The 144,179-nt window shown below is 36.2% G+C and overlaps 11 protein-coding genes across 11 annotated transcripts; 5 read left to right on the top strand and 6 right to left on the bottom strand.

Annotated features, from left to right (window-relative positions):
* Positions 1-16,920: 16,920 nt before the first annotated feature.
* On the top strand, positions 16,921-20,366 carry LOC133338805 (uncharacterized protein DDB_G0271670-like). The gene is made up of 2 exons (XM_061546912.1): positions 16,921-17,083; positions 18,979-20,366. The coding sequence occupies exons 1-2, from the start codon at positions 16,921-16,923 to the stop codon at positions 20,364-20,366; spliced, it is 1,551 nt and encodes a 516-aa protein (XP_061402896.1).
* Positions 20,367-24,093: 3,727 nt separating this feature from the next.
* On the bottom strand, positions 24,094-29,003 carry LOC133338806 (bromodomain adjacent to zinc finger domain protein 1A). Its single transcript, XM_061546913.1, is given in 5 exon segments — positions 24,094-24,196; positions 24,272-24,946; positions 25,020-25,594; positions 25,668-28,797; positions 28,882-29,003. Coding segments are annotated over 5 exon segments (4,593 nt in total). The 3' UTR covers positions 24,094-24,105.
* A 1,971-nt stretch (positions 29,004-30,974) lies between these two features.
* LOC133338809 (uncharacterized) lies at positions 30,975-31,496 on the top strand. Its single transcript, XM_061546916.1, has 3 exons — positions 30,975-31,051; positions 31,155-31,352; positions 31,418-31,496. The coding sequence occupies exons 2-3, from the start codon at positions 31,175-31,177 to the stop codon at positions 31,483-31,485; spliced, it is 246 nt and encodes an 81-aa protein (XP_061402900.1). The 5' UTR covers positions 30,975-31,051; positions 31,155-31,174; the 3' UTR covers positions 31,486-31,496.
* Positions 31,497-32,463: 967 nt separating this feature from the next.
* Positions 32,464-33,583, bottom strand: LOC133338811 (replication protein A 32 kDa subunit). Its single transcript, XM_061546919.1, has 3 exons — positions 33,571-33,583; positions 32,604-33,246; positions 32,464-32,542 (listed from the first exon to the last, which is right to left on the bottom strand). The coding sequence occupies exons 1-3, from the start codon at positions 33,581-33,583 to the stop codon at positions 32,464-32,466; spliced, it is 735 nt and encodes a 244-aa protein (XP_061402903.1).
* Positions 33,584-36,035: 2,452 nt separating this feature from the next.
* Positions 36,036-37,682, bottom strand: LOC133338810 (succinate-semialdehyde dehydrogenase [NADP(+)] GabD). Its single transcript, XM_061546917.1, has 3 exons — positions 37,398-37,682; positions 37,049-37,337; positions 36,036-36,984 (listed from the first exon to the last, which is right to left on the bottom strand). Exons 1-3 carry the CDS (start codon positions 37,680-37,682, stop codon positions 36,038-36,040), a joined length of 1,521 nt encoding a protein of 506 aa, XP_061402901.1. The 3' UTR covers positions 36,036-36,037.
* Positions 37,683-49,317: 11,635 nt separating this feature from the next.
* Positions 49,318-53,390, top strand: LOC133338807 (uncharacterized). Its single transcript, XM_061546914.1, has 4 exons — positions 49,318-49,501; positions 51,499-52,754; positions 53,076-53,225; positions 53,294-53,390. The coding sequence occupies exons 1-4, from the start codon at positions 49,340-49,342 to the stop codon at positions 53,373-53,375; spliced, it is 1,650 nt and encodes a 549-aa protein (XP_061402898.1). The 5' UTR covers positions 49,318-49,339; the 3' UTR covers positions 53,376-53,390.
* A 3,303-nt stretch (positions 53,391-56,693) lies between these two features.
* LOC133338804 (uncharacterized) lies at positions 56,694-57,056 on the bottom strand. The gene has a single exon (XM_061546911.1). It carries the CDS (start codon positions 57,039-57,041, stop codon positions 56,694-56,696), a length of 348 nt encoding a protein of 115 aa, XP_061402895.1. The 5' UTR covers positions 57,042-57,056.
* A 1,253-nt stretch (positions 57,057-58,309) lies between these two features.
* On the top strand, positions 58,310-58,996 carry LOC133338803 (N-alpha-acetyltransferase 40). The gene is made up of 2 exons (XM_061546909.1): positions 58,310-58,695; positions 58,759-58,996. The coding sequence occupies exons 1-2, from the start codon at positions 58,310-58,312 to the stop codon at positions 58,994-58,996; spliced, it is 624 nt and encodes a 207-aa protein (XP_061402893.1).
* Positions 58,997-59,351: 355 nt separating this feature from the next.
* On the bottom strand, positions 59,352-63,865 carry LOC133338808 (pterin-4-alpha-carbinolamine dehydratase). The gene is made up of 2 exons (XM_061546915.1): positions 63,830-63,865; positions 59,352-59,651 (listed from the first exon to the last, which is right to left on the bottom strand). The coding sequence occupies exons 1-2, from the start codon at positions 63,830-63,832 to the stop codon at positions 59,352-59,354; spliced, it is 303 nt and encodes a 100-aa protein (XP_061402899.1). The 5' UTR covers positions 63,833-63,865.
* A 5,761-nt stretch (positions 63,866-69,626) lies between these two features.
* Positions 69,627-101,400, bottom strand: LOC133338802 (uncharacterized). The gene is made up of 3 exons (XM_061546908.1): positions 101,377-101,400; positions 70,478-70,756; positions 69,627-70,406 (listed from the first exon to the last, which is right to left on the bottom strand). The coding sequence occupies exons 1-3, from the start codon at positions 101,398-101,400 to the stop codon at positions 69,627-69,629; spliced, it is 1,083 nt and encodes a 360-aa protein (XP_061402892.1).
* Positions 101,401-113,562: 12,162 nt separating this feature from the next.
* Positions 113,563-114,142, top strand: LOC133338812 (general odorant-binding protein 99b-like). Its single transcript, XM_061546920.1, has 2 exons — positions 113,563-113,604; positions 113,681-114,142. The coding sequence occupies exons 1-2, from the start codon at positions 113,563-113,565 to the stop codon at positions 114,140-114,142; spliced, it is 504 nt and encodes a 167-aa protein (XP_061402904.1).
* The last annotated feature ends 30,037 nt before the right edge of the window (positions 114,143-144,179 follow it).

Genomic DNA, 144,179 nt, shown 5'->3' with positions numbered 1-144,179 from the left:
CCAAGCATGTATGGAGAGACCTACATGATCTAGAGAGAGAGGTCCAACGGTATAAAAACAAAACCCTAGATCAACAAGCTTATCGAGCAAAAACGGTCAGCCTTCACACGATAGCAGTGACCCAGGCAATGGATCAATACCACGTGAATGCAGTTCATGGAGTCCACTCGCCACCTATAGCAGCAGAAGATCGACAGCTGCCTAGACAAAAGAGAGTGGTTTTAGCCCAATTAAGATCAGAATCGTGCAGCCGCCTCATATGCCCTATGTTTTGACCTGAACCTCACACGATACGCTACACCTCTTCAGCTGAACTGCTAAACCCACTCATTTGTCATGAGTGACATTCATGAGCACGAAGTTAGAAAAAGAAAATTTAGATAGCTGCTATAACAACAAAAAATTAACCTTAAGAATTCCAAAAAAGTGTCTGGACCTATATGTGTTACCTACGTCAAGACATGGCCAAATAAAAATGGAATGGGACATTTATTTATTTACACGGACTTTGTGGTCAATCGACCGGCCCAAAAAGCTGCTATAACAACAAAAAATAAACCTTAAGAATTCCAAAAAGTGTCTGGACCTATATGTGGGACCTACGTCAAGACATGGTAAAATAAAAATGGAATGGGACATTTATTTATTTACACGGACTTTGTGGTCAATCGACCGGCCCAAAAAGTAAAATTATCTGGCCACCGAAGTGAATTTTGAAAGAATTCTGAAAATTGCTCAGGCGTAAGTCTTTCCATGATGAAATTACCAAACAATTGTGGCTTAATAATCAAAATCCGAACATTTATAACCGGAAATTAATTTATTGACTTTCGAACTATTCTCCAGAAAAAAACTTTTTCTACTCTCCAGTTGAACCCCTCAACTGCATCGTCTGAAGACGGAAATCTTTGACAACGCATTTTTTCTTGATATTCGGGATGCACGATGACCAAGTTTTGGCAGGTCAAAAGACGCTGATTTGTCGCACAAGCGATTAACCTCCTCTTGGAGATCTTTCGAGCTACTTTCGGCGAATTTGAAATATTTATATGGGTCATCTCACTTACGTCCTGTAGCTCCTCTCCGAACTTTGCTTTACTTCAACTTCTGTCATACACTCTGTACGTCTTTTCTCTTCAGCGGCCACCAATTGACACTTAATTTAGTCTTGCTTTTCTTTTCAGTGAGCAGCTAAACTTTATGTAGTTCCGACATTTCACACAATGGTTCTTCCAATTCCTGGGCATATTTATAAGAAATGTCATTTAAAATCTCTTCAAAGCATTGTTTGTTGTCTCCCTAGCTAAAGTTTTTACCCAGTATCCTATGATGACTTTAAGTAACTTCTAATCTAGGTAGACACAGAAAATTATCATTTCTTAAGCTACGGTCATAGCTACGAATTTCTACATTCCCTCAACATGTGTTCAGACTTGGACACGCTCTAGAACTGTATTGAACTTCGTCAGTGACGGTCATTTCATCGATTCGTACTCCCAATCTTACCTCCAGTCTGCCGCCTAATGGTTCAAGTATGAAGCCCGCCATATCCAGGGTGCGCAAAAATTCGCTCGCGAATGATTCAAAATACATTCTTTTTGTTTTGTGCTCATTTTAGGAATGAATTTATGGCGATAAATTCTTTACCAAACGAGCATTCGCCAAAGAATGTTCGCACACACATAACAAAGAGCACACAACAACGACCGTTCGTTTCGTTTGGTAGTTGAAATTCTTTCTGACATACTCTTACGAATGAAAACAAACATTACCGAATTCTCGCGAATGCTGAAAACATTCATTGTAACTTTATTATTCCCGATAAATTGAATACATTCGAATTCTCCCCGTGAGCATTCGTGAGAAAGAGCGTATTTTAATCATTCTTCGCACCCTGATTTTCAAATCTTTAGTATACAAAATAAATTTTGAGCAATAACTCATAATATCAATCTGTAAGATATCTTTGAAACTTACCCAAAATAATTCGGATCTGGATCTAAAAATTTCATTGTAAAATTCATACGCCTATGTAAGTTATGTGCCACTCTCCCATCAAGACCACGGACATAATCGACTTTATTAGTTAATGGATTTAGGACAGGTTTCGAATAGACAGATTGAAAAATCTGTATTCTCAACGGATAACCATGCATATTATCGAACAAAATATTATCCCATGGATCAACGCCATTATATAACACAATTTCACCATAAGATCCATTAGCATTTAATGTAAATGCCGAATAAATGTAAACGCCATTCCGTGTCAGATAAAAAACATTCAAAATTCTCGATTTACTCCACAAGATAAAAGCAATTTTTAACAACTCCTTTAGATCCACATAGTTATCATTTATGACAATGAAATTTGTTCCTTTACGTTGGGTATAATGTATAGATTTGTTCAATTGTTCCATGTTACCAATAATAATTCGACTATTTGTAGTGGTTGTTGTATTTTTATAATATCCTTCTTCGCCTCCATATGTTGTAAGGATATATGGCTTCTGTGAATGTTTCATGAACCATTGAATATAGGGATTTTCTATATCATCGTGAAAGTATCTCGCCCTTAGCTTTATATCCAAAGAGTTAACATTTTGTAATGGTACTGTCAACCATTTCTCTATAAAATATCCGGGAATGTCATATTTTTCTCTTGAATTTTGCAATAAATTTAAAATCGAAGAACTTTGCATTACAAAAATTATAACCATCGCAATAAATCTCACGAACATTATTTTTAGAACCTTGTATTTTGATGTACACCCAAGCAATAGACGAACTGTTGCTATTTCAGTTACCATTTTAGAATATTTTGTTGAAATAATTTTCATATTTTCTTGCAGACACTCAAACAATTGTCTGTCTACGTTGTCCTTTGGGACACAATTGTCCCTTTATAAAATGTTTATTTTATAATCATCAAGTCATTGTTTATTCGACATTTTCGCAGACTTGCCAAATCATATAAAGGGATGGGGGAATAGTGTTAAAACAATAGGATTTTTGGTAGAGTTAAGAAAATATTTGTTAGGGAAAAAATTATAGTATAGAATAGATAATATTAAAGGATATGAGAAAACAGAATGTCAAGAATAAGTTTACACATTGAATAAATATCATTTTTTTTTCAAATTTAATAAACCTAATTGATTCTTTATTAAAACTATTTTACATATGTATGTACAAGGGCTGTCTCATCTGCTTGCGCAAATACCCATGCTTTTGATCCATATAATAGCACGGGTAGTATCAGTGTCATGCTTCTAAACTGCTTACTTAGACCATAGTAGCATCTGTTGGCTAACACTATCCTTCTCCGAATTTAAAAACTGATGTCCTCAGTTTTATTAATGACGGTACCAAGGTATATAAAATATTTGACTACCTCGAAGCTGTAGTTTTCAGGTTCCACAATTGGTCCGTGTCTACTGGATGTCTTACGCGTTGATACCATCAGCTTGGTCTTCACGCCATTTACTGCCAGACTCCTTCTCAAATTGTTCAAAGGTGGCTGTTACCGCTCGCAATGTTCGACCCCTTATGTCGAAGTCATCGGCGTAGGCGAGTAACATGTGTGGTTTGTTGTACAGAGTGTCATTTCTATTCAACCTTATGACCTTTTCCAGCAGGATGTTAAAAAGATCACACGACAAACTGTCACCTTGTTTGATTCCCTGTTCGGTATTGAAACGTTCTGAAAGGTCCTTTTGCGACTTTAAGTGCTGCTGTTAAAGTTATCCTGCATAGCCGTATTAATTTTACAGGAATGTCGAATGCAGACATGGCTTTAAACACCTCTGAACGGATAGGGCTGTCGAATGCGACTAATAGTTGACGAATAGGTGGAATGTGTCGATGTGTTTTTAGTGGGCCTTTTCCAGGATTTGGCGCAGAGTGAAAATATGGTCAATGGTGGATTTTTCAGGTCTGAAGCCGCATTGGTATGGTGCAATAATGTCATTGACCGCTGACTTCAATCGTTCACATAGCTTGCGGGATAGTACATTGTATGTGAAGGGAAGAATACTAATTCCGCTATAGTCGGCACATCTTGTCGTATTGTCTCCTCTTTTGTGGCCGGAACACAGAATGCTGAGGTTCCAATGACTGGGCATTCATTTCACTTGCCAAATTGTACTAATCATCTGGTGCATGCTCCTGATAAGCGTCTCACCACTGGTCTTGAATAGTTTGACTGGTAATCCATAGTATTTTATTATTCTTCAGCCGACTAATTGCTATTCTGACCTCATCTTGGCTAGATAGTATACAATCTATACCGTCATATCTTATTGGTTCTGGGATATCGCCACTATTTGATATCAGTAGCTTTTCAAAATGCTGCTTCCAGATCCTCAGCACGCTGTCTGTATCTGTCACCTGGTTTCCTTCTTCATCTTCTCTACAGGAACATGTGCCTGCACTAAGGCCTTCGGTTTGTTGTTTTACTCGCTGGTAAAATATCCGGACTTCATTCTGACTCCTGCACATTTTGAATTGCTCTCGATCACGTTTTCTTGTTCTTTCTTCTTTTTTCTAAAAACACGTTTCTTCTCACTCCTTTTCACCCGATGATTCTCCATCGCATTACGTGTTGCTGCTGTCTGCAGGGTTGCCCTATACGCTGCGTTTTTTCATATCAGTAGCATTACGACATTCCTGATCGTACCACGGATTTCTTGATGGTAGTCTTTGGTACCCAAGTGTTGCTTTAGCTGCAGTTTGTAGGGAGTGGCCAATTCTTTGCCATTGTGCTGGAGCGAATCTGGAGTGTTTTTATTCTCCTGTTAACCATAACTCCCCAGCCAAATTCAGTGCTCGTTTCATGGCAGCCATAATACGGGGCGTAATCATGATTTACTTACGCCTGTCCCTTTCCATCGTATTTCCTGTAAGACAATAATATCGGATATGTACCTCTGGAGTACATCCGCCAAAGCCAAAACGGCTTCTGTTCTGTACAACGTGCGCACATTTCAAGTGCAGATTCGCAGATCGTGGTCCTTCATACGTTTGCGGGGGTCATCAACATTAGGAGGGTTTGGTTTTCTTTTCGTTGCTTTTTCACAGTATTAATTTTTCCGAGTGTGGGTAACTAACCCTTGGATCTATACAGACGGATCCAAGATGGAAGAAGGTACTGGGGCAGGCATCTACTGTGAAAGGTCTTGAGTTGACCTACAAGCTGGATAGTAACTGTAGTGTTTTCCAAGCTGAAATCTTCGCGATCTGGAAGGCAGCGGAATTGATAAAAAATCTGGATGCTGAGGTTGTTGAACCGGTGACTATCTTTGTGGATAGTCAAGCGGCCCTTAAAGCCATCAAATCTTGTCACATCAAATCCGAAGCCGTCCTCAAGTGTAGAGCAGCTCTGGAAGAACTTATCGGTTGTGTTGGGTACCAGGACATTGTGACATCTTGAGTAATGAAAGAGCGGACGAACTAGCTAGTCGAGGATCTCAATCCACCGATCTAGAAACTGATGACTCAATCAAACCACCCATATGTCTTTTCTATAGGAACTTTGAGGCATTCTTTGACGAAACAGCCTGCGAACATTGGCACTACGAACCTAGGTGCAACGTGTCAAGATCAATTTGGCCGAGTCTGTCTACCAAAAGAACGCACTCACTATTGAACCTGAGCAAAGCTGAAATTAGAGTGATGACGGGAATCATCACTGGTCACTGCAACATCAGGGTTTTTACTAGTAAATAGGATCTTGATGCAACTGATTACTGTAGACTCTGTGTTGACGAGGAGGAGACGGTGACAATTGAGCATCTCCTGTGTCATTGCCCAGCCCTGGCTTACAGGCGACACAGACTAATGGGTTCTCATTTTCTACCGGATCTCAGCTTCTTCTCAACAACCGAACCTGTTCTAATCTACAGCATAATTAGAAACATAAAGTGGTTAAGAGCATACAACCTTGGAACGTAACGCTTTTTCTGTCTGACTCATAGGGCCATCGACCTTCATTCATTCTCCACTCCTTTAATTTACTAATCTTCTCTCCCCTACAGATCTGTCTTTGGTCTCTTCTCTTCGCTGTATCACTTCTTGTGGATGATCACAACGGACCTAACCGGTCTCAGAGTGTTGTAGTCACACATGTGACTGCACATCCCCAAATCTAACCTAACCTAACTAACCCCATTCCTCAACCCATTTTTTTATATTTCTTATGGGTGAACTCGCGGCACATATCAGCTCACTATTTCAACGGGTGATGAAAATAGCTACCTCAGGTGACACCGTGGGGAGGTGAGTGTCCACAATTGAGATAAAAGAGGGACCAAGATAGGCCTGGGCTTCGCCATGTTATAGCCAATCAGAGCCGTTGTTTGGTGTCTATCATCCCCTACACCACCCTAGTCACTGCATTAGGTACTCTTTTACATAGGAGAACGTAAAATGACGAGCTGTCTAGGAATAAAGAAGACAATTGGATAGTGTAAGAATTTTGGTGCTGAGTCCAGTTGGAAATGCCAAAATGTTTGCGTGCCCAAGGCTTTAATGCACCCTCCAGAATATTTTCGCGATAATATTCTGCATTTATTCTGATGCCACGGTCGATGAATATGAGCCGAGAGCGACCATCGGCTGTTATGGCGGCCCACACCATAACCATGGCCGGCGTTCAGTTCTGGTGGCCAGCCGAAGTTGCACATTTTCAGGCATTTTCGGCAATTCACCACTTTCGGCCAAGCGAAGCAACTCTTTAGCTCTTTTGAGTCTTTTTTCTGTCTGCACTTTTCTGCTGATTTTGCCGTTTTCTTCCGTCCAGTTCCTTGTCGGGCTACGCTACCAGTATCACGGCCAGCAAAATATAAAAAATCACACTACCATGCTTGAATTCCATTACGAATAACTTTTTTTCTGGAAATTCTCACCAAAATGCTTTAGTACGCTTGTAATCAATATAATGAGCTGTCACTGGAATAATTTTTACAGCTGTCGGACGATTGGCTTAGAAATGACAGCAGTCTGAAGTTGGTTGGTATATGTATATTACTTGTATAATATATCCATAATTTACTTTCGTTTACAATGAAAAATAATCTCATTCCATTTAAAATTTAAAAATAACAACTTTATTTCCATCAAAACATACATCATACATTTAATCGCAATTCACGTTTTTTTCTCAAAACCCAAAATTTCTCCAAAAGACACACAATTGTTCCCAAAGCATTTCCCGCAATCACAACATAAAAAGCCAATTGAAAATCTGTAATTCTCAACTTTTTAAATGCCTCCCTGGAAACATTTAGACCCTTTTTAATAATTTCTATATACACTTCATGACGCATGGCCCGCTCAAATCCTTGTATTAAACCAAATTGTAAATATTGCAAGAGATAATAATTGATACGTTCCTCCCAGGGTGCATATCGCAGCCAGACATATGAAATATGATAACTTTTCGGGCAATCTGGTATCATCCATATCTGTTTGGTGAAAACTAATTCCAAATAATCCAACATTAAACTTCTCCAACGTTTTACACCCGAAACATTACCATACTGCAGAACGTCCTGCAGTAAATCGTATTCTTTATTACCATTGTAAATGGTTTTATTGTGTAGTCGTGTGAACAACGCTGAAGTATCCGGTGCAAATAAATCATCCGCGATGGATGTGTAACGTGTGACAATTTTCATTTCACTATCATCAAATTCTTGTAGTGTTTGGATATCTCGAAAATATAACGGTTTAATGTGGACCGAAGCGAGACTACATTCGAAAATGGCTCCAAATATAACGCTGACAAAGCACAGAATGCCAACGAAGACTTTTTCTGTTGCTATCGTTGGCAGATGATTTAAATTGACGCGCACCCAAAGTACCCATGTGTCTTTGAGTATTATTAAATATTGCCATTTTAGTGATTTATTTTCGGACAGATCATCAGAGATTTTCATTTTCACCGACAATGTTCGAAGTATCATCCAAATGATTGCCGAAAGAAATGCCAATCCAATAAAGCCAATCCAGGCATTATGATTTATAGCCCATATTGGTAATAGGTAATACGGTACACGTTCCGCTTTGCGTGTATAAATACACAAACGATCATCATACATGGCCGCAGAAAATGCAATATCCGATGTCAGGTAATCTTTGACAAAAAATCCCGTGAAGCTGATATCTGTTTTCTTGTCCAGGATCATACCCAATGCTCCATTAAAAGTGCCATTCGGTAGACGGCCTCTGTAAGATATAAAAAGTAAATTTAATTATTATTTTGTAGTTTTAAATATAATATATAAAAAAATAGCAGCAGTAAATATGGAAGCATTTACAGCACTGTAAATGGAACTCAGAGAATGCTGGTTATTCGTTTCCCTACGATATGTTCTTTAAACTGAATAGCATTGAGAAAATATACTAATAACTAATCTAAGTCGATCTGTAGGAATTTGGTTGCCTGCGAACCATTTGATGTTGCCACTGGCACCTATACCGAGTACGCCACTAATGTAGAAACTACTGAGACCTCGAATATGTATACCTTTTGATCGCTTTTCTGGTGTGAGTGACATTGACGCTACGGCTGCAAATTGGACAGCAATGTCGGCTTACCAGTTTACTTTGAGTGTTGGTGAAAACTGGGGTGTTAGTGAGATTGTGACCACTTCGAACGAACGTACGCAGGTACGTACTGTTTCAGGGAGTCGCCTTTGCCATTAGAGGACTTTAGAGCACTGGCCGTAGATGACCAGATCAGCAAGGTAATTGAGTGGATGAGCAGCATCATTGACGTACTCTTTGGTAGACGTCCTAAGCTTGATCCTGGAACCGTAAGCTAGGTACGATACAGCGACAAGTTAGAGCAACTGAGGAAGATTAAGCTCAACACAAACCCGAATTTACTACTGATCTTAGACGTACAAAGACGATCTATCGAGGAGTAAAAACATGGTGGATCTAAGCGTTAGATTGCCCCACATAGGTTGCGTACCAGCTCTACGACAAACTTTCGGGGTATGCGTAGAGGGTAAGGCTTTAGGATTCTTTCCGGATTGGGGGAGACATAAGGTTTGGATCGAATAGAAGTTGCGGATTGGCCGTATATGACCAGGTCAGCAAGTTCAATGAGTGAATGAACAGCTTCATTGACGTAGTCTTTGGTAGACCTCGTCAGCCTATGCCAAGTAAGGTCAAATGGTTTACATGTGAGCTACGTACAATGCCGCCATACATATGAATTATGCAGAAGATTTAGATCTACGTAAATCCGAATTTCTTGCTGCTCTTAAAACGTATAATGACGAGCTGTCTAGGAGTAAAGAATACAATTGGTAAATTGTAAAGGGTAATAAAGACTGTTGATTGATGGATCAAAGCGTCAGGTTGTCATACATGGGTTGCTACCAACTCTAAGACAGCTACCTCGTGGTAAAGCGTATAAATGGGACATTCATACCGAATTCGGAGACTCCATCATTTCATCCACTGGGTGAACCTCCGTGCATCGTATAGAAATTGCGGACAGTATCTGTTGAATTAGAAGTAGAAAATCGCCAGAGATGAATGGTTTAACTGATTCATTTTTTAAAACCATGTGGAAGGTCATGTCGGAACATATCGAGTCCGTTTTCAATAGTTGCATTAGCACAAGTTACTTGCGCCTCCGGTTTTCATTGTATAGAAATTGAGGACAGTATTTGCTGGATTGGAAATAGAAAATTGCCAGATATGGATGGTTTAACTGGATGAATGTTTAAAGTCATCTGGAAGGTCATGTCGAAATATATCGAGTCCGTTTTCATTAGTTGCATTAGTTAGGGTTACTTCCCGCTTGCATGTAAGTGTACTCGATGGTAGGAGTATAACTGAATAAACGTTTAAAGCCATCTGAAAGGTCATGTTGAAATATATCGAGTCCGTTTTTATTATTTCTTTTAGTCCAAGTTACTTCCGACTTGAGCCTCCAGTTTGCATAGTATAAAAATTGAGGACAGATACTGGATTAGCCATCTGGAAAGTCATGTTGGAATATATGGATTCCGTTTTCATTAGTTGCATTAGTCAGGGTTATATCCCGCTTGCATGGAAATTAACCCATGAATTATAAAAACCTTATGATGGATCCTCGGTAAGAGCTAGCCTCCTTCAAGGTTTGTGATTATGCGGATACCTTGCCCTTCATATATGAAGTTGAATCTCGACTTGAACTGGAAAATCGTGTTGAGCAGACTATGCAGACCTGGAGTGATCTAGTTGGAGTAGAGGTGGATTTGTACCAATAATAGATTTATGTGGGCGTGTGCTGACAGAGAACTAGAAACAGAACAGAATAGAACAGAACTATAATGACAGAATTCTGTTCTATAATAACAATAGAGATTTAATAAATATCCTCGGTTGTGCAAGCTAGCTGCCTTCTTCAAAGTTTGTGCAGATAACATGCTCTTCAATAATGAAGTTGATTCTTGTCATGAACTGGAAAATCGCGTTGAGCAGGCTATGCAAATAGTACCGGCCTGGAGTGATCGATTTTGAGTAGAAATGGTAAACGACAAAATAGTTTTGAAGCTGATGAATGGTAGGTTGGCACACAGTCGACCTTATTTATTTGTTCTGGTGAGGGCGGCTTCAAGTATGGATGTTACAGACAGGCTGTTTGTTGTCTATGGAACTTCTGATTCTGTTTTCTTGCAGAACCAGTGCGACTGTATCGCTTTTCTGTGTATAAAAGGGGCATGTACCAATAACAGATTTATGTGGGATGACAAAGAACTAGAAGTATAAATGACATTAGAGATTTAGTAGATATTGTCATTTGAAAATTAATATAGTGTAGAAAACCCCAATTATCATTAAGTATCGTACAAAGTCTGCGGACGAATTTGGACGAAGTGTCGATATTTAATTGGAAAAATAAAGGACTTGAAATATAAGGCTGTTTTTCAAAGCAATGAAAAATACTCACCCATAAGAATCCGAAATTGGTTCCTGTAACTTCAATGTAAAATTTAAATGTTCCTGCAAAAGATATGCCACACGTGCATCTACACCACTATAATCCTTAACCTTTTTGCTTGTCGCATCATAGACAGGACGAACAAATACCGACTTGAAGAGTAACACTTTTAATGGATAACCACGCATATTCATAAATAGTTGATGTTGTGGATCCCTTCCCCCACTGTATACCATAAGTTGACCGTATTTCCCCATTGCATCCAATGCAAATGGATCGTAAATGAAAATATTCTCATTGGTCAATAAATAAATGGGAAATATTAAATGTTCATAGAATGTAGAACGAAAATATGGCAGCAATTCCTCAAAATTCAATCCATCTTTTCCACCATCCATAATGAAAAAGAAACTTCCCACAGCACGGCCAAATACATCGATTGTTATCTTCAATCTCCGCATATCCGTACAAATGACATAATTATCACGATGTATTAGAGGTTTCAAGTTCTCCTCATCTACATTATATGTTGTTAGGATTTTCGTTATATGGCCGTAGTTAAGAAACCACTTTATATAAGGATTTTCCAAATCTTCCCCGGCATGTTGATGGCGTATTTTCATTTGTAAACTGAGCATATACTTCAATGGTTCCCGCAACCGTTCTCCAATGAAATCGTCTGATATTTCATGGCTTTTTGTGCGATTAAAATTATTTGCAATAATTAAACTTATTATAAATAACAGTTGTTGGTTAATTTTTGTACAATGGTTAACTTTTTTTGGCATAGTGACTGACTAATGTGTGTGGAAAAACACACAAAATATTAAAACAAAAATCAAAACTTCCGCCTTTTCCGTCTAAACACTTTTAGCAACAACAAGGAAATGACTAAAAATGTGAGAGTTGCTCTTGCAATCTGTCATTTTGTGGGTGGTGGGTTGGTAAACCCGTTTGCAAAAATGTAAAATTCTAGCAGTTGTGTCTATGTAAGATAGTAGCAAGTTCGAAACCATAATAAAAAAACCCTAGCGGAAAATTAATTGGAAAGAATTGATGGCGATTTAACAGTTTTAATCAGTTTTCCGATAAATATGAGTTTGTGAACCCGATTTGTCAACAAACCAATCTTTTTATGTTTTCACTGGCGTGTCCGCGCTATGATGGATGGTGGTAAAAGCGAACGCACATCACTACAATGAAAAATACTGAGCACTCGAATCTGTCTGTATACCTTTGATGACCCTTTTGGTGTGAGGTGAAGGCTTCAAATGGGACAGCAATGACGGTTTACCAGTTTAGTTGGAGTGTTTGTGAAGATTGGACTGTGAGCGATCATAATTTCATTGAGATTGTGGCCACAACGAGGGGACGCATGTAGGTTACGAAACGTTTCATGTGTTAGAAGGAACGCGCCGTGTATTGGGACCACAATGCGTACTGTGTCAGAGAGTCGCCCTACCACGGTGAGTTATGCGATTGCGGGAAAGATTCCATAGAGTCAGTTGATCCAATGCGAAGATTTAGCTTAGCGTAAATCCTAATTCCTTGCTGATGTTAGGACGTACAAAGAAGAGCTAGGAATGCATCTTCCTGGCTTCCTTCCTCCATCATACCGTCCTTGTGCGCCGGTATGATGGATCTAAGCGCCAGGGTTTTCGTAAATAGGTTGTTAGCTGCTCAACAATAACCACCTCGAGTTGAGGGGAGAGCATTTAACTTATACATTCATTCCGAATTGGGAGACTCCATCATCGTATAGACTTTGCGTTTTTATTAATTGCATTAGTAAGGGTTTAAAGACATCTGGAAGGTCATGTCGGAAAATATCGAGTCCGTTTACATTAGTTGCATTAGTCAGTGTTACTTATTGCTTGCATAGATGAACGGGTCAAATGCCAAATATAAGTATGACATAATTGAGGACGTTAAAAGCTAATTTCATTGACCACTTATGTTGTCAGCGATCGGTTGCAGGGAAAATGATCTTTGGGCTAGTTCTTCGTGGATAGGAAGGCATGAGATTTGGGATCAAGTGAGTCGTTTTTGTGTTCCATGAATTTTGAACCTGTAGTAGAGTTTTGAACCTGTAATTATTTACAATAGGGAACCAATCTATTGTAAATAAATACTGATGAAAAAATAAGACGCAATTCAGTATTATGCGGTTGAAACAACTACATCATCGGTATCAAGGAAATTAGAGACAAAGCAGAAGCCGTTATTATAAAGACACAGAAGTACAACGAGCAAAAGTCCAAAGAAAAGGGTTATAAAGTCAGCTCATTCAAAGTCGGAGACTTCGTAGTAATAACGAATATAGACACAACAATAGAAGTTAACAAAAAGCTATTGACAAAATTTAAGGATCCTCATGTCATAAACAATATGTGTCCAACTGATAGATACGTTGTCAAAGACATTGAAAATTGTCCGATCATCTAAATTCCCTTTGTATAGCTTAGTATAAATAGCTGAAGTATGTAGAATAATCGCATTTAGTATATTGTAGTATATTAACCTTTAACCCATATGTGACCGGGGCGGTCACTACTATCAGGTTGGCCGAGCTGTAGTAGAATAAAATAGGGAACCAGTCTATTGTAAATAATTACTGAACATACCTATTGTGAATACTAAATACTTACGATCATGTACAATAGAATTAAAAACAAGGGATGAAATAAAATAAGACGTCATTCTGTATTAGGATCCTCGGTTGTGGAAGCTTGCTGTCTTCTTCAAGGGTTGTGCTTATGCGGATAACTTGCTCATCATAAAAGAAGTTGATTTTCGTCTTGAACTGGACAGCCGTGTGAGCCTGGAGTCTGGAGTGACCGAGATGGAATTGAGGTGGCAACCGATAAAATGGTGTTTATGTATGTTTATGGCACACAATCGCCCTTATTCATTCCAGCTGGTGAGGGCGGGTTTATAGATAGGATGTTTGTTGCCTATGATTCACCAGTTTTTAACAAAAACCTGTGCAGCTATGTCGAAGGAATAAAATTCTAAAGGCAAATTCAGTCCTGAAACTTCTACAGATTTTGTACCCACTTAAAACATTCTTTCAGTCCAGAAACTTCTACAGATCTTTCTTTAGAGGAGATTCTACTGGCCTAATAGTCTACCCCGTTAAGACATTTGTTGATTGTTGAACACATTAAAACATTCGTAGATACATTTCCATCATACATGTTAAGGCACTCTAATGTTTATACAATGTAAATCCCAACCTGTTATATTGTTGAAATTGTAGTATAGAACGAGTGCGAAAATTACAAAGGACATACAACAATGCTAACAACTGCATTTTTTTTTAGCAAGTTGACATTTTTCATGTGAGGGTACAGTGGAATGTAAATAGTAAGGGCCTAAAATCAAAGTGGCAATTCTCCATTAATTTGAATCCCCTTTTTTGACTAATGACAATATGTTCCTCGTCAAAATAACTTTTTAGACAATATGTGGATTGATAAGTGCAAATATCTATTTGGTTGATGCGCACGATAACTCTCAAAGGGGGGGAGGGTGTTCAGCAGATAAGAGATAAGGCTGAAAACGCCATTGCGAGGTCGCAAGATTATAGTGTTCAAAGGCCTAAAGCGTAATGGGTGTTGGTTAACTCATTTTATGTAGGAGATTTTGAATTTATTTCCGAAATTCAAGGGACAAATAACGCATACTACCTACGATGGAGTGATGGAAGAGTTGGGGCATCTTGATCCATTCTCACAAGATGGCCTAGCTAATCTAGTCGCTGCAGCTCTATCCGTCTGACTATGTCGATGTCTGAGAATATATTGTATGGCTCATGGTTCATTCGACGGCGATATTCACCATCGACGCAGATCGGCCCATAGATCTTTCAGAGAATTTTTCAGGTCACACTACAAACTGTCACCTTGTTTGAATCCTCGTTCGATATTGAAGGGCTCCTGCATAACCACATTGGTCCAATAACATCATTGACCATTGGCTTCAGTCGTTCACACAGCTCGCTGGATAGCTCTTTATATGCGATGGGAAGGATACTTATTCCTTTATAGTTGACACATATCGTCTTGTCCCCTTTTTTGTTCACGGGACACAACATGCTGAGGTTCCAATTATTGGGCAAATTTCCGGACTTCGTTCTGACTCCTGTACATCTCGATTTGCTCCCGCTCACAATTTTCTTGTTCATCTTCTTATTTTCATTACATTACGTGTTGCTATTGCCTGCGTGTTTTTGCCCTATACGCTTCGTTTTATAACATATTTAATTGGCTGACCCACTGTAAAATTGTCCTTTCCACATTCTACTGAAATTTGACCTGCATTTTTCGTTTATCACACAAACACACACACCATTTAATATTAATTATCCCATAATGGAACACTTGACATTCCTTACAAAAATATTTTGCATGCTATCAACACATATCCCATTTATGCAGGAGTAAATATTTTGCTCCATGTACATATTAAGGTTTGTTGAACTTCATATCAAAAGTGTAACTCCTCCCTCCTTCCTTTGTCGTTATGTGTATAGTGCACGTGTTGCAGCAGTCAACGCGCCATAATTGTCCTGGCTCATGTACAAACTCGTGCTCGTGACAAATGTTGTGACTGCATTTCACAAATAGTAAACTTGGGCTGTATACCACCGGTAAACCAAATCCACATCATTAAGCGTTTTGATTGTTTACAAACGACAAGTTATTTACATTTTTGATTATACTATCCTTTTATTTAACACATTTGTTTGTCTGGTGTTAATCACCACTTTGTAGTTCGATAGAAGTGCTTCGGTGGAACAGAAGTCAGCTAGAGAATGGAAGTGACAATTTTTTGTGTTTATAAACGAAATAGATCCATATCAAGATTCGAAATTTGTAAAATATCAAACCTGATAACATAAGGAAAGCAACAAAGTCAGATGGAGCCGACTATATGAGATCCTAAACCAATATGTTTATATATACCAGAAACCCAAAAATGTTCGTTTTAATCTAACAATCATGGAGTCTTTTGAGCACCATTAATATAAAATATCGTCTCAATCGGACAAACGAAATTGGTCGAAAAGGTGACCACCTATAGGCTTCGTCCTTGTGTTAATCGATCTGAGATATCTCGATGAGTGATGCGCAATTGCTGAGAATTTGGACGAACGACTGAACGGCAGTGATATTGTCGATACTTCGACCAATTCTTTGTCTCACTGTTACTGCAACATCGCACAGTAAATATGTAGACCAATCCCATATCAGCTGTTTCTATGTACCGGATTAACGCGAATGAACCAATCATCGACCAAACCCAGAAAATACGTGTTCACGTATTTTTTCCAGCATAAGAGTAACATGCTTCCGGGCCGTAACGGAATTGAGACAAACCCCGGACCATGTTCTGATATTTTTTCACAAGCGAATCCACCATAGTTCAATATCGGTGAGATGCAACACATGCGGAGAATGGATACATTTTAGGAGTTGTTCCAGTTTAAGCCGGGTACAAATGTATAGCGGAAGGGACCGCATTGCATCATGCTGGGTTAATGCAGACCCTAGCGAGTCGTAGTTATCATCGCGGCCTATGTCATCAACTCCTGATAATTTCATGCAGGCCAAGAATACGATGGAAAGATCAAGTCGAGGACAACATTGCCGAAAATGGTCTTTCAAATTGGAAAAACTGCGCAAAAGACCGACGCGCCTGGAAATCTTTTCTAAGCTCGGCTTATGGAACGAAAGCTCTATCACAAGCAGGCTAAGTAAGTAAGTAAGTTTGAGTCGTAAACGTATAATGGTCGCGCCGATCCAGGAAACGAAGCTGAATAACACCTGCAGTCTTAAGAGTTGTAATGGATACAACTTCTTAGGGAAGGACCGTAGAAAATGTGAAGGTTTTGCATTCCTATTGCACCAATCTATTCTATCTCGCTTGAACTGGACTCGGGTGAACCATACATGAAATGTATGGGTGTAGCGACCATGTGTGGTATCGCCGAAGTAGAGGTGCTTAACGTATACATTCCGCAGTCAAATAGCTGTGCCCCTCGTTACTTGTCCGACATTAGTCATCTTTTGGAAAGCAATAACCGTCCCATGCTAGGGGATTTCAATGTTCACCATGAATTATGGCATTTCCACCAAGGTAATGACCGGAGGGGCATGGCGCTGGTCATGCGAATAGATAACGTATTGCACGGTGAATGAGGACATACCTAACAGGATAAGGGGAGACTGCCAAAGCTGAATCGTGTCTCCAGGTCTGACGAATGACGTGGCTTGCAAACCCGTCATTTCACTGGGCCAGATCACCTACCTATTATCGTATCCATCAATAGACCACCTGACTTCATAACTTCTACACGCCGTACTTTTCTTAGCCATGGAAAAGTAAATTGGCAAAAGTTCAGAAATTTCACCAATATCCAATCATTCCCTTCAGAGAGCTGCCCGATCCATCTGGTGCTCAAGAAGCAGAAAGAATTTCTGGATCATCATCACTTCTACAGCTGCTCATAATTTTTCTGCGCGAGTCCTGAGTCCTACTTCCCAGCAGAGGCAGCGGGATTAGCAAATGTGCATGATGAGCTTCGTCGTTCTAACCCTTCTAGCCCCAGAATTAAAGAGCTGACAGTGGAATTGAACAGGGTAGTCGGCAAGCACAAGCGGAAAAAGTGAATGGAACATCTGAAGTGTTGTAACATCAGCACGGGAGTGAGTAAATTATGGGCAACGGTGAAGTCTCTCTCAAAGCCAGAAAGAAAGGAAGGATGATTGCATACGACAGATTCTTCCTTTTCGTTTAACAGAGTTGAGGTGACAGGTCCGTAGAGGTACGCGAGTTATTTAAACCGACAGTTTATAGAACCAATTAGAGATGACGGTATAGACTGTTTACCACCTAAACAAAATCAGGTCAGAATAGCAATTAGTCGGCTGAAGAATAATAAAGCAGCAGTTGCCGATGGATTAGCTGCCGAGCTATTCAAGACAAGATATGTGCCAACTATAGACGTTATTGGTTCATACCATCCACCATAGATCAGATTTTTACACTGTGCCAGATCCTGAAAATACCCCACCCTATCCCTATCCGTTCAGAGGTGTTTAAAGTCATGTCTGTGTTCGGCATTCTTGCAGGATAACTTTAACTGGTGCAATGTCGGCACTTAAAGTAGGAAAGGGACTATCGGACCCATTTAATACTGAACGAGGATTCAGACAAGGTGACAGTTTGTCGTGTGACCTGTTCAACATTCTGCTGGAAAAGGTCGTATGCAAATGTGAACAAAAATGACACTCTGTACACCAAACGACACATGTTACTCGCCTACGCCAATGACATCGATATAATGGGTCGAACTTTGCGAGCGGTAACAGTCACCATCGAACAAACTGAGAAGCAGTCTACCAAAGTGGGTCTGGCAGTAAATGGCGATAAGATCAAGCTGGTGGTATCAACGCGTAAAATGTCCAGTAGATTCGGATCAAGTGTCAGACATATCGAGCTTCAGCGACTACGTTGGCTAGGCCATCTTGTGAGAATGGATGCAGATGTCCCAACACAGCATATGGTTCGCGCAGAAGGGGAAGGTCACGAATTGTATGGAAAGGTCAAGTGGAAGAAAACATTACGAAACATGATCTTTCAAATTGGAGGAGAAGCGCACAAGACCGATGCGCCTGGAAATATTTTTTAAGGTCGGCTTATTGAACCAATGTTCTGTCACAAGCAAGCTAAGTTAGTATAAGTATAATGTTGAAAGATAGTACTTATCGGTCTGGTACCTCTCTCACAAAGGGCCAGCATTGTTAAAACTTGTACATTCCTTGTATACAGCGAACGGAATATCCAATTTCATTTAAAACTGGCACATCGTAACATGTTTACCTTACCTAGATTATGTTAGTTTTAAATTGATTAATCAAAAATTTTTACCAATCAATCCAATTACCACTTCCATTTAAAAGAATTATCACTCCCAATTCAATTAATACTATTCTGTTTTTAATTATTTCTTCTATTTTTTATATTTTCAGATGCCTTTTTGCGTTTAAGTCGTCAAATATTTATGTCCGACTCCGAAGAGGATTCCGAACAGGAAAAAACAAAACAGAATGAAACAGCTAACACAACAAGTGTGGATGATGAAAACCAGCAAGAAAATCGAAAGAAGAAAATAAATGGTGCAAATAAAAATCCAAATGAAGGAAATTGCCACGAAGACAGTGGCGATGATCATAACAATGATGGCGATGACGACGAAAACAACAGTCATGAAAAATTCCGAAAATATCACAAATCTCAAAAGCCTAGAACATCGGCAGCATTAAATGTCAACAATGAAACAATAACAACCACAACAATACTACCTCAACCCGCTACGTCTCCTCGAAATGAATATTTGGCAACACAAATTTCGAATCACAACAATAATCGCATTAACACGAACAACACCAGCAGCAGGAGAAGGAGGATGTGTAGTAGTAGTTCTGATAATAGCAATCCATATGATGGCGATATATTGCCTAGTTCTGTTTCCAGCAATAATTCTCCCAAAAAGAGACCCTGTGATGAGGAAGTGGGAAATTCCGCCACCAATCATCTCGCAGACATTGCTATACTGCCATCAACATCTTCGTCTACATTGTCTTTATCGGCAGTATCGGCATCATCCTCGTCGTCATCATCATCCTCATATACGACGCTACAAAAATTAGAATTGGAAAATGGTGATTACAATGCTCAGGTTCCTCCATTAGAGACGATATCATCCCCCAACAACAATTTTCCGTCATCATCATCATCGTCACCATTGAAAAAACGTAAAATATCCCTAAATGATTACATCCACATACGGAGAAACAGCAACAATTTGGCCGAATTGGAAGAGAACAACAATGAAACAAACAATAATGATATCTTTGGTCTGGACGATCATTTTCTAAATGGCAATGTCGATGGAGACTATCATCAGCAGCAGCAGCCGATGGAGCATATGGAGTCTCCTCCCCAACACACCACACCCCAAAGGCCAACAAATCTAAATAACAGCAATAATATGTCGTCGATATTTTTAAATAACAGTAACATAAATAGTTCGTATCTCTTTACCCCCGATAGTGGTGTCAGTCTAAATAATTCCCTGACCACACCCAGTACTATAGAACACAATGATGATGAGGGTCACGCCTCAACGTCACGTTTTATGATGGCTCATCACCGCCTCTCACCTTGCCTAGAAGAAGAAGATGGCAACAATCCAAGTGGTAATAATCAGAAAAATAATAATCATGAAGAAGATGAAGGTGTTGTCACCTTGAAAATACAAAGATATCAACAGAAATTATCACGCTACGAACAAAAGCTAGCCCGAGTACGTCGCAATTATCGCAAACAATTTGTTGATGATTCAGAAAGTGAATAGAAAAACAAGTGAAAACAACAAACAAACAATTTTTTTTTAGTTTCATAATTGTCATATAGTTTTAGAATACATTACATAACAAAAAATATTCTCCCTCGTCATCATCATCCCAACCACCACCCATTACCCCTTTTAAACAATCATCCACAACATCTACTTTAGGAGACTTAAAAGAAAATAAGACTTGCACAATAATAGTGTATCCTAATCATTGAAAATTATTCTATTTTTTAAATGTCAACAAGTAATACCAACTTTCTCCTCGTCCCCGCTCCTCATCGCCTCTTTCTCTCCATTGTCCCCAAAAATGTTTTGTTACTATTACTTTTTATTATCAATATCGAATATGTCCAATTTATAATTTATATTATTATTACTATTATTAATTAAGCACACAGTGCTCCAGCCAAACGTAGAAGAAGAAGAAGAAAAAACATTATCTTGTAAAATGTATCCATTGTTTTTGGCTTGGTTACTTCAATACTAACTATCTAATAATACTATGTGAATAAAATTTAAAATTGAAATAAATAAAATAAGATATGTCATCATCATAGATATAATATTCTTTTTTTCTGTTGGGTAAATTATGTGTATATTATATTTTTGAGTGGAATATAAAAATAATAGTAATAATAGTTTTTATTAGAAAAGCTGTAAACACAACAGATATCAGAAGCCTACTCCGCTCAACTTAACCAACTGCTTGACGAATGCAACCCTTGCCCCGATAATAATATAGAAGCACAATGGCAGAGAATTGCCCACTCCCTACAAACTGCAGCAAAAGCAACGCTTGGGTACCAAAACCCACCACCAAGAAACCCATGGTACGATCAGGAGGGTCGTAATGCTACTGATGTGAAAAACGCAGCGTATAGGGCATCCCTGCGGACAGTAGAAACAGGTAGTGCGATGGAGAACTATCGGGAGAAAAAGAGAGAGGAGAAACGTATTTTCAGAAAAAAGAAGAAAGAGCAAGAAAAAACGTGAGCGTGAGCAAATCTAGATGTACAGGAGTCAGAATGAAGTCCGAAAATTCTACCAACGGGTAAAACACCAAACCGAAGTCGTTGATGCAGGCAAATCTCCCTGAAGAGATGAAAAAAGAAAACTGGTGACAGATACAGACAGCGTGCTGAGGATCTGGAAGGAGCATTTTGAAAAAATTCTGGTATCAAATAGTAGCGGTGAAGAGGATACCCCTAGCCAAGATGAAGTCAGAATAGCAATCAATCGGCTGAAGAATAATAAAGAAGCAAGTGCCGATGGGTTACAAGCCGAACTATTCAAGACTGGTAGTCAGATGCTGGTAAGGAGTATGCACCAGCTGATTAGTACAATTTGGCTAGAAGAATGCATGCCCAATGATTGGAACCTCAGCATCCTGTGTGCCGTGCACAAAAAAGGAGACAAGACGATATGTGCCAACTATAGAGAAATAAGTCTCCTACCCATTGCATATAAAGTGCTATCCAGCGTACTGTGTGAACGACTGTTCAATGACATTATTGAACCATACCAATGTGGCTTCAGACCTGGCAAATCCACCATTGAACAAATTTTCACTCTACGCCAAATCCTGGAAAAAACCCACGAAAAACACATAGACACATTTCACCTATCCGTCGACTATAAAGCCGCATTCGACAGCCTTATCCGTTCAGAGGTGTATAAACCTTGTATTTTTAAAAACTAGTTTTTCACGTAATCGTGGTTAAAAAAAAAAAAAAATTTTTCAAAAAAATCGAAAAATCGTGGATTAGAAAAAAATCAAATAATTAATATCATATATAAAATAAATTGTATTGAATTGAAATTAAACACAGTTTTTAATACATCCATTTTTTGAAAAAAATTATCGTGGATGTTTAAAAAAAATATTTTTTTTTTCAAAAATTTCTTTAAAAAATTGAATTAAAACAATATTTTTAATAAAAAATAAAAATTGTTTCAAATAACCTTGGATTTAAAAAAAAATATTTTTTCAAATAATAGTGGTTTAAAAAATTCAAATAATCGTGGATTGTAAGTTATATATATATATATATCCTCCTTCTGGTACCATCCCCAAAAAATGGTGAAAATTGATCTGAAAATGCATTTTATGCAAACTTGCACAACCTAATATTTTAACTATACCGGTATATTGCCGAGAGATGGAAGTTATCGTTCCACTCCTTCTAGTACCTTAAAACATATTATTTACAAAAACTCAACCCCTCCTATTAGACCTTAAAAAATATTCCTTCAAAATCCAACAATTCAAATCTACCGGCACATAAATAAAATTAAAAAACTATCTATTAACATTTAAAAAAATCAATCTGCAAAAAATCCTGACTCTTTTGGCATTTAAAAATATTGTATAAAACTGTAAAGTATTCTTTAACAATTTTCATTAAAATTTTTCAAAAACATATTTTTTGACACTCTTTTGGTACTTGAAAAAATATTCCTAAAATAAGCAGTTGAAAAAATATTCTTTAAATAATCATTGCTCAATTGAAACTTGGGAAAATATTCCAAAAAAATCTCCATCCTATTGGGACATCAGAATTCCCTTTAAGAAATACACCCTTGGTATTTGTAGGAAACCTTTTTAAAAATGCCAACTCAACATATTTGTTTCTCGTAATTTATTTATACACACAAAAACCACATCACTTCCCCTATCCAATAGTGAAAGTTTCATCTTAAAATACCCATTCATCGACGAGTTATAGCTATTTGAAATTGATCATGTGTCAAAATATAGCTGCTACACGGTTCTGTTTGCCTATTACCACAAATGGGAAAACTGAAGCAATTGCAATACGACAAATACAGAAAAATGCCGATGTGTTGCCACATTGTTTGCTTTGTGTTTCTATGTTAGTTGGCGAAATTATGAGCATACTTTTAGGCGCTATATTTTTCTGTTTTTGAGTACTTGTGGTCAATATCTCTACCTTGAAGAATAAACTGTGGAACACTTTTCCATTCAAACCCATCAAGAAAAATGCAAAATATTTGGTTGATGCAAACTTTATTCAATAATTTATTTTAGCCATGTGTGTGCAGGTATATTTTCTTTAATATGTTTTTGTTTTTTTCTTCCTCTTATTTTTTTCAACATTTGTATTTTCTGTTTCTACTTAGTAAAGTGAATAAATCTTAATTATATATATATATATTAGAAATCTTATCATATATTCTTTTGTTTTTAGTTCTAAACTTACATATAATATTATTATTTTAAACAAAAAATGTTTTCAATATTGTTAACTTAAATTATATAATTAAATAATAATAAAAAATATATATTTGGGGATTTGTTTATTAGAAAATATACTTGTGAAAAAATACCTATAAAATAAAGACGGTTTGTTTTGTTTTGCTTGAAGGAAAACACACACATAAACGATATAATAAAGATTAACAGGGGCGGGGGGCATTGGGGGAATAACAGAATTTCAAAAATAGAAATTAACAAAGAACGAGTGTAGGGGGGCAAATATAAGCCATGTTAAAAAAATAAACTGATATTCCAATTGTTGTTGTTGCTACTAAAAAAATACAAACAATTTTGCATTACATGATAATTACAAACATACAATTTGTTTAAAAAAATGGCTGCATCAGGGGAAATTTTGTTACAAATAATTTTGGTTATGGAAATATAATACAAAAAAAACGAACGAACGACAAAATCTGCAACAGTATTATGATTGTGATACGATTGTGTGGTTTAATTGGACTAAACTTCTGAATTCATATCGCTTGGTTTGTATGGTAGATTCAGTTCTTTACACAGGTCTATGACATATTTTTCCAATGCTGCGCCAGCCCTGAAAAATAAAACAAACAAAAAATATATGTAAAAACCGGTTTTAAGAGTTGTATGTATAAATATTACAACTTACTCATAGATTTCATTGCCTTTGACATTGTATTCATCACAATTGCCAAACACAAGTTCAACATCACGCATCACCTCCTCATTGATTTGATATGAACCCATGTTTAATTTCGATTTTATTTTGGCAAAATCCATGGGATTCTTAATGATATCATAATAATCGGGTACTTCGGATTGTGATACGGGTCTCAAAAATGGCCAGGCATGTTCATGTTTCATAATCTTCTCCAAGAGTTCATATAATATTGAATTGTTCAAGGGTAAATTGTCGGCAGTGCGACGTATTGAACGTCGGCTGTTTGATGACTTTGTGGTTGAGTCTTGTTCGGCTTTTGTGTTAGCCAGCGAATTACGTTGTGAGGAGGGACGAGATGCACGACCACGTTTAACCAAGGGTTCATCATCGTCGCTGCTTTCTTCGTCTGATTGAGAATCTTCAATAAACAAAAGAGAATTGTGTTATAAAAATTCGGATAAATTTTCGAGTTCTTTCACAAACTTACCATTTGCTCTGCTCTTTCGCTTCTTGGAATTTTCATTTGTTTTACATTTGTTGCATACAAAATTGTAGCGCGGCATACGCTTTAATTTTATACATTCTAAATGGAAGGAATCTTTGCATGTTGTACAGGATATTTCACTGCCATCATACGAACATATGTTGCACACATTTTCATCCCTTAAAAAGTGAAGAACAAAATTAGTTATAATCAAGTTTTGTTTACTTTGTTATTCTACTCAAATAAACTTACTCATCAACTTCAGATTCATTGTTCGATTGTTCCTTTTCATCGGCTTCTGCATCTTCGTCGGCTTCTTCTGCACCCTCTTCTTCTTCCATACTTATATCGGCGGCAACAGCATCCTCATCAATTGTTTCTTGTTCACCTGCGGCGTCATCATCATCCTCTTCCAGCATATCTTCAATTTCATTGGACTGTAATCGTTTGTTACGACCCTTATCATTTGTTGCTCGACCACCACCACCACCATTTCGTGAACCTGTTGTCTCCGACGATACCGATGCCACATCACTATTATCCTCTTCGACAATAAACTTGCGTTTACGACGCTGTGTGGTTTTATTTTTCTTGTCATTGGCATTCTGAAGTCCTAACTTTTCGACGCAACGCTTACAATACCAATTGCCTTCGGGAACAGTCTTCATTTTTGGTTTCATGCAGAACATGTGCGTACCGGCATTACACTCATCACAAAGTAACATTTTGTCAGGATCACTGCCGCGACGACAAACGACACAGTTGGATTTATTTGTGGATCGTGCCCACATTATGCAGTCATACAGAACATTTAAGTGAAGAAAGACCTAGGATAAAAAAATATAATTTTCAATACTATATGTCATATTTTTTAAACCAAAAATATCGATTTCGTTTTACCTGTGAATAACTTGTACTCTCCATTAGCGAAACTTCCCATTGACGTAAACGATTTGCTGCCAGTGTTAGTTTATGTTCGAGCACATCTTTATCCTTGACATTACTGTTAACACCGAATGGCTCCTTAAGGAAACGCCTTTCGACAGCTTGTTCTACTTGCAACAATGCCGACGACAATTGTTTTACATACGAACGTAATGTATCCGAATCGTGTAATGAAATGCCTTCATCGGCTGAATCCTCGGAATCAATTTCCAATGTATCACCTAAACTTTCACCAGGATCACGATATGGTTTACCGGCATAATTTCGCTCATCATTTTCCCCTTGTTCTGTTTCATTGTCTGAACCATCATCATCTTCATCTGCTTTCTTGTCACCATCAACTTCAGATGACTCCGTAGATGCTGATGCAGGTGTATTTTTCGGTGGACCCCACTGCAGTTTAACTTGTGGATCATAACGGCTATTTTGTAAATCGTCACGCCATTTTTGCATATCTTTCACTTTAAGACGTCCCAAGTCGCCGGTGTAAATTTCACTCTCAAATTGAAGTATACGATCGACCAAGGCACCGTACATAACCTCATTGAGATCAGCTCCATCGATGGGGAAGCCAAAATTGGATTTGTTATATTTGCGCATAGTTTCGCTCATCATGCTTTGATTGAACTTGGATATGTTTTTGGTTTCGATATTCAACATATCGACGGGACAATTCTTTATGTGTTCGGCAATAAGGTCTTTAAGCGTAGTCAGTTGTTCCCGTAACTCGGACTCTCGATAGCCTAGGGGATTTAGCGATTCAATTAATGCCTCTAAGTCTTCCTTCTTATAGAGATATGACCATCGATGACGATCGGGATTACGTTCATCGTGGACAATACATTCGCGTGGATTTCCTGTGCACATAAACAGTTGATATTGTGTGGGAGCAGATTCCTCGGTCGTAGTGGCGGGGGATACTTCGTCAACATCCATTTTCTCTCCGTTGGCATGGCCATTGGCCAGACCGTTTACCACAGTTCCATTTTGTTGATTGAGATTTTCTTTGTCCTCTTGAGCAGCAATGTCATTTTTCGATTTCTTTTCCTGTTCGGTGTACATTTTTAGCAACATTGCCCGAAGATTTGCACGGTTCTTGGGCAAATTAGCTTTGTCCAATGACAGACCTTTGGATAAATTATTCTTGGGTGGATTGTCCAAACATCTGTCTGAACATTCAACAGGATGTTCTACGAAAATACCAGGCATGGATTCCAGGACATAGTACTTGCGGTAAGCTCTGTCCATGCCCAAGTAAACCAAAAAGTTAAACAGCGAACTATGGGTATTGGCAATTTGTTGATCAAATTTACGTTTTTCCCTTTCCGATGTAGCCATTATTTCGGCTATTTTCTTGTTGAGTTTATCTTCCAGGGACTTCTTCTTTTCGGGATTGTTTTTAGTTTCATCGTCCAAGCATTGAACATTAAATTCAACGGTAAGAGTTTTCTTTTGTGCCTGTACAGCAGCCTCCCTTTGCTTTTCGGCGGCAATTAGTGTCCTTAGTTCTTGTCTAGCTGTAGCCATTTGTTCCATACGTTCCTCGATGAGATTTATTGTGGGCGAGTAGGTTAGAATTTGTGCCATGAGGCATTTTAGAACACGCATGATATCGAAGAATGGCAACTGATAGATGGTGTACATTTTTAAAGCCCGCAAAATATGTGGGTGTCGAGCTCTCAGTTCTAAACCAGGATCTTCCTGCGATGTGTAGCCATTGCGATACATGATGCGCCATTTCTCGGCCTGTTTCTCCTTCACACAAGCCCCCGAAGCCAACAAATGTAGGCGTAACACCTCACTTACTGTCAACGCATCCAATGGAAGTTCGTGGAGACGAAACGAGAAATGCCGTTGCACATATTTATGTGTCCAATAGGGTATAGACTGTGAGGACGCTTTGTAAGAAATATACACTTCCTCCTCTTCCTCTCGCTGTAAATCGAAAATGGTTCCGACAAGTATAAGCAATATATCAGAGAGTGGACCAGCCACTTCACGTACGGTAAACGAACGTGCCATTTCATAGAAGCTGAGATTGTTTTTGAACACTTCAATGCCCGATAACAAACCGGCATAGGTATGCATAAATTCTCGCAACATGAAAGCATCGCCTAGCAATTTTGTGGATATCACCGTTTTTATGGGTGTATAGACAGGCATTAAACGTTGATCTGTGCGCTCCAAATCATCGGTTTTGGTAAGTAAAGAAGTAACTTCTTCTTCAATTTTTTCCAACAGCTTGGCTCTCTTTTCGGCTTTTTCACGCATTTGAGCCATTAAAGTTTCTTCTTTGGCGCGCTTTATACGTTCCATTTCTTCCTTTAGTGCCTTAGCCTTAGACTCCGACTTATCGGCCTTTTCTTTCTCCTTTTCTTGTTTGGCCTTCTCGCTCTTTGATGACCCAGATGTCTTATCATTGTCTTTTTTACCGAAATAATTATTCAATGTGGACTGTTTGTTCTTGCTTTCATCTGGTTTCTTAATTTTCGCTGGTGTGAAGTGTGGCATCTTCCCAATAAACAGGGATTCAAATGTGATTTTTCGATCTGTAACATACTTTTGGTATGATTCTGGTTTTGGCCTCAATATTCCATCCACCCTAATAACATTATTCTTAATAAACATTTGTAAATTTTCACCAGTAAATTCAAATTTCTTCCTTCGTATTTTCTCGAATGGCACGGTAAGTTCTGCGCCTTTACTCCCCAACCCTTTTAATTTGTACATCAATTTGTCTGTGTCTTCGTACACACCATTGGCGGGGACTTTGTTGTCGGGCGAGCTTATACTCTCTACTCGATATATTGAATTGGGGCCTTTCCCCGTGTATACCTCCTCGTTAAGGAAGAAACGTTTGCGTAAGAAGCGGAATGTTAAGGCATTCAGGACATTCAAGGAGCTCTGTTTGGCATGTTCAATGACCAACATTACAGGTGCTCTCAGACAATCCTTGAACATTTCCATTTTCTTGCGAGCTCGTCGCTCACTTTTCAAAGCCTCTGCATATGTCAGATCGTCTTTTCCGGTGGCTTCACACTGCCACACAGTGCTGTTTATGGCCATTACATGGCGAAAGTAATCCCTACAAAAACAATCATTAATTAGATATATTCGCACAGCACAGCCCCCCAACCCAAAAAAGCAATCAATCCTGCAAGAAACTTACTCATAATCCTTGAATATTTCCTTAGTCACTTCACAATAGAAAACATCTTCATTGTCGTGAAATGTTTCGTCCTTCCCCTTTGAACTAACATTATAGAATCCATCACGTTTGCAAATCGGCATTTTGGCAGGAAATTTTTATTTATTCAGTAACAGAAATCAGCAACAATCTCGTCGTCGTTCAGCCTTTCTTCAAAGTGGCGTGAAAAAAAGCTGCTACACAACAGAAGATGAAGAGTATGGCTCGAAGGCGTGAGTGTGTTTGTGTTGTATGCTTGCTGTCTCAAAACTCTAAAAATTTTCCAAACACCAAAGAAAAACACAAAATACCATAGAAAATTTTTGTTCTTTCTTGCTTCTATGTTAACGTTAAAATCATTGATATACAGTTCGTTGTGTTTGTCGAAAAGCACTTTATCAAATTACACTGCTATCAATACCGGAGATTTATTAAAAAATTAATAATTTTAGCAAAATAACGCGCGAAAATACGTTTGGCGTGCTTTTGCTCTGTATGAAAATTTTTTTACCAAACGCTAACGCTCGCTTCGCAACTGTCTCCGAAATGAAACTCAGAGCCAGGTGGTTTGGGCGCCGAGACGCCATTTGGTATGTACAGGAAATTGATAACACGATTGCAATGCAATGTAAATTGATGACATGTTTGTATAGAGTAAGTTGATGACATGGGAAACTTAAACATAAAACTAGTGTTTTGTTGTCATTTCAATATATTTTTTGTTAAATGCAATTTGTATTTTTGTAAATCACATGTTTTGTTCGGCACATTTACAAAATTAATTGTCATTTATTTAACACCAATAACATATATTTAAGGTGGACCATAGCAGCTTATAAATTATTTTTTTTTGATATTGTGGTTTGTTATGCCAAAGTCAAATACAAAATGTGTGACTGTGTATATACTATTTTCAAAAATATAAAAATAACGATGGATTTTACAACATTAGTAAGAAGAAATTTATGATTTTTGGATAAGTCAATATCTATGTCAATTCCATAGCGTATATGTCACCTTAAAGTACATTTACATATACATATATAAACTTTAATCATGATCTAAATGTCGATCAGCTGATGTTTCTTAGTATTCATACAAAATTATTTGTTTGCGCCAAAAAATTGGTCTGTTCCCATACTGCAAGAATCTCCTAGTTTTTACTACGAAAACAATTTTTCCTTTATGATATCGGAAAAAATAGTAAAAACTAGTAGATTCTTGCAGTACTGATACAGACCAAATATTTGTTTTCAAATTGAAAAAGAAAAGAAGAATTACGACAATTTCGTTATTTTTGCATACCCAACAATCACGGGATTGCAAACAAAACAAAACAAAAACAACAAAAAACCTAAAAACCCAAAAATTTTTAAAATATTTTTTTCCTTCGATTTTAATTTTTGCATTTGACAACCGTTAAATATAAAAAAACCACATGCGAAACAGCTGCAATTTTTGGTACATTGTGAGAAAGTTTTATTTTTTCGTACAAAAACCTCGTTGCATCTTATTAGTATCAGGATTTTGATCGTGATTTAAAATAAAACCTACCCCACGATGATTTAAATTTGTAAATTCAGCCTAATTAAGAAAATAATCCTTGATTCAGCCATTAATCCTGATTAAATATTATATGTAAATCCGCTTTTAATCATGTCCACAAATCCAGTGTATTATATTTGACGTATACGCAATGGAATTGACATTTGAGATCGAGTGGATTTTGTAAGTCTAAACGTGCTTTAAACAGATAGGATTCTATATATCGATTTACAGATCGAGTCGATTTAGAAGACGCCGGTTAGAAGTCTTAGGTAAATCGAGATAAATTCAATACAACCCTGTTTATATATACACTTGCCCACCGGTTACAAATGAACTTTATATGATTTTAATACTAAATATCTAGGAATATGGCACCTCGATCTATAAATCAAGTCGATTTGGAAGGTTTCATTTATGTTCATTTTAAATTAATTTCCACTCAATATAATTTTCATACGGTAAATGCATATCTAAAGCATTAATAATTATTTCGTGCTGGCAATGCCATTATTATCATGTGGTTACTTAATGAATACATTACTTTACAACACTACAGCCAACTTCAGGTTGTACATTGACATTTTGCAAATTTCTTGACTAGGAGGTATTGGAGTGCATTTTTTTTGTGAAAAAATAAAAGATTACATAATTTTTGAATAAAAACATAAAATAAATATCAATAAATTGTGATTTCATTCCAATTTCAGACTTGTAGCAAATCAAAATAATGGCTGACAAAGTTGTTGAAAAGCCCGTTGGCAACCCCATGAAATTCCCTTACACCTTTTCGGCTAAAATTGCTCAATTCCCATTGAAGCACTACATTAAGAACCAATGGATCTGGCGCTACTATTTCCTTGCCTTCGGTTTGTCCATCCCCGTCTTCTACAAGATTAGCAAATTGGGTAAGTGTTGATCATCGTTGTTATATTAAATTGATTTATCATTGTGATTTTTTCTATGATTCCAGCTAACTCTCCTGGTAACAAGAAAGCCTGGGCTGAAGCACAAGCCAAAGAACATGCCGAACATCATTAAGAGTTTAATACTGCTGTACTACATGGTGGTGTTGTAAAAAACTTAGTTTTTTCTAACATTACCATTGTTCCCATTGTGTATTTAGATTTAATTTCCATTTAAATATTTTCGATTAAAATAAATGTCAATCTTAAATCGGAGTTGTAAACTTTGAATTTATGGAGAATTAAAAGTTACTTCTGGACAATATTATATAAATGTTTATAATGACATATCGCTTATAGCGACCAATTTCGCCGGTTCCATACCGTCGTTATAAGCGATTTGGAAGGAGTGTTACGTGCTCAGAAGGTATGACCTTCGGAAAAAAAGAAATCCAAAATTTCAGTAATTGTCCCTATTGTATTCGGATTTACAACGAGCATTTGGATTCTCCAAGATGTAAAAATTTCATTGGGATCATTATCCGCAACATTTTCAAGGCCATCAATATCTTCCTACTACCCTGTGATCTTATACGTCGTTATAAGCGATCTCGACTGTATGCAAAAAAGAGTGTTATGTGCTGAGAAGATACGACCTTCGAAAAAAAAAAAGAAATTCACAATTTCAGTAATTGACCATTTTGTCCTGGGATTCATAACGAGAATTTGGCTTCTCCAAGATGTAAAAACGTCATTGGGACCATTATCAGCAACATTTTCAAAACCTTTCTCGAGCCAGTAGTGTGCTTCTATACTACCTCAAGTATTTTTTATTTTTGTCGATGACATATCCATACTAACTTCTTTCCTTCGATTTATCTATTTCCGTTTTCTAAGACAATAACTGGGCTCAGAGTTTAATGGTAGTGTAAAACAACTTCAAGCTTCTTAACATTGACATAGTTCCCATTGTTTACTTAGATTTAATTTCCATTTACATATTTTTTGATTAATTTTGAATTTATGATGAGTTCGAATTTATTTCTGGATTATGCGTATAAAAAAACAATACAAATTATATAAATGCTTACATATGTATATAAAAAGGAATGATTTATTCGGTACTGAGGAAATGATCAGTATCTATGCTTGAGTAGATATGACCTTCGGAAATCAAGAAATCCAGAATGCCACTAGAAACAAAATAAAATTAGTATAATTAAAAATTGGTAAAAAAATAAGATAATTACTCACTTCAATTCGGCTTCTTTCATTTGTGTGAATTTTCGTTTTAGTTCACTTCGACTGATGCCATCATTCGAAATGTGTTCCTTAATGGCTTTGAAAATTGCCAGATTTTTACCCTCAAGACCCAAATCATTTCCACTTTGTATACCAAAACTGCCGCCATCATTGCTGGCCTTCGCACCACCGTTGAAATCGAAGTTGCTGCCCTTCGTTGAAAATTCCTCGGATTTATATCGAGCATTCAGCATCTCCAAGATGTGGGTAACAACTTCATTGGGATCATTAACCGGCAACATTTTAAAGACCATCAATGTCTTCTGACCACCCTGTGATCTTACACTGCCATATACGGTTGCATATTTATTTAACATTACATTTGGTGCCTTTGAAGTATCGCCTTCCTCAAGCCAGTAGTGTGCCTCTATCCTACCGGTACTATCCTCCAGGGTATATGTTATTTTTGTCGACGACGTGTCAACATTGCGAACAATACCCTTAATACACACCATGCTAAAGCTCATATCGAACATTTGGAAGTTGCCTTCGGGTGAATTGAGAATTTGTTTTATTAAGACGGGAGCAATTCCTTCTGCCTTCTTCTCAGAAGCTGCACCATCGTTGGTTTGGGTGGCATTAAAGTCTCCTCCAACTGCAAAAGACAATATAATGGAAATAAATGTAATTATTCGATCAAATTATTACAAAGTCAAGTATATTATGGGAACATAATGACCAAGTTGTTTTCCAAGGTAACATCTCAGGACAATTAAAACACAATATTAAATAACTATGTATATAATTGTTTGTGTTTAATAGGTGCCACTTTTGAATAATGAATCCTTATTTCTTATCATGTATGTTGTTTGTTTGTTCATATATATTTCCATTTTGGCCACCACTTCCAAATACATTTGTTAAATTTATTTTGGGTATAAATCGGTTATTTTTGTATTAAATTTACTTTGCAACTTACATGTATCGTTCATTTTATTTGTAAAATATATTCTTTTGCCAAAATTGTGAAATTGAAGTGTGTTCTTCTCTTGATTGCGGCTGCTGCTTTTGTTTGGTATTTAAAGGCGCCTTTTTTGCATTAATTTGCACAGTGAAGTGATAACAGGGTTGCCAATCCAAATGAAATATGATGTGTTTTCTTTGGATGCAAAGGAATTTTGTAAGTTAAGCTATGTTTACACTACAACGCCTTGTGCACTGATAATGATTTACGAAATTCTCTCGATTTGAATCCAGAAATACACCCACATTTTTTACACATATATTCAATCATGATCTAAATGCCGATCAGCTGATGCTTGTTAAATACAAAAATGGTATAATTGTTTTTTCTTTGATTTTTCATTTTTTGCATTTGACAACTATTAAATATAAAAACAAATTTTGGTAATTATGAGAGGGTTGTACTAGAACGGTACGAAGAGTACTAAAAATTAGTACTTTTTAATACTTTTCGTACCGTTCTGTGATACCATTTGTATTAGGCGAACCGGTAGAGCTAGAACTCTTAAATTTTAAATGAGGGTCACAGATGGAGTGTAGAATAGATGAACATTCGAACTGTATGCGAAAAGTACTGAAATTTACTAAATTTGGTACAATTTCGTAACATGTGAATGTATAGAGCTAGAAACTTGAAATTTGGAATGCAAATTAGGGTCGATATAAGGAGATGGTTTTGAGGGCGTGTACTCATGTGTACGAAAAGTACTATATGGTACTATATATGGTACAAATTTAATTTGGAGATACAAGTCGAGCTGGAATCCTGAAAATTGAAATTAACATTACCGTCGGAGTGTAGGATTGGGATATGAACGTGGTTTTCGAAATTTTTACTTAAGTGTACGAAAAGTACAAAATCGTACTTATAATTGATACAATTTGGATTTGGGTGAACCGATAGAGCTGGAACAATGAAATTTGGAGTCAGGATCACTGTTGGGGTGTATAGGAAGTTTTGAAAATGCATACTAATGTTTTAAATTGTACTAAATTTAGTACAATTATATTTGAGTGAAGCGATCGGTCTGGAATCCTGAGAAATATGGGAAATATGTTTTCTATTGGATTTATATTAATGTGTACTAAATGGTACTACATTTTGTAAAATAATGATTTGGGCTAACCTATAGAGCTCGAATCATGAAATTTGGAATTAGTTTTGGATAGTATGGTACCAAAAATTAGTATAGAGCTAGAGCTTTTGCGGTCAGAATTAGTGTGTAGTGTTGGGATATGGAGGTAGTTTTCGAAATACGTACAATACGAGAAAAAATTAACTAAATGGTACTAAGTGACTGACTATGCAGTTCTCTGTGAAGTCAAAATAATGTATTTTGACATTTTTAATTAATTCTCACGTTCGCTAACGAAGTAGCGGGTATATGCTAGTATCATTATTAAAGAATAAAATTTTTTCTTATAGTGGCTTGTTCTGTCTTCTATAGATATATATGTAGGTCAATATATATTTTCTTCCGCTTTTATATAAATTTTGCATTAAATGCTTATAAGTTTCTCTATTTCGGGATGTTCTGCAGCATGTGTCCTGTTAGTGGTGTAGGATATAATATTGTTGCACCCGCCCTTACGTTGCTTTTCTTATTCTGATTACAAATAATTTTTTTTTATTTGTACCGTTTTAGACCAATTTCTGTAATAAATTGTTGAAGCTTGTTGAGTTTTGCATTTTTGGTATTCGATCTATCAGATTAATTTTTTGTTTTTTAATTTTTCTTAAAACCATGTTATTGGGATCAAAATATACTACATATTTTTTTTGCATTCTGGTCTGCCAAGTTGCGTTGTATTGATGATAATCAATTTATTGAGAGTCCACTATAAATGTATTTAAGAATTCTTTTGTACTTAAAATATCTCCTACAGATAGGAAACCTAATCTATGTCATCTATGATAATTCTGAAAAAACAAATACGCAACTGACGAATTGAAACATCATGTGAATTTTAATGTGGAGAATATAAAAACTGAACGATACGGGAACTGTACCAAAACGGTGACCTATGTTAACAATTTATTCAAGTGGTTTTTTAATCACTGATTTCCCAAAAAAAAAAAAAAAAATACTCTTAGTCAAATTCATTATTGTTGTTAGAATTGTATTTATGTTTATAACAACAGTAAAAATAGACATTGTTATTTTTACCATATTCAATAGAAGAAAACTCGGAGTTAAAACAAAAACCAAATCGTTAACTTTGACTAAATTTGCATTTATTAACATGAATACACATATTATTCATTTGCATGTGCTTGGAACTCAAAATATGGCTTAATACAATTAAACGACAAAACTAGAATGCTCATATTGCGTGGAAGACTTTGTTAATACGAATGTTAAAGCTGCTATCTTTTATACTAAATTTTCATACAGTCATTACTCCATAAACATAAAGGATACTTAATAATATTTCAAATTGCCCAAACAAACGTATTTAATTTCAGTGTATTCATCAATGCCATGGTGAGATCCCTCACGACCAATTCCTGACTCTTTGATGCCACCGAATGGTGCTTCAGCTGCAGAAATCAAACCTTCATTAACACCAACCATGCCTACTTCAAGACGTTTGGCAACACGGAATATTTGTTGAACATTTTCGCTAAAGAAATAGCCGGCCAAACCTCTGCGAGTTTCATTGGCAATTTTGAGAGCATCCTCTTCGGTTTTGAATTTAATAACTGTAACAATTGGGCCGAAAACTTCTTCGGTGTAGATTTTAGCATCCTTTGATACATCGGTAATGATGGTAGGGGCATAGAAAAGTTCACCCAAATCCTTTAAGGGTTTGCCGCCGGTAATGATATTGCATTTTTTGCTACGTGCATCTTCAACAAAGCCTGTAACCTTATTGAATTGCATTGTGTTGATGAGAGGTCCAATTTGTGTATCAGCGCAATCTCCCTGGCCGATTTTCAATGATTCCACACGTTGCTTGAGACCTTCCAAAAATTTGTCGTATATTCCTTCTTGGACAAAGAAGCGATTTGCTGAGACACATGTCTGGCCACAGTTACGGAATTTCGAAGCAATTGCTCCATCGATGGCTTTATTTAAATCAGCAGAATCGAAGACAATGAATGGAGCATTTCCACCCAATTCAAGGGAGATTTTCTTTACACCATCAGCCGATTGACGGAAGAGAATTTTGCCAACTTCTGTGGACCCAGTGAAAGAGATGCCATGAACATCAGGGCTCTTGCAAAATAGATCACCAATAGGGGCAGCCTCTTTTGTGGTCACAACATTTACAACACCATCGGGTATGCCGGCATCCTGGGCAAGTTTGGCAACAGCCAAAGCTGTTAAGGGGGTATCTTCTGCTGGCTTAATGACAACGGTGCAACCTGTAAACGAAATTATATTATATAGAGATACAAAAATCGACGTGTTATGAATAATTTGCCTCACCTGCTGCCAGAGCAGCTCCAGCTTTGCGTGTGATCATAGCCATGGGGAAGTTCCAGGGTGTAATGAGTGCTGCAACACCTAGAGGCTGCTTCATAACAATCATTTCCCGATTCTGTATTGGGGATGGCACAATTTCACCATAGATGCGTCTTGTTTCCTCAGCAAACCATTCCATAAAAGCATTACCATAGGCTACTTCCCCCTTGGACTCATTTATGGGTTTACCACATTCGGCTGTCATAATTTCGGCAATCTCTTGGGTATTCTTTTCGATCAGATGATACCAATTCTAAATGAGGAAAAACAATTTAGAAAACTTTTCGATTAATTTATTTCGCTTGACACATACCTTCAACAATTGTGACCTCTGTTTGGCCGTCAAACCAGCCCATTCATCAGAATAGAATGCCCTCTTTGCTGCATCTATGGCCAATTGGGCATCTTTGGCATTCATATTGGGCACACTTCCGACAACCTTATTGTTTGCCGGATTTTTAACCTCAAATGTTTTACCGCTACTGGCTGAAACCCATTTGCCATCAATTAAGGCCTTAGAACACAACAAGGAAGACATTGCCCGTTGCTGGATTATTGGTTTGCTCATCAGGACATTCGATACAGCTAAGCGCAACATTTTTCCTATTGATTATTTAATATATTATACTAGATTTTGTTCGACCTGCCGCTTAGTATACTGCCACCGAAGTAGGATGTAGACAAGTGAGTTTGAATTTTATTACTTTGTACTCAAATCACAAGTCATCACAGTCCAAAAAATTTTCCGTCTGATTTCAATCGTCAACAGTTTATTTATCTCACTTCTAGTTTGTAGTTGATTTTGTTCTATTAAATTTAATAAATGTCAATTAGGTGTTATCAACCAAACAGAGCAGAGAGAGAGAGAGTGGTATAAAATTCGCAATCACCCAAGTACTGTTATTTTAATGATAACAGAGAGCGAAGAGAGTGTGTACCAAAAACGGAGAATTCAAATGGATTGGGGGCAGGGCTGCCATATTTGCCGATTTATCGGCATTTTGACGATTTTTCACTCTAAAAATGGAAAATGCCGATTTTCCGATTTTTGCCTCAGAATTGCCGATATTTCAACAATCGACACAAATTGTCTAACTTTTTAATTTAATACGGCGTTACCATACAAACATATAAAATTGGCAGCTTTAAATCATTATAACTATCGGCGACTCGCCGCTGCCGTTTTCAATTAGATATCTGCATTTTTTGTCAGCATTGTACTCTGTTTAGTTTACATTTTACATCGAATAAGGCAAATCTTTAGACTCCGAGTTTAGGGAGTTAAACTTTCTGAATTTTGAAGAAATTTTTGAAAATGCAGAATAAAATTTAAAAAGTTTTTGGAAAAAAATTTCCGAAATTAAACGTGGGGACTCCAATTTAGCTTTTCCAGTTTTGTCTAAATTTGTACAAAGAATTATGGTTCTTCCACACTCCACAGCAAATGTGGAACGAATTTTTAGTCAGGTAAACCTTAACAAAACTAAAATTAGAAGCTCACTTGAGAATGATTCATTGGAAGGGATTCTTTATTCTAAATATTACCTCAAACTAAATAAATTACTAAAATTGTGTAATAAAAATATGTACTAGTTTGTAAGTTATTTTTATGATCTGAAAGATCTCACTAGTGTACATAATAATTACAATATTTTAGAAAAATCTACATTTTTTGTAGAAAAATGAATCTTTTATGTTATTCAGAATTGAATTTGTTATCTTTTTTAATGTAATAAACAATATTGATTTGTTATAAACCAAAAAAATATGAATTTACTTATAAATTATATGCTTCCGATTTTTTGCCGATTTTTAAAAATACAAATGCCGATAATGCCGATTTTTTTCTGAAAAATTGACGATTTTTCATGAAATTTAACTGGCAGCACTGATTGGGGGTAAAACATATGATATGGTTGCCATGATTTTGTATACATAAATTTTTAAAATAAAATAATTTGTCTATTTAGATTTTGATGACTAAAAATTGGTTATTTACTAAAAGGGAAGTATGAGGCAGAGTTTAATTCTAGGCCACTAAGACCTGATTATGCAAGTCATAATTGTTCGGAATGTTGTGCCACTCATTGAATATTGCAGTTGTTAAATCTTTTATATTTTTGGTTGCCTTTTTGCCACTTTTTTTCAAGTAGACGCACAAATTTTCCATTGGGTTAAGGTCGGGACTTTGGGCCGGAATATCAAAACTTTGCCGCAGTTTTAAATAAACCAGATCCGCACTACATGAGACTTATGATTTGGACCATTATCCATCCCATAATTATTATTGACAATTAGACTGTTGGTATGATATCCTGCCTTCCTAGTGTGTTTAGTGGCTTGCACCAAACTGTGGTGGACCCATTGTTATAATATTTAACGTCGCCCCAAATATTCAGTTATGTGAGATGTTCATATTGGTGAATGAAAACATCTAGTCAATATTTGCTGTAGGTAGTAAGGAACGAGGATTCAGACAAGGTGACAGCCTACTGATGGTTCACGCAGAAGGGGAAGGCCACAAATTAGATGGAAAGACCAAGTAGAAAACCACATCAGGGAACATGGTCTTTCAAATTGGAGAAGATGCGCACAAGACCAACGCGCTTGGAAATCCTTTTTAAGCTCGGCTTATGGAACAATCGCTAAGTAAGTAAGAAAGAAAACATCTCACACTTCCAGGCATAAGATCTCATTTTAAGATATTCGATATCATCAGTTTGTTTAGGTTAAAAATGGTACAGACACTTCAAACGTTAAGTCTTCTTAGAATGGGAAAATCTAAGTTCTACTGGCATCATGAAATTGAAATAAAATAAATAAAAAAAAGTTCGTTGCGTTTGAACTTAACATCGTTTTGTATTGTTTAAGTACAGATTTGTATATCTCTGGTTTACGAGGTCGTGATTCCTACTAATTCAACTTCACTCACAAAAATCAGTTGACCACATGTATGTATGCCATAAAGAACTTAAATAATAAATTATTGGTTATTACCCATATTTAAGACATCGACAGATGTACATACATATCTATATAACCAAGTTCAGTTGAAAATTTGATGTTACCAAGTTACATATTTTAGTTGCAGTTTTTTTTTCGAAAAGAAAAAAACCCCGTTTTTTTAGATGTTCTGATACAAAACAAAAAACATAGCATCAGCACGAAAATTGTCTCGATTGTGCATTCCAGCACATATTTTTGCGTTTGTATGTATAAGTGGAATTTGAAGCTCTTGCTCAAGTTCTTTTCACTATGATATCGCTTATTGATATTCTCGTTATTTGTAGTTGCTTGACATAGGGGCAATGTACTTACAGTGGAAATCAAGAGTGTGTGCGGATTTCAAGAAAAATTTAAATTTATAATTAACGATATAATAAGAATAGTACTGATAATCGCATTTAATATTCTGTCAATTATTCTAACTTATTCATAACATCTGGTTTGCTTTTTATAAACTGTATGTTTTTTTGTTTACATACATTTTCATTTACAGTCAATTTCTTTGCATATTCTATTTCCTTTTTTCAATTTAATATATGTTTCATTTACACATATTTTATTCGAATTAATGACTGCAATTTGCTGGTTGTTGCTTATTATGGCTTTCATTTACGCTCTTTTGTTTTAGTGGCTATGGCTGGGGAGCCAATTATAATTGAATATATTTTTAAGTATTTTGTTTTCTACTTAGAATGATGTGTTATATTAATACTATTTATTGGCCCTGGAGGCTTTAGTATTAAAGAATGAATTTAATAAATAAATAAAATATAATATAATATTAATAATTTGATCGATTTGAAGGTAAATATACCTTAGAACTTTTTGCAGGATTAACCCCGTTTATAAGCATTTATATGTCCTTTAAGTAATGGCATTGGCAATTTAAACCCACTGGGTTTATAAGTCCAGTATAATGTAAACTTACTATTACACCACAAAAGGGTTCATCTGGAAATGAGTTTATTTAAACTCCTTGTACATTAGAACTTTTTACCGGTTTAACCTACTTTATGAGGTTTAACCTACTTTATTTGACATATATGCAAAGGAAATGACAATTGAAACCCACTGGGTTAACGAAATCCGGTTAAATGTAAACGTACTGTTATACATTTAAACGTATTTGTAACCGACACATCTTTTTAAAATATTCACATTTTTTTGTGTCATTGAAATACTAAAAAAGGTCCGTTCCCGTACTAATAGATTCTATGCATCCGAATCTACCTAGCATTCTGAATAGTGAAAGGCAGTGGCATCAGAACTCCTTATTATAATTTAAACATGTATATCGAATAGAAAACAAATTATGCGAAATAGTCTTAAATTAAATATATCAGCACTTTTGCGAAATACTGTACCCGTGTGCAGTGTACACACCTATGCTCATGGGGGGTTTTCTGTCCACTCTGGTTTGCTGGTTATAATTTCTTTGCATTTCTTAAAACCTGATATTGAGTCTGCACACCAAACTGCAATTTAATTTTCAACATCAAACTTCTCCGCCATTCACGCATTAAAAGTTCAATGCATGCCAATGCGCAACATTAGTTGTGCTTTGTCCGTTGCGTTGGACGTATTGACACGTTCAATTGTTTGTTTGTGTGTTGTATTCGTGATTTGATTGATAATCCTGAAAAGAAAGTGCTTGAAAAAATTGCATCAGAAATTTGTAAAAAAAAATAAAGATATTAAAAATATAAAAAAGGTGAAATAGCTAATCATTTTTATAAACTGCATAGTAAATTTCATATATGATATTGCAATAACGTATATACATTTTTGGAGAATATTTAATATATACCTTTCAAATAACTATAATTAAAAACGCAGATACTGAACTGTATGAAAATTATTGGCAAATAAAAAAAATGTGTAACTGATTTAATAACAATTGAAGTGAAAAAATATATATGAAAAATATTTTTCAACGCAGAATCTAGGATACGATTGGATCCTTAATTTCAAATTTATTAATAACGAAAATGTAGCGGAACTCTTATGTGGGGTTATATCAAAACTTGGACCTATATGTACACCGCACAAATTTGTATATAAATCAGTCATTCATTCAATCAATTGGGATATTTATATCGGGACTATATTATGGTGTTATGTGATGGTAGGTTCTTCATGCTCCCAAAAACTAGTGTTTCAAATTACGACACTACGACACTATACGGATTTTTTATTTATTTCTATTCACCAGGAAAACGATATGTTAAATTATTGCCACTTCCATGAGAAAATATGGTTTTATAATTATTAATAACCAAACAGAAGCAGAGCTTGGACATATAAATACACCACACAAATTTGTATGTAAGGTAGTCTTCCACAACCCTTTATACCAAATTACAGCCCCATCGGTTGGGAAAGGATGCTAAAGCCATTTTATGGGAGGTATACCAACCCGTAAATTGATGTTTATAATTTTTTGTAGGACGATTTTACACCCCATAGGGTTATATAAAAGCTTGGACATATAAATACACCGCACAAATTTCTTCCACAACCCTTTATACCAAATTACAGCCCCATCGGTTGGGAAAGGCGGCTAAAGCCATTTTATGGGAGGTATACCAACCCGTAAATTGATGTTTATATTTTTTGGTAGGACGATTTTACACCCCATGGAATTTCATAAAACAAATCGGTTGAAAACCCTGCACAAATACTCCAATATACCGGAAAAACGGCATTTACATTAGAATACTCTATAAAGATTTATGTGACAAGTATACATTGGAAATTGACAATTGAAAGCGCACTGGGTTAACGAAATCCGGTAAAATGTAAACGTACTGTAATGGGTGTAAAATTATATGGAGGGGCTAACCGGAAACGTGGGCCAATATTGATAATTTTTGTTAAGGAATTTTTTCACTCAATTATAATCCAAAATATAAAATTACAGTTAATTTGGTTGAAGCCCGTGTCCAAGCTCCCCAAAATACCGAAGTTTGGGTGTAGCGTTATATTGGGGATTCCCTAAAATAAACCTAAAGAACCAACATTGATAATAGCTCCGTCTGTTTACTCGATATTTGGTAACAATTGTTACCAAATGTTTACATTGAATCGGATTTGGTTAACCGAGAGGGTTTAAATTTTCAATTCCTTTAAATATATATCCTCATAAAGTGGGTTAACCCTGTAAAAAGTTCTAATGTAAATGCCGTATAAATGTTGTCTGTTTGCCCAAAAATCCAGCAAAAGAGAGTCAATTGAAAGAGCAAGTTTAACAATTTAACAACAACAAACTGACTAGAGTTTACTGAAATAATTTTTTGCAGTAAGATTTTGCAATCGCAGCCATTTTTGGATCAGCGGTTTTGTACCCAAACACAAAATTTTTTCAATTTTTTTTTTAATTTGCAAAGTTCAATGTTCAAATGTTCAAAGTTCAAAATGCTATTGGAAAAGTAACCAGACACACCTAATGTAATTTGACCCTTAAAAATGTAATTAGAACCCTTATAAGAGTAGTTGTTCTCCTTAAAAGTCGCACTAAATGTATGATTATTATAAATAAGTTAATATTTATAAGTTATTTTAAAATTAATGTGAATCAAATTGTGCGTACAAATTTATTTTAAATAATATTTTAATTTACCAGTAACATTTACTCAGTAATAATTTGCAGAGAATAAAATACAAATTTTTCGTTTTCAAGAGAGAAATTTTCCTTGTAAGTATTTGCAAATACTCAGCAACACAACTGTCAAATCAGTTCTCTCAATTCACTCTCTTTTACTGGACTTTTGGGTAAACGAACATTTTGTAATAATTAATACAAATTTGTACAAATTATTGAGTAAATGAACGAACCTAATTATTTTCATTTCAATTTAATTTGAATATATCGCAACCCAGCAAGCATTTTCTATCCAAAACATATCCAAAAAGTTACTACCAGGCGATGAAAACACTCGTAGGCGATATCGTATTTTTAACAAATAAGTTATACCGTTTGGGAAGAAATGAACCACGTACTCGTTACCTTTAAAAAGTATCTTCTTCGTCACAATTTGAAGTTAATAAAGCGACACTCCACAATGACACAATGACAATCCGGATGCCTCCCTCTTGCTTCTCTATTCAATTGCCTTTTTTGATGTAGAGCTAATGTTTCCTTTGAATGATGAATGCGCCAAATGATATTTCTTTACTTACACGTGAATTGTATTTGATACAGCAATCAAGAATGTTTCACTCCGAATATTTTTTTTATATTTTATTTTTATTCGATGGCAAATATTTATAGAACGACAGTTATATCAAAGGGTTGGCTTGTTACGAAACTATCGAATTTCCATCTTCTTTCATGTAACTAAGTAGTTACTTCAGACGATCGAAATTGGATAACAATTCATTTGTTATTGTAAAATTACGAAGTATCACCCTTTTACAAAAAATAAGTGTCGAAGTAGATAATTATTGGAAGATGGAGTTAGAAACTCACTTCCAAATGCTTGCAGGGTTGTGATAGAACAAGCCACATTGAGAAAAAATTGTAATCCCTGCCTTGTAATAATTATATCAAGGCCTATATAAGCCAGTAAGCGAATACATGGAGAAAACTAAAGTTTAACGTCAATTTTTTTCGCCGAGTCGAAAACTAATTTTTTCGCCTTTAACCCTAGATAGCCGAAGGCAGTCATTTTGACCGTTTTTCAATTTCAAGTACAAAAACAATTGTGTATATTATGACCCAGCTTTTTAAAATTTGGTGACTTTTTGTACCACATAGAACTACGTTTATTAATCATAGTAGCTGCTTCCTCCCCTCTTTCATTCCCCGTATTCACATGTGCTATACCTATATAGCCTAAAAGCGGTCATTTTGACTTTTTGTGAAATATTAAATAATTAAACTACTTTTATTATTGTATAAAGTAAATTTCTTATATGATAAGAACACTACAACAACATCGAAAACCGTTTGATACTCTAGAAACACAAACGAACACACAAATCGGGAAAAATAAATTTTATATTTCCAGTCGATTTCACTCTTAGAGTAAAGACTTCCTCTTTTTAAAGATTTTGTCCGCGTTCTTATTTTTCATAATTAAATTTGAATATTCCCAATAAACAAATAATAACAACGTTTTGTATGATTGTAAATAATGTAAAAAATATTATATATATATATAGTTTAAAAAAAATTCTTTACAAAATAAAAATTCTTTCAGAATGAAGTCATTTTGACCGATTTTAGGCAATATAGGTATATACAAAATTCCCGTCTTTCTAGTGTTAAATAAAATACACAATTTAAATTTTTTTTTAGATAAATTTTTAAAGATAATTTATATGGAAATATTTTTTTAAAATCTTGAAATAGTCCAAATGTTCTTCACTAAGACGATATAAATTAAAATTGAACTTAATACTCAGCTGACCTTATATAGACCTTTAATTATATGAATACACCACCTTCGGTTTATTTATCATTTTCCGATTGTAAAATACTTACATTTATTTATTTTTAAAAAAATATTTTCAGATCGCTAGATAACATAACGTCTGCGTTACATTTGTATCCAAAAACAAATAATCTGGCCACACTATTCAACCCCTGTGAATAAAAGAAAAATAGGAAAAAGGCGCAAAATCATGATGAAGATATTAACAAAGAATAAAAGAAAAGTGAATGTCAGCACGACAGAGTCAGTGGCGGCGGCGGACAGTCGTACAAAAGAAGTTGAGGTATTCAAGTCGATATCGGAGGATAACGCTGTTGAAAACAACAAGCCAGCAGTTCTTCAAAGGGACAGTGAAAGTAATAAAGAAGGTAAGCTTCTGAAATAAGTTAATTTGTTAAATTAGTTATGCGATTTATTAATATTGTGTTATTAATAGTGCAAGGTTTCTTTGCATGGCCAAGCAAAAAACTACATTACAAAGCGTTTGTGTGTGCGTGTAGGAGGTTTCCAACTACATAGAATGTATCTACATATTTTATGAAAATATTCTTTCTGTTATACAGACATGATAAAGTTCTTCATACGCGGGTCGCTGCGTATTACAACAACAACACGAGGAATTCTTATTAGATGTGGATAAATGCCAACTTGTTTGAAATGGTCGATAAATTCATTTTAGCGCTGCACGTGGCATTGTCAGATTGTTCTTAGGGAGATGCTAGTAGCAAGAAAAGTAGAATTTAGAGAGAAATTGACATGAATTTGAATACTCTAGATATCTAAGTGGTTGGGGCAAATTTGCCTTTGTATCCAAAACCACAATGATACGCCCCACACAAAAACTGACTAGTGCGGTTGGCTTTGTTGCGTCAGCAATTCTCAAGTAAACTTAATTCATATTAATGGATACAACAACAGCCAACCGTGTTGGAAATAAAAGTAATTAATGGAATTCCATCTCAATGTAGATGGAATTTCTGTATGTGAATAATATTCATATTATTTCAACATAAAGACAGTTTTAGTTTTCCAATTAAGTCAGTCTCACCGCAATTGAATCGTTCTCGGACACTATATCAGGGAAGATTTAGTTTTCTTTTTATTGTATTTTATATTTTCTGTAGTAGGTATGTACGATTTTTAATTCAATTTCTAATTTGTTATGGGCGTAGCCCCATATTTGCTCTGATTTTTGCAAACATACACATACCGAATATAATATTTGAAACTATCAGCAAAAATTAATTTTTCTTGTTAAACGATAGCGTTCTTAATTCATTTATATTGTAACATATAAAATTGTTGAATTGCAATATTTTAGCTTGAAAGTTATCAGTTGAAAGCTACGACAACGTGACACCCTGTACACCAACAACATTGTTCAAAGTTTATATAAAAAAAAAAACTTATAAAATTTCTTTTTTCCGACACCACTAAAGGATCCAACATCGTATTACTACATAATTTGAAAATCCTATTTTTTTTTGCGAAACAGGCTCTCATCGCCAATATTCGATTGATATGTCTACCCTTCACTAGAAATCAAGGACTTAGTGATGAAATTTTACAACCGATGTTATCCTAAATATCGTGTTTCAGTTTCAAAAATCTTAAACAAACTTTATTTAAAACAGACATTTAAATAATCATATTTAAATGAATTAGATGTCATGTGTAATGTTAATTTAAATGTCTTTGGAACGAACGGTACACCTTTTGAAAACAATTTTCACCCATGTATCATGTATTGAGCACTATCATGTTCGGGTAATATCAATATCGAAATTAAAAACATCTCTACATCCCTGCAATTTTTAACCTACTAGCCCAGCGTACTTCCTGCTCTTTCGAAGGTATTGGGGGTACTAATAAAGGAACTACTTTACAATAATCTTTTTAGTAATGAATTTAAAAGGACGTAGTTCTTATTACAATATTGACAGGTGGTGAGGACAAAATCGGGAGATTCGTTGCTGGATAAAGAATAACGGTTTTAATTAGAAAAAATAATTTAAAAAATGAACGATTTTATTGAGGAGCACGAGATATTGCCACAACAACAATATGGTTTTCGTAGACATCTGAACACTTGTCACCCTCTCGTCAAAATCAGAAATCAGGAATTTTAGCAAATCATAGCCTACAGGCATGGTACTATTAGATATCAAAGCTGCGTTTGATAGAGTATGGCATAATGACTTAATATTTAAAATGAAGAAATATGGGTTTCCAATTTCAAATTATCAAAATCGTGCACAGCTACTTAAGTGATAGATCATTCTGTGTACATATCGGAAAATCAAATTCTAGGCGAGTTCAAATACCTAATGGTTGTCCTCAAGGTTCCTGTTTGTCACCAATCTTATACAATATATACACTGCTGACATACCTGTAATAAATGAATGTATTGTGTCTATATTCGCCGACGATACTTCGATAACACTTCAACACAATATCAGGAAATCTGCAACAAGCTCTTTTTAAAATCAATGTTAAAATCAATGATTGCTTGAAAATGGAAAATACTTGTAAAACCGGAAAAAAATTTCACGGAAACGTAAACCATTGGTCTGTTCCAGTACTTTTTTAATAGTAAATCTAGTAAATAATAATTACAAAATAATTTGTAAAGTTCGGGAACAAGCATAAAATCAATGATTACTTTTTCACGGAAACGTAAACCATTGCTCTGTCCCAATAATTTTTTAATGGTAAATTAGTAAAAGGGAAACATTTCAAAATCGCTCTCAGAGTACAAAATGATTTCAAAAATTCAGAAACGCAAATCTAGTAAATATGCCAAAATTAGATGGCAATACTTCAAAATCAAAATAACAGTCAATCAGAAGTAGGCATTCCTGTTTACCAAAGAGAAAGCCAATTTGTTTTGTGCTCTCTTAAATTTTATTCAATGTTTTACCAGTTTTGTTGGTTTAGGAACTGGTTTCGAGTCAAAAGTTCCAAAACTTGTAAAATTAGTAGATTCTTTTAGGTTCTGGAACGGAATTATAGTTTAATCCTTGCTTACGAAGGTTTTAGAAAAATGCCCTTGAACAATTTATTCCTCTTAAAGTCTCTGTTACGATTTTAAAGAAACAATAGGCGCAGTTTAATTTATCTGTCCAATCTTCCGAATATGTGAATTTCTCTTATTGGGATTTTTAATAATGCCCCTGTATCTCGGCGAACTGTTTCATCAAGACTAAGATAAGTTGTCTATGGTATAACAATGTCGGCTCAGCCCGCCGCTTTAAATATTTACAAGACAATTTCATTTTAATGTTTTAGCGGAAAACGTGGTTAAGCTCGTCATACATGTAATTCTTTTTTTAAAGTGAATGCAATATTTAAAATTCAGAATATACGAACGTGTTAAACGTGCTCTAGCACCTATTTACACGCTCCATATAATAGCTTTAGGTCAAAATTACCTCTTACCACAAAATAAACAAATCAATGAAATTGCTTAAATAAAATATTTATACATTCTTTTATTATTGACTGCTCTTTAATAATTCTTTAATAAAAAACAATATTATATAACTTTTTTATGTATGTATATTACATAATACCAATCAATATGTGTGTATCCTTATCTCTCGCAACCACACAGAATTCATTCATAAATTCTTTACTTATTTCTTTTTGTTTCGTTTTTTTGTGGTATTTACAGAAGTCGACGACGACGTTCTGCACACAACATCGACGTCATCATTATCAACCAACACAGCATCAACAGAGAATATTGTTGATAGCAGCAACTGCAGCAAAGGAGAGGGCGGCAACGGTGATTATTCATCAACAGATACCAAAATGGTGCAGGAAGAAATCAATAATGATGGTGCCGACGAGCAAATGTTGGGCGCCGAAGACAACGACAAATTGGCCGAAAAACGTGAAGAAGTTAAATTCATAAAGGGCGGTGATCATCAGAATGGTGATGCCAAAATTGATATTGGTGCTGTTAATGGAAAGGTAAGTCAGTGGGAATGTTTGGAATGGGTTTTGACTATTTAATAATTGGAGATAGGCATTAGATATGGAATTAGATATATATAATATATAGACAAATTGAATTGCAATAAAATGCCGATAATTGTTAAACCTGCGTTCTTTTTTGGGCACAGGATTGTCATTACGAATTACCGAATAATAAGAAAATTAAATTAAGTCGAAATCGCTTATAAACTCGGGCGAAATTGCTTGCTGTAAGAGATATATCGTTATTAAACGATATCCAATAAAGGGCAGGACTTTTTTTGGAACTTTTGGATAAATTATTATAATCGATATGTCGTTATAAATCGTATCGTTATTAACAATTTCGGCTGTGTATTTCTATGCGGATAATTCGTAATAGTTATTAGATATCTTGTCATTATGAATCTCCCTTATTCTTATGCATATTTTGTAGAAGTAATTTTTAATATTTTCTCCTTCTTCTTGTTTATTAAAAATAAATAAACTAATTAATTTAACTTTCATGTAAAAAAGGATAAAGAAGAGGTTGGTAGTTTAGTCATCACATCATAAAATTGTAATATCCTACACCACTATCTGAAAAAATATCATTTTTTAAATGACAATTCTGGTCCATGTTTTGTTGTATCTTTCCTCATTTTATCCTATCACCAGTAAAGTGGATAAGAATTAACTACAAGTTTCCGACAAACCCTTCCTATGATGAGACCTTTTATTTCCAGACTTTTTACCTTTACCCACAGCCTTATGGCTAATAAGGATATTTACCCTTTGATACGTCAAAAATGTACCTCATCAAAATATTGGTTTTATACCTCCGTTTCCGTCAATTTGGAGTCGATTTACAAATTGTCATCCGTCTGTCAGGCTGATGCGCACGATAACTCCCGAAGGGGAGTAAATGATTTCATTCAAAATGTGCAAATCGTAATATTTATTCCAAACTTCGATGATGGAGGATATTGGTCCACTCCTTTTGGTACCTCCCCCACAAAATGTTCAAAATGTTGCTAACAATTAATTTAATAATACCATGCGAATGGACTATCCGATTTGAACCAAACGTTGCACAACCTATTATCATTACCAGACCTAACTAAAGTCCGAAGATTGTCCACTCCCTTTGTGGAAGCATTTTCAATATTTATAAATCCAATATTAGGCCAATGGAATGCAATATTTGATCCAAACTTTCACATTTCCGTCAAACTCTAATTAAGTTCGAAGATGGAGAAAATCGGTCCATTCCTTTTGGTACCCCACAAAGGGGGCCCGCTGTTATTTTCACTTTACTTAAATGATATCAAAAATCGTCGATTGATGGGAAAACTTTTTTATATGCTGACGATATGTGCCTCTTGAATTCATACATACACGAACATGGAATCAAACCGTATGTAGAGATGGATTTAGCATTGATATTATAATATGTTCGTATAAATGAGCTTTGTATTAACACAATTAATAAGTTCTAGACCCAATTTTCGGTTTAATAGCAGTTCCAGTGTTTATGTTGATGGTAAAGAAATTCGAGAAGTCTATGTTTTAAGTATTTAGGTCTCTTTTCGAAAAGTCTAGATTGCTATCCCAGATTACTCGGATTAGCAGCCAACCGGGCCCTTTTACAAATATTAAAACAAATTCAATAGCATAAATTTATTATATTTGGCAATAATTTATAGGTATAACCAAAATATAGCTGTGGTGTAGGATATGACCTGATCGGCACTGCAGATTATAGCTCAGATTTTGTTTCGTTTGCTTCGTATGCATTTGGTCATATTTCATCATCAGAATCTGAGCTCATTACATTTTTATTATATCATGATCTCAATTTTTTAAATTGTTCATTAAAAAAATAGAATTATTGCTCACGCAGAAACGCATTTGAATAAAAGTTTAGTTTTTATCACTACTCCATTCCATCAAATTTGTATTCCCTTAAATAGATTTATAATACTCACATATTATGTTTTATTTTTATTATTTAGGCTTTTACCGGAATGACCAAGGAGGAGCTGATGAAATATGCCAATGATCCATTCTGGATTCGTTTACGTTGGATTTTCTTCATTGCTTTTTGGTTAATATGGTTGGGTATGTTGGTCGGTGCCATTTTGATCATAGTCGAAACACCCAAATGTGCTGCCCCCGAACCTTTACCCTGGTATAAGAGTGGCATTTTGGCTAAATTCTCCAATTTCGAATCGAGCAATGAAAATGTGGAGTTGGTTAAACAAATCAAAGCCAGTGGTGTTATATATGAAATGCCTGCTGAACTTACCTATAATGTACATGATGCTGAGGTCGAAGAAAAGATTCGCAATATTGTCAATCATTACAAGGAGACAGAGGCTCATGTCATTTTCGATATAACACCAAATTATGTACCAAAAACATCACGTCTCGTGAAAGATGCCATGGATGATGAAACTAAACGTTCCGCCTTTGTGTGGATTGAAAAGCCAGAGGTACCCAACAATTGGTTATCGTTGGTAAATGGTTCGGCTTGGGCTGAAGTAATGCCGGGCAATTATGTGTTATCTCAGTTCGGTGATGGTCTATATGATTTGCATATGAATGACACAATTGTCAAGAAGGAATTGAGCCGGGTTTTGGAACATTTGGTCAAATTGGGAGTTCATGGCATCCGTTTGAAGAATACCAAATTCTTTATTTTATGCAAACAAATCAAGGATGAAGTACCAGCTGAAAATCCCAAATATGATTTAACACAATACGGTTTCTGGACCCATACTCAGACCACATTCCAAGAAGGTTTGGGTGATGTGCTATATGAATATTTGACAATTGTTAAGAACACCACTGCTGATGGTTTCCTCTCGGTGGCCGATGATGTTATCCGGCCCGAAGTTTATCGTACCTCATCGGGTGATATGGGTATTGATATACCGTTATATGGTAAATTTGTAAAGACTCTAAGCTCGCCCAAGGATAAGGATTTGCGTGGTGAATTGACAAATGTTATGCGTGAGGCTGGTAACTATACCTGGTTGCAATGGAATGTCGATGATGCTGAGGAAAATTCTGAAGTACCACCAACATCGGTGATATTGTTCTTGTCTCTGTTGCCCGGTACACCTGTGGTGCCTGTGGACAAGGGTTCGTATGGCAGCAGTATAAGTGATGCAATTTCCAAACAAATTGAGACCTCACGTATGTCACCATCCTATATGCATGGTGATTTCAATTTGTTGCCCATTGAACCATTGGTTGGTTATACAAGGTAAGGTTTTTTGCTTTTAATAATTAAATTATTTTAATAGTTTTTTTTTTTGTGTTTGTCTCTTTAAAAACTTTAACAATTGTGACTAACTTTTTTATATAACTTTAACAAATATGTCTCATATATTTCCTAATACTGCTAACAAATACTTTCATCAATGGTTGTGGTTATAATACAATTAATAGACAAAGGTGAGAGGATTTAATATAACACATATGATTCATATAACCCATGCATACATTTAGTTCTGCTTCCTTTTGTATTTAAAATATCGTTTATTCTTTGATTAATTCCAATTTTATTATTCCCTGCACTCCATAGAATAAAGTCTGGTAATCCCGGTTTCTTGGTATTGTTCAATCCCACCGATACCACCCAAGCGGCCAATGTCACCGACAACAGCAATTTGCCCGAAAAAATGACCGTTGTCGCAATTAGTGACAATTACAATGTCACAAATGTTGTGGCCAAGTAAGTTCTACAAAATTCCAAAAAACTTCCCCTAAAAAATCCAATATTAATCTACTTTTTTATTTTAGGAACAAAATTGCCACCGCCGATTTGGAAGTATCACCATACTCTACCATCATTTTAACCTATGTTCCCGTTAAAACGGAATAAATTAGCTAAAGAGCTAATACCAAGTCCCCAATAAAAATAAATGAAAAATATTTAAAATGGGGTATTAAAGAATTCAGCTAAGCCTAAATTGTTTTGAATTGCTGATTTTGCTTTTATTCCTCTCCAAGCTTGTTCAATATTGCATTTTATGAAAATAACCAATTTAAAAAAGAAAAAAAAAACATTATTTATGTTGCAAGCATTTTGAAAAAAAAAAATTACATAATTGATTTTGAAAGCAAAGAAGAAATAAATTTGTATTTTATTTATTTAAAAACTTTTTATAATAGGAGTTGCAATATGCAGTGCATTTGGTTTGATATTTGTGTAATTAAGATCGAAATGCCTTAGGATACACAAAATAGCGATGCCAAATGTTGTGCAAACAAATTCTGCCAGCATTTCATTGTCCATCCCAGAAAGCAAAACCGGACCTTCAGGTCCTCCTTGAAAAGTGTCAAGAAACTCCAACGTGAGACAAATCGTTGCTCCTTCTCAGCATCAGAAGTTCAAGCCATAGTATCTTCTAAAGCCCACGGATCGGATGGAATCTCTATGGTCACGCAATTCGGAGTGCATTGGTTTGGGATTTGTGTTGGCGGGAAAAGAAGGTTACTTCTGGAGCACCATAATTAAACACGAAATGCTTTTAGGATACCCAATATAGCGATGCCAAAAAATGTGCAAACAAATTCTGTCAGCAATTTATTGTCCATCCTAGCCAGCAGAACCGGATCTTCAGGGCCACCTTGACAAGATTCAAGAAACTCCAACGTGAGACAAATCGTTGCTCCCTCTCAGCATCAGAAGTTCAAGCCATAATATTTTCTAAAACCAATTGAGGGCATCTCTATGATCATGCTAATGCATCGCATCTCTATCTGTAAACTCACTGCTGGTCCCAGAGATTTGGAAGATATCCAGAATAGTCCCACTTCCAAAACCTGAAAACTCAGCTCACAATTTCCCTCTTATCACCATTAGCCAAAGTTTTGGAGGCACTATTGTTACCCGCTATCAATATCTTCGTTTAGCTGACAACATGAATTCCACAAAGAACGCAGTACAACAACGGCGATCAATGATATCACTATTTATATTGTAAATGGTCTTAACCAACACTCCTGTGTCTCTATCTGTAAACTAGTAGTCCCAGAGATTTTGTAGATAGCCACAATGATTCCACATTCAAAAGCTAAAGACCCAGATCACCTAGGAGAATCTCCCTCTTATCACCAGTAGCCAACGTTTTGGAGGCACTATTGTTATCGTCCATGTACATCTTCATTTAGCTGACCACTAACATGGATTCCGCAAAACACGTTGTACAAAAACGGCGCTAAACGATATAACTATCTGTATTGCAAATGGTCTTAACCCAAATCGAACGCCAGCGCGGACTGTGGTTTCGCTGTGTTAGACCTTTCGAAAATGTTTGACACAGTAAACCATACTATGAACTGCATATTGCCCAATGCTACCAAGCGCTGGCTTGTTAACTAGCTCCATGGCAGACTCTGATATCTAGATAAAAATGATCATATCCCCGCCTAAATCTACTGCGACGCTATTTAAAGACTGAGCTTGATATTATAGTCGATGATCGAAGAATTCAGACAATCCTTACTTAGTTGACTTGTGACAGAAAATTTGTTCCATAAGACAGCTTAAAAAGGTTTTCCAGGCGCTTTGGTCTTGCGCGCAACTCTTCCAATTTGAAAGAACATGTTTTGAAATGTTCTCTTCTATTTGATTTTTCCCATCTAATTCGTGACCTTCCCCTTCTCTGCGTGAGCCATCGCTTTTATATGCCTTTTGAGCTGGGTCAGCCAACGTAGTCGCTGCAGCTCGATACGTCTGACAAAGCCTATGTCCGAGAATAGATGATACAACACATGGTTCATTCGGCGGTTCTGTTAACATTTACGTCTCGAATTATCTTTTCCAGCAGGTCACACGACAAACTTTCACCTTGTCTGAATCCTCGTTCGGTATTTAAGGGCTCCGATAGGTACTTTCCGATTTTATAGCCGACAAATAGGTGGAATGTGTCGATGTGTTTTCGTGGGGGTATTTTCAGGATTTGGCGCAGAGTGAAATCTGGTCAATGGTGGATCTGTCAGACTGTCGTCTCCTTTTTTGTGAACGGGACACACTCTAGCCAAATTGTACTAAACACTTTGTGCATGTTCCTGACCAGCATCTGACCACCAGTCTTGAATAGTTCGGCTGATTTATTTAATCTTCAGACGATTAATTGCTATTCTGACCTCATCTTGGCTAGGTGCTATACACTCTATACCGTCATCTCTTATTGGGTCTGGGGTATCATCTTCACCGTTTCGTTACCCTTGCCCTAGGAGGTGCCAACAAAGCTTAAAGAACTTTATTGCTAGCTTTAACTTTCTTGTTGACGTAATGAGAGGAGAAATGAAGGAGATTATCGAAAACCGCCCAAGGATTTTCGGATAAGGGATTGTGGTGTTAGCCAGATGGTGGAGATATGAAGAATTTTGTGATGGTATCTAAGTAGTTGGAAATTTTTGCACTTAAGTCGTACACCACTGAAACATCTGATAGAGGAAGGTGGAGTTTTGTAAGATTCATATTGAACAAAATAGAAGATATAGATAGGACACCTCATTGTGGTATTCCCATTTGCAACATGCGATATTTAGATTTTTGCCGACCATTAATGTGTTGACAAGCCAACGATTGATCTCACTCGGAAGGGTGGGATTTAAGATGTCGGATATCAGTTCGGAATAATCGATTGTATCGAACGCCTTGGACAGATCTAAGGCTACCACAATGATCCATTCTGGTGGTCGTCGCGGTTTGACTCCATTCGGATCGTTTGGATTGCTGGCTATGTATAGTCAAAGGCCCATAAAATGCATATTGACATTTATAGTGGCCCTTACCTTATGAAGATTTTATGTACCAACTTATACAGTCCTTTGATCGGAGAAATATAAAAACATATCCAATGTGTACTATATGGAAAATGCCAACTGCTTAATGTATATAGGGATGTCGATGGGCGAGTAGACTCGGGTCATTTCGGATCTGTTGTGTGTGTGTGTTTTTTTAGATCCCTCCAGCTCTACCCACTTTATCGTTAATTTAAGACTCCGGTTTTCGTATGACTCTTAAAATAAAATTTGGAGGAATATTCGACTCCTTACGATATTAATTTATCGTTTTCTAGCAAGATGACCAATGTTAGTTTTTATTAGATATTCGAATTTCCGTAATAGTTCCACCACATACTTACCCATATTTCCAAGAGAAAGAATCAAACAAAATTTGGTTTCATTAATCTAAGGCCTCTTTTATTAAATTCTTCTGCTCATCGATATCATTTTTCAATAGTTTCGATTCGGTTTCAATTTCTAACTTTTGCGATTCCAATTTCAGTTTACATCCCTCCAGTTCACTGTGTACCATTTCCAAGCATTTGAGATCACTCATAAATTGTTCAAATACTTGCCACCATGATTCCAGATTCGTGGCAGGTTCTGTGGTGGCTGATGATGATTTGTGATTAGCATTGTTGTGATTAACTGTTGGCAGATCAATATCGACTTGTATATCGGAGAGTATTTCGTCCAATGTTGGAGGGCTTGGTGGTGTTATGTGTTTATTTTTGGATTTTTTAAACATCTTCGATTGATGTGTTGTTTGACTTCTTTTTGTTAGAAATTTTGTAAATAAATACAAGAATTTTTGGTGGAATGTAAACAGCTGATTTTATTTTGATAACGTCATTGAATTAGGAATTATTTGATGTTGCCAGATGTTCAAAGATGTTGGTATAGTTACAAAAATGTGGCAGTACTAATCAAAAATGTTTAAATAAAGTAAAAATTAAAAAAAAAATATCAAAAAATTTATAGAGCAAGTAAAAAACGTTGGATTTAAATTTTTATACTATCCTACAGTAAGATGTGCATTAAAAATATGTAAAATCGGTCGCGACTCTCATATGTGGGTTATGTCAAAACATGGATCTGCATATTTCCCAATTGTTACAACAACAACCGATTTTTTGAAGTTGAGTAGGCTGAACTTACTCCAGAAGATAGGACATTTCTTTTGCCCCAAGTCCTGTTATTCCCGACGACGTGAACGAAAGCCTGGAGAGGCAGGCAGATTTTCCCATTCTGCTTTAGTCAGGAGAGCATCCCGAATCATTTGGAAAATTAACTTAAGGTCAAAAAATATTTAATACGAAGATATAGAGTAAGGCTTTGTCGAATTATGGCCCCGCATTGAAAATTTACCGTCAATACGTTTTAACTACCAAAATACAGGCCCTTGGAAAATGCACCGAAAACTATAAACATCGAAAATTTTTACGAAAAAGTTGTTCGTCTATCAAGTACCCCGAATTTCAAATCACAGTAATTTCGTCCAGCAAAAACTGGAGGATATACATAAAATGGGACGGAGCATATATAAGAAGCCTATCTGAAAACATTGATCTATATAGAGAGGGACCTGCCCTGTTATATAAGGAGTATATTGAAACGTGAACCGATATACAATTTTCAATACAAACTTCCAAGAAGAATTGGAAATATATGTCCAATATTTCAAAGTTCTATTTTATCCCAATCATGATCCGTATACAGACGGACATTGCTAAATCCACATAGATTTTATTCTGATAATAAACATACCTTACGGGTTACCGGAGGAATATTTCGGCGTGTTCCATTGTCTAATTCCCAACATATTAATTGCGTATGTGTCTGGCATCTCATCTTTAACTCTCTCACGATTGGCAACACTCTCACATTTCCGAATTGCAACTCTGTGCTGTAAACATTTCTTTGCCGCCTTCATGTGTTTTTTTTTTGCAAAAGTAACAAAAAATTGCGCGAGTGAACTTGTTAAAATTAAAAACTAAGAAAAACTGTATCTAAAAAATGACGAATGCCACGACAAATAATGCTGCAAACCAACAACGTAATGTTGAAAATGCTGCAAGATCCAAAAATCCATTGGAATCATTTCCAGATGTCTTCACATATAAATCGCCCAAGGAAGCTGAAGATGGGGCGTCATATAGCCTTTATTGTCGCGCCAAAGGAGACATGGATAGCAAAACGCTGAAATGGGCCTTCAAGCTGGCCGAGAAAAATGTTTCTCCATTTTACAAACAACTTAGCATGGGTTGGCAACCGAAAGTGAAGCAGAATGACCTCATGAAAGGATGGGCCAGATATTTAGTGGCTGTGGATAAGAGTAAAACACCTGTTGCATATGCCATGTTTCGTTTCGATATGGATTATGGTCATCCGGTGTTATATTGGTATGATGGGGATAATTTTATAAAAAACATCATAGTAATATTTTTTTTTAATTATTATTTCAGCTATGAAATGCAAATTGAGCCCTCAGCCCAGCGTCAAGGTTTGGGTAAACATATGATGTTGGCATTGGAACGTTGTGCCAAACATTGGAAAATGGATAAAATAGTCCTCACCGTTTTGAAGAACAACGACAATGCTCGGGCATTCTTTAAAACTATCGGCTATGTTCTGGACGATTCATCGCCAGATATATTGGAAAAAGCTGACTATGAGATTCTTAGTAAACCTGTCAACGATTAAAGCGCCAACATTAGTTTAATTTACTAATTTAATATAAGCCTACAACATAAGTTAACCCAAAATCAACAAACAAAAATTAACCTCAACGCCAACTAATTTAAGCCTAATTTAAATAAGCAAACTTAAACCCCTAATGCTAAGGAAAGGATTAGCAAAAATCCATCCATGAATACATTAAGCAAACCTGTTACACGAAGAAAACTACTTACATACTGAAACAAAAAACCAAGCAAACTTAGCCTAAGTTTCAATTCCTAAATAAAAAATACAAACACACAAATCAATTCAACAATTCAATAAGCTAAACAACATATTTCAATTTATTGCCATCGTCATCATCCACATCCAAAGTGTTTTATACATAACGTTTAAATTCCTCTTCCATATACTTGGCCATACGTATATCCTTGGCACTCAAACCGCCGACATCATGTGTTGACATTGTCACTTGCAATTTATTATAGACATTAAACCATTCCGGATGATGATTCATTTTCTCAGCCAATAGTGCAACACCGGTCATAAATCTAAACGATTGATTGAAATCTTGGAAAATGTATTCACGATAAATAGCATCGCGTCCATTAACCATCGACCAACCAGCATCCAGAAGAGGTTGCAATTGTTCGGCGCGTTCTTGTTCGGTAAGTTTAGCCTTAAAAAAAAAACATTTACAAATATAAATAAAAATGTTTTATTAGAATTTTCTATATTCATCAATTTAACTGATGATTCCTAAGTAACTGAATTTTCTGGTCCTATTATATTTGTATGTAAATTGAAACGTTAAAATGATTTTTTTTTATAGAATGATTTTAATTATTCCCATCCAAAGGAGACAAAATCATTTCAGAAAGCCATTTCACAACACTACGAGCGTGAAATAGAATTTGTTTCGTACCGATAACAGGTTAAAATTTATACCACATATGGAGAATAATTTTTTTTTTTGCAAATTAAGTTTAGAAGATGTCTGCCAACGATGGTGAATATCAAGGCCTTTTACGCATGTAGTATTATGATAATCCTGCCGTCTAAATAAGACGTCACGAATACAGCAATTTGAGTTATTGTTGACTCTCTTATTTTTTAAAAATCCACGTCTATCCACCTCAATTGAAGCCCTTGGAAAAATATTTTTAAAAAATCCACGCTTATCACCCCAATCGTAGCCCTTGGAAAAATATTGTTAAAAAATCCACTCCTATCCACCTCAATTGAAGCCCTTGGAAAAATATTTATAAAAAATCCACTCCTATCCACCCCAATTGAAGCCCTTGGAAAAAATATTTTTAAAAAATCCACGCCTATCCACCCCAATTGTAGCTCTTGGAAAAATATTTTTAAAAAATCCACGCCTATCCACCCCAATTGTAGCTCTTGGAAAAATATTTTTAAAAAATCCATGCCTATCCACCCCAATTGTAGCCCTTGGAAAAAAAAAATTAAAAAATCCACGCCCATGCCCCCCAATTGTAGCCCTTGGAAAAAAATTAAAAAATCCACGCCCATGCCCCCAATTGTAGCCCTTGGAAAATATTTTTAAAAAAACCACGCCTATTCACCCCAATTGAAGCCCTTGAAAAAATATTTTCAAAAACCCACGCCTATCCATCCCAATTGTAGCCCTTGGAAAATATTTTTAAAAAATCCACGCCTATTCACCCCAATTGAAGCCCTTGAAAAAATATTTTCAAAAACCCACGCCTATCCACCCCAAGCGCTTGGTAAAAAATATTTTTAAAAAATCCACGCCTATCCACCCCAATTGAAGCCCTTGGAAAAAATATTATTAAAAAATCCACGTCTATCCACCCCAATTGAAACCCTTGGAAAAAATATTTTTAAAAAATCCACCCCTATCCACCAAATTGAAGCCCTTGGAAAAAATATTTTTAAAAAATCAAACCCAATTGAAGCCCTTGGAAAAAATATTTTTAAAAAATCCACGCCTATCCACCCCAATTGAAGCCCTTGAGAAAAATATTTTTAAAAATCCATCCTGTAGATCACATGGATTTTTTTAAATCCACGCCTATTGAAGACCTTGGACAATTTTTTCTAAATCCGCGTTTTTTGAAGCTTTTAGAAAATGTATTTTTTAAAAAAAATTAACGCCTATTTAAGCCCTTGAAAAATATTTTATTTATTGAAGCCTTTGAAAATATATTCCAAGCCAATATGCCGCTCAAAAAAGTTCTCAAGCTTGTCAATCACTCTTCGAATGACCATGATGAGGTTGTGTTGGGACCCCAACCATAAATTACTCTGGAAAGCATCGCAGTCCATATTAAGGCAATTATTATATGATCGATGAAGTCATCTTATATTCAATGGAAATTGCCAGAAAGCGAAACTCTTGACCGTAATGGACCTGAAAACCTCACCTTAATGTGGACCTGGGCCAACGAAGCATTGCTTTCAAAGCAGAATGGAATGGATAATACTTTCAGAATACAAAGCTATATGTAGTAGATCTATGTTGGTGTAAAATATAAAAATCTGACAAATTTTCCATAGAAAATAGTAACATTAGTTTCCGTCTTTATTACTCCCAACCATGACATTGGTGAAAATACAGATGGGATCTTTTATCCGGGGCTATGAATTGGTAATATGCTGTCAAGAGAAAACACACAGTCAGACACTCAGGACGGTAAATTAGGTTAGGATCTTGATCATTCCGATAATGGCATTCACTTATATTGAAAACAATATGATGTGAATAAATTATTTGCCCATCAAGGCCTCCGCGCCTAGGACAATTAAAATATCTAATGAGGTGCTGGACATTCATATACCAACGGTCTATCATAATGTGTAATTGTAGGTTAGAAGATTTGTCATGAAATGAGAACATGTTTTATATCTTCGAAAATGAGGAGATTCCATAATATTGGTGGGATTATGTCTGATCCTGAACCGATATTGGTTAATTTAACTAAGAAAGATTTGCAACCCAATTATATAAAAAATATGAAAGTTCAGCCAATTTGTTTGAAAAACTGTTGGTAATACTTTAAAGATGGGAGCTACATTTAACATGTGGCTTGATATATATGGTAGGAAAATTTGAGAACCAAAGAGGTATATTTTCAGCCAATTTTGATTAAAAGACGTTTACCAAAAAGTGGTTCGATTTTTGGTAGGCAAATTTGACAACCAATCAGAACCCAAAATATCAAATAGTTAGGTTGAAAAGAGGGATGGATGATACCACCAAATGTCCAACATTAGATGGTCATACACACAAGCCAATTGAGGCATGTTGTACGCTCTAAAATGCGGAGAAAGTTAGAATTAGTTTAAATTTAGATTAAAAATAAATTTTTGATTTGATTCCCCAATGAATCTAGGAATTCCTTTTTTTCTGAGAAATTATTAATGGTATTTATAGATTCCAGTACAGTTTTGGATTTAAGATATTGGGTTTATAGCTTGTTTGCTGTCCGTAATAATATGTATTGTATTTTGTCCTTGGTTTGAACTTAATCAGTTAAGGCACTCTGTTATAACTTTAAGCTTCGCCTGTAAGATCGTGCTGTGATCTGTAAGACGAAGAGAAATTTCGGTACCCGGTTCTTCTATAAAAAGTCCCAGTCTAGTTTTTCCTCCTTGTCGAGAGCCATCTGTGTAGCAACAGTTACCAGGCGGCATCTGAACTAGTGTTCCACTATTCCATTGTTCTCTATCTGGTGTTATAGTTTCGCACCGTGTTACTACACTCGTTTCAAGTATGCGGTCTGATTCAAAGGTGTTGATTGTTGGCTCAGTAGTTGCCTGCAATATATTTTTGTGCGGTATATTGTGTAATATCAAATAACAGCCAATGAAAACGTGCCAAAAGTCTTCAAACTACCAAATATTGGGGCATATCTCGAAACATTGGTCAATATTGAATATTTTGGAGGGAGATTTTCGAATTGATTTTTCGCAATAATAAATTACATTCAATTTTTTCGAAAAACCTGTCCAAGTTCCCTAAAATATCGAGATTTGTGGGTTAAAATTGCATGGGGGCTATCATATAAAGTGGTCCAATATTGATATTTTTTGGATGGAAATAAAAAACATGAATTATAGAGCGAAGTCTAACCTATTTTTGGTTCTGGAATGAATATAAATATTGATGTATGTTTTTATTTTTATAAACAATTAAAATAAGAAGAGCTCGACTCTGAAGTCAAAGCCTAACCCAACAAAAATTATCCCGTTGAACGATTGCCAAGGGACCCTCCAAAGAAGTTCTTAACTGATTATTTGCCGACATCGTTAGAACAACAATGTTATAAGTAATTTGTCTGCCAAACAAATTTTCCCTTATTAACCTTGAAGTTTCAACAAAACTTTTTTTGCTTTATTAACAAGAAGTGCGGCGAAAGTCGTACAGTGACCGCATTAGAATGTAATAATTAAAAAAACTGGTTTTAAACACACAACAAACACTAATTATAAAATAATTCGTTTGTTAATTCCATTCTTATTAATTCAACAATTTCGAATAAACTTTCAAAAATGTCCATTTATTCATTCTTATCAATATAGAAGGAATAATGGATGGCCTTAAGGTCATGTTTTAAATGTGATTGGAAATTTGACAACTTCAACAAATAAGCAAATAAACAAAAGTCCCCTGCACCCCCCAATAGAAACAAATTAGTGATATGTGTATACTGCAAATTAAATGAGTCAACAAGTGTTTCGGTTTTTTGTTTGTAACTTCCAATGACGTTGGAAGTGGTGGCAGACAATTAATCCCTTTCTAATGTACATACATACAACTATTTTTTAATATATTATTACTCTACTCTTTTTTTATGTTTTACAACTTACCATGTTTTTCTTGTTTGTTACGGGAACTGTTGTTGTGCTGTAAAAGTAGTAGCTGCTGTTATATGATGTCGGCAAATTGGTTGTGGCAACAAGTCTTGTTCTCTTCTCCACGGGCTTTGAAGTACTGCGGCTGCTGCTTCGAATCAAAAATCAAAGATTGTTGTTAAGTCCAATTCTTAAGCTTTATGTATTCATTGGGAATTGTGGTATGCATACACACACGCTCTCTCGCACGCTCACACACCATACAAACATACTTACACATTCCTACTATACACAGCCGTTATACATCTCATTTGTGTTTGGATACAGGAGAAGGAGGAATTCGTTAGATTTGAATAACCATTTGGATTTCGAACTAGTTTTTGGAATATTTTTATCATTTTGATAAACGAACCTTTTAATGGTAATTTTTATTTTATGTGTGTGTACAGACAGCTTCCAACAAAAACCGGCTGGTTTTATTGATTTGTTATTGTTTTATGCTGTGGTAACAGCTGTTTTTGTTCTTCAAAGAGATGCCATATCGTTTGCTTAGAATTGGTTTTGATTCCTTAAACTTTTACCGTTACTGGTGTTGGTTTTTTTTTAATTAATTAAAAGAAGTGCGCGTCATTTCACCTAAGCCGAACTTTTCATACACTTTACCATAGGTTGGAATTCTAAATACCTAACACCGTTCGGGAGCTTTATATGGGGGTCATTGTAAGGTTTGAAAATTCAGAAGAACTCGCATAATACGAACATGAGTTGGAACCTTTTTATGGGGGCTTTGTCCAAATATGGACATATATTTTTATACTCTTAAATCCATATAGCTGGAGACCAGAACCATCAAAGTAAGTTTGAGGTTATGCCAAAAAGCATGGACCTGAACTGAAAAATCCTACCAAGTATTAAAAGCAAGTTGGTGGATACTGTCCTACATGAGGTGGTTGGACACATTGACGAGAATATGGGTACTTCCAATTCGATATTGAAGGAGCCTTCAACAATGTGATTGAAAGCAGAATTTTCAGTAAATTTCGTACATTGGAAAGAGTCCCGTGGGTCTTAACATGGAAGGTACCCCCTATTGTGTTGTTGTAGCAGATTGGCTGTTGGTAAAAATTCTTCCTGAAAATATTGACATAAAAGCAGAAAAAAGATAAATTGTGCTACTTCTATCGGCTTCAGCCATAAATCTATGGGCAGTAGACTTGTTGACTTGGACTAACAACCGAATACCTTATTAATGAGAAAGTCGTTACCAAAGTTGCCTCATCTTTGTCCCAGGCTTTTCACCTTCTGGTTCATGTAGTTGGAATGCGAGGCAGGAGAGACACATATTTAGGATTCCGATCTCGATACAAATTTCATATTACTGTCCGAAATAGCAGAAGAATGTTGGAATAGGACTTTGTCCGATGAATTGACGTATTGGATGCCTTTACGATAACACCTGAAATACTGACGAGTGTGTGGCGAAGGTGTATCAGCCATTAATGTGTGATAGTTGGGATCACACGGCAGATATCATGCTAGCAAGGAGCACATGTTGTTTGACTGATAGCATTCCGGTAAAAATCTTAGGTTGTGCAAAATTTGGTTCAAATCGGATAGTCCATTCGCATGATATACTATTAATTTTCAACAAAAATTTGGGGGAGGTACCAGAAGGAGTGCGCCGATATTCCCTATAATCAATATTTCGATAAGGCTTTAGGTATAAAAAAAATTGGCGCATCATTTCGGTCCAGTCATCGTTGTTTCCTTAATTTGACTGAGGTCCTTTGACCTTATTCAGACATAGCCCACAGTTTACTCTTACGGATTCCAGGCGACCCTTAAGCAACGATTCGCGATTAATCCGCTGACTTCTATTGAAAGTTCTCGGACTCTGAGCTTGACTGATTGCAAATGGAATATATTGGTCCACGTTTTGTTGTAGCCCCCATAGAACGGTACCCCTCAATATTTGGTATTTTGGGGGTTTGTATAACACATATCCATACTAAAAAATATTAATATTGAGCCAAGTTTAAGGTTAGCCCCCACATAACGGTAATCTCTAATATTCCGTATAGGATAATGGACAGGGATTTCAAACGAATTGGCTATAATTTGGTATTTTGGGTTCTTATTGTATTGCTCATACCCGTACCAAAAATTATTAATGTGGACCGAAGATTGAAGGTAGACCCCATATAACGGTAGCCCCAGTATTCGGTAATTTGTAGATTTTGAACACATTTTTCAACCGAATTGACTGTAATTTGATATTGGCCGTCAAATCTTACTACCAAAAAATATCATTTCATTATAGTCCCATGGTATACTCTCTGAATTCTGAAAAGTTAGATTTCGATGCGTTTCGGTCTTGTGCGCATCTCATCCAATTTAAAGACCATATTCCGAGATGTTGTCTTCTACTTGATCTTTTTATCGGATTCTTGACCTTCCCCTTTTGCGCGAAATTTAAATGTTTTAGGCCTATTTGCGACCGTTTCATTTGCTTCTTCATTATAAGCCAATCAGAAAATTCCAGAAGTTATCCCATTATATATATATATATATATATATATATAGATATTCATATATATGTTGTATATGTATATATGTAAGTTTATTAGGTATTTAAAAAAAATATTTGATTACAAAAAATATATATATATGAATATTCTCACAATAAGCATTGAAATGTCCATCGTCCCTTAGTTACTTGAATTCTGTGGACGATCATTATCTTCAACTTCATTATTACCATAATAATCATAATCCGGTGAATGGGTAGAAGTTTTCACCGCACCTCCCTGGACTGTAGAAGTTTCCATTAACATTGGCTTAACATTTTCCACGGTTTTTATTGTTCCCACAGATTCTATTTTGGGCGAAGAAGTTGTCGAGTCCCATAGCTTGGGAGGTTCGGTGGTTTTTCGCCAACGTAAACTATAGCGGCTGCGTACAAAGGGTTTAAAGGTTCCAGCATGGCAAGCTATAGAAAAAATAGAAAATAAAATATTAGTTTAAACCAAAAGAATAAAAATTGCAGATTTTCTTACCAACACAGCATGCCACAAGGATAACTATCAGAGGCACAAAGAATTTCATAAATAACATTTTTCAATGAATTTCTGCAAAGAACTGATTGTCGATTTCATCAAACCCAATGCCTTATATACCCCTCATTGATTGGTGATCTTCACTTTACCCCCATAATTGATGTATTGCAGTTTGTTGCCATCTTTATTCCCCAAGGAGACATGTGGAATAAATTGTTGTTGTTGTTATTGTTATTGGTATTCATAAAATGATCTGCCTGCCTTCATGAAAGCGAAAGTGCTATTGTTCTTTTATCATCACTTACATACATGTGTTAGTTAGCTAGCTACATATTGATTGATTACATATTCACATACGTATATTTGCAACTTCCATGTTGTACTTTCCTATGTTTTGGCGGAACAGCACATGCATCCATGATCCCTGGAGGATCAATGATAGGTTCTTTGACATTTACATTGTTGTTGTGTGACGACAATTTTTGAAATGTTGAGGTAATAGAATGATGATTTGTAATTTTCTCCGAGTTCAAATGGGGTTAAAAATCTTCAAAGGAAATATGTTCAGATTTCTTTAGGTAACATACCTTTGGGAAATCCTCTCTGTTTTAAAATACTTTTGAAATTCGTTCATATAGATCCTTAGTTGAAGTTCTATAATTGCCAAAAACTACGTAGTCTGAAAGGTCTTCTTTTCAGTATCTTATTTATATTCAGGTCAGAGTATACATATGTCGTCATATTTATCTATCCATAGCTTTTCTTATAGAAAACACAATAGTGGTACTGATAGATTTCCCGTAAAGTATCGATCGAATTTTTCGAAAATTTTTTTAATTATAAAAAATTTGTATCTACGGAGGATTGTGAAATCGACTTCTAGAGTTTTTTTGCACACAGAAAGCAGGACTTTGATGAGAGAGGCATTATGAAGTAACCTTTAAAATGGCAACAAATCATACAACAAAACGGTGCATATTTGGCCCAAATCGGACATAAAGTTCATATAAAAATAATGGATTTATTTTCCCCAACCTAATAATATAAAGGTTTCACCTCATATTTTTTGAAAATGTGCCTCATCGAAATATTGGTTTTAGACCCTATGTTTCCTTGGACCAAATCCGATTCAGAAAAATTGGAGTCGATTGGAGTCTGTCTGGCTGCTTGGAACGATAACTCTCGAAGGGAATAATCGATTTCATCCAAACTTTGCAGATCTTAATATTTCTTCCAAACATAGTTTAAGTTCGAAGATGGGGAATATCGGTCCATTCCTTCTGGTACCTCCCCCACAAATTGGTCAAAATTGTGCAAAAAATTAATTTTATAATACCATGCGATCGGACTATCCTATGTGAACCAAACTTTGACAACCTATTATCTTAACCAGCCCATATCAAGTAGGAAGATGAGACCCATTGGTCCACGCCTTATACATTTAATTTCAGGTGAACGGTATGTTCGATTTCAACCAAACTTAGCACAACGTATTATCTTTACCAGTCTTAGATCAAGTCCGAAGATGGGATCCATTGGACCACTACTTCTGTAACATCCCCCACAAGGGGTAACAAAATTTTAATATTCGATTTGAACCAGGTTTGAACCAAATATAGTACCATTTAGTAATTTTCATACAAATAACTAAATTTTTCCAAAATTACCTACTTATCCCAACCCTACACTCCGACGATAATGGTAATTTCAAATTTTAGGATTCCAGCTCCAACCGTCCCTCCAAATATAAATTGTACTAAATTTATTACTCTTTGGTACCTTTCGTATACATGATTCGCACTCAAAATTTCTATCCGAAATTGTTCAAATTCAGTATATTATATTTTTGGGATACTTATAGTTCGTCTTCCAAAAAACCGTTTGGTACATCTATCCTACACTCCATCAGTGACCCTCATTTAAGGGTTTTACCTCCACCGGTTCATCAAATACAAATGTTACCTTATGTAGTACTTTTTGTGTGGTTCTAATACGACTACCCAAAAACTCGGCCCCATCAACTACCTTCGGACTTAGAGTGATTCTCATTCAATATTCTAGCTTCAGCCGTTTCGTCTGGGCGTTGATGAATCGTTAAGTCAGTCTGTCTGTACATATCGGACTTATCGGTCCACTCCTTCTGGTACCTCCGCAACAAAGTGTCAACATTTTGAAAATTAGTAAATCCATTATCAAGCCAATGGACTGTTCGAACTAGAACAAGACCGAAGATGGAACGCACAGTGTCAAAAATTTGAACTTTGATATTAGAATATCCGATTTGATCCAATTAAATTAAAAGTGTATCAATTTTACCAAATTTACATTAACTTCGCAGATGGGACCTATCGGCCCACTCCTGATCAGAAATCCAGTACGATTTTCATATATCGAATCAGTTCATTTCCTCAAAAAAAAAAAAAAAAAAAAGACGGGTGACACCATACTCCCCCAAGAAAAAAATTATTAAAATTTATTAATCATATTCAATATTTTTTATTTAAAACCGCAACTCAATCCAATTGCTGATTATATATTCGTTTGTATGTATGTAGTAAGTTTAGTGCATATATAACTTAGTTACTTAACAGAATCTCTAATCTAGATTTTTTATTAAATACATTTTTTTGGAAACTCGTTTTAGAATTTCCATTTCAAGTGAAAGAGTTAATAAAAAATTTTCAATAAATAATAACTTAGCGCAAAGAAAATTTCCCTAAATAATTACAAAAAAAAAAGACAAAAAACAATCGAATTTAAGATTGTTTTGATTTGGCACCGGATGGTATTGGTGGTGGTGGTACATCGGGTACATTGCTGTCGGGACTCTTGGAACCATTTTTAATATTTTCAAAATTTGTGGCGGTTGGTTCATTGTCTGTGGGTGGTGAGGGAGGTGGGGGTGGTGTTACTGGTGGCTCGGGAGCTGCTGGTGGTGCTTCAGTTGCAGGTGGTTGGGGTGCGGGAGGTGCAGCAGGTGGTGGTAATTGTGGAGCTGGAGTTGGTGGTAATTGAGGAGCAGGAGTTGGAGATTTTGGAGGATAACTGTCATCCTTGGGAATTGCATTGCTCAGTGGAAATTGTGGTCCTGTTGGCAAATATCCATAGGGTGGCAGGAATTGTTGTCTTAAAACGGGTGGATTTTTATAGTAGAGTGGTGGAAATTGATTGAAACCATAGGGTGGCAAATAGGGCGATTGGGGTTGTCCAGGTGCGGGCGCAGGTTGGGGATATGAGCCGGGTTGCCTAAGAGGAATTAGTGAGGGTGGAAGACCATATTGATTCAAGGGTATGGGTAATTGTTCCGATGGCATTTTATCTTCAGGTTTTGGGTCCTTCGGCATTAGCATTGTGGGTGGTTGTACGGTGGGTGCTGCAGCTGCCTCTGGTCCTGGTGGTGTCTGGCCATCCGCAGGTTTTTGTTCTGTCGGCGTATTTGGTGGCAATGGGTAGCCAGGATATGGTTGGGGTTGTGGTCCCAATGGTTGTCCCATTATTTGCGGTGGAAATTGTGGTACGGGCAATGGGTAGGGTAACTGTAAAAAATGAGTAGATATTAGTAAAACTTTTCTGAGATTAATTCCATCAACTTAACACTGTGACAAACCTGTTCTTTTGGCATTAAATTCGGTGCAATCGGTTGACCAAATCTTACCACATGTGGGTTATAGTAACCCGCATACGGACCATAGGGACCAAATGGTGCATAATGAGCAATGCCAGATTCATGTATGGTCGGTTGTATTACCGGATAGGCTCTACTTTGCACGAGATTTTCATCTGTGGTTATCAGAGCGTTGTAGATTTTTGGTTTGCGGCGCAGGCCTGTCTTGGTTTGACCGTAACTGGGAGCTGCTAACGTCACTATTGCCACAAGTATTAAAATCTGAAAATAAAAGCGAAAGAAGAAAACAGAATTAATTATTAATACACAAAAATTTGAGTCCGTTTGAAAATTTTTCAAATTTGCATGTTTGTCTACATTCCACTGTCACATGTCCGAATATAAGGTGTGTTTTGTGTCTGAAGGAATTTATTCAACAAAAAATCGCTAACATATTTCAATGCATGTAATTTTTCTCTATGACAGGAGAGACCTTCAAGTCTGCCATAATATTATGACCACATTTTTTTTGTTCTTATCGCAAGCCTCAAAATTCATAATTTATCATTGTAATAGCTAACCCGACCAAGTGGCAGACCTTTAATTGTGCTTCTATTTAAAAGGGTGTGTAATTGAGATTTCTTGTTGGTTTCTCTTCCTTAAGAATTCTAATAATTTTATGTAATATTTTTAACTTCAGAGTCGATTGCATTACCAGTAGGTGATGTGGACATTTTTTACACTCAAAGAAAAATGTATACCCATGTCAGAATGTGCAGTGCTATAGAATGTGTAAAACTATGTATGAAGTCGATACTTATACCCTAAAGTACTATGTTGTATATGGTATTATAGATTTGTGTGGCTCCAAGAGACTGTAACACCGCGTAATATTGGTTCTACACCCACCTTTTAGTATACCGATCGTCACATTTCGAATAGATGAGTCGATCTAGACATGCGTGTTCATCCGTCTGTCCGTTGTAATTTGTAAATACGATACAGGTCACAGTTATGTGCGAGCCAAAAACTGGTTGCTCTAGTGGCCAAAAAATGTCCAAAACACCACTAAATTTTACACGGAGAATGGGATATGGCCAAGGGTATATGGTCAATATTTAGCGGGTCATTGACGTTAATATTTACGAAGATCGAAGAAGTTGACAGTGTATCTAAGAGGAGTGGTGGACTTTTGGAGATGAAATGGACCTAAAACTATGGTCAGCTTCAGATTTTCCTTGGATAAAAACACACTTTGTAGAAATTTACTTTGAGGTATTGTCTCAATTTAAGTTTCCTTCCTTGTTTAAGTAAGCATGGCCCTAGGTCGATTAACAGCAGTTGTTGTAATGTATCAAGAGCCTGTGAAATCACGTTGTAAAATCCATCTTATTTTTGTATATTTGCCTAGCAGGAATTACGGGACCACTTTGCTCATAATCTGATGTGTTTCTTATTTATAGATAGCTATATCTTATGTTGCGGAGTATTATCAATGTCTCTAGAGTGGTTGGTGAGTGAAATCGATCTATATGGTTCGATTGTCTTGCTTCAGGCTACGGGTTTGATTAAGAGCAGATTAAGGATGTTGTCGGCTATCGGCGATAAAGTTTTTTCGTTGTTTTTACATAGCCCCCTTCTTATAAGGACCCAGAACAATTGACCTGAATAATCTACTTTTTCTGGGATCTTTGACGATTTTTAATATCGGAACCACTATGCTCATATTCTCATCTGTTCCGTAGGTAACCCATTTAGCCCATGATCGCGATTTGGATAGTTATCCCTAATGTTGTGGAGATATATTGCCTCCAGTGTTTCCGTACTGGCAGCCAAAGCGAAGTCGATCTGTATGATTAGAATCTTTGACAATATTTTCAGACTTTATATAAACTTCGTCTGACAACATTTCGAATGCCACTTATCATCTTTCATTGTAAATTTCTAGGATTCGAGAGCGCTTCATTATACTCGTACCGATTTCAATATTGCAACCAATCTGTTTCCTAATACTAGGCTTATTCACGGATGTAAACTTTATCATGAAGGGACCAATGCCTGCAATGTTTTGCACTTCAGATGGTATTATCCATATTCGATTAAAAGATGCCCTGTATAAGTTCCAATCTTACGAGAATTTTCCGTCTATTTATTCTAAATATGTTCAGTGACCAATCAGTTAACTTCCAGTGTTTGTTCCCTGAGTTGCGTATTAGTTAGCATAGACAAACGGAGTTTAGAGATGCTGGTGTCTCCGTACTTTTTTTTCTGTTACCTCTATATTAGATATTTGGATCAGTCACCAGTCCCTGACAGGGTTCCTAATATATATTTTTCATGGTATAAAACCGTTGAAAATGTTGTCAGACCACTTCGCGTTCTGAGCCACTAATACACTTTAGAAGATTGTACAAAAACATGTGTATACCGTGGCAACAATTGTAATCATCGCAAATATCTGCTTTGAAAAGGACTGCTTCTGGAGTGAAGACAAATGCCGAGCCTTAATAAATTTAAATCTAATTCGCATATGAAATTTCGGAATAACTCCGATATAAATGCACTTTATCATTGTAAAGCCACATATCCCAATATGCATGACAAGCCGCTTTATCTACGAAGTAACGCATCGCAAAATGGTGGTTGCGTAGGTTCTTCCTTTGTTTTTTTTTTTCTTTTCATTACAAAACTTCTATCATTAAGCTCAACTCGAAGGAGGAAAAAATCTATTTTCTACTATATTCTCTCAAAACCGAAATACAAAATTACAGATCATTCGTTTATAAACTGCGCCACAATACCAAAAATCCGACGCCACCCTGATAGTGTCAAAATATTTTGGGTAGTCATTCAAAGTCACTGATAGTTCTTCGAAATCTTCACCACGAAGAGTAAGAAATTAACGAACAGATTTTAGGCATCATAATTAAAGCAAGAAGAGCTATAATGACACGAGACTCTAATGGCGTGTATAATTAGTAGCATTCTTGATGACGCTTGAACCTATACTAGGTTCTATGTCCAGAATTCCGTCCCTTTTCCACTTTAAAAACGCTCTTATTAAATGTCATGTTACATTTACTATCTCTATTAACATTTTATAATTGCAAATTCTGTAAAAAATCGTAGAGAATGTAAAAATGACGTTACCGACCATATGAGTCGTTTATTTTGAAGTTGGTTTAAATCCACAGTTTTTTCTCGAGTGTAAGCCATTCAATAGAATTAGCTTAGGAATGTCCCTCATGTCTATCAAATACCCATTTACCAAGTATTTATTATGGTTGTGTGATCATAATTTCTTAAGAGTTTCATTCATTCATTCAGCCGAGCCAATCAATTTTACTGGGAAACACCTAACAATGCACGCAAAATTAAATACCTAGCAACATACAGATATACCGATCCAATATACATACATTTATGTAGATTGTCAGTCATTTTGACGGAAGTTTCAATTTAAAACCTAATCACATTAATTGCCACCTAATCTTATTAGCACAAAAATCAGCAAAAAAACTACACATTGTAAGACATGGGTAGGGTATAGAGATACGACGTCGATTATATGTATGTATATCATTCAATTGAATTAAATGATACATATATTATTATAATTTTTATAGAGGTGGAGGGGGTTATTATAGTTTGTAAATTAGCGTAGGATTTTGAATTTGATTTTGCATTGTTGGACATGGCTCCCTTCGCCATATATATGAATGATTGGGTGAGTGACATGTTAAACTTAAATGGTTTTGGCACATTCAAAGGTGACAAGCAAATGTTTTTGTTTTTTGTATAATTCGAACTCCAAAAATGTCGATATGATTGATCATTTGAAAAAATTGATCGGACATTTAATTTCAATTGATATCAGCTTTAGATTGTTAGATTGTTTTAATCAATACTGATGTCTGGAAAAATGACAGTCAATGACTTGAGTGAGAACAAAGTAAATATCATAACTACTATTATCATACATACATACATACATACATAATGCGTAGTGAATTATTAAATGTGTATTAACAGTATTACAAAGAGAATACTGGGGTACACTTTATATATTTGATAATAGTGAGTAACCGTGTAAACCCAGCTCTAATTTAGAAAAAACGAGCATGGAATGATATAATCCACTTCCGCAATGACCTTTGATGAACATCGAGCAATGGAAATAATTTCATGGAATACGATAGTTATGTTATTGAAAATGGAAAAACAATTTCATTTAGAAAACCAGGATATCCGGATCAACATTTCCCTAAAAAGGGACTAAAATTGAATTTTTCAGTCCAACATTTAAATTTCGAACAGAACCTATATAATATATATATATAATGAGCCTCGCTAAATTAGATTCCTTTCGCATACATCTAAAGAATTTTCAACATATCCATTAACCCTTAATTTTTGGTCCTCGCCTTTTCATACTCGTTTAGCAAGAATTCGTGCAAAATATCATATTCTTGCTTCAGCTTTTTCATACTGATGTTTTATCTGTAGTGGCAGCATGAATGAGACTAAAATGTCCTTCTGAAAATATTCTATATTGAACATTGCATTATTTGGACAGCAATGTCAACACTGGTTCAAATTCAGGTCCAAAAATTTACTAGTCAGCATGTTTCAGCATTTTGAAGAACCTAGCTGTTTCTTCCAAGATATGCTTCTGCATAATCGTATTCCGGCTTCCCCGATGAGAAAATATTTACATAAATAACATTATAAATATGCCCATATTTTCACTACCTTCCTATGTTGAGTATTGTGAAAGCTGAAACTTGGCATATGCAGTCCATTGAGGATAACTACCTTATAGCTGAAAATGTCAATATGGAAATGTCCTTTCGATTTTATGTATTTTGAAGATCAATCGAAAAACTATTATTAGACAGTTTGGGGTTTTAGGGGGGTGAAGTTAGACCTGTCAAATTCTTAAGGGCCATGAAAAAATAGCGCTGAGCGTCATATACCAGATCAAAGTCCCCAATCTGTCGGTAGTCACATACATCGTTCCTAAATCTAGAAAATGTTTAGGGTGTCATAGTTACTGAATCACTTTATTTATACCGTTTTTTGGTCCTAGTGTCATTGAACCAAAATCGTTTCCAACAATTTAAGAGATTTAGGAATGTTCACCCGATCGAAACGGATTTATATGACTTTCACATTGTGATATTTTCACCAAACATAGATGTTTGAAAATGGAAAATATCAGACCACTTTTTCTGGCAGCTACCCCACAAAATGATCAAAAAAATATATAATAGCCTCCATCTTTAGAAAGATGGGTGCTATTGATCTACACCTAATACCTACTATACAAAGAGTAAACATTTTGAAAACGTGTACATCTCATATGCAATTTCGCATTTTCTGCAAAATCGATTTTTTATTTATGGCGGTCTTGCAGCAAATGAGCGATATGCAATTTGCAACTCTGGACTTTCGGAAGTAAATCCTGTTTGATTTTAGGTCCTATGAGGAGGGCTACTAAAAATATTTCTGAGCAACGCTAACTATTGCTTGGGATCATCTAACATATCCATTGAAAAATCAAATGGATTGACGTAGACCATGTGTTATGTTGTTTACAATTACTTGAAAAATTGAAATGAAATTAAAATGACTAAAGGGGACCCCCCATTGTCGGGGTCAAAAATCTACAACTATTTCAAGAATCTACACTAATTCAAGAATGTCCCAACAACATTTCAAGTGAAAATCTCAAGAACTCTCGAAGATATAGCCGATTTATTGTGTCAGCATCAAGTGACGGATAAAGGGCTTCTCAAACTTTAAACGCGTTTTTCTCTTTTGCGAATGGCGGGTACGATAACTCAAAAACTAATATCCCAATCGATTCCAAATTGTTACACGTTTCTCTGTGAGTGTATAGCAATCGTATGAACTAGGATAAAGCCAATCGGTGATGATCTTCCTTATTTTTTAACTCGGGTTTTGGTAAAAAATCGGCGATTTTCCAAAAATATTTTTTCAAAGGTCCGCCATTTTGTTAATTTTAGAGCGAAGTCAATAATCTTAGTTCATACGAGAGCCAGACATGTACTCTTTCTAACACCGTTGGAATTTTCGGATTCCGATGTTCCAGTGAGGAGTGGAGTTATCATGCCCGCCATCAAAAATAAGGACTTTTCTTTAATTACAAAAAAACAACAACAAAACAATAACAAACATTTTTTGTAAATTATTTTTCTCCTCTTTTAAATCTTCAAATATATATGTGCAAAGTTACAAACCTTAACAAGCATTGGTATTGATTTACCAGCCGATTGAAAATCTTGAAAAATTAAAATTGAGAATGGGTGGGGTCCCCTTAACTAAACTTTGCACAGCTTAATATTAGGCTGATAGATTTCTCGTAAAGTATGGATAAAACAATTTCAGATTTATGATCGTAGGAATTATTTTGTTTGGTGCATTCAGTTGTGAGTTATAGAGTGTTCAAAATATAAGTGAACAAAGAGAAAGTTTTACAGCTTTTCTTAGACAAAGTCGAAAATGCATGCCAAGCGGCTAAAATTGTGAATGGTGTTTATTTGTCCGATACTGTAACAGCCAAGTATGTGCAATTTTGGTTTCGTAGATTCCGTTCAGGCATTTTTGTTGTTAAAGATGCACCTCGCATAGGTAGGCCGTCGAAAATGTCGATAAAATTGGAGAAATGGTCGAAGTTGTTTGCAGTCGTAACATCGCCCAGGATCTAAAAATCGACCATAAAACTTCTTTAAACCATTCACAATTGAACAGAAACGACCAGAATTGGCCAATAGGAGCGGTTTCGTGTTCCAATAGGACAACGGTAGACCACACACATCTACAGTGACTCGCCATAAACTTCGGAAGCTTGGTTGAGAAGTTTTAATGCATCCGCCATACAGTCCGGACTTGGCACAGTCCGGACTTGCATTGCAAAGTTTCTTTAATGATAAAAATCTGTTATCTAGGGAGGATTGGGAAAATCCACTACTAGATTTTTTTGCCAATAGAGAGCAGGGCTCTGAGAGAGGCATTATGAAGTTACCTTTAAAATGGCAAAAAATCATACAACAAAACGGTGCATATTTGGTCCACATCGAACATTCCGAAGCATCCTAAATAAAGTCCTATAGTTCATATGAAATTAATGGATTTCTTTTTCCAACCTAATATTACTTCCAAACTTAGTTTCATTTCTAAGATGGGGAATATCGGTCCTCTGGTACCTCCCCCCACAAAATGGTCTAAATTTTCCTGAAAATTAATTTTAAAATATCACACGATTTGAAGCTAACTTTACCAAACCTAAAATGGGTCTACAAGATACAAATTTTTAATATATATAAATTCAGTATTTGGAGAAGTGTATGTCCGATTTGATCCCAACTTTGCAAATTGTAACTTTTCATTCAAACTCAAATCAAGTTCGAAGATGGGAAAATGCATTTTATAATATCATGCGAACAGATCATCCGATTTAAACCAAGCGGTGCATTTCTTCTAGTACCTCCCCAATAAATGGTTTCAAATTTGAAACTTTGTAAATCGTATATAAAACGAACGGAATATTCAAATTTCATCCAAACTATGTACATCATAATATTTTTACGTAGGCTAGATCGAGTACAAAGATGGGACCCATCGGTCAACTCCTCCATATCCCACAACGGGTCAACATTTTAACGATTTGTTAATCCAATAACAATGGTATGGAATGTCCGATTTGATGCCAAATATATACATGGTGGTATTCCTTTCAAACTGAATTCAAGGTGGAAGCTGGGACCCATCAGTCCACTCCTTCTTGTACCTCCGCACAATATGGTCAAAGTTTTTTTTGAAAATTAATTTTAAAATATCATGCGGACGAACTATCCGATTTGAACTTTGCACAACTAAATACATCCCAAAAAGGTTCAACGTTATGAAAATTTGTAATCTCATATGGTTCGTACGGAATATAAAATTTCATCCAAACTTTGCACATGGTAATATGTATACCTGATATCTATCAAGCTTGAAGTCTTCCACTTTTGAAAATTGGTGAATCCAATATTAGGATAATGGAATGTCTGACTTGATTCAAACTTTCCAAATCGTACATTTTTTTCCAAACCTACATTAAATCCTAAGATAGGGTCTACAGGGCAACCTTTTCTGTTACCTCTCCAAAGATAGTCAACTCTTCGATTAAAACATATACCTAAATATAAAGCGAATAAAAATAAAATCTGCATTTTATTCTGGAAACCTCCGAAAACCATAGGCTGAGGGTATATATCCGACTGACTCTTTCTTACATGTTATTTATTTATTTATTTTAAGGAGGGGCAACAGACCTCCATAGTTTTTATAAGGTTTTTATATACGTAATTAAAAGGCGATAATTTTGGAACATCGAGTCGCAAAGGATAAAAGGGTATTTTCGATAGGACATTTTTTCAATAATCCATTCCATGTTCTTGGATGGTGACAAAAACTTTTGCAGAAAATCGTCGATTATCATAGACCCTTCATGAAAAAGTTTCGTATTTTAAAGAATTTAGCGGCCTTTGCCAGTGGCATTAATTTCACATTTCAGATTTCTGGTGAATAAAAATTTAATCATAGAATGTTAGGTACATATTTTCAAGTTTACCAATACAATGGGTCCGTTTAATTTTCCCTAGCCCCTAAGCTAATTTTCTGTACTTTGGTGTTAGGTGGCAGATCAAGGACTTCCCGTTACCTCCATTAACACCCCATTTCAATTCCATTGGAAATCGATTTCTATTACTTAACACTTGTAATTATTTACAATCAGAACCCAACCTCCCCAATTTGACATGCCTTCACCAAAAACGTCACTAACAGCTTTGGTGTCTATGACAAACAATTTGTCTCGAATACGAATGATGGTTTGCAGAACCAGTTGATATTGTTGCCCTCAACAACAATAACAAAAAAACTTTAATTGAATTGGGTGCCGGCTTGTCATAACAGAACAAAAAACAACAACAATTGCAACAGCAAACAACTCCCTCTGCAGTTAAACTATACTATGCAGCACTTAAACTATGTGTATTACTTTATGTCTGACCCCACCTGGTATCTGTGGACGACGAGACCAACATACCTGGCTTATGGGTGTGTGTGTTTCTGTTACGGATTCTGATTTTAATTTCAGCGCACTTTGTCTTTGTTTTTTGAGGTATGTTTTTTTATATTTAAAACAAAAATAGAATATGTTCAACAAAAAACAAAGTTTAGAACAAAAACATAACTCAGCAAAGTTAAAAAAACCTGCTAACCTTTTGTTCGTCTAGAGAATAGAGGGGAAGGTATGCACTCATATGGGGAGTGTGAGTGTGCATGTACTTACCACACACTCCTATGTACGTATGACTGTTGAAAATTATTATTATTGAATTGTTACAGTTTCATTTTTATAAGTGTATGTGTGGTGTTCTTTTGTCGTTGTTAGAGGTTCTTGTTCTTTCGGGTTCTCTGTCTGCCCGTCTGTTTTGATAAACAAATGTTTGTTAATTTAAATAGAATTATTATTATTTTAAGCGGAACTGATCCGATTGAAACAGCATGTTCGACGAGTAGACCAAGTAGCAAACCAAAACAAAGACTTGCCCAAAAGCCGGAATCTTGTGAACACTTTTGTGAAACTTGTTACCAGGGGGAGGTATTATGTAGATCCTGTTATTCACAGTCCAAATGAGCTGTGTGATATGTGTGGAAGAATATCTAGACATGGTGGAATTTTTATTCATGTATAAAAATATGAGTCATGGAAAATTAGTTTTCTTATATTAAAGACATGTATCTTTCTAGACTTTCTCATAACTATTGAGGAGGAAAAATCCGATGAGTGGTAATATTCGGACTTTTGCACATACATTGTAACTACTCCTAGCATGTTTAGTATTGGTCCCCTGTTTAGGACAACCAATTAACCGTATTTCCATCATTCAGATTTTTGGGGATTGTTAGGCTAATTTCTACCCGAACAATGAGAGTGTTAAAATACATGAAAAAAATCCTATGTATATGTATAGGCCCCGAACTATTACATCATGCTGTGTCTGCTTTCATATTTGATAGCGAACTCGTTTTTAAAGACATATCGTTTATAAAAAGTCCCGTTATTGACATCTTCGACTCTACAACATTTCATATTTTCTAACACATTAAACCTGTAAGCAAAGATCAAAAGTCGGACGGGGCCGACTATATGATGCCCTTCACCACTTTGGGTACATGGAAGACAGGTTAAATTAGTATGCCAAACGGACAGAATTGGATTCTTGGGTTTACCAGTTGTATCAAATCGAGTCAAATTATGTATGGGAGCTATATCTGAACACATGGACCTAACTGAGTAACCGTTGTATATACCATTGTCACTATCTTCAATTTAATACCATCTGCCAAATTTCGTGTAACCATAATTTACATAAAAACGAACGAAGATATATATAAGACCTGTATCAAAATCTGAACCAATTCAAACAAACCTTATCACGCATCATTTTTTTCTCAATATCATTTGCTATGCAAAATTTTACTCAATCAGACAAATATTGGGAGTTTGGTGTATCATTCACAAAAAATCGGACGACACTATATATAGGAGCTATATCTAAATCTGAACCGATTTAAAAAAAAAAACTTTTCAGACATCAGTCTGGACCTAATGCAGTACTCTGTGCAAAATGTTGTCCCAACCGGACAAATATTGGGAATTTGGTGTATCATTCACAAAAAATCAGACGAAACTATATATGGGAGGTATGTTTAAATCTGAACCGATTTTAACAAAACTTCGCAGACATCAGTGTGGACCTAAATCAGTACTCTGTGCAAAATGTTGTCCCAATCGGACAAATATTGGGAGTTTGGTGCACCATTCACAATAGATCGGACGATACTATATATGGGAGGTATATCTAAATCTGAACCGATTTCAACAAAACTTCGCATACATCAGTCTGCACCTAATTCAGTACTCTGTGCAGAATTTTGACCCAATCATACAAATATTGGGAGTTTGGTGCATCATTCACAATAAATCGGACGATACTATATATGGGAGGTATATCTAAATCTGAACCGATTTAAACAAAACTTCGCAGACATCAGTCTGGACCTAATTCAGAACTCTGTGCAAAATTTTGTGCCAATCGGACGAAAATATATATGGGAGGTATATCTAAATCTGAACCGATTTAAACAAAACTTCGCAGTCTGGACCTAATTCAAAATTCTGTGCAAAATTTTGTTCCAATCGGACAAATATTGGGAGTTTGGTGCACCATTCACAAAACATCGGACGAAACTATGTATGGGAACTATATCTAAATCTGAACAGATTTTAACAAAACTTCGCACACATAAGAATGGACCTGATTCAGTGCGATGTAAAATTTTGTCCCTATCGGACAAATATTGGGAGTTTGGTGCATCTTTTACATAACATCGGACGAAACTATATATGGGAGCTATATCTAAATCTGAAACGATTTTCTCCAATTTCAAAAAGGTTCGTCCTTGGGCCAAATAAGTGACATGCGCTAAATTTCATTCCAATCGGATCATAAATGCGACCTGTACTTTGTTAACAAAAATACATGGACTCAAAAGGAACCATGGGTCTATCTCGATTTCTTTTGCCTGTTACAAACATATGCACAAAGGCATAATACCCTGTACCACAGTATGGTAAAGGGTATAAAAAACATTAAAAATACAACGGTATCGACCCACATATAGGTACACTGAAGCCTACAAAAGTCCAGATGCTTGGGTCGCCAAAAAGCCAAAAAACGAAATTTTTATATCTTTGTACTATATTTAGTACATTTTGTACACTCCAGGCCAAATGTACTAATTTTAGTACCATTTTGTACTATTGTACATTTCAAGCCCAAGGTCTTTCATCATGCCTATACACAAATTCCCATACGAAATTTTTATATTTTATTTTTTAATAGTTGTTTTAAAGTTCTTGTCATTTATTACATTTTGTACACTTTCGTATAGCAAATCTCCTTACCAAAAATTATAACGGTGCCTCCCAAATTTCCAAATTACATTTTCTTCTGCAAGCTTCGATCGGAGGGAAGGTCGTGTTTATACTGAGTAAAAAACTTGTTCGTGAACCACATACATGTTTGAAAACAATCCGTTCCTCATTTCAAAATTACCACAATGCTGACATTTACCACACTTTTACTTATCACTCAATTACGGAGCCATCCGACACATTCATACACTTTATTATTACACCCATAAACAAATTCAAATGATTTCCATCGGCAATGGGGAAATACAAAAAATTCCTTTTCAACATCTCTCCATATTCAATTGGAGGGAGGTGAGCATTTGGCGTAAATTACATCTTTTGATGGAGATAATGAAAGTGATTCAATTCGTTTCGTTTCGATTTGGTTTAAATCTTTTAAGACGAAGCAGCCAACTTGTCTGGTGTACAGCTTAAATGGCCTGTGGGGAGAAGTGTGGACAAGAATGTAAAGAGTAGAAATAAAATAACAAAGTCATTTCGTTTTAAACACTGACAAGTGGTCAAAGAGATGAACGACGTCACTCCATTCAGACAAGTCAGACAAATGGACACATTAAACGACAGCGAAACACTTTCATTTTCCTTTAAAACCTCTTCTATCTCTCTTAAAAAGCATACAAACTTGACCAGAAATGAAGACAAACAGAGATGTCAGTTTAGTTGTAAGGTATTTGTTGTGTTATGGTTGTTGTCGCTTTTGTTGTACTATGTGTGTGTGCCACTTGAGTGTTGACCTACATTTTAAATTTCAAACAAAAAAATTCAAGTTCGCCTCTTAGATTTGTTTTGGACATATTGTTGTTGTTCTCGTAGCTTTACAACAATTCCAAACAACACCCAAAGTATTAGCAACAATGTACCGACCGGCCAACCAACAGACAAATACCACTAACCATGGAAATGGACTGGTAGAGCCTCAAATCGTCTGTGAAAAATGCAATTAGGGATTGTAAATGTTAGCTGTCGTTTAAAACCGGGTGGAAAACTTCGAAACCATGACCAATGTGTGTTTTATTTGTTTAAGTTTTTTTTTTTTATTTTAATTGAAAGAGTACCCATTTTCAAGATTAACTCAGATCCATTATCAATTGGACATTGATTTGTAAATGGGTGCGCGTTTAGTATTTGTATTTAAATCATTTGCCCGGATACAAGGCCTGTGTGTGTGTTAACATTGTTGTAAAGATAACTTAACGGAAATGTTACATTGTAATGTTGTCGAAGTTTATAATGGAGGAATTGTTGTAAAATTCCTAAGATATGATAATGAGTGCTAACTAATTGAATCATCAACGTCAATTGAAGGGACATGAAAACAGAATCTAGATTTTTGCAAAGGTAACTGTTGCTAAACAATGTTGAAATAAGGAGAAGTTTTTATGAACTTTATTATGTGGTGGGGTATTTATTGAAGTATAAATATTCTTAATCAAAGTAAAATTCTACGTCGATTTGGCCATGTTAGTTTGTCGGCAAAAATCACGATAGACTCGCACAGGTCTAAAAATTAATTGTTGAACATTTGTTTTAATTTTGGGTTATGGACTCAGGCTAAGCACATATAAGTAGCCATTTGGTCAGAGTACCTTTCTAGGCACAGGCTAAAAATCATGAAAATACTTTTTTTAATTTTTCATATTTTCGAGTTTTTATGTTTCTTTTACAATATGGACAGAATTGATTTTTTTTTTAATTTTAAAGACAACAGGCTTTTAATGGGTTAATAGAGATTTTGGTCCACGAGTTGGCACATACCGCACGAATTTATGTATTCTGTTCGCAAGGCTTTTGTAACCGATGTGGTTATAATTTGACAATCCGGAGTCTGATCACATGTCTGTTATATCTTCCGCCTCTACCGTTTCCAACACCTAGATCAGAATATGTTTATTTACGCATGCCAGTCTGTCAGTCAGTCTACCTGCCTTTTGAAATCACGATGTAGTTCGCGATATATGTTCCAACTTGATATATTTGGTATATATACAAAGCTGCTCAAAACAATTGCAACTAGAACTGCAATGTAATAAAATAAGGCGAAACTAAGATTTAAATGGTTTTATAATTTTTACTTATGTTTCAACACAATCTTTAATAAGCCATCCTTCTAAATAATACTTGAAAAAAATTTATATTTCAATATGTTGTTGTTATTTTCCCAAGAATATAGAAAAACGTGTTTTGGCCTGCTCAAAACATTTGCAACTACTTAATTGTTTATTTTTTCCCTTGTCTTTGGTAATATTTCAAAAGTTTTCTAACTATAAACATAAAATCGGCTAAAAATTGACGTTAATAAACAAAAACAAATCAATTTTATTAAGTTAATAGCATAACTTTGTAACAAACTTATCAGTGTGGCCCCAAGTGCTATATTTCTGAAAAAGTCGATAACATGGGTGGTAAAAAATATAACGAGCGTATTAAGAAACAAATTATCGACGAGTTTAAACAAGTGTGTCCCATAATAAACCATTAATATCAAAGAATGTGTGTTCTCTTTTCTGTTGAAAGAAATTTAATTGGAACAGTGTCTGGCGTCTGGAGCGTAGACCAAAAGGCGAAAGTCTTAACCCATGATTTACAAAAGGTTCTATAAAACATGGTGGAGGCAATATCATGTTATGGGGGGGTTTTCCCGGATAAGGAGTTGATCTGATTCATAGAAACACTAGAATTATAAGGCCAGAAGATTACCAAAATATTTTATCTGACGTAATGTGGTCATATGTATCTTGGGAAATGTCTCTTGCAAGGGTTTTTCATGAAGACAATGACCTCAAGCACGCGTCTAAGTTGGTAAAACAATGGATATCCAATAAAAAGTTGTGTGTGCTTGATTGGCCTGCTCAACCACCTGACCTGGGAAATTGTACAACGAAAAATTGGAAATCAATTAAAAAAAAAAAACAAAAAATAGCATTTCTATGTTGACCTGAATGATCAAATGGGCATGAAGATATTGGTGACACATAGTATAAGTTGCAAATGTTTTGAGCACAGAAAAACATGAGTTTTTACGATTTTTTTTGCAAAATTTACAACAAATTGTTGTTGATTTGAATATATTTGGTATATTTTAGCACTAAAAACTTTGTTTAAAAATTTTTATTTCAATAAAATTAGGGATTTTTGTCGCACAGATGAATTGGTTGCAAATGTTTTGAGCAGCACCGTACACATTCCAAATTTCAGTATTTTTGTTGAATTTGGACACTTTTTTCAACCCTACCAAAATTGTAAATATTGAATATCATACATATAACCACAAAATTAACGTAACTAACCATTTTCGATATTTTGAAGGCTTTAGCCGCATTTTCCACTAATATGGCTGTAATATGGTATGAAGGTTTGTTGAAGGCAAACTTACATATATAAAAAAATAATATTTATATAGGTCCATGTTTTGGACTTATAGTTTTGGATATCCATGACTATATGGATGTAATTTGGCATTCCAGGATATTGCAATATTGCGGAAAATTGTCTAATATAGGCCCACTTTGTGTTAGATTAAATTCGATGATGGGGGATATTTGTTCACCCCTTCTGGTACCTCACCCACAAAATTATCAAAATTCAGCTGAAATTTAATTTTATAATATCATGCGAACGGACTCTCCGATTTGAACCAAACTCTGCACAACCTATTATATTTAGCAAGCTTAGATGAAGTGCGAAGAAGAGAACGATTAGTCCACTCCTTCTGGTACCTCCCATACAAAGCATGCACATTACATATTTATAAATTCAATACTAGACAAATGGAATGCATAATTTGATCCTATGGGGAAAATCGGTCCACTCCTTCTGGTACCTCCCCAACAAAATGACCAAATTTGTAAAACCTAATATTTTATGACTGTGTATTGCTGGGATATGGTATTTATCGGTCAACTCCTTTTAGTTCCTCCTCCACAAAGTGTTAAAATTTTGGATTTTTTTTAATGAAACGAACTGAATATCCAAATGTCATCCAAACTTTGGACATCTTAATATATTTACTTAACCTAGATAGAATTCAATGATAGGAACCATCGGCTTACTCCTTCTGGTACCTCCCACACAAAGTGATAAAAATGTTGCTGAAAATGAATTTTATAGTATCAGACGAATGGACTATCCGATTTGGACTAAATTTTACAAAATTTAATATTTTAAACATTCCTGCTTAAAGTTGGAAGATGGGACTTATTGGTCCACTTCTTCTAGTAACTTCCCCACAAACGGTCAACATTTTGAAAACATGTAGGTAGTCTTATATGGAACGAACGTTTTTAGAGGTGATTTGAAGAATGTAGCTCATGTGGAACTTTGGAAAATTCCTGCTACAAATGTGGAGAACATTTTATATTGGGAGCTATGCCAAATCTTAGACCTATAATGAATTTTTTACCAACATATTTTGGTCCTTCGACTCAGGGAAATTTAGTCAAAATTTTATCAAGGAATAGTTTGCCATTGAGAAGTTATTGGAGGCTAAGTTGAGCTGAGCCACTGTTTATTGCGTTCTAAGTTTTTATTTGCAAGTTGAATTTTTCTTGCAGAGGTCTGTTGATATGTCATGACTGAAGTTTTGTCCGAAATGTTAATTTATAGTTCTGATGAGATTTAAAATGTCCAGCCATTGAAAAACAATTTCTGTCATTGTCCTTTTTTAGGCCTTGAAAGTTGGGGTATATATTATTTTTTCTCAAAAATATCGTCGGTTAACTGAAGGTTGTTGTAAACTCGAGAACCCCAAAAGAATCCACCAGGACCTGAAGTGTCATCGATTTGAATCTGATTTATATCTTAAGCTATTGGATATAAACCAATACATATGTCACTAATACCCCTCTGAGCATAATATCAGATTAAAATGTGAACATAATTTTAAGTTACCCTGTAATTCTATTCCTATTCAAATTTAACACCACTACTGTGTCACATGTCATACATAAATTCTAAATTCATCGAATTTGAACATTCTACTTGGTTTTCATTTTCTCAAAAGTGTATGACAAAAGCAAATGCATTTCAATTCAATTAACTGTTACAGTTATGAATAAAACCTCCAGGTTGTTTATTTTTTGGTGTACTGCACTTCAAAAAACGTATTTCAAAATTAATATTCCAAACGGATAAGCAATAAAATCCTCTGATAACATCATTACTTATCCATTAACATTGCTACCTAGCGTTTTATTTTGGTTGCATTCTCAGTTGATGGTCAGTGCCAAACGGTGGCGATGACGACAACTGGCCATCAGGAACGACAACTACGACGATGTCATGAAGAATATATGGAGTGGCTATGAATGATGGCTTGCAGGTTGATTCTAGTGAATAAAATGTTTTTTTACGAAGTGGGTTTCTTTTGGGGCAATGTATTTTGGAGTAAGTCTTTTAGTAGTAATTTTTGTATTCACCTTTTTTGCATCCATGACGATCATTTTCAATGAAACCTCTGTGATTTGGTATGCTTCGTGTGTAACTAAATACACTTCACGTTTAATTCCTTTTTAATGAGAACGGGTGATTGCTGTTCGACAGTAGTTTCAATTCAAATTGTCTCAATAACACTCAAGGATTGATTATTGTTTTCGATTACTTCAAATTTTCACTCAATTTTTTTTCAATTCACTGAAGTCATTTTTAATTTCAAAATTTTTGATTAAAAAAAAATAATTTTTGCACTTCACTTGACTCTTGTTTGTTCGTTGTAAATTTTTTTTATTTCATATTTCGTTTTAAGAATTTTTGTACAATTTTTTTTTATTATCCCGTTCCGTATTTGTATTTTACAACTTTATTCACATCAACTTTCAGTTTGCGCTTGTGCAGTTGTGCTCAGCTGCTGCTGGTGAGCGTTTGAAACGCTTAACGGGAGTACAAACCTTTTTATACCTTCTTTGCCTATCTGCTATGTACGCGCTTGTAAAACGTCGCGCAGAGCTACAATGGCTGGCTGCAGCACAGTCTATGACCGGCCAGTGAGCCAACCAGTCAGCTGCAGAAAATCCAACGAAAACATTTCTCGAATTGAAATTCGCGACTGTTAATGTGGAGCGAACAGCTCGCTAACCAAGAGCGCGGTGTTGACGAAGTTGTTTATTTTTTACATTGCTGTTATGTTTACAGTCACTCGTTCAGCCAACCAAGTTTATTGTTGTGATATCTATTGTTGTTGTACTATAGCTGTTGGCTATGTTGGGTGCTATTCTTATCCACCACCACCACCGCTAACGACCACAGCAGCACCAACATTGGAAGTAGTGGGGGCATGCACATTGCTAGTCTGATGGAGTTGTTTGTTTGATGTTGGCTGCATTGCAGTGTGGAGACCCCTCTGTCACCCCAATACAGCTATAACAAAAGTACAATGCATCACGCATTTGCGCATGAGCATTCGAACCATTCAGTAAAATTGAAAATGGTATATCTCGGAAAATCTTATTGAGTGTAGGAGGTGACATAGCCTAGGCTTATCTTGGTCCCTATTTCATCTCAATTGTGGGTACTGCTAGGTATTTTAATGCAAAAATCGGAAATCAGACTAAATGATGAAACATCAGACAACGGCATGAGGTTGATTGACTTAACGGCAGCAAAAACATGGTAGTTAACAGCATCAGATTCAAGCATCTGGATTTACACAAGGCCACCTGGATTTCTCACAATCAAACAAGGAGAAATCAAATCGATCATGTTTTGATATACGGAAGGCTTTTATCCAGTGTTTTAGACGTTCGGAGGAGCGAATATCGATTCGGACCATTACCAGCCTAGGTTCGCACCCGTCCTTATGTAGCAGCAAAGGTGCGATCTAATGTAACACGGGAACTCGGCGTCGAAAAGCTGGAAACACAACTGATAGCAGAAACCTACTCCGCTCAACTTACCCAACTGCTTGGAGAAAGTACTAATAATATAGAAGCACAATGGCAAAGAATTGCAGACTACCGACAAACTGCAGAAAAAAAAAACAAGTGAAAAAGCGTTAAGTTCGGCCGGGCCGAATTTTAGATATACTGACAGGTACTTCAAATGAAAATATAGGGAACATACCAAAAAATGGACATATACCGACATTTCTACAATCCGATTATGTAAACAATAGTTTTTAATAGAAAATTATAACCTCAGCCTTATGTCTAATTAGTGTGCATACACTTCCACACGGTGAAAATGTGCCTCATCGAAATATTGGTTATAGACCCCATGTTTCTTGGGACCAAATCCCTTTCAGAAAAATTTGATTTCATCCCATCTTATTATGTCTTCCAAACATAGTTCAAGTCCGAATTTGGGGAATATCGGTCCATGCCTTCTGGTACCTCCCACACAGGGGCTACGGCTAAGCCTAAATGCAGGCTATAGTTTACATATAGTTCATTATCGAACCGTACGTTATAGTTTTTTATCTCGATATCCTTGGCAGGTGAAATGATTACAACAGAGTGTTAGAACCAAACCCAAAACGCGGAAAAATCAGATAATTATATTAATATAAAAAATGGGGTTATATGAGGACTACGCCTAAAAGGGGTTGACTATTAATAATTTTTGGTAGGGAGATTTGTTTCCATATACGGATTTGTTTCCCGTGAGTTCGGTTGAAAAACGCGCTCAAGAACCTCCAAATGCCGAAATTTGGGGGTACCTTTATATGGGGGCTACCAGAAAAAATAGACGTATATTTATAATTTTTAGTGGAGATATTTGGTACCCAATAAGAACCCATTGTACCAAATTTCAGCGAATTCGGTTGAAAAACGCGCTCAAGAACCCCAAAATACCGAAAATTGGGGGTACCCTTATATGGGGGGCTACCAGAAAAAATGGACCTATATTCAAAAATTTTTGTGGAGTGATTTGGAGCCTATTTAGAACTCAAAGTACTAAATTACAGCCAATTCGGTGGAAAAATACGACCAAAACCCCCAAAATACTGAAAATTAGGAGGTACCGTTATATGGGGGCTACTGGAAAAAGTGGGCCAATATTTATAACTTTTTAATATACCATCCATACTATGGTGGAGGGTATAAAAAAAATGGATACCAAAATGCACCACCAGGAAATACATGGAACGATCTGCAGTGGCGTAATGCTACTGTTATGAAAAACGCAGGGCAACCCTGCATACAGTAGCGACACGTAATGCGAGGGAGAATTATCGAAAGAAAAGGAGAGAGTAGAAACGTAGATATTTTCAGAAAAAAGAAGAAAGAACAAGAAAAGCGTGATCAAATCAAGATCAAATCGAATTCCGGAAATTTTACCAACGATGTTGGTAAAATTTCAATGGCCATTTTTGGACCATACAAATGCGGCTTCAGACCTTGCAAATGCACCACAGACCATAGAAAAGACCCACGTCGCCCCACACATCGACAGATTCCAACAATTCGTCGACTAGAAAGCCTCATTTGACAGAGCTATCCGTTTAGAGGTATTTAAGTCATGTCTCCGTTCGGCATTCCTGCAAAATTAATACGGCTATGCAGAATAACATTAACTAACTCAGTTAAAGTCGGAAAATGCTCTCGAAGTCCTTCAATAGCGAACGAGGATTCAGACAATGTGACAGTTTGTCGTGTGACCTTTTTAACATCCTGCTGGAAAAGGTCATACGAGACGCAAAGGTAAACAGAAATGGCACTCTGTAACCAAACAACACATGTTAATTGCCTACGCTGATGACATCGATATAACGGGTCGAACATTGCGAGCGGTAAAATTGAGAAGGAGTCTGCCAAAGCTTATCAACGCACAATACGTCACAAGACTCGGACAAACTGAGGAACTTGCAAACTACAACTTCGAGGTTGTGAACGATTTTATATATCATAAACAAAACTAATAACACCAGATTTGAAATCTGGTGAAGAATAGTGTTGTTCAATAGATGCTACATGGCCGGAGTAAGCAATTCAATAACAAGGCCATCTCTCGCCAGACCAAATTCATACTTTAAAATACACTGATACCACCCGTGAAGCATGGGTACTAGCGCAAGCAGATGATACATCTCTTGAAGTGTTTGAAAGGAAAATTCTCAGCCGATCTGCACCATGGGCTGTACCATCTCTTCTCGAATATCGACGTATTCAGATGTATCGAGCTGCAGCGACTACGTTGGCTAGGTTATGTTGTGAGAATGGATGAGGATGCTCCATCTCAAAAGGCATATAGAAGCGAGCCAGCTGATGGTTCACGCAGAAGGGGAAGACCACAAATCCGATGAAAAGATCAAGTGGAAGATTGGATGAGCTGCGCACAAGACCGATGCGCCTGGAAATATTAATAGAAACGAATTTATGAAATTCCTTTAGCATATTAGTAGACTGGTCGGTATGACAGTATATTTTTATAAAGCATTAAGAGCATCAATATAAGTTGCAATCATTTAATAATTTTTTTAACTTTTTTAACTTATACCACTTCCCAAATCAACGTTTATCTTTTGAGGAAAACAATAGCTTTGCGTTTTTATGCTCATTGACACAGTTGGCCTATGCTCTGTTTTGTTGTCTTAGCTAATGAAAATGTTATTAGTTTTATGATATTCTGTTATCGTTCTCTTAGAGTTGTCTTTACTCTCAATCGAATAATGCTTAATAGCTGCATATTTCATTGTGTCTTTGTTGTGTGGTGCGGTTATGCCGCCTATCTGTCAATCAATCTGCTTTTCATTATTTTATGTTTCAAATTTATTGCGTTTTAAATGTAAAAATTTGCATATAGGTTTATGTTTTAATGACAAAAAATACGAAGCTGAATACATCGATTTTGTGGACTTGGAAGCAAATGTCCTGGGGTATTTGTTTGTAAATACTTGTTTTGTAATATTGACAATTTTTTTTAATGAACTTTGATCTCCTTTTGCTTTGTAGATTTGAGCTATCTTGTTCTTGAAGCGGTTCGATAGTTCCATTGTTCATTTTACTTCAATCGTTTATTGATACCCGACAATTAGGTTAATGAACGGGAAGATGTAGATGCACGATTGGATCAAAAGGAAATAGGAAGAAAAGGAACTAGATAATCGAATGAACCGAATCTAGTACCGAGCGTTTATTTTTGCGGAATAATTACGTTGAACTAGTTCATTCTGGAACGACCAATTCTATATTTTAATTTTTCATTGTTCTAAAAAGGTTTTCATTATTTTTCTTAATTTCCAATTCCACGTTCACTTTTATTTTTACCAAATTTCATTCATCAATTTTTTATTCTATTGCATTTAACTTGGCAACAAAATCTTGCTTCCGCTAAATTGATTCATTGAAGAAGTTTCTCTGGTCACTTATTTTTATTATTAAATAGAATTATTGTTTTTTCTTCTTCTTCTCACTCAAAGAAACATTTCCAGTATTGTGAAAGCGCCAAAAAATGTTTTCGTTTACACTTTATAAGAGGATTAAAGTGACAAAAAGACGCGACTCTGCGACACTGGTCAGTCTTGTGTGCTGTGTTTTGAATTTCGCTTTTATTCACAGCGCCAACGATGAAGAAAACTAAAAATTCTATACAAAAATAAATATGAGTGTTTCCATAAATAATTCAAAGAACAATTTAATTACGAAATTGTATTGGCAGCGGTAATTATATTGGTTTCTAAGACTGAAATCTTGCGATATCATTTGCATACTCGCGTTGGTCGTCAATATGGGTTAACTCTGCAAGCCAATCGGAATGTAAAAACGACTACTAGAGTTTTTTGCAAATAGAGAGCAGGACTTAAAATGGCAACAAATCATACAACAAAACGGTGCATATTTGGCCCAAATCTCACATTCCGAAGCACGTTAAATAAAGTCCTAAAGTTCGTATAATAATAATGGATTTCTTTTTCTCCAACCTAATATATGGACAAAATTCAAATTGTTAAGCTTTTTAGATTTGTATGCTATTGGCGCCCAACGAGGGGATGTGACAATGTTTGTATTGAAATTGTCTAACAAAACTCAGCTGCTTTACTTGTAAATGCCAGAGTCCCAGAGTACCTAGTAGAGAGACTCTGCCCAGGTGACGAGATAAGTCTCAGCAGATTTGGTATCAAGTACGGTCCTAATCGATCAATAAATTATTAAAAAATATGCCGTCCATTGTGGTATATTCCCAATCAAAGATGATACTTTCCGATGTTTAATTAATTTTAAGCTGGGCTCTTAGTCTTCGCTTACCATACAATATTTAATTTGCCAAATGGCGCCCAATGTGGGTATAGAATAAATTTGGCCATGTATTTGTATGGAAATTATTTTGTTCTAACTTTATAACGATTTTTATTTGTTACAAAATTATTAAATTAAATTATTGGCGAAGATTGCCTCAATATTACTAAATGTTGAACAGAAACAACGTCGATAATGTTGTTCGATCGATATTACCTCAAAAAGGTCTAAAATGGTGACGAATCATGGGTGTATGTATATGACATTAAAATTAAAGTCCAATTATTCCAATGGATAAATCCTGAAGACAAAGATCAAAATAACACCATGGGGTGAATGTTTTACTCGCTGTATTGTTCGACTGCAATCATGACTTTTGCCGCAAGATCGTGCGGTCAATGAGGAAGCAATTCGACATAAAAGTCGTCAGAAATTGTGAAAAAGTCAATCATGGATTTTGCACCATGGCTATACACCAGCTCACTTGTGCGTGAGTTTTTGACCACCATTAAAACCCTTATCATGCTTGAACCACCGTATTCATCGGATTTCACCACAATGGTACCATTTTTGTACCAATATTTCCATATTTAATACTTGTGACACCATCGTATCGTATTTAAAATCGATTAATGATTCTTCCTCATCCAGTTTCTTGTTTTTCCGTTCACACAAATGAACTCTTTAAAAAAAATATTTAGTACCTTTAATTTATTGATAATTTCCAAGAAAAAATTTTTGGTATGGGATAATTTTTCCCGTTTCTCCTTAGTACAATATTTAACACCTTTTTGAATGCAGTACTGACTTAAATCCAAAATTGACGTTCATTTGACATCAGTATTTTTCCGATTTTGATTCTATTCACATTATCAAGTTGTGATGGAGTGTTCAACTATTTGTTCCCAGGTTTTGTAGGTCAAAGTCAATTCTCAAACTGACGGATTTCAAATCAAAATCAAAATTGTGCTAATCCCAAAATGTAACTATTGTGAATGATGCTTGTTATCTTAGATCCATCATTCAAAGCAATAAAAATGAATGAATGCATAATGAACAGTTACTTAAGTCTGAAGTTTCAAACCAAGAGTTTTGTAGGTGGAACATTTTTGCCTTGAGGCAAATAAAAATATTTTTTTCCATAAAACTTCAAATCAGAATTTAACAGATGCAATGCCATTGCATCGAACTTAAGAAACAAGTCAATAAGATGTTAATATCGCAATGAGTTCCATTGGTTGATGGGCACAGTATTTTGAAGACAGGAAATAAAAATGACGCTCTGAGTGAAGTGGGTGAAGTAAACCTTTTTTATATTTTTATTCGGTTATTTTAGAGATGAATGAGGATTATTTTCGGATAGTGTCCTTAAATACGACAAATAGATATTGGTATATTTTCATCGTCCCCCTTTTTTCATTTTATTAATAACTTGTAATCAAAGTAGAGGTCACACAAATTGTAGACTAAAGTCGGCATCTATATACTTTTGGTAATTATCGGTTAATATTTAGGGGACGAAAGGACCTCGCTCTAGAGGCTACACTTCTAACCCGAACATTATGAATAGTTAGCTAACATGGCTGGCTTTTGAGTGAAAATATATGTGTTCACTTCGGATGGCGTAGGGCAAGGTATAGTGGGCTAGAATATAATTTCATTTGTGGCGCGTTCGAATCCCATCGGAGGTAGAAAACCCGTTCAAATTGGTTTTAAAGATTAGTAAAGAGATATTTTTTCTCCAGAATGAATGCCTTCGAAGCCCCATGACGTTATAATATTCAACACATAAGGATGATACAATATAGGGGTGGCAGGAGATAGCGCCACCCAGAGGAAAATGGCAACACTAATAATCCAGGACACCAACCACTGCACTACATTCAAGTAGGTGTTGTTTCAAAGCAACGATAGGCAGCAGGTAAGCTAAGCATATAATAATATAGTAGAAAAAACAATTTTTTTAGTTATCGCTTACGATAGCTATGATTTGTGGAAGTCCTATGCTCCCATATGTTCACTCCGAGAAGACATGATCTGAAAATGTTGACAATGTATGATCTTTTATCTGATATCAATTCTTTTTTGCCCATACCCCGACGGACCATACTGCTCCGCTTATTGGTTTACTTTGTCCTTCTAGCAATTCTGATTCTGTCACACTGTGCTGCATTTAACCGGACAATAGAACATTTATAACTGTTTGTCGAACATTAACTGTCAAAAACAATTGTAATGCCGCCAGTCAAGAATCCACCATAAACGAAAAACAAAAAAATGTTTTCAAAAAAATATCTCGAGGATATGATTTTATGCGAAAGTTTTTGTGTTTTTGTGGTTGCCTCAAAAATGAACCCAATAACCTAAATTCGAAAAACAATGAATAAAAACATAAACATTTCGCATACTACTCATAAAACTGTCCAAATCAAGAAAGTGACATACCATCACAAACATTCCGCTGCACAACCCAAACATCAAATCTGAGCGTTTGTTTTGCGATCAGTTTTTTATTGTAAGTCAGTTACATTTGTCTGTCGCCCTGTCAAATTTACAGAAGGAGGAAATTTACTGCATCAGATTTTTTTGAGGGGGCCGTGCTACGGTATTGTGTGGAGGGCTTTTCCAACCAAACTACTATACGCTCCACTGACAGTTCCTCCTAAGTATGCGTGGGTCGGTTTTTTTTGTTTATCGTAAATACGGAACAAGCTCTTAACAACTGTTCGAGTACTCATTGCATTTGAGCGGCATTAAGACATAAGAACAAGCAGATATTTTAGACAGCTAAGAGTTTATTGCATATTTTACAACATCACTTCATTTGGTATTTTAAGTCAAGCGATTCGACTAGCATATGTTGTCTTTATTAGTTACCAGTATGTGGGGAACTCAATGATTCCGTTTTAAGATTTGGAATTAAGGAACCCCTATCTGACAAACTGTAAGGAATGATCATACGAGTGGTGGAGGATTAACATTCCTATTGCACAATTCAGTCCAGTACAGACCTACCTCGCTAGACTCCATTGACCCGTACATGGAATATATGGGTCTTTGACCGTGTGGTACCGCCGAGGTAGAGGTGCTTAAAGTTTACATAATAGCTCAGCCCCGCGTTACATTTCTCATCTTTTGGCTGGTGCTAAGGAATTTCAATGCACATGATGAATTATGGCATTCCGTACTAGGTAATGGCCAGAAAGGCATAACCGAGCAAATTGATAGCTCAACGTTTTGCGCGGAGAATGTGGATATTCCCACCAGGATAGGGGTCAGTTCATTGGGGTCAGATCACCTCCCTATTATCATGTCCATCAACAGACCACCCGACTTCATAACTTCGAAACGCCGTACTTTCCTTAATCATGGGAAAGGTAATTGGCAAGAGTTCAGAAATTTCACCAATCGTTGCCCAATCCTTATGATGCTCGAGTAGCAGAAAGGAATTTCCTGATCATCATCATTTCTGCAGCCGCTCGCTATATACCTGCGGGTCGTATACCCGAATTAAGACCAAACCTCCCAGCAGAAACACCGGGATTAGCCAATGCGCGTGATAAGCTTCCTACTAAACCCAGAATCAGAGAACTGACTGATGGAAGTGAACCGGTTATTCGGCGAGCACAAGCGAAACAAGTGGCAACATCAGTACCGGAGTGAGTAAATTGTGGACAACAGTTAAGTCGCTCTCGAACCCTGGAAGAAAGGATGATCGGACTTCTCTCTCACTTAACGGCGTTGAGGTGATAGATCTGAAGAGGTGCGCGAGTTTTTTTCAAACGGCAGTTTGTGACACCCCGAGAGTGACAGTGCGAAGAGAAGAGTATTGCGCCATATACGTGGAGGACGAGGAACCACCACAATTTACGTTGGAGGATGTTGCAACTGCCATCAGAAACGCGCTAACTTTTGTCGCCAGTAGCTAAGACTCTTGAGGCATTACTACTTAGCATTCGTTAATGCTACTCAGTTGCTGATCATCAACATGGGTTCCGGAATCAGCACAGTACAGTACAATGCGCAGGGCGCTCCCGCTTCTGAAGACAGACAAGGATGCCAAGGATACCGTCAGTCACACCAAGCTGTTCGAGGACGTCGACAGAACAACCCTCTAGCCATGTTTTAAACGTTGGATCGTGAATTATATGTGCGGACGGCAATCGTACGTAGAATTTAGAAACAGGAAGTCGAAGGCCCGTAGAGTTAAGCAGGGAGTTCCCCAAGGAGGGTTGATATCTTCAAAACTGTTTACCCACCGGATGGCATAAAGATTGTAAAATAGCCTATGAATTCTACGATCATGGCGTCAGGACCCAAAATTTATGACATTTGAGAGTGGCTGAACCACTATCTAGTGGATATATATCCATTAGGCCGGTCGTCGAAAATGTCGATAAAATCGGAGAAATGATCAAAGTCGACCATAAAACTGTTTTAAACCATTTACACCAGCTGGATTCAAAAAGAAGCTCGATGTTTGGGTGCCACAGCAATTGACATAAAAAATAGGATGGATCGAATTCCATCTGCGAAGCCTTGGCCAAACGGAATGAGATAGACCCATTTCTTAAACGGATGGTGACTGGATATGAGAAATGGATCACATACGATAATCCTGTGCGAAAACCATCGTGGTCAAAGAGCAGTGAAGCTCCTCAAACGGTGGCCAAACTAGGACTAACGGCCAGGAAGGTTCTGCTATGCAGTTGGTAGGACTGGTAGGAGATTATTTATTATGAGTTGCTTCCATATGGCTAAACGCTAAATTTTGATCTCTATTGTCAACAACTGGACCATTTGAAGATAGCAATTGACCACAGTGACGCGCCAGAAATGTCGGGAGCTTTGTTGGGAAGTTTTAATGTATCAGCCATTGCAAAATTTTGTTAATGATAAAATTATGGTGTCTACGGAGGATTGTGAAAATCGACTACTAATTTCCCAAATTTTGCACAGTTGCTTCATAACGAGGTTCACGTTCAGTGTAATATGAGTCCACCTGTTCAATAATAATTTTTGATACAAACCGGTTTGGAATACTCATGTATAATGTATTAAGTTTAAAAGATTCTTACGATCATTTCTTTGGAGGATAACTTTAACGATGCCGTTTGAATTGGAAGCTATTGCTGAAAGCCCACGTTGGGCGCCATTCTTTATAGGCTTTATGTCTGTCATTTGTTAAATGTTGTGTAAAGTATAAGTATAATCCATACCATAGTGTTGGGTTCCAATATTTCCCATTTAATTTCCCTAAAAGCGTTGGCCTTGAAAATGTTGAAAATTACTCACATTGGGCGCCAATGTTGTTAAGATTGTTTACTTCGGTTTTGATTCAATTCAGCCAATTTATTTCCCCACCATCGGAGAAGTATCTTTTTAACGATGCCACTCGAATTGGAAGCCATTGCTGAAACCCCACGTTGGGCGCCATTCTCTTAAATGGTATTTGAATGACTATTATGTTAAGACCTGCCATTTTCTTAAATGTTGTGTAAAGTTTAATAAATTCATGTCATAGCGTTTCCCATTTAATTGTCTGCAAAGAGCCTAGAATCGTTGGCCGTGAAAATGTGGAATAGTACTCACATTGGGCGCCAATGTTGTGAAGATTGTTTTCTTCGGTTTCCCATTCAATCCACCAAATATATTTCACGACCATCGTAATCGCAATATATAACATAATCTGATTGGTTAAATTCACCTCTAAATAGGCAAAGGTGATCCGCCTGTTTATAAGAACGTATGTATGTCCACATATCTGGACCGTTAGACTACTCTCACATAAATGTTACTGTTTACATTTCTGTGTTTCGTTGTTCCACTGCCATGACAAAGGGACGGACCAAAGTCAGGAAATACCACAGCATAGATTCCGTCCATCCACATGTATGTAATGTTGTTGTTGGAGCTTGGGCCATAACAAAATTCTGCTGAACTTTGGTCGCTCTGCAAAGTTAATTTTGTTGTTGTTTTTTAATGCAATGAAGGTGAAGGCTCGGTTGTAATTGTTGTTGCATTTTTTATAAGAAGAAAAAAAAAAACAGATAATAGTATTTAGGTTAAAATTTTCGTTTGTCGGTTCTACGCTACCGGCAGTGGCTTGTGCCATGGCGGGAATTACTTAGCAGCAGTGAATCTGTGCTCCAAATCGTTGGAATGGTTTCCCTTTTTTTGCTGGACGTTTGGTTGGCTGGTCGGCTTTTGTTTGTCGTCGTCGTCATCGTGGTGGTGGGTCTGCTGCGATTGTCGGTCGGGTCGGCTGATCTTGAAGGAACTAAATTGAAATCAATTGTTTTTGTTGTTGTTGCAGTTGCTGTGTGTATTTATGTGACCATTGTTGTGGTTTTCCAAGTCGCCGTTGCTGTTGTTTCGAAGGTATCCAAAGAAAGTACTTTTCTTTTGTTTTGATTTTCTTTTTCTTCTGCTTCTACTTTTTGAGATTGAAAGTTCTCTTTCTGTCGTCTGCCCACAACATAACAATAAGACGGCAATCGAAGTGACTGGTCTACGGAGGAACCGTTTCCAAGATTTTTATTGTATTCGTTATTGTTGTTGCTGTTGCTGCTTTGTTTCCATTTCATTGAGCTCTGATTTATGTGGCGGCATTTACTTTCTTCGGAATCATTTTTATTTTGAATGGAAATAACTGCCATCATTAATGGTCATATTTAAACGATTAAGAGATAGCAGCAGGAACAGCAACGGTAGCAGCTAAATGAAATGCAGTTTTTGGATTGAACCTCAGCTTTATCCGATTTTATTGGGTTAATGTGTTGTGGAGCTCTTCAATATCTTAAGAGAAATACTTTTTGGTTGGGAATTTTTTTTTTGAATATTTTAAATACCTGGGTCAAATGTTTGGATCAAATTTCTAACGAAAATAATATGTCGCTTCATGTTCGGCGCCATATGGATGCAATTGTTTTTAAAGAAATTCTTCAAAAAATAATGCCAACTGCCCCAAATTGGACGTCATATCGTCAAAGCTGCCTTAAGTTGGGCGCCATTTTGAAAGAAATCATAAAAAATCAAGTCGATGAGTTAGTTCTTCGATAATGGATATATTGGTCTGATGATTATATAAAAAATGGGTTTTTAAAATCCAACCCCTAAATATATTACATCAACTGTCCCCAGTTGGGCGCCACATCAATGGTTTGTTAGATTTTAACGATATTTGTCTGATGGTTAAACCCTTTAAAATTTCACGCCTTAAATTTTAACTCCAGTTGCCTCAAATTGGGCGCCATATTGATGGTTTGTCAGATGTCTGAGATTTTTTACCAATGGCTATTGAAACAAATCCTTTAAAAAATTCGATGGATGGTTTGTTAGACCTTGGTCTGATGGAAACACCCATTAAAAAATCTATGTCAACTGCCCCACGTTGGGCGCCATATCGAATTTTTATAATGGGGGTTAAGAAATATTCTTTTAAAAATCCACGCCTTTAAAATAAACATGAATTGCCCCATGTTGGGCGCTATATCGATGGTAAAAAAATGTATTTCTTTAAAAATCCACGCCTTGAATAATAAACATTAATTGTCTCATGTTGGGCGCCATATCAATTGTTAAAAAACATGAATTGCTCCATGTTGGGCGCCATATCGATGGTTGAAAAAATATTACTTTAAAAATCCAAGCCTTACAAATATAAAGGCCAATTGCCCCATGTTGGGCAATTGGCCATATCGATGGTTCGATATTTCTTTAAAAATGCACGCCTTACAAATATAAAGGCCAATTGCCCCATGTTGGGCGCCATATCGATGGTTCGATATTCCTTTAAAAATCCACGCCTTAAGAAAATAAACGTCAATTGCCCCATGTTGGGTGCCATATTCATGCCTATTGTTGTTGGGTTGGGTGTTGAAAAAATATTCCTTTAAAAAATTCACGCCTATTGTTGTTGGTGGGTGTTGAAAAAATATTCCTTTAAAAAATCCACGCCTATTGTTGTTGGTGGGTGTTGAAAAAATATTCCTTTAAAAAATCCACGCCTATTGTTGTTGGTGGGTGTTGAAAAAATATTCCTTTAAAAAATCCACGCCTATTGTTGTTGGTGGGTGTTGAAAAAATATTCCTTTAAAAAATCCACGCCTATTGTTGTTGGTGGGTGTTGAAAAAATATTCCTTTAAAAAATCCACGCCTATTGTTGTTGGTGGGTGTTGAAAAAATATTCCTTTAAAAAATCCACGCCTATTGTTGTTGGTGGGTGTTGAAAAAATATTCCTTTAAAAAATCCACGCCTATTGTTGTTGTTGGGTTGAAAAAATATTCCTTTAAAAAATCCACGCCTATTGTTGTTGGGTTGAAAAAATATTCCTTTAAAAAATCCACGCCTATTGTTGTTGGGTTGAAAAAATATTCCTTTAAAAAATCCACGCCTATTGTTGTTGGTGGGTGTTGAAAAAATATTCCTTTAAAAAATCCACGCCTATTGTTGTTGGTGGGTGTTGAAAAAATATTCCTTTAAAAAATCCACGCCTATTGTTGTTGGGTTGAAAAAATATTCCTTTAAAAAATCCACGCCTATTGTTGTTGTTGGGTTGAAAAAATATTCCTTTAAAAAATCCACGCCTATTGTTGTTGTTGGGTTGAAAAAATATTCCTTTAAAAAATCCACGCCTATTGTTGTTGGGTGTTGAAAAAATATTCCTTTAAAAAATCCACGCCTATTGTTGGTGGGTGTTGAAAAAATATTCCTTTAAAAAATCCACGCCTATTGTTGTTGTTGGGTTGAAAAAATATTCCTTTAAAAAATCCACGCCTATTGTTGTTGGTGGGTGTTGAAAAAATATTCCTTTAAAAAATCCACGCCTATTGTTGTTGTTGGGTTGAAAAAATATTCCTTTAAAAAATCCACGCCTTAAGTGGCCTGAACATTCGTTAAAAAATTCCTTTAAAAAATCCACGCCTATTGTTGTTGGTGGGTGTTGAAAAAATATTCCTTTAAAAAATCCACGCCTATTGTTGTTGTTGGTGTTGAAAAAATATTCCTTTAAAAAATCCACGCCTATTGTTGTTGGTGGGTGTTGAAAAAATATTCCTTTAAAAAATCCACGCCTATTGTTGTTGGTGGGTGTTGAAAAAATATTCCTTTAAAAAATCCACGCCTATTGTTGTTGTTGGGTTGAAATAATATTCCGCCTATTGTTGTTGGTGGGTGTTGAAAAAATATTCCTTTAAAAAATCCACGCCTATTGTTGGTGGGTGTTGAAAAAATATTCCTTTAAAAAATCCACGCCTATTGTTGTTGGGTTGAAAAGATATTCCTTTAACTCAAAATATTCCTTTGATCTGTTGATGGTTGAAAATATTATTGGAAAAACATTTCATGTATTCTGTGTACCCCCTTCCCTATTGTCGGTGACTTCAATCTATAATCTCCACTGCACTTATGTGCAACTCCCACACGAGCCACTCCAATTATCTCTAAGAGCATCAACACGATCCCGAGATGTTGTGGTTGCTGATGATGATCATCATCATTATCATCACAATTCTTATCGGCATTACAACATCAAACATCATAAATTATGGTTATTTTAACAGTCAAATAACAAAACTCCAACAACAACAACAGCAGCAACGAAGTTAGAAAAAAACCAAAACAAATTTCACTTTCTTTTGACATCAGTCAAAAAATCACCATCAATGAACAGAGTGGGGAGCAACAAACGGTGTTAACCTCTTTCCGTCCAAATATTTACCTTTATTTTTCATCCGTTGTCATGATTTTAAATTTTACTTGGCGGTTTGTTGTTGTTGGTGTTGCCCAAGTTTTTTGTTGTTGTTGTTGGATGAATGATAATTTTCGGAACCAAACCAAAAATTGTTACTTAAGTTGCAAGTCAACGTCAAGGTGTTGATGTATTCCCCCACCACGGTTGATAATGATGTTGTTGATGATGCTGTGCTTTTTTTATGATCGGAGTTCCCGTAAAACTCACTCCCTTTGCGTTCGACAACACCAACAAACACCAACGTAAAAAACACTTGTAGTTTTTGGCGCTTCAAGGGAGTTTGTTCGGCATTAGACAATGCCAAAGCATTGTCTCCTGCTGGGCTGAAATTTCTTGATCACATATTAGCTTAGCAGTCAAATGAGAGTAGTGCTTGTTGGTGTTGTTGTTATTGGTTGGCTGATTTTGTAAATTCGTTTCCACCATATATCATCGTCAATCACGTCGCTGATTCCGATCAATAGAAATTGAAAATTACCACAATTATTTTCCATTGAACTTTCTAATGGCAGATCTCTGAAGCTCCAGCTTCAGCCTCTGTCAGTCGATATTTGATGATGCTGCCGCTGCCAATCCAGAAGAGGCAGGTGGTGGTGGTGAGGGGTTATTGTTATTTATAATAATGATGGATTGAGTGAAGGAGACTGAAGGTGGCCCAAATGATTAGCTTTAGTTTTCACATCATGGTCGGTCATGCTGAATTGCCAAAAAAATCACAACGACAAATGAAACTCTTATTTTCATAAAAAAATATTATAAATAACACACGTCCGCATCTGACGTGAAAAGAAATGGAAATTGAAAAATTATTGATAATTTAGTGATTTAAAGAAAATAAATTATTGACCCTAAGAGTTGAAAATATTGAAAGTAGTTAATTTAATAATAATAGCAGGCTATTTATATGTCAGGTGCAGTTATAATCACAGAGACATCGATTCTTTAAAGGAATATTTTTTCAACACCCCACCATTAATAGGCGTGGATTTTTTAAAGGAATATTTGTTCAACCCAACAACAACAATAGGCGTGGATTTGTTAAAGGAATATTTTTTCAACCCAACAACAACAATAGGCGTGGATTTTTTAAAGGAATATTTTTTCAACCCAACAACAACAATAGGCGTGGATTTTTTAAAGGAATATTTTTTCAACCCAACAACAACAATAGGCGTGGATTTTTTAAAGGAATATTTTTTCAACCCAACAACAACAATAGGCGTGGATTTTTTAAAGGAATATTTTTTCAACCCAACAACAACAATAGGCGTGGATTTTTTAAAGGAATATTTTTTTTGTTTGTTTTTTGTGTTTTCTCTCAGTGTCGAATAAAAAATCGTGTTACCCATGAAACCGTTTACCGTTATTATGTCAATGTCATTTTCAATACGTTAATGAGATCGATTTCCATTTCATTCATTTCAATTTGGTTACAATAATTTCTTTGTTTTCTCTGTCTTTATTTTTCAGATTACCCGAATTTCATCAAAAGCTGTAAAAATTTCTTATCGGAGGTCTTATTGAAAATATTAACAAAGTGTGACTTCCTATGTCGTAATATCGGGGTAAGTACCAATTAACGGTTTCCCCTCATATAAAAATGATTCATTACCTAGCTATGTTATTTATCATTTTGTTGATCATATTACAAAGAAGTTATTTTTTGCCGATAGTTGATTATAAAATATGCAAAAAGAGCTATAATTATTACACTAGTCTGCAAACATTTTTAATATCCGATCCATAATATAATAAGTACACTAATCTACACATATTTTTAAGGTTCGATCCATAAAGTAAATCCATAAGAAAAATCTGATTTTTTCACCGGGTAAAAAATGGGTCCTTAAAAATGCCGCACAAAAAAATACTTCCCCTATTTCTAAGCTGTGGCGTACTTGAACCTCAAATTTTTAGCATTTATTCCAAAATTTTGTAATTGAAATTTAGTACCTTCTAATCCTCTTATTATTTAATGCGCATTTTGCAATAAATTCAAAATATTGTAATAATAACAACAAAAATCTCGCCCTCAAAAAATTTGTAAAAATGAATAGATTGGCATAGTGTTGCAATAACAGGGCACGTCCAATCACGTAGCAATTGTAATTCCCACGTTTTTTGAGAGGTGAATATTACAACGAAGATGATTATCTGAAGATGATGAATGCCCATTTCGTGTAATCGGCCATTGGGTATGAGTTCTATAGAATAGTCAATTTTCCAATTTTATTTTTTTGTTTAATTATTGTTTATTGCAATAAGCTCTTATTGACCGGCCATATCGTTGCTTTGATTGATTTATAATTGTCCGGTTCAGAAGGTGTTATTATCACATTATGAAAATTTATTATGACTAAATGTATTGGATTTTGAAGATAACTTTGTATACGAGTTAATATCTATTTACGGCTCGGCTTATGGAACAACCGTTCTGTAACATGCCAGCTAAGTAAGTAAGTAATCTATTTACGTATTTAGGAGAGGTTTGTAGTTGCATCATTTTCGAAAATCATGGACGGATTAATCCCTTTGGTATTTAGTAATTTGATAATTTATTACAGGCGGAAATATGTTCATTACAAAAAAAAAAAAACAAAGTTCGATAATCCTAACCAAGCTGGCTAGACTCAGACTCAAACCTAAAAATTTGAAGAACAAGAAGAATGTGATTGTACAACGTACACAACATGGAAACCCCTTTATTCTATATTATTAATTTGAACGATATACTATATATTTGTAGAACTATTTTTGCCTATAGTATGGATTTTATATTCTAACAAGCTAGATTTACAAAAGGTAGGGACTGCTCACAAATTTCATAGAAAATGGTTTCGATCAGATGCAAAAAAGCGGAGTCATTCGTCCATTTATGGGCCTCGTAAATAACTTTTGCTAAAATTTAATAAAGCTATTTTGTACAGACTTTGCGATTTTATATCAGCTTTACTTAGCGACCGTATGAATCCAGACTGAAATCCCGAAAACCGCCTTTAACACTAGCTAAACAACTACACAGCGAAAATACCCACTGCTTGGTTATGGCCGTGGAACAAAATAGAACAACTGAATTCTAGCTATCACACAAACCATGGTGTATTCTAAGTCGTCTCCTCTTTTCCACAGGTCGATCGACCACATAATTTACAATTGTCTGGAAGTACAGACGCAATATCCTGACTTAACACATTGAACCTGTAGATACATCAAATTACAGTAACTCGGAATTTTTTACGAAATCCATACGCTAAATAAAATAATCCCCCAATTTTCAGTATTTAAAGGATTTTTGAACGATTTCCAAGTGGGGGTTAGAACCAATAACCCCCACTTGGAAATCGTTGCCATCAAAAGTTGCTTCAATTAAGTTTACAGCGGGTTACAAAATGTCTTTGGATAATGGTGTCGGCATACGTCAACATTTTGTGATATTTGACACTTTTCTCGTAGTCTTTAACAAAACAGTCTTGCAAAAAGTGTCTAATGGATATCAGACCCCATTTTTATAATACGAATTTTAAAAGTTTTTATGTAAAAATAACTTTTTTAGAATTGGAGTGGTATTATTTTTCCGAAATGACCGAATCCGGCTTTTAGACTACGACTACGCGGAACCGACCCAATTTTTATTTTTTAAAGATTTTATTAGTTTTTAGGTTGAATCCCTCAAAGTTAACATGCTTGTAACAGGCAAAAGAAAACGAGATAGACCATGGTTCCTTTTGAGAATATGCATAGAATCACTTTCTCAGTCCGTCCGTCCATCTGTCTGTTTATGTGAAATTGTAAACAAAGTACAGGTCGCATTTATTATCATAATTGGATGAAATATGAAAGATTTAGATATTTTCCCCATATATGTGTTCGTCCGATTTTATGTAAATGGTGCACCAAAGATAATATAATTGTTCGATTTACATGAAATTGGGTATTGAATTGATGTTAGAATGATGTATGATAATTATGTTAAAATCGGTTGAAATTTAGATATAACGCCCATATGCCTTTTCGTTCGATTTTATGTAAATGGTGGACCAAAGACTTTTTTCTCTCATATACACGAAATTTGCACAGCGTATTGAATTGCGCACAATGATCAAGTACACACCGTACTGCAGCACGCTAAATGACATCTATAGATAATTTTGATTGATGGTATGCCAAAGAAACCAAGTCTGCCCGATTCACATGCAATTTTTCACAGATTTCAAAATGTGTTTAATTTTTTTAATTTCAAATTTCAGAATTCAAATTATTTTTAATTTCAAAATGTTTTAACATAAGGGTCCATCCTCACTTTTCATGGTCTTAGACGCTTTTTCCAACAGTTTGGCATCCTTGATTCGCAGATTTCTTCTAACATTAGATCTAACTTTTTTGTGAAAGAAAGCTGTTTGATTGCAATTTAAATAAAAAGTTCATTAACAGAAAACTTCAGCCTTATGGCTAAAGCGGGCATGTTTCAGTCAATTTGGAGTCGATTTCCAAATGTTCGTCTGTCTGGCCTCTCTCTCGCCCAAACTGTGTACGTCGTAATATTTCTTCCAAATAAGGTTAAAAAGTTCGAAGATGGAGAATATACGTCCCCTTCTTCTGGTACCTCCTCCACAAAATGGTCAAAATTTGCAAAAAATTAATTTTATAATATTATGCGTGTGTACTATTCGACTTGAACCGAACTTAGCAAAACCTATTACCTTTAACAAGCCTAGACCAATTCGAAAGTTCGGACCCATCAGTCCACTCCTTCTCATACCTCTCCCACAAAGGGTCAAAATATTCAACTTTTTTAAATCCAATATCAGGCGAATTGAATTTCCGACTTCAACCAAACTTTGCAATACCTATTATATTTACTAAGTTTAGACCAATTCCAAAGATGGGACCCATTACCCCACCCCTGCTGGCGAATTGAATTTCCGACTTCAACCAAACTTTGCAATACCTATTATATTTACTAAGTTTAGACCAATTCCAAAGATGGGACCCATTACTCCACCCCTTCTGGTACATCTCCCACAAAGTGTGCACAACCTATTATCTTTTCAAAGCCTAAATCAATTCCGAAGATGGGACCCATTGGTCCACTCCTTCTGGTACCTATTTCTGGACTGTCCTATTTAATCAACAGATCTCACCGTAGATCACTAGCTTCGATACATAGGTAAATAACTGTCGCAAAGTTTGAAATCTCTAGATAATAATATAGCCTTAAAAGTCAAACATTGTGTCGCGTATTAAAACCAAATAGAGCCTTTAGAGGATCTGAATTTCAACCAGACTGATATCGATTATAATTACCAGGCTATGACTATGGTGCCTACCCCTGGGGCACATTCGGCGAATTTGACTTTTTTTACAAAACTTTTTAAAAATGTTTAACTAATACTAATTTTTTATATCTTTTAAGTACTAGTTTTTATAATTAAGTATCAGATGCAGGGACGTACGCAGGGGGGCGGCCCATGTACACATGTATAGTCTGACATAGCTATACCAGAGGACGAATTGGTTGCGCAGACCGCTATGAAATTTTACATGCATTTCCTGTTATGGTCAATGACTAAGACTAACATTTTTGGTGATGATTAGATGATACTTGGGGTATGTAATAGGCCGAAACTTTTTTGATAATGACTTTTATTTGAAAAAATCAATTAGTTCGGGACAACATGATTCGGAAAAGATGGCAGGGTGCAAATATCGCGTAATGTTTACTAGGCTCGGAATATAGATCCGCAGAAAGTTGGAATTCAGTGGTAGTTGTATAGGGTATCATATGGTCTGATCCGTCTGAATATACTGCTCCGCAAAGTGTACATATCTTCATTAGCTACGAGGCTTAACAGAATTTTCCTTTGGGGATTTGAACTGTACATTCTGAATAGTAACTGGGGTTAATTTTGTTCTTTCTGTAAGTAATATTTCCAGAAAATCTCTATAGCGATTTGAACTCAAATAACGAAGTTTATTCAGGAATAACAACGGTTCTATTTAGATCGTAAGGCTACTGCATATGAAGATGCTCCTATAATTTATGTTATTCCACAAAATGAGTTTTTGGAGGTGCTTGAGGAAGCAATTATACAAATATATGCAAGTCCGAAAAATAAACAAAAGATGCATAAAATGGGTTTGAAGCTCTTATGCACAAACCAGTACGATAGCGTCGATAGTTGTACCCGCAATTTTTTTCAGATTTTCAGTCCTTAAAATATCCAGTTGGATTACACATTTTATTCTTCTAGTTGGATATTTCAAGCATACTTTAGGGCGTGTATGTGCATATCAATGTCGATAATAAAGTGTTCACACATGGTCGGTAATGGTTTATGTCCACGCTAGTGGTAATGTGGATTGTAGCCATTTACCGACTTAACCCCTGTTTGGTACAATATATTCGGATATTCAGTTGTAAAATATTCGGCTGGATTGTTTGTTTCTCATTAACTTTTTAATGTTTATGACTGCGGTACAGGGTATTATGTCTTTGTGTATATGTTTGTAACATACAAATGGAAACAATATAGACCCATAATTACATTTGAGGAGATAAGTATATAGAAATATAGACTTCTGCGTATCCGTGTTTTTTTTTTTTAATCTGTCTATATATATTTTGTAAACAATAAAAAAATAGGAAAATCGATACAGATTTAGGCATAGCTCCCTTATAAATTGTTTCGTTCGATTTTATGTAATTGCTGCAAATAGCATGTTCATTAGATTAGATCTAAATGGTGTATTAAATACCGCACATATCTCCGATTGCGACGAAATTTTGTTCAACGTTCCAAATTGAGCCTATAATAATTTTTATTGAGATCTGTTAAAATCGGTTCAGATTTTGATATTCATATTTAGTTCCAAAAAGCCCCTTTAAAGTATTTTACCTCTAGGAAGGTATAAATATGTGGGTATTTAATTTGGTAATTTTCAAAAATGTCGGGAGTAGATAGGTAGGTTAGTGTTTCATTCGACTAATATTTATTTTGACATTATTTTATTTTGTCCGACGCCTTTCTTATTGTTGTCTATATTGTTAAATTGTCGACCCGCTCTAATAATATGTGTTGTTGTTCCTTTTTTAATTATACATTTAATACTAATTTTTATTACTGATCTCTAAGGGCGAGCGTATCATCATCGTCGTCGAACAACTGTTGTCTGTTTGTGGTCTTTAAGGTCATAATCAAGATTTAATAGCTCACCCCGCATTATCTCCCGGCTTTGTGTGTCTGTTCATTTTTTGTTGATACTTGAGAGCTTCTTCGCTGAGTATTATCAATTTAATAAGATTTTTTTTTCGTTTGGTGCAAATTACATTCAAATGTGTACAACAAAAGGCAACAACAACACCATCAACAATAGCAACAAATAATTTCCATGCAAGCACAATCGCACATAGCCATCGGTCGCATGAAATTAATTCGATAAGCACCGTGATTTATTTTTAGAATTCTAGAATATTTCACATTATGGAGGATTTTCTTGGGAATTTTTCATAGGAAATTTTGAGCCCCCCAGAGGCTAGGAGATTTTCTATAGAAAATTTAAAGCCACCCCAGTGGCTTGGGGATTTTCTATAGAAAATTTAAAGCCACCCCAGTGGCTTGGGGATTTTCTATAGAAAATTTAAAGCCACCCCCATGAAATTAATTCGATAAGCACCGTGATTTATTTTTAGAATTCTAGAATATTTTTCATTATGGAGGAGTTTCTTGGGAATTTTTTATAGGAAATTTAAAGCCACCCCAGTGGCTTGGGGATTTTCTATAGAAAATTTAAAGCCACCCCAGTGGCTTGGGGATTTTCTATAGAAAATTTAAAGCCACCCCAGTGGCTTGGGGATTTTCTATAGAAAATTTAAAGCCACCCCAGTGGCTTGGGGATTTTCTATAGAAAATTTAAAGCCACCCCAGTGGCTTGGGGATTTTCTATAGAAAATTTAAAGCCACCCCAGTGGCTTGGGGATTTTCTATAGAAAATTTAAAGCCACCCCAGTGGCTTGGGGATTTTCTATAGAAAATTTAAAGCCACCCCAGTAGCTTGGGGATTTTCTATAGAAAATTTAAAGCCACCCCAGTGGCTTGGGGATTTTCTATAGAAAATTTAAAGCCACCCCAGTGGCTTGGGGATTTTCTATAGAAAATTTAAAGCCACCCCATTGGCTTGGGGATTTTCTATAGAAAATTTAAAGCCACCCCAGTGGCTTGGGGATTTTCTATAGAAAATTTAAAGCCACCCCAGTGGCTTGGGGATTTTCTATAGAAAATTTAAAGCCACCCCAGTGGCTTGGGGATTTTCTATAGAAAATTTAAAGCCACCCCAGTGGCTTGGGGATTTTCTATAGAAAATTTAAAGCCACCCCAGTGGCTTGGGGATTTTCTATAGAAAATTTAAAGCCACCCCAGTGGCTTGGGGATTTTCTATAGAAAATTTAAAGCCACCCCAGTGGCTTGGGGATTTTCTATAGAAAATTTAAAGCCACCCCAGTGGGCTTTCTATACCCCCCCCAGTGGGGATTTTCTATAGAAAATTTAAAGCCACCCCAGTGGCTTGGGGATTTTCTATAGAAAATTTAAAGCCACCCCAGTGGCTTGGGGATTTTCTATAGAAAATTTAAAGCCACCCCAGTGGCTTGGGGATTTTCTATAGAAAATTTAAAGCCACCCCAGTGGCTTGGGGATTTTCTATAGAAAATTTAAAGCCACCCCAGTGGCTTGGGGATTTTCTATAGAAAATTTAAAGCCACCCCAGTGGCTTGGGGATTTTCTATAGAAAATTTAAAGCCACCCCAGTGGCTTGGGGATTTTCTATAGAAAATTTAAAGCCACCCCAGTGGCTTGGAGATTTTCTATAGAAAATTTAAAGCCACCCCAGTGGCTTGGGGATTTTATATAGAAAATTTAAAGCCACCCCAGTGGCTTGGGGATTTTCTCTGTAGAAAATTTGTAGCCACCTAGTGGTATAGGGATTTTCTCTGTATAAAATTTGAAGCCACCCCAGTGGCTTGGGGATTTTGAAGCCTCTCCAAAGGCTTGGGGGTTTTCGATAGAAATTTTTGAAGCCTCTCAAGAGGCTTGGGGATTTTCTATAGAAAATTTAAAGCCACCCCAGTGGCTTGGGGATTTTCTATAGAAAATTTAAAGCCACCCCGTGGCTTGGGGATTTTCTATAGAAAATTTAAAGCCACACCAGTGGCTTGGGGACTTTCTCTGTAGAAAATTTGAAGCCACTCCAGTGACTTTGGAATTTTCTCTGTAGAAAATTTGTAGCCACCCCAGTGGTATAGGGATTTTCTCTTTATAAAATTTGAAGCCACCGCAGTGGCTTGGGGATTTTGAAGCCTCTCCAAAGGCTTGGGGGTTTTCGATAGAAATTTTTGAACCCTCTCCAGAGGCTTGGGGATTTTCTATAGAAAATTTGAAGCTTCTCCAGAGGCTTGGGGATTTTCTCTGTAGAAAATTTGAAGCCACCCCAATGGCTTGGGGATTTTCTTTGTAGAAAATTTAAAGCCACCCCAGTGGCTTGGGGATTTTCTCCGTATAAAATTTGAAGCCACCTCAGTGGCTTGGGGATTTTCTCCGTATAAAATTTGAAGCCACCCCAGTGGCTTGGGGATTTTCTATAGAAGCTTTGAAGCCTCCCCAAATGCTTGATGATTCTTTATAGAAAATTTGAGGCCTCCCGAAAGGTTTGTCGATTTTCTATAGAACATTTTCGAAGCTCTCCTTTGAAGGCTCTATAATTTTCAATCTTTAAATTTCTTTCTTTGTTGGTGAATCACCAATTCCATTTTATCTCCTACACCTCCCATTTAGCCTTCATTGTGTTATTGACCCTCCATTTTATTAAAAGATAAGTTCACAAGGTGACCAATTGATTATGGCACCACCCCGCAAGAGGTTAATAAAACCAAGCAGATGCATTTTGCTGGGAGATAACCTCCTACTCGCTACAACAAACAATAAAAGAACACAAGCTCAAGCCAGACTCACACACGAATCCATTCGGCAAGTACACAAAGAAACGAAGTGAAAGTATAAAAACCCTGAGAACTCAGAATCCATACAAACAGTATAATGAAGGTGTTCGTTGTGATTTTATGCTTAGCATCAGCTTCGGTAAGTAACTTCCCTATAAAATGACTACGAAATTCTAGAAAAATAATTTTTATTCTCGATTTCTGCCCCCACACAGGTCTTGGCCCATCACGAAGAGGGTCATGAGGGACACGAGGGCCATACCCACAACCATCACATAAATCATGATGGCCATGACTATACCGTCAAGACCAAAGAAGATTTGGCCAGATTCCGTGAAGAATGCGGCAAGCAGTTGAATGTCCCCGCCGATAAATTGGAAAAATACAAGTCCTGGGAATATCCCAACGATGAGGTGACCCGTTGCTATATGAAATGTGTTTTCGAGAAGTTTGGCTTCTTCGATGAGACGCATGGCTTCAACCCTTATCTTGTCCATCATCAATTGGCCGGTGGTCATGAACCTATCGATCATAGCGATGAAATTCATCAGAAGATTGACATGTGTGCCGATCATAATACCGAAAAATCGGATGCTTGTACCTGGGCCTATCGTGGCGGTATGTGCTTCTTGCAGAATCATTTGAAATTGGTGCAGGACAGCATTCACAGTCATTAAGTGAAGAAAGACTGGCAAATTTGGAGCAAAGATGTGATATGTGATAGAGAAAAAATTTTCAAAAATAAAGACTTCGTTTACTTAAATTGTTCTCAGAATCGATGGATTTTTTATTTCAGGGCTTGAATTCCCCAGCCTATAAGGGGCTCTTCGCAAATTCCCAAGCCTCTGGGGAGGCTTTACATTTTCTGTAGAGAATCCCTAAGGCTCTGGGGAGGCTTAAAATTGTCTATAGTAAATTCCCAAGCCTGTAGGGAGGCTTCAAAATTTCTTTAAAAAATTCCCAAGCCTCAGCGGAGGCTTCAAATGTTCTACAAAAATTACAAGCCTCTTGGGAAGCTTCAAATTTTCTACAACAAATTACAAGCCTTTTGGGAGGTTTCAAATTTTCTATACAAAATAAACAAGTCTCTGGGGAGGCTTCAAAATTTGCTATAGAAAATTCCCAAGTTTTTAGGGAGGCTTCACCAAATTTTCTATAGAAAATTCTCAAGCCTCTTGGGAGGCTTCACCAAATTTTCTATAGAAAATTCTCAAGCCTCTTGGGAGGCTTCACCAAATTTTCTATAGAAAATTCTCAAGCCTCTTGGGAGGCTTCACCAAATTTTCAATAGAAAATTGTCAAGCCTCTGTGGAGGCTTAAGATTTTCTATAGAAAATTGTCAAGCCTCTGTGGAGGCTTAAGATTTTCTATAGGAAATTGTCAAGCCTCTGTGGAGGCTTAAGATTTTTTTTCAAATTCGGCCAGTCTCGTCAGGCTTCAAATCTGCACATGTTCTATATAAATTTCCTAAACCCCCTTGAACACTTTTTGTTTTGAAAAACTTGAAATTACGTTCGCTTCGAAATCGAAACTAGTTTCCTCTCTCTTCATACTTTTAAAATAAATATTAGCATGCTATCTTCTTTGAATCATCTTTTCGCTTCTCATCTTGTCAAAAGCCAATAACAAATCACATAAAATAACAATAGACAGTTTCAATTCGAAAGAATTTGCACAAGCCCCTTTGTGGAGTTGTTGGTGTACGACAGCAACATACCCGCATATCTTATGGATTTGAATATTGCCCCTTATTCGGCTCATAAGAGATTTTTGTTCTTGGAAAGGTAATTAAGTTAGATTTGATTACTATGGTAATTTAATAACGAATAATGGATAATTGTATTCTTTCAGTCACTCATACGAAGTTATTTGCTGTCAATTGCATTGAGAAGTCCATTATGAATTAGCTTTTTGCAACAACAGCAAGACAACAACAATTCATACATATATTTGACACAAGAATCTATAAACAAAAGGCTTGTGTGTGTTGGCTGCGTTCATTTATCAGCATCGATGTATGGGGGCTACTGTTACTGAGTTTGAGAGATTAGACCGAGTGGGAGATTGTTCCTCTAAACTATGCTTGGCAACTAAATCAAAAGACAATAAAACCAGATACACTGCAAATTATTTGAATGTTCTATTCAAGTGGATTGAATTGCGATTATTATAAGCTTCATAAGATTCAGTGTAGTATACACACGCACATACATATTGCGAGATCTGCAGCTACAATGTTATTTGTATGTATTTTCCATGAATATTGTATATTTTTGATATTTTATTAAGAATGAGTATGACAGAGGAGTATAGCCAATCGGTGTCGACCGTATGATACCCTATAAAATGACCCCCCATTAGAAAGTGTGGAAGAATAGACACCATCTTCAGATTTCGATTCATATAAAATTTACAATTTGCGAGAAGGTATAAAATTAAGTAAATCGTTGGGTCCTATATTGAACCATGGGTTTATCCATGTTTGTAGGATATATTTCGGCGTGCCATGTTTGGATGGCCTAGTTTCTAAACTGATTACTTAGACCATAGTAGCATCTGTTGGCCATCACAATCCTTCTCCGAATTTCAAAACTGATGTCACCATATTGTAATGAATTACCGGGCGGGATTATCAAAAATGGGGTCTATGTCGAAATGTGGATCGTTATAGCATATTTTCGAAACTGAAATTTTAGTTTTCTATATCGATACAAATCTAAAAGTATGAAGATTTATTACCAAATAGGAATCCAAAATACCAAATTGTAGCGATTTCAGTAGCGAACTGTGCTCAAACCGCCAATATACCGAAAATATGGGGGATACCCAACAAATTTTAACCAAATAGATAAATTTTAGCGGGAAGATTTGGTACCCAACTAGATCAAAAAACCTGTTCAAAAAACTCAATATCCGCTTATTTTGGGTTTCTGCTATCTGTTGTGTTTGCAGCTTTTCGACGTCGAGTTTCCGTGTTGTGTTAGATCGCACCTTTGCTGCTACATTAAGACGAGTGCGAACCATGGCTGCTACAATATCCGAATCGATATTCGCTCCTCGGATCGATCGAACGTCTAAAACCCTGCATGAATGCCTTCCGTCTATCCCAACATGATCGATTTGATTTCTCGTTGTTTGATCGGGAGAAATCCAAGTGACCTTGTGTATATCGAAATATTTAAATCTGGTGCTACTAACTACCATGTTTTTGGCTGCCGCGAAGTCAACCTCATGCCGTTGTTGTTTCTTCATTCATGTTTCTTCATTGAGACTGAATTTTCCGACAGTGGGGCCAAAGATATTTTCCCCTTTGATTTTTATGTTAAAATTTTAATGTTAAGGCCAGGGCAGCGGTCATATGCTTTTTCTAGGTGCTCATCTTTGTCTCCCGTCGGAGCATGAGCATAGATAAGACTGAAGAAGAAGAACTTCGCTTTTATACGGATTATAGCAAGTCACTCATCTACTGGAGTGAATCTAGAGACGAAATTTTTTTATTATCCGCAGACAAATTTAAGTCTCGTTTCATGTCAGCTATGATACAGTGCGTAATCTTATGATTTACTTAGGCCTGTCCCTTTCCATCGCATTTCCTGTAATGCAATAATATGGGCTTTGTACTTCTTGAGTAGATGCGCCTGTTCTGTAGTGCAGATTCGCAGATCGTGGTCCTTTCTATGTTTGCGAGGGTCGTCAACATTAGGGAGGTTTGTTTTATTTTTCTTTGCTTTTTCATAGTAGTTGTTGTGTGGGCAACTAATCCAAACCCATTTCTTTATAGTTCTTGTGGGTAAACAGCTCACTAATTCAACGGGTAATGAAAATAGCTACCCCAGGTGACACCGCGGAGAGGTCAGTGTCCACAATTGAGATGAAAGAGGGGCCAAGATAAGCCTGGACTTCGCCATGTTAAAGCCAATCAGAGCCGTTGCTTGGTATCTCCTACGTCACTCGATAAATATAAACTATATGACATTTCGATTTTGACCTCATGCCACTTGTAAACCGTTACCTAAAAGCTATGAAAGTTTACTGCTGTAAAGCTCAATGCCTTAGATTTGAAACATATAAGGTTTTTCCCACTCTACCTAAAATTGACTTTTTGTGGCCCATAGTGCGTCATTGACAAATGGCTCCCAACTAAGTAGTACCTCAATAACATGTACATTGCATTGCCTAAGCTCAAAGAATGGACATGTTATGGGGGTACTTTCGAAAATTCTACTGGTGACCAATGTGAGATTCAAGGGTATATATGATGACAATACCGAAACGATTGCTAATGATTTTGGCGTCCAATGCGGGGCCCAAGTATAACACCGTTAAGGAAACGAAACTAATTTGTCACATTTGGATTATATAATATCCTTAGCTGTTATGTTCGGATATTCAATATTCTATGTCGTATATCATATTGTTTTCAAGTAAAGCCAATTACAGGGTTGCCCATATTCGACGGACCCATCTGGTAACGCCATAACTTTTGACAGAGATGTCACATCGCTTAATGACATACCGCGTTTGAAGCGTCAGTCCAAGCATATTTTTACCATGAACCAATACACGCCACGCGAGATCTCTGAAATATTTATACGAAAAATTTTCGACTGGTAAGGCTCTTTCTAATCCGAAGAGGTCACATAAAATCGACCAAGGCGATCGGCCGAGAATATCGCTGCCGTATGAGCCAGTGTTGAAAGGTCCCTAAGAATATCCAAAAAACGCAGTTCTCAGCATTTTTGCATGGCTCAGTCCACTTTACAACGGATTATTCGTATTGATTTGCATTTGTTCCCGTAAAAAATGCAATTGACGCAAATAATGTTGCCCGCGGACAAGCCTCGTCGATTGGAATGGGCCCAATGAGTCATCGAAATGGCCGAAGATGACGAGCAATTTCGGAACAAAATTAGCATGTCCGATGAAGCCCATTTCACACTGAATGGTACCGTAAATAAGCAAAATTGCCGTTTTTACGCCACTGAAAATCCTCAGGAGATTCAAGAAGTGCCTCTTCATGACGAAAAAGTCACAGTTTGGTGCGGCGTTAGTGCGAAAACGGTCATTGGGCCGTTTTTCTTCCAAAATGAAAATGGCCATGCTGTTACCATCAATCAGGAGCGTTATCGCGACATAATGACCAATTTTTGTGATGCCAATTCGTCGAAAGCGTATGAGACAGTTCTGGTTTCAACAAGACGGCGCTCCACCGCACACAAGTCGCATAACAATCGATTTTCTGAAGAATTTGTCTCCGGGCCGTTTGATGTCGAAAAGTGGTGATTTGGACTGGCCACCGCGTTCGCCCGATTTGACGCCGCCTGACTTCTTCTTGTGGGGATATTTGAAGTCAAAGGTTTACCTTAACAAGCCAAGGACCGTAGAAGAGCTCAAGGACAACATTCGTGAAGAAATAGCCGCTATTCCGGCCGAAATGTTGGTAGAAACTATGGAAAATGCAGCAAAAAGGGCACAATACGTCATCAACGCCAGAGGCGGCCATTTGAGAGATATCTTATTCAAACATTGATGTAAACAAATCTACTTGGAACAAATTAAATGATTAACGTTGCCAACCGCCAAATTTTTATTTTTTTCTTTGATTTTTAAAAAAAACATGGGTCCGTCGAATATGGGCAACCCTGTATAAGTCGATGTTATTAATTTGAAATTTTGGGGAAAAAGAAATCCTTTATTTTCATATAAACTATAGAACTTTATATAACATGCTTTGTATTATGATTTGTTGCCATTTTAAAGGTAACTTCATAATGCCTCTCTGAAAGACGTTCTGTTCTCTATTTGCAAAAAAAAAAAAAACTCTAGTAGTCGATTTTCACAATCCTCCCTAAATGTCATTTTTTATAATTAGAAAAAATTAGCAATGCCAGAAAAATATAATAATAGCTTGGTGCCAATTCCGGACTGTATGACGGATTCATTAAAACTATCCCACCAAGCTCCCGAAGTTTCTGGCGAGTCACTGTAGATGTATGTGGCCTATCGTTATCCTGGTGGAACACGACTCTTCTCCTGTTGGCCAATTCTGACCGTTTCTTGTCAATTGCTATCTTCAAACGATGCAGTTGTTGACAGAAGAGATCAAAATTTAGCGTTTGGCCATATGGAAGCAAATAATAATAAATAATCCCCTTCCAGTCCTACCAAATGCATGATTTTCCTGGCCGTTAGTCCTGGTTTGGCCAACGTTAGAGGTGCTTCACTGCTCTTTGAACACAATCGTTTTCGCACAGGGTTATCGTATGTAAATCCATTTCTCATCTCCAGTCACCATTCGTTTTAGAAATGGGCCTATCTCATTCCGTTTGGCCAAGGCTTCGCAGATGGAAGTTCGATCCATCCTATTTTCTCTGTTAACGGTCAGGAAGGTTCTGCTTCTGGTCACCATGCTTCTCCAATCACCATCGGTATAAGAAATGGGTCTATCTCCGTTTGGCCAAGGCTTCGCAGATGGAAATTCGATGCATCCTATTTTCTCTGTTAATTGGTGTGGCACCCAAACATCGAGCTTCTTTTGACTCCAGCTTTGTGTAAATGGTTTAAAACTGTTTTATGGTTGATTTTTAGTTCCTGGGCGATGCTGCTAACATGCCGGTCAACTTCGATCATCTCTCCGATGTTATCGACCTTTTCGACGACCGGCCTAATTGATTTCTTGTTCCCCAACCTAATACTAATATGTAACTACAATAGTTAAGGTCAAAAAGTTTATGAATCCAAAGGAGGATTATGTATTCTCCATAGTAACAAAAATCTAAATCATCCGCACGTAATAATACTTCTTAAATAAAATTAAATTCTTAATCACAATCTTTGGTTATTAAGACGTATTAATTATTCAAATTAAATACCAATTGGAAAAAAAGGTGTAAAAGACAATAACTTTTTTAATTACATTTCAAAGTAAAACATGTTTAGAATTTCATTAGTAAATCGAAGATGCGAACGACGAACTCTTATGGCCTGGCAGCCTTTTCTGCAGAAGGGGAGCAAAAATACTTTCTTCAATACTTTTACAAAATTTGCATACAATTTCTTGGCAAACAATCTCCTGTCGTAGCAATGATACGAAAGGATAAAAATGTGGCATGTGGTTGAAGCGATTTAAGTGTGCCCCTCCCCGCTTCCATCCTTTTTCTCTCTCTGTCACTTATACAAATTGTTAAGTTGAACATGACTTTTAATCTGTAATGAAGTATGGCATCTATACAAACGTGTGTGTGTGCGAGTGAATGTACTATGATGATCCTTCTTAAAGGATAACACATTTTTCATATGTTCAACTATTCACTTAACTTTTCTGAATTATTTTGCACAGCACTCCCCATCCTCTTTGACTGCAGGATAACAATAACAACAATAGACATAAAAAACATATTTCAAATTTTATTTAAATTGAAAATTTGTTACTTATTAAAAAAAAAAAGAATTCTAAAATCTTCAAATCTACCACAAGAGGCACGTGTCGCTCGCTAACAATGGCCAGTCAACCAAACCGAACCAGCAAATCCAGCATCTAAACAATTTTGTGGTCCCCTTACTTTAAAACTAAATCCTCTCACCCCCTCTTGTTATGACTGATGACTGGTTGTTTGGTTACCACACACACACACACACACTCAAACATCTACCCATCCTCTCTTTGGGAATAGCGTGAATTTTCAAAAAATTGAAAATGACATCTCGTACTGTTATAATCCTGTTTTCAAAAGATTACTGTCACCAAAACATATTTTCCGTATCTCAATACAAAATTATTTATAATCAAATTTTCTGACCTGGCAAATTGTCATTGTTATTTGGGTGACTGTTTATTCTCTGTTGGTTACGCTCACTCCAAACAAACGTCCTCCCTCTCTCTTTATGTCTGTTTGTATCCTTTTTGTTTTGGTATTAAAATGCAAGGGGTGCACAACTTGCCGTAGCATGTGTATGTCAGTTGAGTTTGTATTGGAAAAAGGATAAAAGGATGCTGTTTGAAAATAGAAAAGAATTATGATTCTAATGGTCAAAACTTTATCCATTTCCAGGGGAATGGTTAGCATAAATTATCGACTTGCAACTGTTTTTGAGAGAGTTGTGTTTTGTGAGGGTAATATTAAATGTTTGGAGAATGTGTTTTTATGCTACTACCACTTCTTTATGTAAAAACAAACTGTCTTTTATAAGAGGAACCTACTATAAGACCTACTGGTCTTCTGCAAGAAGACTTACTGAACTTTTGTAGGACGACTGACTATAAGAATACCTTCTGGTATTCTATAAGAATATCTCTGGTCTAGGGGGTTTTCTTTTATATCTATATAAAGTCTACTGGTCTTCTATAATAAGACCTGTTGGGTTTTTATAGGAGGTCCTACAATTCTTCTATATGAAGACCTACTGATATAAGAGGACTTAATGATCTATAGGAATACGCATTTTTTCTATACGAAATATACCCTTCGGTGTAGATTTCTATTATAAGGTGAAGACCACAATATCAAATACAGTACATCGATTGATCGGAATAAAATTATATGTCCGATTGCTGAAATCACAACATTTTGTGATACATTGATACTGTAAAAATAGTCGGACGGACCGACAATATGATACTTTTCACTACTATGGGTACATAATAGTACTAATAAGTTTCTTTTCAAATAATTTCGGTTGTATAGGTACAATAACCTGCCGATAAATAAATGTAGTATCTTTGGGGTACCACTGACTTGAAATCAGGCAAAACTAGCAATACCAACAACAACGTTATGTGCATTCGTCACAAAGTGACGATACATAGCAGTGGGAAATGTATTGTAGTTGTCTGTAAATGCCTTGTTGACCTCGAAGTCAGGCGCCAACGAAACGAACTTCTCATTGGGGTCGTATCGCTGGTAACGTAAGAACTTCGAATTGTCACAATAGACATTTGGGTTTGAAAGGTTTTTTGTAAAGAAGCTATTAATAGCTTCTGGGGAGAATATCCCAACAAAAAACTAAGGGAACTGATGAGGATCAGTGGCGAGATCCGAAACTATAGTCTTCCCTGCCCACTAATAAATAGTTGTTTTTTATAAAAACAAAACAGCCTGACTATTTTGCAAAAACAAAATACAAATGGTATCCCAAATAACCCACCAAATACTACCAAAATGAAATACGTAATCTATGTTGATATGTGTACCTATTTTAATCGATCTATATATATATATATATATATATATCATTCTGAAATTTGGCTAATTTAGAGTCGTTGATATACCATTTGTATGAAATCGAACAAAATTATGTACAAAAGCAGAAGCTACAGAACGAAGTGGCGAGTCTATGGGGTCTTATTCCGGAGGAGACGAGTCGCAGAAACGATCGGCACTGACCGAAGACATAAAAACTGTACTAGCAAATATCTTAGAGATATTGATAGTCTGGATACGATTGTGAATATGAAGGATATAGGGAGCGCATATATCTATATAAAAAATATAGTGAGGAGCTCACTCGATGAAATGAAGGACTATCCGTTGGTTCGTTATCGGTGGATGGAGCTATTGGATAAGAAATCCAAAATGGCAGGAGGGTTTAGGCAAGCCAAAGACCAAATTAGCAGTCTTCAATCGGCATTAGAGGAGGAGCGACGAATGCTTAGATCATCGAAGCTTGTGGACGATATGCTATACGAAGGCTGTAATGAAGAATTATTAGAGGAAAAAACTGTGACGTGGTGGAGTTACGTGCATGAAATAGGGAACTAGAATTTGCCCTAAAAACAAAGGAAGACGACAATGGCCGCCTTGACGAACTGTTGCATTCGTACTAGGCAAAGGATAAATCGGGTAACGTTAAAAAATGCTTAGAAGTGTGTGCGGGTAGTTGTTTTGCAGGTGGGAAGATGAAACCGGCGAATAATATCGATTAACCGACACCAAAAGATGATTGGGGCGGTAAGCAAAGTCAGTTAATTATGGATGTTCCGGACAGTATCTGAACGTGTTTAATGCGAGTACCTGCCCATAGGCCTACCTCGCAGTGGCTGAGCCACAGGCGAATATGCCCCCCCCCCCCCCAGCGCACCAGCACCAAAGTGCTGTACCAATTGGAGAGCATGCAGAAAGCACACTCTCCCCCTCTCTCCACCAAGGACAGGAAGATTGCGGCTATAAATCCTGGAAATGCGGCCTAAGCCTTATGGCTAATTAGGCATATGCACTTTGATACGGTAAAAATGTGCCTTATCGAAATATTGGTTTTAGACCCTATGTTTCTATAGACAAATGTCCGTCCGTGTGTCCGGTCGGCTGGTGCGCACCGATTTTATCCAAACTTTGCACATCGTAATATCGGTCCACTTCTCTGAATACCTCCCCAACAAAGGGTCAACATTTTCAACATTCATACGTCCAAAATCAGGTAAATGGAAAATCTGATTTGAACCAAACTTTGCACAACTTATTATCATTACAAAGCCTAGATCAAGTAGGTAGGTGGAACCCATTGGTACACTACTTCTGTTACCTCCCCCACAAAGGGTCAACATTTTCAATATTTATAAATGCAATTTCAGACGAATAGAATGTCCGATTTGAACTAAACTTTGCATAACGTATTATATTTTTCAATCTTAGATCGAGTCCAAAAATTGGATCCAATGGTCCACTCCTTCTGGTACCTCCCCCCACCAAGGGTCATAATTTTCATTATTTATAGATCCAATATCAGGTGAACGGAATGTCCGATTTGACCTAAACTTTGCACATTATATTATCTTTACCAACCCTAGATCAAGTACGAAAATGGGATCCATTGGTCCACTCCTTATGGTACCTCCCCCACAAAGGGTCAACATTTTCAATATTTATAAATCCAATTTCAGACGAATAGAATGTCCGATTTGAACAAGACCTTGCACAATTTATAATCTTTACCAAACCTAGATCAAGTCCGAAGGTGGGAAATATTGATCCTCTCCTTCTGGTACATCCCGCACAAATGGTCAAAATTTTGCAAAAAGTTTATTTTATAATATCATGCGAACGGGCTATGCGATTTGAATTAAACGTTGTACAACCTACTACCATTACCAAGCATAGACGATCAAGTCCGAAGATGGGACCCATTGGCCCACTCATTCTGTTACCTCTCCCACTAATGGTCAATATTTTATAAGCTTATACATTTAATTGGAAGCTAATTGAATAACAGATTTGATGAATATTAAAACCGAAACTTTTTTGTTATAATAAAACCTGACCTCCGCAAACCATAGGCTGAGGGTATACATCTGTCGGCAACACTAACTGATACCTTTTTAATTGTTATATTAATAAACTAGTGAAATGCATAACAAATGTTCTCCGTAGAGTGAAGGCAGTGCTTTCACTCATCGGTGGACACATCGGTGGTCACATATGCCTAGTTAACAATCTGAGCCGATTTCAACGAAACATAAAAAACGTCATTTTAGACTCAAGTACGCTATTCAAAATCAATCAGACAATTATTGGGAACCATTATTGGGAACATCAAATCGGAAGAAAATATATATTGGAGCTATATATAAATCTGAATCGATTTTCTTCAATTTCTTTCAAAGTGTGGATCACAATTCCGACCTGTACTTTGTTTAAAATTTTACATCAACAGACGAATGGACATGCATAAATCGTCTCAGAATGTGATTCTATTATTCTCAAAAGTTACCATGGGGCTATCTCGTTTCCTTTTGCCTCTTACAAACATATGCACAATGAAATATACGTCCACGTGTTGACTGACCCCATATATAGCTACCTAATTAAATCAATTTTTATTTACACCACAGTTCGGAAGGTTAAAGAAGTAGGCGTTCAGGAATGTGCAATAACATTTTTAAAGAAATGGTTGTCTTTTTGTAAAAATTGTTTTGAAAGAAAATACCCGGTCTTTTTAAAAATATTTTTTTATAAGCAAAAGTGACATTTAAAAAAATAAATAAATAAAAATAAAGTTTTTCAGAACCCCGCAAAAAATTAAAAAAATATCAAAATTTATTCAATAATAGTTTTTCAAACCCCAGAAGAGCTCCATGTTCAATGGGTTTTATTGTACTTCAAAAATCAGAAATTGTGGATTCTCTAAAAGCCAATGGATTATGCGCTCATAGCTATCTTTAAAAAAAATATGTAATACAAATCTACGGTTGTACCTGTGGCTCTACATAGGCATTCTTCACATCTATAGTGTCGGGCAATTTAGTTCCTTGAGTCTTCCTTGAGAACTAGAACTAGATAGACCAAAGGAACTAGATTAGAGTTGTACAGGTCACGAACGAACAAGTTCATGAACGATCCATCCAAAAGACCGATTGAACTAGGTGAATTCGTTCTTTTTAGTTCATTAAAATAACGAACTGGAATAGTCGTTACTTTATTTTCGAATTTGAGCGTTTTACTGACCTAGTTCGATGTGGTCTAAATGGAAGCGACACCGATCGCTTTTTATTTTGTATGTTATATTGATAGCGCTATTTATTGTGATTAAAAGCAAGCAAAAGCAATATTTTGAAACATTTCCTCGCCTCCACAAATTCTTCTGAAACTTTTTTTTTAAATCCACTCCTTATAGTTCCTACCTCGGAATAGTACATTTGAACTAGTTCGTTCTGAAACGACATAACTCTAAATAACTATTTTTATTAGAGATAACCCTAATGATATCTTATTAGTATAATACACTATTTGTTTAAGAACCTTAGAACATCTCAACAAAGTTTTTACTATGAAGCAATTAAATAAATAAATCGATTTCATGGTGGTCTTCAGAAACTGGTGTGAAAATGGTGAATTGTAGACATTTCATACAGACATGTCGATCTTATTAAATAACAAAGATTTCTTTTTATCAAGTGTATTTCTTGAGAATAAATCTATAGGAGTTCTTTCAACCGTAACATTACAAAACCGCACACGTTGTCATAATCCGCAAAATGGTTAACATTTTCATCAAACTAATAAGGGTGAATCAGAATCTGATCCACTAATTGCATTTATATTGTTATCAATTATATCACTTTTTTATTGTAAATCTTCCAATTTTTGTACAAAAATTTTGCACACACATTTTGAAACATCTCTTAATAAATCCCATTAAATAAACCTTATTTTTGAATTGAATAAATATTTGCCCAACCGAATATTCAGTCAAGTGGAAAAATAACACACTCTTGTCAGCAGTAGTCACCCTTGTGAAAAATTGCAAGGGAAAAGGAGAAAGCATTTAACAAAAGATAAACATTTCGATGGGGGAAGGATATCAGGGCATGCAAGTGCTCAGAGATGGCAGGGTGGATGTCTGATGGAGAAGATATTTATTTAAAGAATTTGATGTAGAAAAGGTCAAATTTTGACACTACATATTATGGAGCGGAACATACGATGGGAAAATGAGAAAAAAATAGTAAAAAATTACCCTGCAAATATTTTTATTTCGCATTAACCTTATTTTCTTACAACTGATAAATAAATATTTATGTTAGGGAGTTGAAGAGGGATAATTGCAAAGATAGAGTCATTTTTGAAGATTTACGCTGAATAAAAAGTATTATGGACCTGCATCAGCAATCTTCTTCTTATTAGCTGGCTTGAGACAGAACTTTCGTTCCATAAGCCGAGCTTAAAAAAAATTCCAGGCGCGTCGGTCATTTGCGCAGTTTTTCCAATTTGAAAGACCATATTCGGCAATGTTGTCTTCCACTTGATCTTTCCATCTTATTCGTTGCCTTCCCCATCTGCGTGCACCATCAGCTGGTTCGGGCTGGGGCATCTTCACCATTCTCACAGCATGATCGTAGTCGCTGCAGCTCAATACGTCTAACAATGTCGATGTCCGAGAATAGCTGGTACAGCTCATGGTTCATTCGACGGCGATATTCACCGTCAACGAAGATCGGCCCATAAATCTTTTGGAGAATTTTTCTCTCAAACGCTCCAAAAGCTGCCTCATCTGCTTGCGTAAGTACCCATGCTTCAGATCCATATAATAGAACGGGTAGTATCTGCGTCTTGTAGAGTGTGGTCTGGCGGCAGATGGCCTTGCCTACTCAGACCATAGTAGCATCTGTTGGCCAGCACTATCCTTCTCCGAATTTCAAAACTGAAGTCATTAGTTTTATTTAAGGCGGTAGCAAGGTATATAAAATCTTTGACTACCTCGAAGCTGTAGTTCTCAAGTTCGACAGTTGGTCCGAGTCTACAGGACGTCTTGCGCGTTGATACCATCAGCTTTGTCTTCTCGCCGTTTACTGCCAGACCCACTTTGGCAGACTTCTTCCCAATTTGTTCAAAGGTGGCTGTTACTGCTGTCAATGTTCGACCCATTATGTCGATGTCATCGGCGTAGGCGAGTAACATGTGTTATTTGGTGTACAGAGTGCCATTTCTCTTCACCTTTGCCTCTCGTATGACCATTTCCAGCAGGATATTAAAAAGGTCACACGACAAACTGCCACCTTGTCTGAATTCTCGTTCGGTATTAAAGGGCTCCGAGAGGTTTTTTCCGACTTCAACTGTTGATCTTGTGCCAGTTAAAGTTATCCTGCATAGTCGAATTAATTTTTCAGAAATGCCAAACGCAGACATGGCTTTAAACACCTCTGAACGGATAGGGCTGTCGAATGCGGCTTTATAGTCGACAAATAGGTGGTATGTGTCTACGTGTTTTTCGTGGGTTTTTTTCCAGCATTTGGCGCAGAGTGAAAATCTGGTCAATGGTGGATTTGCCAGGTCTGAAGCCGAATTTGTATGGTCCGATGATCATTGGCTTCAATCGTTCACACAGCACACTGGATAGCACTTTATATGCGATCGGAAGGAGATTTATGCCTCTATAGTTGGCACTCCTCTCTTCTTTTTTTTGTGCACGGGACACATGATGCTGAGGTTCGAATCATTGGGCATGCTTTACTCCAGCCAAATTGTATTAATCAGCTGGTGCATGCTTCTTACCAGCATCTGACCACCAGCCTTGAATAGTTCGGCTTGTAAACCATCGGCACCTGCTGCTTTATTGTTTTTCAGTCGATTTATTGCTATTATGACCTCATCTTGGCTAGGTGGTATACACTCTATACAGTCATCTATTATTGGTTCTGGGGTATCCTCTTCATACCTGAAGCAGTTCAAAATGCTCCTTCCAGATCCTCAACACGCTGTCTGTATTTGTCACCTGGTTTCCTTTTTTATCCCTAGAAGAAGATGTGCCTGCACCAAAGCCTTCGGTTTGGTATTTTACTCGTTGGTAAAATATCCGGACTTCATTCTGATTCCTGTACATCTCGATTTTCTTCTTTTCTCCCTTTTTCTGAAAATACGTTTCTCCTCTCTCCATTTCTCCCGATAGTTCTCCATTGCATTACGTATTGCTACTGTCCGCAGGGTTGCCCTATACGCTGGCACTCCTGATCGTACCACGGGTTTCTTAATGGTGGTCTTTGGTACCCAAGTGTTGCTTTTGCTGCAGTTTGTAGGGAGTGGGCAATTTTCTGCCATTGTGCTTCTATATATTGTTATCGGGACAAGGGGTGCTTTCGTCAAGCAGTTGGGTAAGTTGAGCGGAGTAGGCTTTTGCTATCTGTTGTGTTTGCAGCCTTTCGACGTCAAATTTCCGTATTACATTAGATCGCACCTTTGCTGTTACATTAAGACGGGTGCGGACCTTGGCAGCCACAGGGTAATGGTCCGAATCTATATTCGCTCCCCTGAACGATCGGACGTATAAAACACTTGATTTGATTTGTCGTTGTTCAATCGGGAGAAATCCAAGTGGTCTTGTGTATATCGATATGCTTGAATCTAGTGCTGCTAACTACCATGTTTTTTGCAGCCGCGAATTCAATCAACCTCATACCGTTATCTGATGTTTCTTCATGGAAGCTAAATTTTCCGACGTTGGGACCAAAGATATTTTCCCTTCCAATTTTTTCATTAAAATCTCCTATCAGAATTTTAATGCCATGACCAGGGCAACAATCATATGCTGTTTCTAGGCGCTCGTAAAATATGTCTTTGGTCTGTTCATCTTTATCTTCGGTCGGAGTATGGGTGCAAATGAGACTGATGTAGAAGAACTTCTTGAGTACATCCACCAAAGCGTAAACAGTGCCTGTTCTGTACAAGGTGCGCACATTCCTAATGCAGATTCGCAGATCGTGGTCCTTTATACTTTTGCGGGGGTCGTCAACATTAGCTCCCAAGGTGGCACCGCGGGGAGGTCAATGTCCACAATTGAGATGAAAGAGCGACCAAGATAAGCCTGGGCTTCGCCATGTTAAAGCCAATCAGAGCCGTTGCTTGGTATCTATCATCCCCTACGCCACCCTCCACGCCTATAAATTTTTTAAATCCACGCCTATATTAATGGGTGTCTAAAAAATATTTTTTTAAATCCGCGCCTATATTAAAGGGTGTCTAAAAAATATTCTTTTAAAAATCAACGCCTATATTAATGGGTTTCTCAAAAAATATTCTTTTAAAAAATCTACGCCTACAGTAGGGTGTCCTTTCAAAAAATGTCATTACTGTCATAAATGTTTATTTAATTGAGAGGATAAATGTACCTGAAAGCCATTGTTAATCCAATTCCCATATCATTCTCAGCATGTGTACAATTATATTTTTTTAAATTGTAATCCTGGGAGGAAGATACTTTCCTAGATAACAAAAAGACAAACTGATGTTCTTGTTATCCTTTATTGAAGGACTTAACCCCCTGTCCTGGTGTTTTTTTTTATTTTCATTGTTTGGTCATGGGAGAAAGAAAAGATGAAATGAGGACATGGTTACAATTGGAAGAAAAGGGAATCACTTATGTGAACTGAAGTATCGAGATATTCATATTTTTTGATCCAATTATTTGAATTTTTATATTGTCGTCTAACAATGGATAAATGGCTGGCTGGATAGATAGATAGATAAATGGATGGATGACATGATGGATTCCAGTATAAATATCTACATCATTATTATCAATTGGGGGCAACAATAAAAGTAAACATTGATAAATATCTGTGCGTTTAACAATTGCAGATACTTCGGAACTACAATTCCATTTCCAAGTGCATTCCAATTTAGATTGTGTCTCAATTGAGGAGTTTTTATCCCCTTTTCTTTCGATGCTATTAGAGGTTTAAGTTTGTGTTGATAATTGTTTTGATATTTTTGTATATTTGTCAATTCAATATAAGGGAACATATTCGGATTTAATTGCCCTGCCGTGATAAGGAGAGATACAAATGCACATGTACGTGATTGAATATTTTATAAAATAAATTTTAATTCCATCGACCCTTCAGAGGCCTAGAGAAATGATTTTAAATTTTCGAATATTAAATTTAATATTCGAAAATTCGAATATCAAATTTAATAAAAAATTAGAGTTTCATATTTCATTTGAAAACGACCACATAATTATTTTTCTCATTAACAAAGAAAATCTTTTAATTGTTTTTCTGTCGTTTTTTCTTATTAAAGAAAACTCCAAATGGTTGCAATCGGCATTGCTGCAGGATTTCCTCTTGTATTGCAAATTACCGGAAATCCAAGAGAACAATGCAGCACAATTATGAGTATTAATAAACGATAATATTTCAATAATAATTGATATCGACTTATGGTGGCCACCACCCCAGCCTCCGATTCATTGCAATAAAAAAGAAGTTGACGTCAAAATGTATTCAAGGTCTGTAACTTAATACACACCCACAAAGATATTGCACAAACACTAAAATAATTACTTGAAATAGGGTGGTAAAATGGAGTGACAGATATTTTTCTTATTTCCTATTTTTAAAGCAATATTTTTTAGACACCCATTAATATAGGCGTGGATTTTTTAAAAGAATATTTTTTCAACACCCACCAACAATAGGAGTGTATTTTTTTAAAAGAATATTTTTTACACACCCATAAGAATATAGGCGTGGATTTTTTAAAAGAATATTTTTTAGACACCCACCATTAATATAGGCGTGGATTTTTTAAAAGAATATTTTTTAGACACCCACCACTAATATAGGCGTGGATTTTTTAAAAGAATATTTTTTAGACACCCACCATTAATATAGGCGTGGATTTTTTAAAAGAATATTTTTTAGACACCCACCACTAATATAGGCGTGGATTTTTTAAAAGAATATTTTTTAGACACCCACCATTAATATAGGCGTGGATTTTTTAAGAGAATATTTTTTAGACACCCACCATTAATATAGGCGTGGATTTTTTAAAAGAATATTTTTTAGACACCCACCATTAATATAGGCGTGGATTTTTTAAAAGAATATTTTTTAGACACCCACCATTAATATAGGCGTGGATTTTTTAAGAGAATATTTTTTAGACACCCACCATTAATATAGGCGTGGATTTTTTAAAAGAATATTTTTTAGACACCCACCATTAATATAGGCGTGGATTTTTTAAAAGAATATTTTTGAGACACCCATTAATATAGGCGTGGATTTTTTAAAAGAATATTTTTGAGACACCCATTAATATAGGCGTGGATTTTTTAAAAGAATATATTTGAGACACCCATTAATATAGGCGTGGATTTTTTAAAAGAATATTTTTGAGACACCCATTAATATAGGCGTGTATTTTTTAAAAGAATATTTTTGAGACACCCATTAATATAGGCGTGGATTTTTTAAAAGAATATATTTGAGACACCCATTAATATAGGCGTGGATTTTTTAAAAGAATATATTTGAGACACCCATTAATATAGGCGTGGATTTTTTAAAAGAATATTTTTGAGACACCCATTAATATAGGCGTGGATTTTTAAGAAAATAATTTTTGAGACACCCATTAATGTAGGCGTGGATTTTTTAAAAGAATATTTTTATAGACACCCATTAATATAGGCGTGGATTTTTTAAAAGAATATTTTTGAGACACCCATTAATATAGGCGTGTATTTTTTAAAAGAATATTTTTGAGACACCCATTAATATAGGCGTGGATTTTTTAAAAGAATATATTTGAGACACCCATTAATATAGGCGTGGATTTTTTAAAAGAGACACCCATTAATATAGGCGTGGATTTTTTAAAAGAATATTTTTGAGACACCCATTAAAATAGGCGTGGATTTTTTAAAAGAATATATTTGAGACACCCATTAATATAGGCGTGGATTTTTTAAAAGAATATATTTGAGACACCCATTAATATAGGCGTGGATTTTTTAAAACAATATTTTTGAGACACCCATTAAAATAGGCGTGGATTTTTTAAAAGAATATTTTTGAGACACCCATTAATATAGGCGTGGATTTTTTAAAAGAGTATTTTTGAGACACCCATTAATATAGGCGTGGATTTTTTAAAAGAGTATTTTTGAGACACCCATTAATATAGGCGTGGCACCTGGGGAGCTATTTTCATCATCCTATGAAATAGTGAGCTAATATGTGACGCGAGTTCACCCATAAGAACTATAAAGAATGGGTTGAGGCGTCGGATTAGTTGCCCACTCTCGGTAAACCCAACCTACCCAACCCAACCCCCCATATTGACAACCCCCGCAAACGTATAAAGGACCACGATCTGCGAATGTGCACTTGGAATGTGCGCACGTTGTACAGAACAGGCGCAGTGTTCGCTTTGGCGGATGTACTCAAGAAGTACAAATCCGATATTATTGCCTTACAGGAAATGCGATAAAGGGACTGGTTAAATCAGAGATTACGCCCTGTATTATAGCTGCCATGAAACGAGACATGAATTTGGCTGCCATTATTAAAGCGGAGAATTAAAGAATTGATATAATTCGTATAAAAGCGAAGTTCTTCTACATCAGTCTCATTTGCGACCATGATCCGCCGAAGATAAAGATGAACAGATCAAAGACATATTTTACGAGCGCCTAGAAACAGCATATGATCGTTGCCAATGACATTAAAATTCTGCTAGGAGATTTTAATGCAAAAATCGGAAGGGAAAATATCTTTGGCCCCACCGTCGGAAAATTCAGCCTCCATGAAGAAACATCAGACAACGGCGTGAGGTTGATTGACTTCGCGGCAGCAAAAAAAACATGGTAGTTAGCAGCGCTAGATTCAAGCATCTCGATATACACAAGGCCACTTGGATTTTTGCCGATCGAACAACGACAAATCAAATCGATGATGTTGTGATAGAAGGAAGGCATTCATCCAGTGTTTTAGACGTCAGATCGATCCGGGGAGCGAATATCGATTCGGACGATTACCTTGTGGCAGCCAAGGTACACACCCGTCTTAATGTAGCAGCAAAGGTGCGATCTAATGTATGACGGACATTTGACGTCGAAAAGCTGCAAACACAACAGATAGCAGAAGCCTACTCAGCTCAACTTACCCAACTGCTTGACGAAAGCACCCCCGGTCCTGATAATAATATAGAAGCACAATAGCAGAGAATTGCCCACTCCCTACAAACTGCAGCAAAAGCAACATTTGGATACCAAAGACCAAATCGAGATGTACAGGAGACAGAATGAAGTCCAAAACTTCTACCAACGGGTAAAACACCAAACCTATAGAGATAAAGAAGGAAACCTGGTGACAGATACAGACAGAGTGCTGAGGATCTGGAAAGAGCATTTTGAAAAACTTCTGGTATCAAATAGTAGCAGTGAAGTGGATACCCCAGAACCAATAATAGATTACGATATAGAGTGTATACCACCTAGCCTCAGCTCAACAATCAGTCGGCTGAATAATATAAAAGCAGCAGGTGCCGATGGGTTACAAGCCGAACTATTCAAGACTGGTGTTCAGATGCTGGTAAGGAGCATGCACCAGCTGATTAGTACAATTTGGCATGCCCAATGATTGGAACCTCAGCATCCTGTGTCCCGTGCACAAAAAAAGGAGACAAGACGATATGTGCCAACTATAGAGGAATAAGTATCCTTCCCATCGCATATACAGTGCTATCCAGCGTACTGTGTGAACGACTGAAACCAATGGTCAATGACATTATTGGACTATATGATCAATGACATTAATGGACCAGCTTCAGACCTGGCAACCCACGAACCCCAACCCACGAAAAACACATAGACACATTCGACCTATTTGTCGATTATGCAAAATTAATTCGGCTATGCAGGATAACTTTAACTGACAAAAGATCAGCAGTTAAAGTCGAAAAGGATCTCTCGGAACGAAGATTCAGACAAAGTGGCAGTTTGTCGTGTGACCTTTTTAACATCCTGCTGGAAAAGGTCATACGAGAGGCAAAAGTGAACATAAATTGCACTCTGTACACAAAACAACAAATGTTACTGGCCTACGCCGATGACATCAACATAATGGGTCGAACACTCAGAGCGGTAACAGCCACCTTTGAACAAATTGAGAAGGAGTCTGCCAATGTGGGTCAGGCAGTAAACGGCGAGAAGACCAAGCTGATGGTATCAACGCGCAAGACGTCTAGTAGACTCGGGCCAACTGTGGTACTTGAGAACTACAGCTTCGAGGTAGTCAAAGATTTTATATACCTTGGTACCGCCATAAATAAAACTAATGTCATTAGTTTTGAAATTCGGAGAAGGATAATAATGGCCAACCGATGCTACTATTGTCTGAGCAAACAACTCAAAAGCAAGGCCACCTCCCACCAGACCATGCTCACACTCTACAAGTCGCTGATACTACCCGTGCTGTTATATGGATCTGAAGCATGGGTACTTGCGCAAGCAGATGAGGCTGCTCCTGGAGTGTTTGAGAGAAAAATTCTCCGAAATGGGCCGATCTGCGTTGACGGCGAATATCGCCGTCGAATGAACCATGAGTTGTACCAGCTATTCTCGGACATTGACATTATTAGACGTATTGAGCTGCAGCGACTACGTTGGCTAGGTCATGTTGTGAGAATGAGTGAAGGTGCCCCAGCCCAGAAGGCATATAAAAGCGAACCAGCTGATGGTTTACGCAGAAGGGGAAGGCCAAGCATATGATGGAAAGATCACGTTGAAGAAAACATTGCCGAATATGGTCTTTCGGATTGGAAAAACTGCGCAAAAGACCGACGTGCCTGGAAATCATTTCTAAGCTCGGCTTATGGAATGAAAGTTCTGTCATAAGCCAGCTAAATAAGTAAGTAAGTACTTCTACACACCTATTAATAATATTGAGGCGTGGATTTTCTATAAGCATATTTCTACACACCCGTTAATATAGGCGTGGATTTTTTATAAGAATATTTTTACACACCCATTAATATAGGCGTGGATTTTTTAAAATAATAGTTTTAGACAACCATCGTAGGCAGGTCTTTTGTTTTTGTCACTCCAATTGGTGTTACCTATTCTGCCTCCTTACCACTCCACCCTACCACTAATCGATTTTTAAACGTGTTTTTGTAATTATAAATGTTTGGTCCGCTGCATTTTTTCGATGTCGTTCAATACAAATAAAATATTGAAACGGATTTCAATTGGAAGAGAATAATAATGGTGGTGCATGATGCGGACTAAGAAAGGGATGTTATGGCGGGTCTGTCCTCAATTTATATGTGTGTGGGACAAGTATGCTTGACAGTAAAAGCCAGAAGAAATGTTGAACACATCCTCCACCGCGTAGGATGAGAAGTGCAAGAGCGGGCAGTGCATGCAACAACGCGTGGTAAAGCTTCCTGTGTCACAAGCATTCGCGTCATTAATTGTGCATGTCACACGTTCTGCCAAAGGTCCTACCAGGTTATTATTATTATTTTTACCATTATCGATGTATTTGTTGTTGTTTTTTATAAAATAATCCTGCTTTTTGGCACATGTTGGCATTTATGATTGCATCAAAACATTTTAAATGCACTTCTCTCTGTTTTGCCCCGGGAACAACAATAGAAAAAAGGGGTTATTAATAATATTTCCTCTCTATAACTTTGACTTAATCGTCATCGCCACAAGTGACGATGATTTTTTTTTTGCTATAGAAAATGAAATACAATGCCTTACTTTGTAAGCTATGTGAGTATGTGTGTGTGAATTTTTCTTTCCTACACCCGCCATTTAGTCAAAGATTAACAATAACCCCAAACGTTCTAAGGACTTTCACAAAAGATTTCTGCTGCAATTTTGTCAAAGCTAATTATCGATCACTTTAACACTTTGTTTCCATAGTTTTACAACTCAAAGGTGCGAAAGTCTCTGTGGGGGTTTGAATAGAAATCGTTAAGCTAATTTGGAACATAATTAACTGAGGCTACACTGAGAATAAAGGGAAGCATTGAAAAAAAAATAAAATAATCTAAAAAAAATCTACGCCTATATTAGGTCCAGTAAAAAATATGGCCTCTTAATGATCCCTTAAAAAATATTCTTTAAAAAAATCCACGCCTTGTATGGATGGCTCTTGAAAAAATATTCTTTAAAATAATCCACGGCTTGAAAAAATATTTTTTAAAAAATCCTGAAAAAATATTGTTTAAAAAATCCACGCCTCTAATGGCCCTTAAAAAAATCTTCTTTAAAAAATCCACGCCTCTAATGGCCCTTGAAAAAATATTCTTTAAAAAATCCACGCCTCTAATGGCCCTTGAAAAAATATTCTTTAAAAAATCCACGCCTCCAATGGCCCTTGAAAAAATATTCTTTAAAAAATCCACGCCTCTAATGGCCCTTGAAAAAATATTCTTTAAAAAATCCACGCCTCTAATGGCCCTTAAAAAAATCTTCTTTAAAAAATCCACGCCTCTAATGGCCCTTGAAAAAATATTCTTTAAAAAATCCACGCCTCTAATGGCCCTTAAAAAATCCACGCCTCTAATGGCCCTTAAAAAAATCTTCTTTAAAAAATCCACGCCTCTAATGGCCCTTAAAAAATCCACGCCTCTAATGGCCCTTAAAAAAATCTTCTTTAAAAAATCCACGCCTCTAATGGCCCTTGAAAAAATCTTCTTTAAAAAATCAACGCCTCTAATGGCCCTTGAAAAAATCTTCTTTAAAAAATCTACGCCTCTAATGGCCCTTAAAAAAATCTTCTTTAAAAAATCCACGCCTCTAATGGCCCTTGAAAAAATCTTCTTTAAAAAATCCACGCCTCTAATGGCCCTTGAAAAATCTTCTAATGGCCCTTGAAAAAAATCGTATTTAAAAAATCTACGCCTCTAATGGCCCTTGAAAAAATCTTCTTTAATAAATCTACGCCTCTAATGGCTCTTGAATTTTTTTTAAAAATACTCGCATTTAGCTGCGATAGTCCTGAGTGTACCCGAGGTAGAATTCCAAACAATAAAATCACTTGTTTCTTTGCCACCTCAAAGTTTCTTCTAATAATGTGTGTTTTTCCCATCCACAATACCGAACGATATCAAAACGTTTGTATATCGATCTGAACGTATGTAGCACTTGACACATAGCTCTTTTCATATGCGATATTTTTTCAATTTATATAACAAAAAAATGCGCCATTCCCTTGTCTACGCTAAATTACATTTGCGACGGTGGTGGTAGCCCTTCTCCACCAAATTTGAACCACCAGTCATTCAGCCAGCCTGGGCACCACATTTCATCCAGCTCCCTTACATCATTCCTTCCTTGGTGACATTCAATCGCACTTTTGTGTCATAAACATATCAACAAAATCACAAACACATCATCGAAAGTTAAATCATCCGTAATCGTCAACCAATCAAAAGATTGGTTTTGAGGCAACTTCCATTGTTCGTAAAAAATGTTGGGGTTGTGGGTGGTTGATTGGTTAGCTAACGGCTGCCTGCCTGGATAAAGGCTCGAAGTGAAAACAATCGAAAATGGGAAAATATTTTTTCTCCTCGTTCATTTGCAATCGTTGAAAAAAAAGAAGTTTTAACATTTACATACCAACCGTTATTTACAAAGATTCGCAGAGGAGGCACCCTCTTCTAACCCCCATCTAAAAAATCTATTTAACGGATTTGTCTCAATCGCAGTTGTATGCCTATAGCCCTGCACTGCACTTCACATCACCTCTCCAATTGAGTTTTGCCAATGATTAATTTTTAGTCCAGTTTCTATATTTTTTCTCATCTAAGTTTTGAAGTATTTTTTTTACGAGTTCGTAATCTATTGCCCTCCCGAAAAAAAAACTTGAAATCTAAACTTGTTTTTTTTTTTTTGTGAAATCTTTCCTATTATTCTTAAACTGAGAATTGTCTGCCAATTGGCAGTTACCTGCAGAATCCTTTAGCTTACGCTCCCCTTAAATGTGCGCCACGTTCGTCTATTGTTTGTTAGGAAGTTAAATTGATTTAGTTTTGCGTTGGCATTTTCGTAAAACCATTGAAGTGAGATGGTAAGTTTAGGGGAATTTTTAGTTTTTTTTTCTACGAAATTGTTTAGAGTGATCAATGTTGAGTGGAATTTTTCTGTCAACATGTGATGTCGGAGGGTTGATTACTAAAGTACCTTAAATGTGCAATATTGTATAGGATACTTGGCCTACAGGGACCGTTGAAGTATAAACGTCGTGGAGTACAGCCGGGTCGAACACCATCCATCGTGAGGTGGACATTCAACATACCAGAAAACCAACGGAACTTGTATTATATGAGGGCTATAGACACTTAGGTTAGAAAATTGGGCTAGGAAAGTAGTAAAGTCGGACGGGACCGACTATATGATACGCTTCACCACTTTGGGTATATTCAACAGATGAATCCTAGCAGACGTCGCATTTTTAAAGGACCAGTAAAATGAAAGTGGATCCATAAATATGTCATTCTGCAACCGATACTAAATTTTTCATTTGGTCAGATATAGAAGCTATATCTAAATCTGAACCGATTTCAGGAAACTTAACACACATAATTTTAGACCTATTTCATTACGCGGTGCCAAATTTCGTGCAAATCGAAAGATATTAAGGGACTTTGGTGCACCATTTACATTAAATTGGACGAAAATATATATGGGAGCTATATCTAAATCTGAACCGATTTTCACAAAACTTAACACACATCATTCTAGACCTAACTCATTACGCTGTGCCAAATTTCGTGCAAATCGAAAGATATTAAGGGACTTTGGTGCACCATTTACATTAAATTGGACGAAAATATATATGGGAGCTATATCTAAATCTGAACCGATTTCCAGGAAATTTAACACACATCATTCTATACTTAATTCATTACGCTTTGCCAAATTTCGTGCAAATCGAAAGATATATAGGGACTTTGGTGCACCATTTACATAAAATCGGACGAAACTATATATGGGAGTTATATCTAAATCTGAACCGATTTGCACGAAACTTAGTACACATCATTCTGGATCTAATTCAGTACGCTATGTCAAATTTCGTACAAATCAAAATATATATAGGGACTTTGGAGACTATATCGGACGAAAATATATATATGGGAGCTGTATCTAAATCTGAACCAATTTTCACCAATTTCAATAGGGTTCGTCCTTGGGCCAAATAAGTGACTTGTGCCAAATTTCATCCAAATCGGATCATAAATGCGACCTGTACTTTGTTTACAATTTAACATCTACAGACGGACGGACAGACATGCATAAATCGACTTAGAATGTGATTCTATACATATTCTCGAAAGGAACCTTTTCCCTGTTACAAACATATGCACAAAGACATAATACCCTGTACCACAGTGTGGTGAAGGGTATAAAAATTGGCATTTAGGGAGGATTGTGGAAAACGACTACTAGATTTGTTTGCAAGTAGAGAGCAGGACTTCTATGACTGAGGCATCATGAAGTTACCTTTAAAATGGCAACAAAACGTACAACAAAACAGTGCAAATCGGACATTCCGAAGCATGTTAAAGTACATAGTTTATATAAATATAATGGATTTATTTTTCCCCAGCATAATATATACCAACAACCTGACATGCCTCTAGCCAGGAACTGCCAAGATTGATCCGCCTAGATAGATTTGCATACTGAAAAAACAGTGAAAAATACGCCATTAAGGATAATCTGATGATTGGTCATATAATCAGTATGGATGACCGGAATATGTGTGTGCAAATAAAAGTTTTCCTCTTATCTACAGTATTACAAAATAAAAACGACATGAGCTGAGTCCTTTTAATATCGCTCCGATTGAGACATCTTTTAAATGCTTTAACATAATCTTTTAGCGTTCATCACGCATTATTGTTGATGTTCGGGTGGGAAGTTATGATTGTGCAGCGGAAGAGCCATAAACTGAATGTTTTGATTGGTCTTGTTGGAGCCGATGTTTTCTTATTGGTTTCTCAAATTTATCTGAATACTTCGGAGAAAAAATCAATCTTTCTATAATGCTCATGCTTTACAGTCGTCAGTTTTGACGAAGAAACGATGAAGTCCATTTCGAAGTGCAAAGTGGACTTCGTCGGAGATCAAATATATACCTATGTTGAAACTTTTCAGTCAGATTTCCAGTCAGACGCTAAGATTACAATTTTAAGTTATACGGTTGATCTAGACTTGAACTGCAGTATACCATTCAGAGTTCAATGTTATATCTTAAATATTACGAGCTCTTCCGTGATTTCCACAGACACACAGAAAGTTATCCTGAAAGTTAACCTGAGTTCTTTAAAGAATATTGCGAGGTGTTGCAATGAAATAACATCTACAAATGGCGGATATGTGGTTTCGAGCACCTGTTGAGCTGTTGATTATAAAGTTTTCCATACATTGAAACACTTTTTATACGCTCAGCCTTATGGCTAATGAGGGTATATTCACTTTGATACGGTGAAAATGTGCCTTATCGAAATATTGATTTTAGACCCCATGTTTCTTTGGACCAAATCCATTTCAGAAAATTTGGAGTCGATTTACAAATGTCCATCTGTCTGTCCGTCCGTCTATCTGGCTAGCTGGTGCGCATTCGATTACTCTCGAAGGGAATAATCGACTTCATCCAAACTTTGCACATCTTAATATTTTTTCCAAACTTAGGTCAAGTTCGAAGATGGGGAATATCGATCAACTCTTTCTGGTACCTCCCATACAAAATGGTGAACATTTTGCAAAAAAAAAAAAATTATTTTATAATTTTTTATAATAAATTTATAATACCATGAACGGACTATCCTATTTAAACCAAACGTTGTACGTCTTATTATCTAAACCAAGCCTAGATCAAGAGGGAAGATAGGTCCCAAAATTTTCAATATTTACAAATCCAATATCAGTCTAATGGAATGTCCGATTTTAACGAAATTTTGTACAACATATTATCTTTACTAAGCCTGGATCGAGTTGGAAGATGAGGCCCATTGGTCCACCCCTTCTGGTACCTCCCCCACAAAATGGTCAAAATTGTGCTAAAAATTAATTTTTTAATAACATACAAACGGACTATCCGATTTTAATGAAACTTCGTACAACCTATTTTTTACCAAGCCTAGATCAAGTTGGAAGATATGACCCATTGGTTCACTCCTTCTGGTACCTCCCCCAGAGGGTCAACATTTTCAATATTTATAAATGCGAATGATTTGAACCAAACTTTGCACAACCTATTATCATTACCAAGTCGAGATCAGGTCCGAAGATGGGATCCATTTCTCCTTCTGGTATCTCCCACACAAATGGCCAACATCTTCCGCAAACCATAGGGTGAGGGTATATATCTGTCGGCAACACCGACTGACTCTTTTTTACTTGTTGGTAGGAAAATTTGACAAGTCCTTATAATTTTATAGAGCGAACCATTATATGGGGCCCGAAATCTTGGTCCAATATTGATAATGTTTTAGTCAATGAAAATCCAAAATATGAAATTATATTTAATTTGGTTGAATCACGTGCCCAAGCTCCCCTAAATAATGAAATTTGGGATTTTGCGTTATATGGGGGATTTCCTCCAAGATGGGACAATACTGATCATGTTTAGTAGGAAGATTTAACACCCATCAGAACCTGAAAAATCAAATTAGAGCGAATTCGGCTGAAAGCCATGCCCCAATAAAACCGAATAATGAGAGAAAACATGTCCCAATCCAAGACAATATCAAATTGATACCAAATTGGTTGAAACGCGTACTCAAGCTCCCCAAAATACCGATCTTTGGGGTGTAGCTTTATATGGGGGCTTCTCTAAAAGATGTTCCAATTTTGATTATTTTTTAATAGGAATATCTACTACCATACTGAAACCCAAAATAACAAATCAATTAAGAAACCATCAAAATGCCGAATATTGGGAGTATCGTTATGTGAGGCTACCCCGAAACATAAACCTACGAATCCAAAATACAAAACATCAAAACACTGAACAATGGGGGTACCTTTATGTGGGGGATATTCACAATGGACTAATGTTGATTTTCAGTAGGAAGATTTGCTATCTAATCAAACGTAGCAAATTACAGTCAATTTGGTTGAAAAACGTTTCAAAAGATCCCATAATATTGAATATTTAGGGAGTACCGTTATATGGGGGCTATACCAAAAGGTGGATCGATAATACCCCATTTGCAATACCCACTATCTAAGGAGTAATAGCAATGCATGTGTAAATTTTCAAAACTCTATCTCAATTATTGCGATCTCTAACGATATTTCTACAGTTAGACAGACAGATGACCGATTTTGTGCAGACATTTCTGATGTTACTGAGGACCTCCTGGTTCAATCGTCCCGAGGGACGAATCAATGGTGATTCCAAATATCATAATATATGGTTTAAATTACGGGGTCTCTCACAACCAAATTTTTCTTTAAACGATATAATTATGTCTGAAAATCAAAGTAAATTATTTTTCGAATCCCAGTCCATCTTTAAGCAAAATAAAATACTATCGAATTTTTTACAGTCCCCCACCAAAATAGAATAAAACAACCATCTCCCTTCAATGCAATTGAAGCGAATAAAAAGAGTTTTTATTTAACTTTCTTGATTGTTTTTTTTTCGGCTTTACAAGTTGTTAACTTGACCATGATGAAGATGCTGGCGTTGCTCCTGCCCCTCCGAATGTTGTTGTTGTCGTTGTTGTTAAGTGTATTTTTTGGGCATTTAAAATTAATTTTTGTGGTTGCAATTGAATAGCACATGAAGAGTGGCCAGCAGTCACTGATGATGATGATGACTCCCAAATTTCAGTTAATTGTTTTTTCTTCTTCCATTTTTTGGGCCTCGTGCCTTCACTTGCGTTTTTTGTTCTTGTTGTTTTTACAGAAGTCCTACCAAAAAATGGACAGGAATCACTCTTCTAGATTCGAATGGTAAATGTTTTTTTTTTGTTGGTTTTGTTGGCCAACTTTAAGGGGAGGGAGGGGGTGAGAACCATGGTTAAACAATTTCCAATGTTGACCTCATGTTTTGCAGCGGGTAGCAGCAGCGGATATTAGGAATGCTTGGTTTAACTTGGTGGTCAGTGTTTTCATTCGTTTCAAGTACTTTTTAATTCAAGTAATAATTTCAACATATTTTTTTCCATTTGTTGTTGTTGTTATTTTTGTTCTGCAAAAAAATTTGTTCCATTCATACAGCAGTGTACATATTTATTTTAAATGATTCTTTATTTCATAGTGATGGGAGGAGGGTGTGAGGAGGAGTGGTGACGAGGACTGTTGTAGGGATTTTGGTTACTTTGAAATCAGTACCATATTTTTTCAAATATTATCACAGCTATAGGCGTGGGATTTTTTAAGCAATATTTTTATACCCTTCACCACACTGTGTTAAAGGGTGTTATGTCTTTGTGCATATGTTTGTAACAGACAAAAGGAAAC

The sequence above is a fragment of the Musca vetustissima genome, unplaced genomic scaffold, assembly GCF_032173495.1.
Source record: "Musca vetustissima isolate MV318-11 ecotype Yass unplaced genomic scaffold, APGP_CSIRO_Mvet_v1 utg7886, whole genome shotgun sequence".
In the NCBI taxonomy this organism is placed as follows: domain Eukaryota; kingdom Metazoa; phylum Arthropoda; class Insecta; order Diptera; family Muscidae; genus Musca; species Musca vetustissima.
The sequence above is the reverse complement of the archived record's forward strand: the minus strand, read 5'-3'. Positions and strand labels throughout refer to the sequence as shown.

Bases quoted from the DNA above. Each gene is read 5' to 3' on its own strand.
- LOC133338805 (XM_061546912.1), top strand. From the start codon at position 16,921: ATGTGTGGTATCGCCGAAGTAGAGGTGCTTAACGTATACATTCCGCAG. The intron at 17,084-18,978 runs GTAATGACCGGA...TTATATTTTCAG, and splicing joins ATTATGGCATTTCCACCAAG to ATGCCTTTTTGCGTTTAAGT.
- LOC133338809 (XM_061546916.1), top strand. From the start codon at position 31,175: ATGGCTGACAAAGTTGTTGAAAAGCCCGTTGGCAACCCCATGAAATTC. The intron at 31,353-31,417 runs GTAAGTGTTGAT...CTATGATTCCAG, and splicing joins CTACAAGATTAGCAAATTGG to CTAACTCTCCTGGTAACAAG.
- LOC133338811 (XM_061546919.1), bottom strand. The intron at 32,543-32,603 runs GTGAGTAATTAT...TTTTGTTTCTAG, and splicing joins ATGAAAGAAGCCGAATTGAA to TGGCATTCTGGATTTCTTGA.
- LOC133338810 (XM_061546917.1), bottom strand. From the start codon at position 37,682: ATGTTGCGCTTAGCTGTATCGAATGTCCTGATGAGCAAACCAATAATC. The intron at 37,338-37,397 runs GTATGTGTCAAG...TTCCTCATTTAG, and splicing joins AGAGGTCACAATTGTTGAAG to AATTGGTATCATCTGATCGA. The intron at 36,985-37,048 runs GTGAGGCAAATT...TTTCGTTTACAG, and splicing joins TGGAGCTGCTCTGGCAGCAG to GTTGCACCGTTGTCATTAAG.
- LOC133338807 (XM_061546914.1), top strand. From the start codon at position 49,340: ATGGTGCAGGAAGAAATCAATAATGATGGTGCCGACGAGCAAATGTTG. The intron at 52,755-53,075 runs GTAAGGTTTTTT...TGCACTCCATAG, and splicing joins CCATTGGTTGGTTATACAAG to AATAAAGTCTGGTAATCCCG. The intron at 53,226-53,293 runs GTAAGTTCTACA...TTTTTATTTTAG, and splicing joins GTCACAAATGTTGTGGCCAA to GAACAAAATTGCCACCGCCG.
- LOC133338804 (XM_061546911.1), bottom strand. From the start codon at position 57,041: ATGTTTAAAAAATCCAAAAATAAACACATAACACCACCAAGCCCTCCA.
- LOC133338803 (XM_061546909.1), top strand. From the start codon at position 58,310: ATGACGAATGCCACGACAAATAATGCTGCAAACCAACAACGTAATGTT. The intron at 58,696-58,758 runs GTATGATGGGGA...TTATTATTTCAG, and splicing joins GGTCATCCGGTGTTATATTG to CTATGAAATGCAAATTGAGC.
- LOC133338802 (XM_061546908.1), bottom strand. From the start codon at position 101,400: ATGGGGCAATTGGCCTTTATATTT. The intron at 70,757-101,376 runs GTAAGGCTTGGA...TTTTATTTTCAG, and splicing joins GGCAATTGGCCTTTATATTT to ATTTTAATACTTGTGGCAAT. The intron at 70,407-70,477 runs GTTTGTCACAGT...CATTTTTTACAG, and splicing joins ATTTAATGCCAAAAGAACAG to TTACCCTACCCATTGCCCGT.
- LOC133338812 (XM_061546920.1), top strand. From the start codon at position 113,563: ATGAAGGTGTTCGTTGTGATTTTATGCTTAGCATCAGCTTCG. The intron at 113,605-113,680 runs GTAAGTAACTTC...GCCCCCACACAG, and splicing joins TATGCTTAGCATCAGCTTCG to GTCTTGGCCCATCACGAAGA.